General features: G+C 44.4%; 1 protein-coding gene across 1 annotated transcript; it reads right to left on the reverse strand.

Moving 5' to 3' along the window:
- Positions 1-13,673: 13,673 nt before the first annotated feature.
- On the reverse strand, positions 13,674-68,266 carry NXF1 (nuclear RNA export factor 1). Its single transcript, XM_088480112.1, has 21 exons — positions 68,136-68,266; positions 33,832-34,030; positions 33,427-33,571; positions 32,482-32,565; positions 32,242-32,346; positions 31,979-32,056; positions 31,782-31,851; positions 31,616-31,704; positions 31,217-31,324; positions 24,120-24,229; positions 21,523-21,559; positions 21,288-21,356; positions 21,150-21,205; positions 17,551-17,661; positions 17,414-17,472; positions 17,173-17,288; positions 16,888-16,927; positions 16,403-16,475; positions 15,481-15,663; positions 15,271-15,331; positions 13,674-15,176 (listed from the first exon to the last, which is right to left on the reverse strand). Exons 1-21 carry the CDS (start codon positions 68,161-68,163, stop codon positions 15,138-15,140), a joined length of 1,860 nt encoding a protein of 619 aa, XP_088336238.1. The 5' UTR covers positions 68,164-68,266; the 3' UTR covers positions 13,674-15,137.
- Between the last annotated feature and the right edge of the window lie 57,527 nt (positions 68,267-125,793).

Here is a 125,793-nt window from a genome sequence, read left to right on the forward strand (position 1 = left end):
GGACATTACAACAGACACTCAACAGGGGTCTGACCCCTCTGCTAGTTCCAGGGAGACTGCAGGATGTGTGGCAGCTAGGGAGGCTGCAGAGAGCCAATCCATTGCAGCACCAGAGGTTCAACTGGGGTGTACTTTCCCAGGCCCAGAGGACCTATTTGCCATGATGAGTATGGAGGAACTAACAAAAGAATGTCAGCTGCAAGGTCTTTCCTGCAGTGACAATACCCGCAGCGAGATGACCAGGCAGCTCATGTTGGCACAGGACAACATCTACCATGCCTTCAGCCAGTATCGCGAGGCAATTCTGAATCCGGATTGTAAAATGAGTTGTGTGGAACTGCTGGAACACCTGGAGGAGTGTTTTGAATTTGCTTGGGAAGAGACAGATCATTGTGGGCAGCTCAATACCCCATTCTGGCAAGATCAGTGTCGCCGGGTGGATGCTGAAAGGTATCGCCTGCAACAACTTCTGTCACCAGCTGAGGAAGCAACAACCCAGCCTACCGAGATGCCCCACGAGGAAAAGGTAACCCCACCAGTGATAGCCACCATGGAATATGATACCCAGATATTGCATCCGGAGGCCCAGTGTACCCTTCTGGGAACGGCTGTGCAGAAATGGTGACTGGAGGAGGCTGATTGCAAGGAGACTTTGTCTGTGAGAGAGGTGGGAGTGTAGAATATTCCCACAAATGTGTACATGAGGACTGACTTTGGACAATCGATGTCACACTGTGTGCCTGCTATCTCTAAGTCTGTTTAACTATGTGACTCATCTCGGGTATTATGTGATTGTTAAGTCTTGCAATGATGTGACTGTGTAAAGCACCTGAAATGCCCAGTGACCATTGTGCATATTCTAATGTAATAGGGGTATGTGGGGGTGAGAAGCAGGTGCCAGAGTTGACTCTCACAATTATGTGGACTTATAAAAGGAACCGATTGAATCTAATACAATTTTGCCAGTTTCTCCCACTAACCTCCTTCCTCCTCAGATGGCAAATGATCCCGATAAAGTACCAATGTCTATGTGTAAGAGGGGGGCAATGATGCCATGTAATGATGAAAATGCTTGTGTTGATTTGCAGGTACCCAAGGAAGAATCACCAGGTCGAGTTAATGTGGTTAATGCTGATGTATTGTCTTGTGCCACGGTAGCCAGTAATTCTGCCAATGCATGCATCACTGCTGGGAATAATGTGCCTATGTGCAGGAGTGACCAGAATGAACCCAATATAGCTTGGAATGATGTAGAAGCCCTTAATAGTGGTAGGTGTAGAAGCCATTTTGGAATAAGAATCCATTTTGTATGCCATGTATGCATGAAGGGTGGGTGCACAGGACAGGATGGAGTTAATTCATTGTACAGACCCTGTTATAAGTGCACAGAAAAGCATATGTACATATATGGTAAGGTATGCGATTCCAATGTTTAAACAGAGCTATAGTCTCACTGCAGATAATGCATACCATGTGTTAGACGGAATCTATAAATGTGGGCTGTTCTGTTAAAAATAAAGAAGAGATGGAAATGCGTGTGGTGCATACAGTTGTGAACTGTGTCTCCTTCCTTACACACATGAACATATGTAGCCTTTAGCAAACAAGACTGAGGGTGACCAATAAAGAACTAATTCGCTGGCCATAGCTAGTGAGAATTGACATAGGGGTAGTGAGGGTACTGTCCCACATGCTACTGGGTTAGAAGGTAAAACTGTTTTACTCCTGGTTCAAGAGTATCTGGACTTGGAAGCAGGGCGAGGCATTAGGGAGGTGTGGCATTTTCCTACTAATGTTTTGCTGGGGACAGATCTGGGAAGTCTTTGAAGGTTCAAGAAGAATGTCCTTCTCCCAGGATATCTGCTAACACTATTCCTCAGGTACCCTTGGATGCTCGTCCAGGCATGGGTAAAGATGCTAATGGGGGATGATAATGGGTCTATTTTGAGAAATGGCCAGTTGAAACCGTTATGCTGTACTGAACTTTCCTCTGATCTAGCTAATAATTCTGTGAATGTCTGTTGTATCAGTAGTAATGCTTGTGCTGTGGAAAATGTATCAGGGACAGGTAGTCAGAGTATGAGCCAGGGCTCAGGTGATGTGATGCTGAAGGAGGTGTGAGTGGCAACTGCCATCCAGTTTCCACAGTCTTTTGAGGGAGACCCGTGTCTTTCCAGATTTCCCCCTGACCCCCCCTTCTTGCCATCAACTCACTCACTCACTCACACAAAAGCAGATCTCCGCCCACCTCTTGACCCCTCTGTGAAAAGCTTAGCTATTCAGATGGAACAGGGGGCTGACACTTCTGAAACCCCTATCCCCTGAGCCAGCAACCCAACAGAGTGATGACCACATTTTTAAAAATATGTTGTCTGGGTGTGCTCTCTATCCTGACATAGGTCCCAGGGAACTAGACAGGGACAATGTTTGTTCTCAGGTGCTATATAGGGAAGCGGTGGGCCTCGGTCCTGTGGAGACCGGTCAGGGAGGCAAAGGCACCAGGTTCTGGGTGGGCTACAGGAGACCAAGTAAGTCCACCTTGTGTGATGCCTACCCCCAGAGTTTTCAGAGCTGAAAACCCCTCAGCCACTTTTTTAAAATTGGTTACCGTGGGTATCGGGAGTGCCCATACCCGTGGTAACCCAAAATGGGGCACAAGGATTTTTTCCTCGCTAAACCTCACGCCCAATTGAATATGCCCCTATTTCTAGCAAAGGCAGGAGTAACGAACAGGCATCTGCATCCATACTGCTATCAGGCAAATTATGTGCTGCAGGCATAAGGGAGGAGGATTTGATACAAGATGGGTTATGTAGTAAGTGTTATACTCCATCAGGCCTATCAGACAACCCAGCACCTGTACAAGAGCCCCCCCCCATGGCTTCATTTTCTCAAGTCCTGGCCACTATTGCGGACCGCCTTGCGGTTCCAGCTGTCATTCCCCCTATAGGGTTATCAAAGCAGGCTGTTAAACCCCCTTTGGAGTTGCCACTACAGGTTCAAGCGATACAGGTACCTCCTGTGCCCCCACTATGGGGTAGACGTACTCTGTGCAGAGTCTAATCGCTAAATCTAATGCCTTTTCAAACCATGTTGCAAGGTGAGAAGCCCTTACCCAGTAAGCCCTCTAAGCGTCCTGTTATCTTCACTGTCCACGCAACTCTCAGATTCTAAACCATCCTCTGAGGAGGCAGAAGATGCTGATCTTTCTAACCTAGACTCCCCTCTGCAGGAGGAAGAGTCGGTCAAAAATGTATATTCCTGCCTTGGTACGAGCTGTCAGATCCATCTTACTAATAGAAGATGCTGACCCAGCCCCTAAATCCAAGCACCCTCTGTTTAAATGACAAAAAGTGGCTGCAGCAGAATTCCCTCTATCGGATCTAGCTGCACATGGCTGCAGCCTGGCATTCGCTTGGTAAGAGGTTTTAGCCACAAAAACATCTGACCTCATGTTACCAGTTTCCTGTGACTCATTGTGCAAAATGGGAAACTCCCCCTGAGTTGGATTCACATGTTACGCATTTAATTAAAAGCGCTACGTTGCCTATTCCTAATTACTTCCTTGAAGGATCCTATGGATAGGAAGGTGGAAGCTGGCCTGAAATCATGTTGGCAGCATCAAAAACTGCATTTCTGCCTTCAGCAACTATTACTACAAGGCCTCGGGCTACATCCTTTAAGTCTTTTCGTCCTCAGGGAAAGCCTAGACAGTCGGCTTCCACTAGGGCCGCCAAACCCAGGACCAAACAGACCTGGAACACCAGACGCCCTGCTTCAAAACCCGAGGATAAACCCTCAGGCCGACGGGACAGGCCTCCCTATGGGGGATCCCAGAGTAGGAGGCCGACTTCTTCAGATCGCCCAGTGCTGGTGTCAAACCACCACAGATGCTTTGGTAAGAGAAGCGGTCTCTCACGGGTATGCCCTCTCATTTCTCAGACGCTTCCCCACCAGTTTTTCTACAAAGGACCTCCTTCAGGCCTGAACAAGGCCTTATACTGTAAATCCAGAAAGCCATACAGTCACTGCTGCAAGCAGGTGTAATTGTGCCAGTCCCACTAAGCAAGAGACTGGTTATTATTCTACTATCTTTCTGGTTCAGAAGCCGAATGGGTCTCATCGGCCTATCCTCAACCTCAAAACCCTGAACAAATTCCTCAGGGTACCCAGGTTCAGGATGGAAACACTATGCTCCATCATCCTAGCTATGGGAAATGGGGACTTCATGGTATCTCTGGATATTCAGGACGCGTACCTACATGTACCTATAGCGCCCTCACATCAGCGATATCTCCGGTTTGCTATACTACAGCAACACTTCCAATTTCAGTCTCCGCCCTTTGGACTATCCACGGCTGCTTACCAAAGTTATGGCTATCATGGTGGCCAAACTGCCTGGTCAGGGTGTCTGACTGCTACCATATCTGGACGACCTCCTGCTCCTAGCAGGATCCCCAGAAGTACTTCGCCGCTATCTGCAGTTAACCATTGCTTTCCTGCACAAGCACAGATGGTTAATCAACTGGAAAAAGTCCTCCCTGAATCCCTCACAGAGTATGATTTATCTAGAAGCCCTGCTGGATTCTCAGGAACAGAGAATCTTTCTGACATCAGACAGGATCTCCACACTTCAACTACGAGTGCGCAGATGTCTCCACAGTCGCGAGTGTCGATCCACTCAGCAATGTAGGTTCTGGGATCCATGGTGTCCACCTTAGACATGGTGGAATATGCTCAGTTCCATTCCAGGCCTTTGTAAGGCTGATCCTCTCCATGAGTTACCCCACCGGTTCTCAAACTCGGTCCTCAGGACCCCAAACAGTCCATATTTTCCAGGTCTCCTCACAGAATCACAAGTGAAATAATTACTCCACCTCTGGATCTTTTAAAATGTGTCAGTGAGTAATGAATACACCTGTGCACCTGCTGGGTGACCTGGAAAATGTGACCTGTGTGGGGTCCTCAGGACAGAGTTTGAGAACCACTGGGTTACCCCATCGGATCAAAGCTCAGACGATGGTGCTCTCTCCAGCGGTGCACATGTCTCTATCTTGGTGGCTACAGACATATTATCTAACAAAGGGTCATCCCTTTTGGATCCCAGACTGGGTAATCCTGACAACGGACGCCAGTCTCCAGGGCTGGGGTGCAGAGACCGGACGCACTCCTTTTTTGGGTCGTTGGATATCGGTCGAATCAAACCTGCCGATCAACATATTGGAACTTCGAACTGTGGGCCCTCAACCTGGCCCAGCATCAAGGAGACACTAAATCAGGCAGCAATGACAGAAGTGTCACGCATTCTGACATGAGCAGAAGGTCACCTCCCGGCAATCTCTGAAGTGTTCATTCCGGGAGTTCTCAATTGGGAAACAGACTTCCTCAGCCGTCACGACGTGCATCCCGGGGAATGGTCTCTTCACCAAGAGGTGTTTCAACTCCTAGTGAACAGATGGGGCCTCCCATAGGTGGACCTCATGGCCTCCCGCCACAATCACAAACTGCCAGTGTATGGGTCCTTGCCTTTACCCAGACCTAGGTTGTCTGTCTTTGATGGTGTGGCTGTTGAGACATCCCTCCCAAGGTACAAAGGATTCTCTAGCTCTGTAGTCAGAACTATGCTCAGAGCACGTATGCCAGCCTCTGCTTGGATCTACCAGAGTGTGGCATACATATTTACAATGGTGTCGTACCAGCAGCTATGACCCCCAGGTGTTTAAGGTTTCCAGAGTACTGGCCTTCCTTCGAGCTGAATTGGACCTTGGACTCCACCTGACCTCACTGAAAGTGCATGTCTCTGCTGCATCCTGTATAGACTTGCTCCGATACCAGATATCCACACCTTTCTCCAGGGTGTCCTCCAGATTCAACCTCCCTTTGTCCCTCCAGTGGCTCCTTGGGATTTTTCAGTAGCTCAATGTGCCCTCCATTTGAACCCCTGGATTCTGTGCAACTCAAGTGGTTAACAGCAACAACCATTTTTCTTCTGGCTATAGCGCATGCCAGAAGAGTGTCAGATTTAGGGGCGCTCTCATGTCGCTCCCCCTTTCTAATCAGGACAGGGCTGTGCTTCGGACTCGCCCTGGTTTCCTTCCTAAAGTTGTACTAGTTTCCACATTAATGAGGAAATTATTGTCTCAGCCTTTCAATCACCGGACCTCTCGGCAGGTGAGGCCTCTTTGGATGTGGTCCACGCCCTCAGGATTTATGTGGACAAGTTCCCTCAGGAGATCGGACTCCTTATTCGTACTCTATGGATTTCACAAGAAGGGATGGCCAGCGAATAAACAAATATTGGCTAGATGGCTTCGTATTACTATCTCATAGGCTTACACGCAGGCAGGCCTTCCTTTTCCGGCTTCTGGTTACTGTTCATTCTACTCAGTCTGTAGGTCCCTCATGGGCAGCTCGCCGTGGCACCTCGGCTGTTCAGCTTTGAAAGGCGGCCACGTGGTCTTCTGTCCAGACCTCTCTCAGGTTCTATGCCTTTGATACCTTCGCCTCTCAGGATGCTTCCTTTGGGCACCGGATCCTCCTCTCAGCGCAGGAGCGGGATGCCCTTAAAGGACTGCATTGGGACATCCCCAAGGCCCCCTGTGGAGCCTATGGACCCTGAAGAAAATGAGAGTTATAGTAAGAACTTACCTTTGTTAACTTTCTTCGAAGTCCATAGGGCACCCGCCTTCAGATGGGTTTTGTTTCTGGTCACCGTTTTTCCGTCTCCTTCTCTGCGAGTGTGTGATTCTTGTGTGTACCAATCTTATTTCTCTCTTTTCTCCTCCTCCAGCTTGTCACAAACTGAGGTGCCTTTGGCTTGGGGGCGGGGTATAGAGAGAGTGAACCAATGCATCCTGGGAGCTGATGAGCTTTAACTACGAGGTGCCCGGATTCCTGATCCACCACCTACACCCCAAGGTCTCCCTGTGGACTCTATGGACTTTGAACAAAGAGTAAACAAAGGTAAGTTCTTACCATAACTAATTTTCTGGACTCTCCATCTCCGCTCGGGCTTTGTTAATCTTAACTGAGGACAGTAGGGTATGGTATAAGAAGGTGAGGAGCCAACTTGTATTCTTAAAAAGATTTAAAGTGCCAGGCTCTACTGATCACCTGTTTATACTCCAGTGTCCCCTATGGAATCGAAGGGATTTATTGGTAAGTACCAAAATCCTTTTTTTCTCCAAACATTGGTGGAGTAGCAGTTAGGAAGAATATAAAATATAACTTTTTGCTTATGTTTTATTAATGTTAACTTGCATACACACATCCTTTCCAAATTTATACAAGATATTAACTATATATAGCTCAATATTCAAATATGATTAATTATTCAATAACGGAGGTAATCCTCAAAACTGAGGTTGTAAAACATGTATCATTTCTGGGAACCTAATAAATAAATCTTGCATAATGGGAACTGTCCCACTCTCCTAAGCACAATCAAATCTAACCTTCTCAAATGGAGGAAAAATAGAATTTCTTTGTTGGGAGGAATAATTAAAATTAGAATGGCCCATATACCAAAACAAGTTCAGTTAGATACTACCACACTAGTGCAGATACACGAATGGCTAATACAATTTGTTCAGAAAGACAAACCCCCAATAAAAGAATGGCAAAGGAAAGCGCTGTGGCAATAATAATATATAAATATATAGATATTTATTAAGATAAATACATAGATCCAATTAATACAATATATTATGAAAAAACAACAACAACATCTCCTATAGGATAGGCAATTGAGCTCAATAAAATCTACAACAAAGATCTTATGTGCACACAGATATGTAGTCAATAGGACCAAGCGAGAGTACAAATAAAAGATTGTAGAAATTGGAACATGTAGCGTGCTGCCAATTTAATAATGGTTTAGGTCGCAAAGCAAGACAGGTTAGGGTCATAGGCCGGTTTCCATAGCAGGCATAGTTATTAATAGTCAGTGAATACAGCAGCAGAACATGGCAGTGGGTTAGTATGGATTAAATGTTGTTAATAACACATAGTAGTTCAAGAATGGCAGACAGAGGAAATAGATGGCGATCTCAAAAATAATCTCAAAATTTGTTAGTAAAAACACCTCTATTGATGCATTGAAGCAGTCCACAATCTCCTGAGTGCTTGCATCAAAAAGATAAAAATTATTGTTAAAGCAGGAACGTCTTTATAAGCTGATACCGGCGTCCCGGTCAGTTATATAGATATGTATATAACCACCAATAGACATCCCTCAAAGTGGGTACCTTACAACTGCCAATGGGTTAGTTGTACTGAGGGTTCCTGATGGGACCAAAGTCGGGAACAGCCGCTGCCAATTGAGTGCCCTCTCACATGGGGATCCGTTTCCCAGTAGGGCTGACGGTGGAGCCGCAGCCGATGGGCAGGCAAAGTCACACTTCGGGTGTCCAGCCGTCCTCGTTCGGGTCCTTCAGAGTCAGCCGGTCTACACGCAATAATGCAGAAGATATCTTCCGTCTCACTGCTCCAGAGATCTGCCTGTCTGCTTATCCACTAAACTAGCACTATGAAATCAGCATGCACTCACGTCGTATGCCCACTAATAGAGGTTTTCCCAATGTTAAATATTAAGCTGGCCATACCTCTCTAGATCATCTTTCCAACTAGTTGGTTGGAATGAACATCTGGTACTGTATGGGAGCAAATGGCAATCATCTATTTACTCTTAAACACTGGAAAATAGACGAAAGTGATCAAATTGGTTAACTCAGATCTATCCAATTTCTCTGATAGACTATTTTGTCTGTGTCTCGCATCTGGCAGCAAATGGTTGATTGTCATTTGCTCGCATAATTATTAAATTTTCGTTCCAACCAGACTAGTTGGATGAAGATAATCTTATGGTGTATGTCCAGCTTTATTCTCATGCTTCACAATTAAGCCAGGTATTCTAATGGTTTCCCTCACACAGCTTTTAACATGTTATGGCCATATATGGAACATATGTAGAACACACTTCAGCTATTCTCCCCCAATATCCTTATGGAACAATCAATTTTTTTTCTTGGAACGCTCCAGTTGAGAGTAGTATGATATCTCAGCTGGTACAACGTAAACTCATAATAATCTTCAATAAAAATCTGAACTGGAAGAATTTAATTTGATTTTAAATATACCCAAAATGATAAGCATTTCGACTGACTCTACTTGTTTTAAATGCCATGGACCTGATGCGGACCTTTACCGTTGTAGGTGGAGTTGCCCAGAGGTCACCAAATTTTGGGCACTTGTTCACTCACACATTAAAGACACTGGGCATATTCTTTACCGTTTCTCCCGAATGGGCCCTATAGGCTATTTACTCGACTTCCCAAAAGACTAGACCTTCCTTGTGGCAATGTATTTCACTGGCTAAAAGAAGAATTGTGCACATCATCCCCACTTTCAGACATTGCAGGGTGGGGAGTGTACACGGCTTGTGACAAACCACACAATACTAATATATATTATATTATATATATATATATATATATATATATATATATATATATATATATATATATATATATATATATACACACACACACACACACAATGTTTCTCCGTTTCTCCGATGAAAGGTATGGCAACCCCTTTAGAAAATAGAAAAAATATATATACTTATATCATAATGCAAAAACAGTACAGCAACATGTCAACGTTTCAAGGTCCGCAGACCTTTTCGTCAGGACTGTACAACTGGTATCAAAATATACACACATACATACACAAATCCAAAAAGCAGCACTGTGGGCTGAAAAAACTTGAAACAGAGAACTTTAGTGTAACGTTCCAGCACCTTTATAAGCGCTTTTGGCAAACCAAATCTGTTGGCTTGACAAAAGCGCTAATAAAAGGCGCTGAAACGTTGCACTAAGAAGTTCTCTGTTACAATTTTTTTCAGCCTGGAGTGCCACTATTTGGACTTGTATATCTCAGCAGCTCACTTTGGCGGACTGACTGTGAATGGCAAAGCAATTATATCTACCCAGTGAGTGCCAGATCGTGGAGAGTGCCAGATCGTGGACAGTATAATAATATATATATATGTATGTGTGTGTGTGTGAGGTATAATAAACACCCTGACAACACTTGTATGCAAGGGCTCAGAAAAAGAAAAGTTATAGTAATATTGTCTAACAGAATGAAGAAATACAGACAGAACTAGCATAAAGTCACATACAATGCAGAAAACAAAACACCTGCACAATGGCACTACAAAGTCAACTACCCAGACTTAGTATCTGGTAGGCTATAGTGCGACATACGCTGACCAGGAGGTGCTGTATATGTAGGAGGACCCAGGCTCAGCGTGTCCAGAGAGATCTGATACTTGCCAGGGAGAAAATGGCCGCCACAGACCTCAGAGGGGGCGTATCCATGGGAGGGATGCTGCCTCAGCTAAGCCAGACCGCAGTGGAAAGACACACTGAGCAGAGGGGAGGAGCTGCTGTAAACAGGGATGGCTGGCTCCCCTGGCCAGCATTTAACCCCTGGGATGCTGGCTTGCGTGCAAGCATGTGTCCCTGGTGGTCTAGTGGAAGCGCAGGTTGTGTGTGCCTGGCTCCACTGCCGTCATCCCAGGTCTGTCTCCCGAGATCCAGAGGAAAAGACTGCCGCAAGCGGTGATCCACTTCTTACCTGCTCCCCGTGCGTCCAGCTGCAGACCTGAGATTGCCCGGGGTCCCGCTGCGATCCCTGGATCAGTACCGGCGTCTCGGCGCTGGCAGGGTGACGGAGCGGAAGCGTGGACGTCCCCTGGACTATCCGCTAGAAGTATCAACTTGAAAAAAACTCTTCAGGGGCTGTTGAACAGCCCCACTGCGTTACAGTGACCAGACTCCGGCAGGGCACCAAACGAATCTGAGGTGCCTCTGGCCCGGGGTTGGGGTATAGGGAGAGGCCCAGTGCATCCTGGGAGAGAAAAAATTAACTGCGTGGTGCCCGGATGTCCTTGCCATCACCTAAACCCCAAGGTCTCCCTCTGGCTCTATGGACTTCGAAGAAAGATAACAAAGGTAAGTTCTTACCATATCTATCATTTTACTGGCTAAAATTGCTACAGCAGGAACGAAAACCGTTCTCTCCCAATGGGTCTCCAAAGACACCCTGACCTTAACTTTGTTAATGCCAAAACATTTCCTGGTTGCCATATATATGCACTCTACATTCACCTCTCTGCAGGGCAGTGGCGTTCACCTCGTGGTACAACTTAGAAACGCTCTCTTTGGGTTGTCCTCCGTATAATCTCTAGCACACTAATATAAGACAAAAGGAGACCTGGTCTACGATCAGAAACTGAATACCAAATACTCTCTCAATTTTAAACAAACAAAATAGAGGCAGCATTTCATCCAGCATGGTAGGAGCGGAGCTATTATACAGAGTGGGGTTGCTCTTCAAGCTGGGTTCTGGAGAACCAAGTGTTTAGATTGTTGCATCTCCCTTTATTTTACATATCTCCTTGTTTAATCAGCAAATAAACCTGTGTCTCTTCTGATATGATTTAGATCTTCCTCTGACATTTGGTTTAATTGTACTATTCTTCCTGTTAACTTTCCAGAGCATCTACTGTAGTCCCTATGTGGCCTGAAATGTAATCCTGTTACTGCATTATAGACCTCCTCATGTGACTTTGTTCCTATTTCTCACATCTCAAGGGATGGCTGTGATGTCAGCTTTGGCAGCTGGAAATGCAGCTGTTTTATATTCTTAGTCACATTCAGATCTACTTTCAAGTGGCAACAGTGGTATGGGTTTATATGACTGCCATAGATTAACTAAATAACTGTCCAAGTTCTTCAGTCAGACAGTGGAGGAGCGGAGAGAGCACCACGTAGCATGGTAGGTTTATGTAGTAGAGTGGAATATTTATATTTGCTGCATGGTGCTCTGCCTGGTGTGGAGAGAAAAGTATATATACGTAATGTACAGTGCACAATGATACTGAATAAATATATTGAAACTGTGCAGGTTTGCTTGTTGTGGTGCTGGGGGAGAATGATGCGCCACACTGCAGGCCGCGCTGATATACAGAATAGCTCATGAGACAGAAACCTTACTACACATTTTTTCCATAATTCAATCACATAATCTGAAGCTTAAGAACGTAGGTCTCAAAATTTGCTTTTCTTGACTAGGGCAACTATATATTTTTTTATATTTCATTTAATTATGGCTTTCAACTCTGCAATGAATGGATAGCAACTCAGTCAATCATGAAAATAACAGAACAACTTTTAACAAAAACACATTTATTAAACATTTCACAGCTAATTGTACTTTATACAAGTTGTCTTTTGCAAAACAGATAATCAAAATGATTACAATGCGTGCCAAGTTAGGAGAACCATATGGTGAACTGGGGATCGACAGTCCCGAACTATGCAGTAATATATATATTGAACATTTTCATCATTGTGTTAATTACATGGTATACATGTCTTGTATGGGCTGAAAGCAGGATTTGCAGATGTTTCCAAGATAATGCATTTCGCACCAAAGACAAAACCTTCTGCTGCAAGAGCACAATTTGCAGGTTAATGTGTACTGGGCATTCCTAACAGAATAGCTATACATAGAGGAACTAAATACAAACACAGTGTAGCATTAAAATGAACAAGGGTAATAACGATTCAGGACGAATATCAGGACACAAATTTGGTAAAAGCAGTGGTACACCCCACAGAGGAATCACTATGCGAAAGCATTTTGCGGTCCTGCCTGATTACATGACACAATCACACACTCTACCGCACGCAAACTCTAAAGCTGGAACATGCTGCAATGTTTAAGCCGTCCAAATACAAGAAATGCAAGATAAACAGGGAGAGGATTAAATTACCCCAACCCTTACACAAATATTGCACTACATATCACCTCATACTATTATTTAATCCTCCCAAAGAGACCAATTCCTGGTCGGTCTGCTATTAGTACTTGTAAACACACACCTTCCATCTGATACTCCCTTGTCACATAGAACAGGTAACCCAGCTCCTATGCAAACAGTACATGTATTCTCCCATACACAACAAACCTCTCCCATAATTCCTTATCCCACAACATCCAAACAAACCTACCACTGGGTTCCTCTCCCTATAGGAGGAAATAGAAGGTAATTTTGTCACAATTTCTCCTGATGTTACCCAACCCATACTTCATCTATCCGGGTTACAATAGACAGCAAGGTTAAGACACATGTAAATTTTAATACTAATAGTGATGGTCTGAAATCAGCCTTCTTGTTACAAGTATCATAAGATTACCATACATAGTCTTTGGACTTCCTCTCTAAATTCCCCAAACAGAAACACATGCAAAAAGTATGACTAGCCCCCAGCTATATGACTAACCCACAATTCACATACAAATTAACCCCCCCCGCCCCCCCTTCACACACGTCATGACCCCCCACCACCATTCATACACGACATGACCCACCCCACATTCATACTTGACATAACCCCCCCATCCCACATTCATACTTGGCATTATCCCCCCAATCCCACATTCATACACAACATGAACCCCCCTCCGCCCATCCATATACAACATGACCCCCCATCCACACACATGATCCCCTTCCAACCATACATGACCCCCTTCCCCCCCATTCATACATGGCATGATCCCCCCATCCATACACATGACCCCCCCATCCCCCATACATATACAAGATGATCAACCCCCGCTCCCATTCATATACACAAGAGGATCAACCCCCACTCCCATTCGTATACAACTTGACCCTCATCCCCACATTCATACAAGATGACAACCACCCCAAAACCTTATTCACTATATCACCCCCACCCCACATACACAATATGACTATGCCCCATTCACACACACACACACACTCAAAAATGTTGACCAAAATTTTTTCCTCTTGGAAGGCCGTGAACAGCATATACACCACATATATCCACCGGTTACAGATAATCCATTTCCCAACTGCAGCAAACAGAGGTAAAGCTCTTCAAAGTTTCTAAATCACTCAATCTTCTCTTAAAGAAAAAAAACAAAAGCAAAAATACATAAAAAAAAAGCATCTACTTAGGCCGATTAAAACTTGCTCAGGTATATCAATAAAAAAAAAAGAAAGAAACAGATCATAAATGCTAACATTCTTGGATGAAAGTTTCACTAAGACTAGGACCAGTGCATCAGAATATTTATGACAAATTCTTCCATAGATGCATAGTTTAAAACTTCCTTCTTGCAAACCTAAAGGATCAAAAGGTTTGATTTTGAAATACTTATATGTAGAACATTTATACAAAATGAAAATCTGAAAAACCAGATTAATTGAAAATTTTATCTGGAATACAAACAAAAACAACATATTTAAAATAACCTGTTATGGAATTTTGCAAGTATATTGTCATAGCACTGTTCCTGGTATCACTACACAAATATATATCTACATATTTTATTTTTTTATTTTTTTTTTAACAAGTGATGATAATTCTGTATACTGATAGGAATACAAAATGATGAAGCCATAGCAGTGTTGTGGGGGCCTATTTTTAAAAACTAATAGTTCAATGTTTATTTTGGGGGTAAATACACAATAGGTTTATTTGACTAGTGAGATATTGTGAACTAAAGAGAGATAGGCAGCGGTTCTTTTAGTTGGCAAGTTTGTTACCCCCCCACTACATTTTCCTATGTTTTGTCAAACAAAAAAAGGCATTCCCGGGGAAATGAAGGTTAACCTTGCTGACATGACAATAGAAGAACACCTTATGTAAGAAATATTTAGCAGGGTAGAGTGGTAGCTGGGGTGAGCAGTGTTTCTGCGTCTACATGGGTGTAAATGCAAATGATGCATGTGTTGGTGATTGGTACAAACAATAATCCAATGCTGTCCCTACATAATATTGTGACGTTACAAATAAATAAAAAGGCAAGAAGAGAGTGCACTATGCATAGGCTTTCCCATTCCGCTTTGATTATTATGTACACAATTACATCATCCTGCAGTGGGATGTGATTTAATGATACAACTGGGACTGAAATACCCAGTGCAATGGGGAATAAACTAGCAGGATCTGCATCTCTAGATATATCAGTCTTTAGTGTGCACTCAATTGCTAGTCAGTATATAAAAAGTTAGCAAACATGGTGGAAAGTCACTTGATGAAGGCAACGCTTGGAATTTTGCCCTCCGACTGCAAAAGAAAAAAGAAATTGTAGAATTAACTAAATGGCAAAGTGTCAGTATCATGGACAGATGCAAGGCCAGTTAAATCCTGAATTCCTTACCTTTAGCTTCACAAAAATCTGCGCTGACTGCTCAAAGTCCCAACCATTGTCTTGGAGACACCTGCAGAGATGGATGTAACCAATGTGGGTAAGAATAGGTATACGGCAGATTCTAAAATAAGTTATATTGTTAAATGATTCTCTTCTTAAGTGTAAAGATAAAAAATCACAACATTTCACCACCAATACAAGTGCCAGAAAAGAACTTACTTCTGAGACCACTCTGCATTCATGCCAGAAAACAGAGTAAATGCCTGCACCATTTCTTGGGGCACTTGAGCCAATACGGGTACAGGGCTGCTGGAAGGAGTCGGAGCTGGTGTGGCAAAGGCTTTGCGGATCTCTTCTGTGCTTGCGTTTCTTATGAACTGTTCATCATTTACCAAAAGGAGTCTAGTGGTGAACAGAAGATTTCTATTACTATAAGGAGAAGACCCCAAGTGTGCTATCTGCATTAGAAGACAAAGACACAGAGCGCAGCATACCTATAAACCAGATTCAGACAGACAAACACATGAAAGGATAAAATAAAGAACACACTCACATAAAAGTGTTCCTAATGTATAAAGCTTACTATACTGTAGCACATGGTTATAAACAATGATTGGGTTGGGTACGCAATCCCGGCACACACAATGCTGGTTGCTCGCAATACAGACAGTTGAAATGCAGACGCCTGCAGGTCCGTAAGGTAACCCTTCTCCTAACCCTACTCCTAACGTTCCCTTTCCCGCAGCCTAGCCCTCTGGTTCTGCATCCTAACCCATTTCCCCCCCCCCACAGCCTAACCCTCCCGCAACCTATCCCCACCTCCCCTAGTGCCTAACCCCTAATACATAACTTTGGTATCACAACAAGGATCTTGACCCTCGTCGAGAATTCGGTGCCGTACTTGCGAGTGCGGGCTTGGCACGTGCCAGGATGTCAACCACATCCCCAATGATTTACGCCACATGATTTACTATAACCCCATCACTCTCAGAGGCTAAAGTATCCTCAGAAGGATATGCACAGTAACCCACCTATTTTTTCTGGACCATCGCAGCCAACTGTAGTTTGTGATACATACTTATAGTGCACATGCAAGTCTGTCTACATTTATGAATGTATTAAATAGGTGAATCAGACATACCCTCCATCAGCTCCTGGTACAGCTATGAATACCCGAGTGAAAGCACGTACTGGATCATTCGATTGTCCCTCTACTGAAATAACAACCAAACAAAAAGGTTAAACACGAGACTCCTCTCCCAGTATTACTTCTTATAAAACCCTCATTTATTGGTCATGGTTACATCTTCAAGGTAAGGATAAAATAAAATGGATAACACACTGCATGAAGTTGGGAGTTGTTTGAAGTGTGACCTTGCAGCACATGAGGAAATCCTAAACTGTTCATCCCCATACAGCTAAATTACAAAGGCATCTATTTGGTTCTACGGGAAAGGAAAAGAACTTGGAGACCTACTGCCCCATGAACAGCACAATATATGGGAAGAAATAAGTTATCTAGAAAGGGACATCCCACATGAAGGCAATTAAAAGAAATAAAGATAGGAATTACATGACGGGAATAACAAAGCAGAAGTAGCGAGTAAAACGGTAGGAGACGCTCACCTTTAAACACTCCATTGACTACAAAACACAGTAAGGTGTTCTGCAAGAGAAAAAGCATACTTTAATGAGTTACTGTGCACCAATACATAGGAGGGCACACAGGCCTAACAGTAACGTGCCAAGAGATCAGTGACAAGAGCTTGTGGCAGGAGGAATAAAGAATAAGTCAGAGTGAAGGAAAGAAGAGGCTAGAGTGAGTAAAGGATAAACCGCATATGGAAACTGTATCTGATAACACGAAATGTAATGCAGACAAAGAGAAAGGCCCAAAACCTGCATACTTACAGACTGTGCATTGATATCCACAACAAATGAATTCAGATCATGCTGGGTCCGTGGAAGCTCATTTAAGAAGCTAACGACGTTTAGACGTTTGTGTTTGAGAAGTTTAAAACGGAGTGCTTAAAGAAAAAGGAGAGAGTGAGCAAATCAGGAACGGCTTTGCATTATGTGGTCGACTCAGACTATTTCATAAGACACACATATATATTAGACTGTACATCCCTCTAACTCAGGCAAAACCTACTTGGATTCCGTAATCTTTTTATATTTCTGCTGTTTTGGAAATACTCTGCAAGACTGCTCCTGGGAAAAGAAGACAGGTTACATTAGAGACTTAAAACCAAACTGTAATAGAAAGGGAGTATAGCGAGTGGTACAGACCTGGCGGGATTCTGCCCAGGGATACTTGGAATGGTCAGGGAACAGGAAGCCTCATCATGGTAAACGTTAAGCAGGCCCTGGCGATCTTCACTATCATAGCAGGCATAATATCTGAGGATGTGAAGAACATTCATTGTGCAGAAAACTAGACAGACAATTACAAGGAGCAGTCTCTACAATATTTGCTACTTTTATTGCAAAAATTTTGCGGATTCAATGCATTTTTATTTATAAATCCTTTATTCTGGAGCCATATACAATAAAATAGTATAAGCAAAGTTTCTCATTGAAAATATGGGGCAAAAATATAAGAAGAATATCATATAGAAACCAACACAACTGAAACACAGTACATGCGATATTGTCAGGTTTGATGGGCAGCACATCAAACCTGATGATATCGCATGCGGTGTGTAATGAAAGACGGAACGAGTGATCGTTCAGTCATTCATTACTTCCCTCGGGCTGACATAATGGCTGGGTTCACATTGCTCAGTGTGTACCCAGCTTAACGAGAAGAAGCCAATGTAGGCTCTGTCCTGCTAAAGCAACTACAAGCAAGGAGAGGGACTGAACCAGAGTGTCAAGGGACTGGAAAGTTGTCATCTGCAGTGTCAGAAAAGACCAAGTGAAAGCTACACAAAACAAGTAAAGAAACATGGACAGAGGAAACATGGAAAAAACTCTCTAAAGCAAGAGGATGAATTCTCAGGAAAGAAAGACGCCAACATAAAGAACCGGCTGATATGGCCATTAACTGAAAAAGGAGACTGTAAATGACACAACCAAAAGAACTGTGATGGCATCTGTGAGAAATGCCATCTGAGCTGTTCTTGCGCAATACTGAACCACCACAGAGCATGGAAGGATTTCATGTAAATTCTACATGTCCACCAGACAGGTGAAGGACAGCAGGCAGGGGGACAACCCTGTTGAATCAACTGTCCAAAGGGTCCTAACACAGTCTTACAGTCTACAACTTCAGGACATTCAAGGTGGAACCAGAGGAATCCCATATTACTTTTTATGCCACAGGACTCTGAATGTCACAGCAATATACGACATGACAACTGTGCCAACAGATAGCCTGCACGATTCCATTAAATTGACAATTTAAATTGGTAGAAAACCCTGCCGAGGCCCAATGACCTCAAAAGTGATGGTATCGCATCAGTTCTACTAAAAAAAACTGATCCAGAAACGTTACGGTCCATCCCAACAAAGAAATTACCATAACTGAGAAAATATCTGTATTTCCACCAATTGTGGGTAGCAGATCTGACGAGGGCCTCAAATATGACAATAGAACAAAATGGCCTGTGACATTGAAGACAAGAAATTTGTCTCATAGACGACCCTGTTACAAAAGATGGCGACAAGGAGATCCAGTAATAGCATACCTAGACATGGATCCCACATGCCTCCAGCACATTCACTGGTAACTAAATGGAGCTGGAGGAAAAAAGTAGAGCTTGCGAGATGCTAAAGACAGCCGAAGGATGGATAAATTATATCACATTGAGGAGGCTGCAAAAAAATTGCCAGAATTACTCCCCACCACAAAACAAGGATTAAGAAATGTGAAACACTTGCATGAAGCATACGATTTGCTCACTAGTCTCCTGTATGGAGTGTTGTGAATCCATGGGATGAAACGACCAAGGTGGGCTCCCTGATTCATAGTAAGCATTCACTGGAGGCGATTCAACTGGTTTGTTTGGGCTACTTTTTTTTTTTTTTTTTTGAGGAGCCCGATGGAGCATTTCAATTGTTGCAACATTCGGGCACAATAGCCGCCAGCATCAGCATTTCTGCTCGCACCCCCAGAACAATCGAATTGCAACACTGAGTGCCCATTAATTATCGCCGCCCACAAAACAATTGAACTGGCCCCGCTGTGTCACCAGGTATATGAACCAAACAGAAGATCGCTGGTTGTAAATTTAATATGGGTCAATTAGTAGGAGTTAGCATTCTAAAACAGTAACAGATAGTTCTGCATCTGAACTTCACTGCTGCACACATGTAGCGCCCAATAAATAAATAAAGTTTAATAATAATAATTGTGACAGAATACAGCAGTTGTGCTCAACATAACAATTAAGAGGGAGTACCACGGCTGGCTGAAGATCATGAAAGTCAGCAGTCCAGTCACATAACTCCTGTAGCCCAGTAGCTCTGATTTCAGTACACAATAAGACGACATAAAATGTTAGCTCAGTGGTTCCCAAACTTTTTTGAATCATGGCGCACTAGAGTATCAGCATTGTTTTCACGGCACCCTAAGCCAAAAGTTTATTATCGAGAAATTCAGAATAAATTGTAGTGAAGTAGTAAAATGAAGTAAAATGTGCTTACCTGTCATCGCAAGGCTTTGTTATGTGGTGGTGGACAGGTTTGTGCTTCTGTTTGTCCATATATTTACATTACAGTGACCATGAAAAAATTAGATTTGGTGCTGGACCAACAACCCGAGGCACCCCTGCAAGTCTCCCGAGGCACCCCAGGGTGCCACAGCACACAGTTTGGGAACCACTGTGTTAGCTAATTAACCAGTACTCAATATAATGTAGAGTACCGTGCAAACATAATATCCCAAATGGCAACACTCACCAAATAGAAAGTGTTATGATACACCATTAGTGCGGAAGTCAGTATGCCACACAAATTGAGAATAGCGTGACAAAACGCAATAGCCAGTGAGACAAACAGCTGAGTCAGTCAACATCATCATATTGAGAGAACAGTAACAGAAAACATCAGATTCCACAATGCCAAAAAAAAAAAAAAAAATGGTAGCGAACAGGAGGAACAAAACAGGGAGGAAGATGGCAAAGAACCTACTGGTCTCTGATGGCAAGAAATTACAGAGAACAGCAGATGGACACAAGACCAATCCCAGAAGCTCCCTTGGAGCGATGGAGCGCAGGACTCAAATCACTGGGGGACTGACAATACCAGCATTTGCAAGTACAGGATGAGAGACATGCCGTATCATAATGTGGAAGGATGCAGCCAATCTGGCCACTCTGTTCACATCAATATATTCTCCTCCAGCTGCAGTCACAATATGAAAGGCCAGTCATGGCAAACTGCAGGGCAATGTCTTGGAAGTAGTCACTGATGAACTATGCATGCTGTGAAGTTCCAGCAAGCTACTGATCAGCTCTAATTCCACTGTCTACAAGGAGGACTTGCCTGAGTGAGGCAGAGAAGCTCAAGACTGGGTAAGGCTGGAGCAGGAAGGCCTTGGGAGGAGACAGTCTCAGATTCATGAACCCAGTTGTGCTTAAAAATAAGTGCACACTAACAGCGCTAGTGGGCTTACTAGGGGTCAGAGTACCCCTAAAAAAACTGAAGAGAGGGGCCACTGGCAGGAGCTCAGGGAAAGCATATCATCTTACTTTAAATACCAACAAATAACTAAAAACTGGAGCAAAAAAAAGACAGGTTTGAGCAATAAAGTTAAACTGTAAAACAGAAATAAATGTGCATATGTAAACAATTTAATGTATAACAGAGCACAGAGAAAAAAATAACTGGAACAAAACATAGAAAGGAGGTATGTAGGCAGATGGGTAAAAAGAAGGTTCACTCACTGTTGAAGAAATCGCAGAACCAGCGCTTTAATATCATCTGTAGACAGGTAACTGCCCTAAAAGAAGAAATGGAAGATGATTGGTGGTGAAAGCAGAAATGCTGGTTACACTCTGTACTAGTAGCAGAGAGTATCTCACCTTGCAAGGAGGAAGTGTTGTGGGAGTTTCTACATCAAATGAGATTGGTGGAGGAAGTTCATTTCCATCCTATAAAAAGTAAAACAAAGGCAAAGCGAGTAGAGGAAGGGTGAGAAGAAATGGAGATTGAGACAGTGAAGCAGAAGAGAAAGTTATTTTAGTAAAACTAGAGATTTAGACACCACATAGAATATTTATGAAAAAAATGGCATACAGAAAAACATGGAGGTCTCACCAGTCGCAGTAGCTTGGGAAAACGGTCTCGCATTACACTGTCATCCAGGGCGGGTGAAATCCGCAGGTCCACAGACAAAGAAGAACACAAAAAGTCAGTGCCAGCAAGTAGCAATCCCCAACCCGCAATCCATTCACCATGGCCAATCACCACCATACCATATTCTAGTACCAAGGACTGGTGAAACTTCTCTGCAGTAGAAATGTGCCCGTGCAGCCTTGCGGTCTGCCTCGATTTCCCCAGAGGAACTGTTTTAAAGCACTAGGGAATGAAACGGTCTGCTCTTCTATTAAACCTGTCTATCCACATTGAATTGATCATGCCCAGTTATTGCTTTTTGATTTTCTGAATCTGTAGTGCTACAAGGAAGTTTCTGGTAACATTACCAAAGATGCTTTCATGCAACTTTTATGTCAGCTACCAGCCAGCCTACCCTCACCTTCACCCTAAAAATCTCCTGTAAAAGAGAAGACTGTATTCTGCATTCAATACATCTAAGGTCAGCTCACATCTAAAGTTATCTTAATTATGCTGACCAATGACTTCATCTCAGCTGGGTCATACCATAAGTACAATGCAGGGGAGAGGCACATGTTGACAGGGCTAGTGTGGTTGCACACATTATAGTGGTGAGTAGGGGTGAGGCTAGTGTGGTGCATTACACCAATAGTTATAACAAGCCTTTAATGGCCTCAAACTCAGCTCTTCATGGGCTTTATTTAGGGAGCTGTTATATAAAAAGACAGATGTGGCATTGTAGATTTGGGATAGAAACATATGGGGCACAAAGTATAGTTATAGGCAGCAGAAACTGAAAAACAACAAGGTGATGAGAGAAGGATAATCGGATAGGAGAGAAGACAAAGGAAATGTGATGTGATTATGGCATGTCAATGGATGTTGAGAGAAAACAAGCAGAAAGGGAAATACTTGTGGCAGGATGGCTTAAGAAAGATGGTAGTGTGGAGGGAAGGGACAACCACAGGAACCGCCTACGTCAGCACTGGAAAAATTTGCTGTAACCAGACCCTCAAACCAATCCAACTTCCAGCTCCTCCACATTCACTTTGGACCAGCTTTACAAACTTAAGATTCCATGCAGGGCAACCCATTTAACACTTAGAACTCGTCTCCATGGGTGCCCCACTGTGTGAGGATAGGGGTGCAATTCTCCACGTCCCTTAGGGCATGCAGCCCACCCTCCTAGCAGGGAGAGAACAGGGCACATGAGTGTTTGAAATAGTGGGCAGGATTTAGACTTGATATTTCAGCCGCCTCCTGCAGTCTTCGTCTTCTTGTGGCTGTTGTAAGGTCTGCCTTAGGTTGCTCCCGCTTGGGGAAACTTACCCGTCATAGACCTAACAGTCACACTGTGCAAAAGGAGGAGGCGGTGAGTGCATGTGATGTATGAAAGGGCATTCAAAGGGGCAACAAATGGCTTACACATATTTCTTCTGCTCAGCTGGGACACGGTATGATGAGTGTAGAGCACTACATGTAGCCATCACCAAAAGCATAAGGAGGAGGAGCAAGAGGATGGTGAGGTGAGCACCAGTAGGCAACAATTAACGGGTTGTCTGAGGTAGGCAGTGCCATATGGAATAGGTAAAGAATGAAAAGCAGAATGACATATGGGAAAAAAAATTTGTGAAATGTTAAGAAATCAGGAAAAATGGATGAAAATGGTAATAAAATGAAAGGAGAAAATCAGATGGTATTATCAGGTGTGTTTTGAATAGAGTGTGAGAAAGATAGAAGTGGAAAAGAGAAATATAAATAAAAGATAAGAGAGGGGACTGAGATGATTAACATCAGAGGACAGTACCTTTCTATTTACTACAGGTACTAAAAGTTCCACTGAAAAACCCAGATCTGTCCACATAATACAAATGTAAAATATCACTGTTGGTGGTGGTGGGTGGGCTACTTTAAAAGGTCCCGGGTAAACCGGGACAAAGCAAAGGGCAATCTCACCTCCCAGTAAATGTGCCAGTCTCTGCATGTATCTCATTAGGTGACAGACTCAGCATGAGAATAAGCAATAGGTGGCGTGTCATTTAGCTAGCTGACATATAAATGCTCTAAATCACAGACAGCCCATTCAGTTAATGTATATAAATATAGTATTGCCAGCAACACAGATTTAAATGGACAGATTATTACTGAATATATCATTCTGAACCAATTCTGTGTTGATATTTTTTTCATGCATGGTGAGAAATTGTTTTTACTTTAATTCTGCTCACCAAAACAGATGCTAACCTTCAATGATTTTTCCTGTTTCGTTCCTAAATAATAGACATCTAATGTGGATTCAACAAGCCATACCCATCTTGGCTGCTGTGTTTCCCAATTCACTGTATGGGGCAGCGAGTATCACTACCGTAATTGCATATAACATGCACAGAACTAAGAAGTTTTCATGGAATACACATTTGGAAGAATGTATCAAAATATGCCTCAATGTTATAAACAGAGGCAAAGCTGTCCTGTGCCATGAAGAGACATGATGTGCAGGACATAGCTAGGACTGCAGCAAAGTGCTAGCAAATCTGTCACATTTCATCTATCAAAAGGTTAGAAACAGCCAGACTGACCTGATGTATATGTTTTGGTCTTTGAAAAAGCTGCACAGTGGGTTCCCTTCCAGCCACAGCATTTCCAGCTTCAAACCTTTTATCCTATCCAGCTCCTTTTCAGACTTTAACTGCACAAATGGGAGTAAATTAAGAAATAAAATGCTATGAAAAGAATTGCCAAATACATTTGTAAATTGCTGGACAGGCTGCTCTGCATCTATTGCATTTGTGTATCTTTCCACTGCAAAACTAGAAGTGAAATTTGAAGAAAAAATAAATAAGATTTTTGTACTTGTGTTAAATGCTTCTCAGTCCATGTATAGAGGTTTATTCAGGGGCTCGGGCACTTCAACAAATGGTCAGTGAAGGGGCCTATCCATTACGCGACCTGAAAAACTGAACTACTACTGTTCAGTCCTTCAGGTCGCCGGGTGCGGTGCCCGCACTGAACGGGGTTCACGGAACGTCTTTCAGTGCAGGATCCCAGAGCCTCCTATCTGGGAACATGTGGAACCTGACGATCGTCGTCAGGTTGACCAGCATGTTCCGTAGATAGTCGGGGTCGGCAAGGACCCAACGTACAAGAGCGGCTCCTGGTGTGGGTCGGATTGTTCAAAAAGTCGTGTAATGAATAGGCCCCTTAACTCAGCAATGGTACAGGAGAAAAAGGTTGAGAGCCGACTATAGAGGGAGAGAGAACAACAAGACAAACTCTTAAAATAAAGGTCAGCCGTGCTTATTGACATCATAAACCTAAAACAAGGCATCTGTGCAGCACAAATTCCTAGCCCTATCCACGTAGGTCCTAAGAGTCCGCACCACATCCAAATAACGTACCGATAGGCCAGAATCCTGTTTAGGCTCCTCCGCAAAGGAGGGGTAACATTATCTCATGGTTGATGTGATAACGGGACACAACCTTGGGTTGATAAGACATTGAAGTCCAAATTACCACCCTATTATGGCGGAAAATCACAGTCTACCACATCATGAGAAAAAATTAGACCGGTCCGGTCCAAGAGAGATATGTTTCATAGGGTCCACAGGGTGACCTTGGGATATAGGTGATGAATCATCTGGGCACCACGCAGCAAAAATTTTCTCCCAGGATGCGCTGGGGCTCCCTCCTATACCCCACCTCCGGGCCAGAGGCACCTCAGTTTCGTAGCAAGCCAAAGGCCGGAGGAGGATAAAAGAGAGAGAAGAAAGTCTGGAACACTCAAGAATCACATTCTCACACTAAAGGAGACTGAAAACCGGTGACCAGGGCGAAGCCCATCTGAAGCACAGGTGTGTCAAGGTGGGTGCCCTGTGGACCCTATGGACTTCGTAGAAAGAACAAAAAAGTTCTTACCATAACTCTCATTTTCTACCTCAGAGTCCATAGGGGTCCACAGGGTGAGCTTGGGGATGTCCGAAAGCAGTACCTTCAATGGTGGGGACGCTCCTGTGCATAGAGGAGAATCCACCGCCCGAAGGAAGCATCCTGAGAGGCAAAGGTATCAAAAGCATAATACCTCAAAAAAAATCTGGACAAAAGACCACATGGCCGCCTTACAAAGCTGAATAGCCGAGGCACCCCGGCGAGCTGCCCGCGAAGGACACACAGTAGAGTAGAATGAGCAGTAACAGAAGGCGGCACTGGAAGGTCCTCATGAGTGTTAGGCTGGGTACACACAAAGATTTTCTGTCCAACCATCCAACTAGTTGATTGGTTAGAATGAAAATCTGGTAATGTATAAAAGCAAATGACAATCATCAATTTGCTCCCAAATGCCGGAAAATGGACAAAAACTTGTCTGAACAAATTGTTTAGATCAAACATTTAAGAAACGTGGCTGAACGACCATTTTCATCTGTTTTCTGGCATTTAGAAGCAAATTGCTGATCATTTACTCCCATACGTTAGCAGATTTTCAGTCCAACCAATCAACTAGTTGGATAGAAAATCTTTACTTATGTACCCAGCTTAAGCCTCAGAGATCGCCATGCGAAGCCATCTAGCCAAAGTTTGTTTACTGGCTGGCCATCCCTTCTTGTGAAATCCGTATAGGACAAACAAGGAGTCTGACTTATGAAGGGAACTGGTACGGTCCACATAAATCCTGAGGGCACGTACCACATCCAATAAGGCCTCACCTGCCGAGAGGTCTGGAGAATTAAAGGCCGGTACAAAAATTCTCAATGTAGAAACTAGAAACCAACTTAGGAAGGAACCCAGGGCGAGTCCGAAACACCGCCCTGTCCTGCTGAAAAACTAGAAATGAGGAACGGCAAGAGAGCCCCCAGTCTGACACTCTTCTGGAGGAAGCAATAGCCAGAAGAAAAACAAACAGTCTTAGAAGCAAGCCATGTGAAAACCACTGAGTCCAGGGGTTCAAATGGAGGGCCCAAGGACAACAGCCAAATCCCAAGGCGCCACAGGAGGGACAAAAGGAGGCTGAATGTGAAGGACACCCTGTAGGAAAGTGCGGATATCAGGAAGAGGAGCAATCCTTCGCTAGAACCACACTGACCGAGCAGAGACATGCACCCTCAGTGAGGCAAGTTGGAGACCAAGATCCAATCCCCCCTGCAGGAAAGCCAAAACTCTACATATCCGAAACACCTGGGGATCGTAACCTTTGGGACGACACCACTGAAAGTAGGTGTGCCACAGCCTGTGGCAAATCCTGGCAGAGGCTGATTTATGTGCTCTGAGCATGGTGTTAACCACAGAGCCAGAAAAAAACCCTTGGACCTTAGTAGGGATGGCTCAAGAGCCACGCCGTCAAAGACAGACTACCCAGGTCCGGGTAAAGGCAAGGACCCTGAGACAACAGGTCCTGACATCGAGGCAACAGCAACATAGTGTCGATGGAGAGACTCTGAAGATCTGAGTACCAGTGACGTCTGGGCCATGCTGGAGCCACCAGCAGGACAGTGCCGCCTACTTGTCTGAACTTCCGAAGTACTTGAGGAAGAAGGAAGAGTGGAGGAAACCGGTACAGAAACTGGAAGGTCCACTTGACTGACAGAGCGTCTACCAAGAGAGCCATGGTGTCTCTTGTCCTGGACCCGTACACTGGCAGTTTGTGATTGTGTCGAGAAGCCAAGAGGTCCACGTTCGGAGGGCCCGACTTGTCCACTAGGAGCTGAAACACTACTTGGTGAAGAGATCATTCCCTGGGATGCACGTCATAACGGCTGAGGAAGTCCACTTCCCAATTTAGAACTCCTGAAATGAACACTGCTGATATGGCTGGGAGATGACCTTCCACCCATGTCAGAATGCGTGACACCTCTGTCATTGCCACCTGACTTCGAGTTCCTCCTTTATGGTTGAAGTAAGCCACGGTTGTGGCGTTGGTTGCCTGAATTTGCACGGGCTTTCCGTGAAGTACGAGTCTGGCTTGCTGCAGGGCCCTGAAGACCACCCGAAGTTCCATTATGTTGATTGGCAGGGCAGACTCCTCAGCTGTCCACCTACCCTGAAATGAGAGTGGACCCGTCACTGCACCCCAACCCCGGAGTCCGTCGTCCAGAGGACCCAGTCAGGAATCTAAAAGGATCGCCCCCTGGTGAGGAGACACATCTGCAGCCACCAAGCAAAGGACAGACGCACCTCTGAAGAGACCACCCTCGTTTGAGATTTTATCCGATGGGGTAATCCGTTCCACCTGGAGAGGATCAATTCTGCAGAGACCTGGAATGAAACTGGGCATAGTCCACCATGTTGAATGTTGATACCATGGACCCCAGTACTTGCACTGCTGAGTGGACTGACACTTGGCGACTGTGGAGGCAGCTGCACACTCACGTCTGCAAAGTGGAGATCTTTTCTGCAGTCAGAAAATTCTCTGCTGTTAGGAATCCAACAGAGCTCCCAGATGGAGCCTCCTCTGGGACGGAGTCAAGGAGGACTTTCTCCAAATGATCAACCACCCGTGCTCCTGAAGCACAGATATTGTCAGCTGTAGGTGGTGGTGAAGTACCCCTGGAGATCCTGTCAACAGTAAAAATTCGTCCAGGTAGGCTAACAGGCAGACCCCCTGCAGCCGCAGATGGGTTGCCATTACTGCCATAATTTTGGTAAACACCCAAGGTGCAGTAGAGAGGCCAAACAGTAGAGCCCAAAACTGGAAATGCTGTTGCAGAACAGTAAACCTGAGAAAAACGCTGGTGAGGAGAAGTAATTGGAATATGCAGGAATGCATCCTGAATTTCCAGTGACACCATAAAATCCCCAGGTTTCATAGCCAGTATAACTGAGCGTAGGGTTTCCTGAACAAAGGTACCCTCAAGAATTTGTTCAGGGACTTGAGATTGAGGATAGGCCGATGGGATACGTTCGTTTTTTGAACCAAAAAGAGATTGAAATAACCCATACCACTCTGGGGCAACGGGACAGGTACTATGACTCCTGCTTGAAGCAAGGGTTGTACGGCCTTCTGGATTTGTAAGGCTTTGTCTTTGTCTGACTGAAGGCCAGTGCAGAAGAACTGATGGGGAGGTCTTCTGAGGAAGGAGAGGGCGTACCCGTGAGAGACCATTTCTCTTACCCAGGTGTCTGCGGTGGTCTGACACCAATACTGGGTGAACTGAATAAGTCGGCCTCCCACCCTGGGATCCCCCAGAGGGAGGCCCGTCCCGTTAGGCTGAGGGTTAATCCTCGGACTTGGAAGCAGGACGTCTTGTACTCTAGGCCTGTTTCTTGGGTTTGACAGCCTTACTGGAAGCTGACAGCCTTGGGAAGGCCAGACCTGTGGGCTAACCTTGAGGACGTAAGGATTGAAAGGAGAAGGTGCAAGGCTCCCTGAAGCCGCAGCCAAAGGCAGAAACCCAGAATTAACCGCTGCCAACATGCCCACAATCCTGTTCATGTCAGGACCGAACAAAACTTCTGTATGGGAAGCATTGTAGGCCTATCTTGGAATCAGCATCTGCCCTCCAAGAATGCCACCACAGGAAACGGCGAGCCGCCACAGCTGCTGCCAAGACACTGGAAGCCAGGAGACTGAAATCCAGAACCGCCTTCCCAATATGTGTGGCTGCATCTCTGATGTTACCAACAAAAAAACCTCTGAGGCCTCAGAAGCATTTGAGGGAAGGTATATGGACTTCCGGTAAACCTCCACCTTCCCAACCTTCAGGGAAGAAAATGAAGGCATAGGTAACTTTGCATTTGCAATTAACCATATCACATGGCCACTACAGGGGATGGGTTCCATTTCGTGCAAGGAACTTCTGGAAATGGATAACACGCAGCCAAACGTCCCTGAGGTTGATACCTCCAACAGGGCGTTCGCCAAGCTGTAGCCCTGCGATCAACTAAATGATCCGATAAAGGGAATTCCGCAGAAGTAGCCCTTTATTTGTAAAAACAGAGCCTGCCTGAACCCCGAAGAAGAAAAATGTGCTATTTAAGGTGATGCAACACTGATGGGACGAAACAAATGTTAGCGCCGGCGGCTATCAGTACCAGGCGCCTGGCGGAGTAATTGAATTGTTACTCTGTTCAGGCACGAATAGCTGTAGGCGCCGGCATTTCTCCTCGTCCCCTTTGAGGAGGCAGAAATGTGCGAAAAGTCCGTGGTTTGGGCGCCCTAAGCAGTACTTTAAATGGGTTTAGCTGCTATACAAAGGGCAAACTAGATGGGCCATATGGTTCTTATCTGCTGTCAAATTCTATGTTTCTATAAACGGCTATATCCTGTGTAAATGGGCGCAACAAAAAATGGGTGCCCAAAAAATAGTTGAATTGCTACATTGGGCGTCTTAATTATTGCGGCACCCAAAACAATTGAATCACTCCCTGAGGCACCAATTATATGAAGGGTAAGGTTGTATATATCAGTTTATTAAAACAATGGCCCTCATTCAGAGCCGCTCGCAATTAGCGCTCGCTCGTTCATAAAAAGGGGGTGGCTATTCAAATGAACCGTTCGCTCTTTGCGGTCTGTTGCCGCCTCCATGTCTGAACGAGCCAGCAAAACATACGCTCGTTTATTTGATAAAAACGCCCCCTGGCCGCTCGCATTATACGTCATGTCCGCTATTTATTAGATTAATCGAGTACATCGAACAGCGTATGAACTGCTCGCTATTCTTGTGGTTGGTTTTTTCAACCACAATATTGCGAGCAGTTCTGACTATAAAATAACCCAGTGACGTGGTGAATGACGCTGCTGTATTAATTATGCACACCCATAAAACGCCCGCTTTGACCTTTAAGCACGCCTGCGTTCTGATCTCCACTCCCCCTTTTCAAGCACCTTCCCCTGTTACCACCCACATACGCCTCATTCTGTCACTCAAATTAGCAGGCACTCGCTATATAGCGAACAAACGATTTTCGGCCGCACTGACTGGTTCGCGCATGCGTACTAAAAACCGTACGCATGCACAGATGTGCAAATATCACTCGGAACGAGCGTACTGCCGCTTACGAGCGGCTCTGAATGAGGGCCAATGTTTTTACAGCTTTAGATAAAATACATTATTAAACCAAATCATGGCGGAAAACACAATTGCCTCATCCTAAAGTAACACTGACTATCCATATCCAATTCTGAGATTTTCTGTCCTAGTGAAACTATCATTAAGTCATTGGGGTATGTTCACTAAGCTTATCTTTGGTAATAGCTGCAGGATTTAAAATGTTAAGTGCAAAATATTATTGCTATCTTAAACCCTACAAGTTCCATCTTAGTAAACATACCCTTTGATCTTTGCTGTTATATTCATTTATATTTTATTGAAAACGCCTCCCTGTATGGTAGGCCTGGTCAACCTGTGGCTCTCCAGCTGTTGTGAAGCTACAAGTCCCAGCATACCCTCCCACAGATCAGCTGGTAAAGCATTCTGGGACTTGTAGTTTCACAACAGCTGGAAAGCCACAGGTTGACCAGGCCTGCTGTACAGGTTTATTTTGAACATTTCACTTAAGTAAACAACATTAAAATGTCTTTGTGTTCATAAAAACCTACCGAGAAGTGTAAAATCTAGGGGGAAGGGTTTACTGCCCTTAAAAAGATTAAGATGAAGGGACTAGCTGTGTCATCAGACAAGTTAGAGGACAAATAGAGAAGACTCGCATCAGTAGACAGGTTAAAGAGATGGTAGAGAAGACTCACCAAGTTATCAGACAAGTTGAGAATCTTCAGATGAGGAGCTTTGAGGTGAATCTCTGACATATGTTCCAGTTTATAAATTTTGTTGTCACTGAGATCCAAGGACAGCAGCTGAATGAATGGTGAAACAACACACATCAGTCAGATATAAATCACATGGGGCTACACAAGCAATTATATTGTCATATCATGGGTATGGGGTAACATGGTTGATAAGCAACACAGTAATTATCCCTAAAAATCACACTGTAGAAGTGATTACCAGAATTATCCTTCTTGATCTCAACTGGAACACCTAATCAGTAATACAGCCACAGAAATCGGCAGTGCTACTAGAATAATATATGCAATATTTAGCATACACACTTAAGCCCAGTTAAAAACAAAAAAAAGAAAACCCACCTCTGGCACATTTTCTTCAATGACTTGTAGCATACTCTGCATACAAGACTTCCTGTTCAGAATGAGCTCCACTTTGTTTGCAATCAGGTCTATCATGGAAACACAAGGGTAAGTAACAGAAAATGAAGGGCGATTAAATAATGGGGAAACAAGTTCATGAGTGTACCTGGATCCATACGCAATGCACTCATGTCCATAGCTTGCTGAGCTCCATCATATCTCTTCTGCATGCAACTCTGTGGAGTGAAAGGGACAGTGACACAGGGTAGCTATGGTTTTGAGGACACAACGTAGTCTAAGTTGCTGGAAATATAAGCAAGAGTCATGTGAATAAGGGAGATATGCTAAGAATATCTTATATACCTTAAAATGTTCACATTCCTCATCAGTCATATCCTTTTGTTGGACTGGAGGGGGGCATGGACGAGTCAAAATTGTAATCTGAAGAGCAGAGAGCAAGATAAAATATACAGATGTAATGGACAGTATACAATTCAGTTATGCACACTTCAGAAATTCAATAGACAAAATTAAAAGCAGAAAGAGCTGGGCTAACAAAGATGTACGAGGAGAATCCATCATTTGGATCAGTTTTACTCTGAACTAGAGGTAAAATGACTTCATACCTTAAAGTTCTCTCGGTCTGTGAAAGTCCGTGAAATCTGTTTTAAAGCTTTCGCTACTGCAGAGTCCTCCACATAGAAGTGGGCCCGAGAATGATCACAATGATACTATGTACAGGAACAGATAAAATTCACATCAGGTATTTCATGCTCAAATAGAAAAATATATATTAAAAAGTATGAAAAATAGGAGTAGAACTGGTGAGGTCAGTATCGTTTTATTCTAAAAATAAAAAAACTCACCGAAACTGGAGTAAATGGCAAGGAGCAGGCGTTTTGCAAGAGGCCCATCAACCACTCCTTAGTGTACTTTTTCCCATGAGGAATCTGATTACACAAGAAACAGAATGCAACAGGTAAAACAACTAAAAGGAATTGAAAATTAGCCTAATTAATAAAAAAGAATAGGAACAATTGAGGTATGTATCGGCTACTGTGTCTGACCTAATAAACACCTTCTGTAACAGGATTTGTGAACTTCACTTTCCAGCAATAAACACAACAAAATGTCGTCTACATGTACAGTATTTTCAGGTAAATAAGTTTAAAACAGTAGACAATAAATAGAACATTCTCCTTTCAATAGGACGTAATCTGTCTTATTAGAGCTTTAGAGCTACAACAAAACACTAGGGGGCTAATTGAATTATCTGTGAGCTCCAAAACCGTGAGTGCTATTGAATAGTGGGCTTTTCCAGGCAGCGTATCTCGCTTATTTCAGCTTGCAACCCATAGTCGCAAGCAAAAACAAGCAAGATTTCCATACTGTAATAGCCGGAATAGTGTGCATCTGCAATTCACTCCTAAATCAGCATCACTTGACATTAACAAGGGTTACACAGTCATTTGCAATATATTGGGAGGAATTCAATTCAAAGTGATGCGCCAACAGGCATCGTGGCGATGCATGGCTGTGCACCTATTGGCCATCTATAGTACTGCCGTCATTGAACGTTCTCCCTCGAACACAATGCTCCGGAATGGCACATAGCATACATCCAGTAGAAAAGAATTCTTCCACATTGAGGTGACACAAAATATGAGATGAACAGATAATGCATTTCCAGAACTGTGTTATAAATGGTACGTATGGGTTCCTCTGCATTTCCAGATTCCCTTTTGAGCATGTAAGAAAATAAAGGACCTTAGAGAAGCAGTCACTACCACCTTCTCATGCAGCTCACTTACCGTGACTTTGTACCAGTTATTTTTTTCCTCTCTGTTGTCTGTTCTATCATGGTGAGAACTGTCCCTGGGTGCATTCCCATGAGAGCCTCCCCTGTCTCTTCCTTGTCTCTCATCCCTCCTTCTCCCTCCACGAACGTAAGGATTGCTGCAAGGGGGGTGATGGTGGAGAAAATAATTAGAAATACTAATATGTATAGGCTTGTACGGTTGATACAGCAATATAATTATTACAATTTCAACCCAAAAGAATTTTACAGAATGCCACACACTAACATTTTCATTCCACAGTTTCCATGGTGCATGTGACACAGAAAGACAAAGTGACAAGGTCTCTAGCAAGTCTGTGTGTCACTGTTATGTAGGCAGTGCCATTAGCCAATCTGGCTGATACAGTGTGCCACTCACAATCTTAGACGAAGAGAGTCATGTGCATCACTCATTGGGACATCTCCATCTTCATCGTCCAATCGGGAGCGAGGATTGGGTGGGTAACTTCCAGGGTTACGATACTTAGGAGGCCCTTCACTATACATTTTAGCCCGGAAGGGACCCCGTCCCTTCCGCTTCTTCACAAAATATCCTGAACCAACCCTGTCATCATGGTCTGAAAAGAAAAAAAAAGTGTTGGTTAAGGTCAGAAAAATCTTTAAAATAAATGGCACATAGTATTGTCTGGTATGACTTTGTAATTGTTTTCTAGCATGTGTTCTATAATATAAACTAGGTTACAGCCTATATCTTCTGTTTATGATGTTTTAGTTCAGTGGTATGTTTTCCTTGCACAGGCCTGCCATGTAGTCAACTGTGATCATCATATGAAGTTTGCTTAACTCCTGTCCTTTCCCCCTTCTCTCTCTCACCCTATGGCAATTTCTCTTCCCCTTATTACCCTGTTCTTTAGTCACCATTCTTGTAACCCACTTTCTTGTTCCTGCCCTGGCATTATAAATGCCATCTTTCGAGCACTGGATGGCAGGTAATGCAGGTTTCTTGAGAAGCATGCCTCCAAACTTTCCAGATCTTCTAAGAGTTGGAGGAGAACTAAAGGGGCACATCCACTAGCAGACTGTGAAACAACTGCACGATTACGACGACATTGCAATTGTTTCACAGTCTGTGCTGTGCCTACACTGAACTATCAGTCGTTCAGTGTAGGCACATCAATCATTCCCGAACATGGTCTGTCGTTATCGGCAGATTGACCAGCATGTCCGGGCGATGATTGATGTTGGAAACGACCAGCTGGAGTGCACATCGCTGGTCGTTTCCGACATTCATGTGCACAATCTGTGCCCGATTACTGAGCGATTGCATGATTACAATGTCGTAATCGTGCAATCGCTCAGTAATGTTGCATAGTGGATACACGGTATTAGCCATCTCCTCTGAAAACATCTACCAATGGTCAGAAAGTAGAGAAACTACTGCAAGCTGCTTTACATGTAAATGTTAAAATGAAGATACACACATTCCCACCAGATTGCACAAAATCTATCCTACCGCCTCAGACATACACAGACGAGGACACTTTTCCTGGAACATTCCATCATATATGGTGAGAGAAATAAGATCTCAGCCTTTCTAAACTGTGGGTCGACATCTTCCTCTTAATTTTTGCTCCAGGCAACCATTCCTATAGCTTCCTGCCACTAAAACTGTATACAGCATAATCTCTGAAACCACCGGCCAGTTAGCAGACAACTGGAAAACCTGGGCTGCAACCTCAGATTAATCGGGACCCAGACTCTGGCACATATATTGAATGGAATATATGACGCACATCATTATTAAATTTATCTAAAGCATTTTACAACACTTTGGGAACCTTAGTCCCTACATTGACAATTTACAATTCAATAGAATTTAGTCTGATTCACACATTAGCATTCCTATTTTCGAAAAGACTGCTATATAGATATAAGCCTATTCTTACAGCATACCTGTGTGTGTAGAATACTGACTAACCAGTCAGTTGATGTCTGCTTTTATTAAGAGGACACCAAACTAGTGAGAACTGTATAGCCAGATATGCTGTGTGTACATGACATCATAGCAAATTCTGAACAATACCCTTATTTCTACACTTCATATAATTCATAATAAATAAATTGGAAAGTGTAATATATTGTTATTATAAAAGGTATTAATATTTCAAATTCATAATCATGGTCTAAACAAAACAATACCAAAATATATGAGGCAGAATTTAGAAGCACTGAACGTGCAGCCTCTACATAATGGAAATATTCAGAAAACAACTTTGCATGCGCGAAAAAACAAGGCATAGCAATGTGGAGGTCAGCACCACTAGACTGTCACAGCTAAATATGCTCTGTTTTGGTTAAACAAAGCGTGAGTTTCTATGCAGCACACAGAGATGAGAAAATTAAAAGCGACGTTAACCTTAAAAAACTGTTTATTATAGATCTCACCTCGCTGAAAAACAAAAAACAAATAAAAAACAATATTGTGCCACTACAATGGCCTGTGAAGTCCAAAACTAGTCTTGTGACTACGCCAAGTATACCAGCAAGTAGTTATGCATTATACTAATCCTGTGACACAATGTACTAAAAACAATAAATTGTATTTTTATAAATTAAGCAGTTATTTAATTTGACTGACCCATAAGATTGTGTGATTCTCCTTTGTTCCATGTCAATTTATACCTGATGTGAGGATCCTGAATTATTGGGAAGGAATGGATTACCAGTGCCCACTGAACCTTTACACATTTGAGACGGGTTGAGTACGGGATGCCGGCGCACGGTATGCCCAACCAGGTTAGAATACCAACGCCCCCATGTAAGTAAGTCTAACCAAACCCCACCCCTCCCCGGTGCCTAAATCAAACCCTCCATCCAGCCTAACCAGTTAACCTAACTCCAGTACCTACCTTCGGGATTCCGGTGGTCGGGATGCCGGCGTCAGCATTCTGACTGCCGGAAATCGAGCGGCCAGCATTCTGACCGCATCCCATTTGAGACTTATCATATATTCAATATTTGTCTGCCCAGCCTCCTGCACCCCCGAGCTTCTCCAGCCTCATGCCCGCCCCGTGTCTCTCCAGACTCATGCCTGATCCTTTGCTTCTCTAGACAAAATTATCTTAGCTTCATTATTTAAAATCCTTAAATTGTGCCACTATCCCTTGAGTCATCATTACCACTCAAGGAGCAACAAATAAAATCCTCAGAATATAAAAAGCACATAAATAGTAAAATTAACAAATAAGTGGACCATTCAAGATCACTTGCGGGACATAAGTGTTCCTGCCAGGCTGTTTTAGCGGGGGCGCTGCGCCTTGCTCGTATTTAAAACCCTAAAATGCACCCTGCCTTGATGGCGGCGCCCCACTGAAACAGCAGTGTCCCGCTGGGGGAAAGTTTCGGTGAACCAATCACTGACGGGTGAATAGATAACGTGCGCATGTTCACACTGCAGAGAGTGCTTTGGAGCTGCGGCTCAACCCCTACAGTAATGAAAAGGGGATGTGTCTTAAGAACACACCCCTTTCCAATAGACCACACCTCCTTTTTGAGCGAGAACATGCAAAAGTGCCTTTTGTACCTCCCTTGCCTGCACTAGCATGAACAGTAGGATATAAAAGGAAACTTCTACTTGATAATTTAGCTCAGCTCTTTGTTTCAAGAGCTTGCATAATTTTTTTTAATACCTATGAGAAAGCTTTAATTTAATGTGTCAACCTATGTTGAAAACTCAAAAATACACAACCACAGATTTTTACAGAATCACGTATTGGATATTTCATGGAATGTCCCAATTGGAGATTATGGTACTTCCTATAGGGGGTTCAAATGGATATGCAAGATGTACATTGTAGGATATCAATAGAAAAGTCCAAAATATTATCCAATACAATAAATTGAATATATGATAATAAGTGTGAATTGTGTGAAGGCACTTGGAATGAGTATCTTCCCAATAATTCATGATCCTAACACCAGGTATAAATAGACATGGAAGAAAGAAAAATGAAGTGCGTTACATTAGTCCAATCACCATATAAAAAGGAGTAAGGAGAGAGATAAAAATTGCATTTGGGTGAAAGGTGGTAAATGATTATGATTATTTTCAACCACATAAGCCAGAGGTTCGCAACCTCGGTCCTCAAGGTATCCTAACAGTCCAGGTTTTAAGGATAGCCATGCTTGACCACAGGAGACTTAATTAGTACCTCAGTCAATTTAATTTAACTACCTGTGCTCAACCATGGATATCTGTAAAACCTGAACTGTTGGGGGTGCCTTGAGGACCGCATTTGGGAACCTCTGACACAGGGCTCTATTCAATGCAAATTGAATAACTCCGGGAAGGAGCTCCCGAAGCTATTAAATTGAGCGCGCTGTTTTGTTGGAAAATGCCGGTTCTCATGCCCCTCGCGCCTTAAACATGGTGTTTTTTCACGAGAACCGTCATTCTCCGACTAAACTGCCCAGCGTGATGATGTTTCTGCTGCGCTAAGGGCAGAAAACAGCATCGCGCCTGTAGTTTTGATGGATTTCTGCTCGCACCCCAGGAGGGATGCGAGAAGAAAGCCTTTGTCGGTGTTAACAGCATGCTGAATTGAATAGCTCCGGGAGCTGTCCCCCCGATGCCATTTAATTTGCATTGAATTAAATCAAGCCCATAGGCGAGTGTGAAGGGATACTTTAATGCAAACAGGAGGCATCCTAGCTGCACTTTTGGGGGTAATCATTGTAGTAGTTTCAGAAACATGTATTCGAATTAAAAAAAAAAAAATTTAATTATAAATACATTAATAACTACACTAAACCTAAAATTACAAGTTGGTAAACTACGAAAAAAAAAAAAAAAATTAAAAAAATGTATGGGAAAAGTTATGTTACTATGACCTTATTAAAATTGATGTTTGAAAAGATAACATGGTTACTACTGTGCAGTAACCCAAATGGGGAAAAAAAAAACAACGATATAAATATCAGGGCTCGACAAATCCCGGGGGCCAGGTCGCCATGGCTACCAGATTTTGCTGCCTGGCTACTAGATTTTGCAGTGAGGGAGGAAGCATATCCTCACCAGCTCTGGCAGAGATTCGTGCCTATAGTATTGCGGTGTTCATATCATGCACATGAGTGCATGTGCTGAGTGTCGCCAGCGGTGACTGCTGTGCCTCTGTCCGTCCTGGCCTTTGCTGACGACTCACTACATCCTGTCCTGCTCTGACCCATGCGGTCTGTCCCAGTATACGCTGATCCTCCTGTACGTCCCAGCTGTCTACTGTCTCCTATCTCCAGTTGCATAGAGCTCTCTGGTAGTAGGGTCTATGGTGTGACCAGGAGGGGAGGGGGGTTTTGTTGTACTTTCTGGCACCATTATTTTATGTGAAATGTCCGTTATTACTGGAGGGTGGAGCATGGAAGCTGGGTAGAGCAGTAAGGGGGCCTCCATTTTACTGTATCCATTCAACTGTGACCATATTGTGGACTGGTATAGTGTGTATAACAGTTGCATAACACACAGAGCTGTGCTCCTCACTCACTCCTGTAATTTTTTTGAGGGCCGGTCGTCTGGCTCCTACACTTTCATCCTGGCTCCTCTTTTTGGAAAAATTTGTCAAGCCCTGTAAATATGTGGCTCTCCTCTGAATAAGCCGGCTTCGTACTTTAAAGTCACAAAACATAGTAGCGGGTTAATGGGCTTCCCTAGTGTGTATGTGGTAGGGACTGATATTAATTATCAGTTCCGCATACAGTGCCAGCATAGATTACTTTAAATAGCAAATTAACCTAAGTGGCTGCCTCAACCGCTGAAAAAATATATTGAGTGCTTTGAGTCCTGTTGACAGAAAGGTGCTACATAAATAAAACAATTATTATTAACAGAAAGGTGCTGCATAAATAAAACAATTATTATTAACAGAAAGGTGCTACATAAATAAAATTATTAACATTGAGGCAATCTTAAACCAAATCGTTGTGAATCTATTTTTTTTTAGTTTGAAGTCTTTGCATGACATGTTTTTCAGAAGCACTTTGTGGAATTGATGAAAGCGAAGTCTGCCAGTTCCAATGTTTGCCTTCCACATATTAATAACAATGTGCACGCAGCAGAGTGATTTATGTTTCAAAGGTCAGTACACTAAACAAATGAGACAGCGCTGCTACATGTACTGACAGATAAACTCATACTATTAGCTTGGAATAAGGTGCCACCACAAAATCTCTTCTGCACCATCAGGATCTAAGCTGGATAAGTCACGCCGCAGATAATACCAGGAGACTTATAAACTTCATTCACACCGTGTATATGTAATTCTTGCCGACTCTGGTGGTGGCTAAGGCTTTTAATATGGTAACCTAGCCTTCTATTCGACAAACTCTTTTGAGTATGGGATTTAAGGGGGCGTTCTATAGGGGCATCAATTCCTTAGCTCACAAAACCTCGGTGTCACTTCCAACCCCTTTTCCATTTGGAATGGCACCTGCTCCCTTCCCCCTCCACCCAGTTGCTCTGGTGGTGGCGGTGCCATTGGCTGCACAAATCCGTTTAAATAGTAATATCCAATTATAAAATTAATGCTGAAAAGATAGACCCCTTAGATTTCGATTTACTAAGCAGTGTTAGGAGACAGTGAAAAGAGATAAGGTGCCAGCCAATCAGCTCCCAACTGTCATTTTTCAAACACAGCCTGATTGGCTTGTAGCTTTTCTAACTTCACTTTGTCTCCTAACACTGCTTAGTAAATAGACCCCTTTGATCATTACTCTCATTCCCAGATTTGCAAAGCACTATGTATTCATGTATTCTCTCTTCAGTGTTGCAGATGACCATATTTTATTCTGTACACGGTTTTTCCCTTTCTATTTTGTACCCATAAAACAGGAAATTTTCCCAAAAATAATAATAAAAAAAAATAATAAAAACTCTGGAAAGAAAAATCTCTACCTTCCTTTGAAACTTGGGAAAATGTTTTTCTAAATACACATACAGATTTTCATCCAGGGTGGCTCTGGTTAACCTGACAATCTCTCGATACATGTATCAGAAGCGAAATTGCCCAAGTAAATGCCAACGTCTGGTCCTTGTGGCAAAACTCATGCTATGCCCTTCCTGACCGTTAATTTTACCAAAGTGCGGTGTTTCAGAAGTGGAGATCTTTCCCGTAGCGACCAATCAGAGTCTAGCTATTATCTTCTAGAGGGTGCTAGATAAATATTAAGTAGAATCTGATTGGTTGTTATGGGCAACATCTCTACTTCTAAAAACCCGCACTTTAGTAAACATACCGCGTAGCCTTAATACATGTATATCCGTGTGCTGTTGAATCTGTATACAAAGCACAACGGAACTTGGTGGGGAAAAAAGGCGCAGCCACTGCATCATATCGCTTCATATAGAGATTCACACTCAGTCACACAAGTGTCACATATCGGATTAATCAGTGCAGTCTCCTGAAGCGGCTTGTGACATCAGTTTGTGACCAAGTCACATATTCTAGCGAGGACGACACTCGGCGTAAGAAGAGTCAGGCAGGACCCGGAGACCCGAGAGGGGATGTTTAGCGACTGCAGCTATAGTGTATGAGGACACATCTGTATTTGGTAACCTTATATACTACATTAGCTGTAGGGGACTCAAATGTAGATTGAATAAATGGAGTAATAGAAATGATAAAATATCTAGATTACTTTTTTTTTTACCTTGTTCATACAGAAGATATTCAAGAAAAATAAAACTGCATAAAAGCAACAATGGCCAGGACAACCCACACAATTTAACTTAGAATTAATTACACACTGTTTTATCACAATATGCTGCAAAATGTAAATTGTATTACCAGTGGCTCCACTAAATTCTATTATCTAGTTAAGTCAATGGGGTTTAATGCAACTATGGATGTTAAAGTAAAATAGAACTGTGTGGCCAGGGACCATTACATAGATCATAAAGTAGACAGAGTGAATTTCCTGGGCCCTAGAGCAGATAAAATCTGAGGACCTCATAACAGGACTTCTGCAGGTATGTAGCGTCTTGGAGTATTAGTACAGCATTATGCACTGTGGAGCTCATTCAGACCCGCTTGCTAGATGCGATCGCTCGCACAGAGCGTATGGAAATTCGGCTAAGTGACGTCAAGGCAGCCGCTCGCAAGGCAAGTCATAAGCACTCCCACTTTGTTTTGGCGAGCGATCACTTTTTGTTTGTAGACGCCCACAAGACTGTCTAAACACGCCCACTTGCGTACGTCATCTACAGGAAGTGCATGAAACCATTAGTACATTGAGCAGCATCAAATGCGATCGCAGTACTTGAGGTTGACTATACCCTGCCGCAAGCACTTCAGTGTGAAATTCCACCAAGTGAAGTGAACTATGACGCTGCTTTTTAATTATACACGCCTCTGAAACGGCATTGCAACACTCCGGCACGCCTGCGTTCGCACCTCCACTCCCCCAATAGTAGTGCCCTGCCCCTGTTACCACCCACAAACGTCTCCTGTCACTCATTCAGACGGGCTGTCTATGCTGGGCGAGCAAGCCCTTCCAGACCACTCGCAGTGGTTCACGCACGCGCATTGGGATGCATGCGCAGATTGGAAATATCGGCCGCGAACGAGCGAGCGGCCGCTTGCGAGTGGGTCTGAATCAGGTCCTGTGTGTGTACATGCTAGTATATAAAAGGGGTGTGTACACCCAATTACAGACATACTAGAGAAAGTGATGTTACGGTTAATTTATGCACTGTTTAATGCACAATTACATTTTGTCAGACTCAAGAAACCTCCAGCTAATCTAGCCAGCTCAGAATAGAAGATATTGCTCCCAACACACTCCTACACTGCCAACGAAACGACCGCAACCGTTCTTCCCAAATGATAACCTCTTTCCACCCTCACCTCCAGAATGTCATACATGCTGCTACCCACTTCTGTAACTCACTCCACTCCCTGTTGGACTCTCCACCTCTGCTAAGCTTCAAACATAAGGGTGTGGGGGGGAGGGGGATGCACCTCCATCATTATTGGTGTTACTATCCACAAGATAGTGCGCCAATGTTCCACTCAATGTATGACCGATCAGTGGCACTGACCATTCCGACAGCTGCCGCACCATAGCAGGGACAGCACTGTCCTTGGCTGCGGCAGCTGCCGAGTTATGCATGCTTGTAAGATCTCGCACATGTCCAATAGAGCCGGCCGGGTGTTGAGACAGCGCATCAGCACTCTGATGCACTGAGTTGTTACGACGCTACCATTGGGATGTACTGGACCATCCTCTCTACAGCCCTGACCTGGCACAAAGTGATTGCCATCTCTTTGGACCATTGAAGAAGCACCTGGGTGGAAGGCAATTCATAACAGACAGAAGTTCAACAAGCTGTCATGTCCTAGCTTCAAGCGCTTGACAGATTTATTTTTAGCCGGGATAGATGCCTTGGTGTACCGCTGTAACAAATGCACGAGTTGAGTAAATTTACGCAATGAGAGGTCTTGTTATCTTATTTATTGAACCACCTTCGTATTATTTCAGTCTGGTATCACTGTGCTGGACTATAGGGCAGGAATGTTACAGGCTGGTATTCCTGTGCGCATGTTCAAAAGGGTGGTGGGTCACAGGCTGGTATCTCCGTGCAAGGGAAAACAGATATCTCCTTATATCTGTATTTTGTATATGACTACAATGAAAGGGTCAATAACATTTATTACTGAAATTATAGTGCTTCCTTAAAGAATAAAGTAAATTCAGCAGTGAATAAACACATCCTTGAGGAAGGCCTATTAGCTGAAACACGTTGACATGTGACGCAGCACTGCATGCAGGTTACCTGGGCAGCGGGGATGAACAACACGCTGCACACCGATACTCTCGCTCCGTGGACAGGGGAGACTGTGCCGGCAAGAGACGCCCCTGAATGAGAAGGGAGAGGCTAGATGCCGTAACCAGACGGGACGCAGCAGTGCACAACAAGATTGAACACGACAACTGGTATGGACAGGAGCACGGGAATCCGCCCCTGTCTGTGTGCTTACATGCATTACTGACTGGGACATTTGAAGTGAAGGGACGTATGACGCAGCTACTCATATGGCAGGTCACCCCTTATCAAGGGCAGACCGATACCCTACACTACATATCAACAAGGCATACCTCTCTTGAGGAAAGTTCAATAGGACATTATCGGACATTCACATACACAACAGTATACACTGGATTGTTTAAGACATCTGGCTATAGGGAGACGTAGGCACATTTATGCCATACGGAAAGAGGCACCCTAAAGAAGCCATCTGACCTGACCCATTACGAGCCAAAATACACAGGATGACTTATTTTGACAATAATTAGATCAACAGGAGCACTATGACTCCTCTATATGATACAATATATAAATATTAAATACGATTCTTAACATACATAATCTCTCTTGTAATTTTGTCACACATTGGTTTAGATTAAACATATATTATCTACCCCTAAGGTCAGCGCTGGACACAAAACCCAATTTCACCATGGGTCTTACCTTACGAGTCTGGACAACTCGTGTGCCTAGCAGCTCCCAACACATGAGTGGGAACACTGTAGTGCTTATGTACTAAAACCCTGAATAATTCCAAGTAGAAAATTAAGTGATTATTTACAGTCAAACAAGTTTGTGCTAAGGGCCTGATTCAGATATGTATGCAATGCCAATATTTACGCAGTTGAGCGATTATCGGCCAACTGCGCAAGCCTCACCAGTCACATAATGCACACTCCAAGGAAATTAGCAATGCCATTCAGTGAGGATACTACTGCGAACCTGTGCACAGAAAACTTGGCGCCAGTGTCTTATTTTCCACACCCATAGCGTTACTCAGATGGTCGATTTCAAAGGACATGTGACCATCACTGTGTTTGTAAGCACTTGCTTGGATCTACGAAGCCACTGATGGGCATCTCAATACATTCAAGGCGGCTACAGCATTACCATATTTTCGCACAGCAGCTGTGTACGGGATCGTTGCTGCGATTGCATTAGCGTACATACAGTGCATCCGGAAAGTATCCACAGCGCTTCACTTTTTCCACATTTTGTTACGTTACAGCCTTATTCCAAAATGGAATAAATTCATTTTTGTCCTCAAAATTCTACACACAATACCCCATAAAGACAAATTGTAAAAAGTTTGAGAATTTTGCAAATTTAATAACAAAAAAGAAAAACACTAAGAAATCACATGTATATAAGTATTCACAGCCTTTGCCATGATGCTCAAAATTGAGCTCAGGTGCATCCTGTTTCCACTGATCATCCTTGAGATGTTCCTACAGCTTAATTGGAGTCCACCTGTGGTAAATTCAGTTGATTAGACATGATTTTGAAAGGCATACACATGTCTATATAAGGTCCCACACTTGATAGTGCATGTCAGAGCACAAACCAAGCATAAGTCCAAGGAATTGTCTGTAGACCTCCGAGGAACAAATCTGGGGAAGGGTACAGAAACATATCTGATACTTTGAAGGTCCCAATGAGCACAGTGGCCTCCCATCATCCGTAAATGGCAGAGGTTCGGACCCACCAGGACTCTTCCTAGAGTTGGCCGGCCGTCTAAACTGAGCGATCGGGGGAGAAGGACCCTAGCCAGGGAGGTGACCAAGAACCCGATGGTCACTCTGTCAGAGCTACAGCATTCCTCTGTGGAGAGAGGAGAACCTTCCAGAAGGACAACCATCAGGCCTGTATGGTAGAGTGGCCAGACGGAAGCCACTCCTTAGTAAAAAGCACATGGCAGCCCGCCTGGAGTTTGCCAAAATGCACCTATGAGAGACAAAGATTGAACTCTTTGGCGTGAATGTCAGGCGTTATGTTTGGAGGAGGAAACCAGGCACCGCGCATCACCAGGCCAATACCATCCCTACAAAAAAGCATAGTGGTGGCAGCATCATGCTGTGGGGATGTTTTTCAGTGGCAGGAACTGGGAGACTTGTTAGGATAGAGGGAAAGATGAATGCAGCAATGTACAGAGACATCCTGGATGAAAACCTGCTCCAGAGCACTCTTGAACCGTCGCCCCAGTCTGAGGTCATCTTTCAGCAGGGCAACGACCCTAAACACACAGCCAAGATATGAAAGGAGTGGCTTCAGGACAACTCTGTGAATGTCCTTGAGTGGCCCAGCCAGAGCCCAGACTTGAATCCAATTGAACATCTCTGGAAAGATCTGAAAATGGCTGTGCACCGACGCTTCACATCCAACTTGATGGAGCTTGAGAGGTGCTGCAAAGAGGAATGGGCGAAACTGCCCAAAGATAGGTGTGCCAAGCTTGTGGCATCATATTCAGAAAGACTTGAGGCTGTAATTGCTGCCAAAGGTGCATCAACAAAGTATTGAGCAAAGGTTGTGAATACTTATGTACATGTGATATATATATATTTATTTTTTATATTAAATTTGCAAAAATCTCGAAAAAAACCCAAAACTTTTTACACGTTGTCATTATGGGGTATTGTGTGTAGAATTTTGAGGACAAGAATGAATTTATTCCATTTTGGAATAAGGCTGTAACATAAAATGTGGAAAAAGTGAAGCGTTGTGAATACTTCCCAGATTCACTGTATCTGAATCAGGCCCCAAGTGTAGACGAAAACATCAGCTGGTAGCAGGCAAACTGTACTTGTCGTGTAACAAAGGGTTCTCTTAAACCTTGAAGTAACCAGGTTAGTTTAAAAAAAAAAAAAAAAAAGTAGAATTGTCCTGTGGATGTACAGTATCTTTTTAAAGAGCACCGGATCACTGCTGTGGGGTTCCAGGGAGTCAGAGGAAATCCGTTCTACTGACAATATTCTCTGCAAAAACCAGGTGACACAGCGGGGTGGCATGGTCACATGTGATGCGACCTTGTCAGATGGAACACTTCTGGCTCCGCTTGCATCACATGTAGCCACACCAGTTATGTGGTTAAATATTTGACATCAGCTTCTTCGGTTTGAATTTTATACCAGTATGACTCACCATGTTGCTCCTCCAGGTCTTGATCTAATTGGGTCCTTAACCAATAACATGTACACAGATCTATTCCAGAGGTAGGCAACATCTGGCACTCCAGCTGCTGTGAAACTACACATCCCAGCATGTCCTGCCACAATTTTGCTGTCAGGGCATGCCAAACATGGGAACGCTGGCATATGTAGTTCAGCAGCAGCTGCGTGCAGGACGATAACTATATTCGGTATGTGACATATTACTATACACCCTTACTTTAGGTCAGTGATTCTCAAACTCTCTTTTGTACTTGGCTGTGGATATGCATCTTTCTCACCTATTCCTCCAGCTCTCTTCTTACATGTCCACCCCTATACCCCCCTCCCTTATTTAATCTTGGTTACTGTTCCCTACATTGTATCTGTACATATTTTCATTGCTATAAACTTGTATTGCAAAATTACGTGTTTAAAAATAAATAAGTTCACACTGACAAGAGACTATAGCCCATGTGGTTTACTGAATTCCTAAGAGCTTGTGTATACCAAGCTCAACACCATAGCAACTGAATACAATGAAGCATGTGCATGTAATGAACCTAATGGTATTACATAAAAAGAAAGCAACCAGTGGGAATTCTCCAGCTGCTACAAAACACTTCTTGAAGTGTACAGTCACCTACACACAGCAGAGGATGAAGGTCCATGAGAAAGTGGACTAGTGTTGCTAGTTAAAGGATATGTTAACTTAAAGCACAGACCTGCAAATTTGCTAAAAAATCATCATATATAGGTCACAGGTACCAGTTAATAGCAGCTACAAAGTTTAGCTACTTCCAGCAACAGATGTCTAGCCACACTAAGCGCTGCTGTTAAAATAAATTTTTGCATTGGTCATGCCTTGCTTGAGCAACAAGGAACTGCACCTAGTAGAATAAACAGGTCACTTTAAGATGTGGAGTGTTGGGCAGATTCTGATTACCTGTAGGTGAAAGACCAATTACCTGGCTGTTAGGTTTTAGTATACTACTTCCTAGCTCACATCTGACACCAGGATGCATTTTTCAGTCACTGTGACGACCAGTATTTGTCCTGCTCCATTCTAAGAAAAAAATCTCAAATGCATCTCACTGTTCACCATGATCAGTGCTATCCTAGGTATGCGATACGTGTGCAACTCATCCGCTAATGTTGCAAATGAAATGCAACTTGTACACCATGGGGAAGATTCAATTGTTTTCTCCTACTCAATCTCCTGTAAAAAGTGACAGGAGATCTGGGTGTGATAGTCACCCATGCCTTTTTGCGCATCTCACACCCAAAAACAAGAGATATGGTAAGAACTTACCTTTGTTATCTCTGTTTCTACGAAGTCCATAGGGTCCACAGGGTTGACCTTGGGGTATAGGTTGGGAACCAAATCCGGGCACCACGCAGTTAAAGCTTTTAGCTCCCAGGATGCACTGGGTCCACTCTCCCTATAACCCCACCCCCAAGCCAGAGGCACCTCAGTTTGTAAGTAGCCAAAGGCCAGAGGAGGAGAGAAAAAGAGAGAGAAAACTGGAACACTCAATAACCATACTCACAGAAATGGGAGACGGAAAACCGGTGACCAGCCACACAGCCCATATGAAGCCAGGTGCGTCAGGGCGGGCGCCCTGTGGACCCTATGGACTTCGTAGAAACAGAGATAACAAAGGTAAGTTCTTACCATATCTCTTGTTTTCTACTTCAGGGTCCACAGGGTTGACCTTGGGGATGTCCCAAAGCAGTTCAACCAAGGGTGGGGACGCTCCTGTGCTGAGAGGAGAATCCGTCGCCAAAAAGGAAGCATCCTGAGAGGCAAAGGAAACCAATGCCTAGAACCTTAAAAAGGTGTGGACAGAAGACCACGTGGCCACCTAGTAAGGCAAAACAGCCGAGGCGCCACAGCGAGCCGCACACGAGGGTCACATGGCCCGAGAAAAAACAAGCATCAACAACAGGAAGGCCTACCCATGGGTAGGCCCCTGAGGAAGACCTACGAGGCCATCCAGCCAACATTTGGTTATAGGCCGGCCATCCTTTCCTGTGAAAACCAGAAATCTCAGACCACCAATAAGGAGTCCGATTTCCGTAAGGAACCGGAACGGATCACATAAATCCAAAGAGGCCAGACCACAGTCAATGAGGCCACACCAGCCGAGAGGACTGGGGACAGAATGGCCGTACCATAAGTTCCAGAATAATATGGAGCCTGAAAACCACTAAGAAGAAACACAGGGCGAGAGCAACTCCCACCCTGACATGATGCCCTCCAGAAGAGGGAGCCACATGAGAACGCTCCCAATTCAGACACTCTCCTGGTTGATATAAACACCCTGAGAGAAAGAGAGAGCCTAAGCAATAGACCATGTAATGGCTATCACAACCAGCGGTTCCATTGACTGTCCCCGGAGGTAACGAAGAACCACTACTTACTCCCAAGGAGTCCCTAGGGAGGACAAATGGAGGCATAATCAAGAAAACACTCCAAAGGATGAACTGGATACCAGAGTGGAGCAATTCCATATCTTAACCATACTGACAGTGTAGAGATCCGCACTGTCAGGAAGACCAGGCCAAGTGTGAAACCCAAGCCAGCCGGAAGGAATGCCAGAATATCTGGAAATCCTGGACACCGGAGGATTGTATCGACAGGTACAATACCATAAGATTTATGGCTGCCACAGTTTGTGGTAGGTCCCAGCAAAAGCTGATCCATGTGCTCTAATCATTCCAACGATGACAAAGCCAGGGAAGCCGTAAGACCACTGTAAGGACACAGTCAAAGACAAACGACCCAGGTCCAAGGCAAAACCAAGGACCCTGAGACAACAGGTCCGGGCAGTGAAGCATCAGGGATGGAGTATCGATGTAGAGACTCCGAAGATCCAAGTACCCCTGACATCTGGGGCAATCAGGAGCCACCAGCAGGAAAGCATCTCCGTCTCGATTGAAAACACTTCCAAAGACCTCGAGGAAGAAGGGAGACCGGAGAACACAGGTACCCAAAGTGGAAGGACCACTTCACCGACAAAGAGTCGCTGAAGGTTGCTTCAGAATCCCCAGAGCTGAACTGTAACACCATAGTGTGATAAAGTCAGAAGGCCATGAGGGTCACCTCAGGGGGGCCCCCCCTGCTCACCAGGAGATGAAACCTCTCTTGGGGAAGAGACTAGTCCCCGGGATGCACGTCGTGACGGCTGAGGACTCCCGCTTCCCAATGGAGAGCTCCTGAAATGAACGCTGCCGAGATGGTCGGGAGGAGACCCTCGGACTATGTCCGAATATGTGACATACCTGTCATTGCCACTCAACGAACAGTGTTGCTAAAAAGGAAGCCACTGTCCTGACCCTGTCGGACTGAACCTTTTCAGGTTCACCGGGAAACAAGAGTTATGCCAGAGTAAGTTAATTGACAGGGTGGAATCGACAGACGTCCAACTGCACTGAAAAGGATTCGATCCAGACACTGTCCATAGCAAAGAAAACCCTGGACGAGATGGCCATAGCCACCCGGACAGGGACCGACTTGCCTCCGGAGAGAGCATCATCGTTTGAACAGTTATCCGACAGAAAAAACTCGTTCCATCTGGAGATGAGCCAATTATGGAAAGGCCTGGAATGGAACTGAGCCCATTCCACCATGCATCCCAGAGTGTAAAGACATCTGTCGACTGCGCAGACAACCATGTACTCCTAATGGAAGAGAGGAGATTCCGTCTTACGCCAGAAGAATTCTCAGATTCTGAGAATCCAGCAGGGATCCTAGATGAAGAATACCCAGAGAGGGATGCAGGGAGGACTTTTTCCCCGTTGATTAAACGTCTGCACCCTGAAGAAGCCACAGTCATCCTGACCTGGCCGTAAAGTACCCCGGTGATCCCGCTAAGAGCAGGAGGCCGTCCAGGTACAGGAGCATTGGGATATACTGAACAGAAGAACTGTCAGAAAATCCAAAACGCTGGTAAACCCCTGTGGGGCTGAGGACAGTCCCAACAGGCAGAGCCCGAAAAATTGTAAGTGTTGCTGTGATACAGCAAACCTCAGCCCATGCCGAGGAAAGGTCTCTGTAAGTACCCGTAGGCACGCGTCCTGTATATCCAGTGATACCATAAAGTCCCCAGGTTCCAAACATCGTATGATGGAGCATAGGGATTTCCTCCTGAGCCCAGGTAGCTTTAGGAACTGGTTCAGGGAATTGAGACAGAGAATAGGCCAAAGAGGACCATTCAGCCACCGCACCAGAAAGAAAACAGAACAACCAGTCCCTCACTGAGATAGTGGGGATGGCCTAATTAGCTCCGCTTACCGCAACAACTGCATAGCTTTCTGGATCTGTAAGGCCCTTGTAAAGAGGGCGTACCCTCCTACCCACGTAGCCGCGGCAACTTGACACTAATACCGGGCGAACTGAGAAAATCGGTATCTCCCAGTTGTAGGCCTGTCCCGTCAGGCTGAAGAGATATCCGTAGGTTCAGAAGCAGGATCGGCTGGCAGTCCAGGCCTGCTCGGTACTGGATATGTCGGCCCTTGTAGATGCCGACAGTCTACGAAGAAACAGACCTTTAGGCTGACCCAGAGGACAAAAAAGACTTAACAGACTTAGTCTGAGGCCTTGTAGTGGGCATAGCTGAAAGCGGTAAACTTGTCGTTAGTAATACTGCCAATGTTACTACAATCTTGTCAAGGTCAGGACCAAACAATATCAACCCTAAAGATGGTATCTGCACCTCTGCATTCCCAGAGCGCAGCCATAGGGTATTACGGAGGATACAGTCGCAGCCGGAACTCTGAAAGTTAGGAGACTGGTATCCAATATAGGCATTTCCACCTATGACAACAGCATATATTACGTGAGCGACCAAATACATTAGAACCCCCGACGTGTTGGAGGGGAAAAAACGTTACAAATGCATCAACCCAATATGCAATAGTATTAACCAACCATGCTATAGCCATGGTAGGATGGGTAACAACTCCTGAAAGCAAGTATACTGATTTCAGGCAGAGTTACCACCTACGGATCCGAAGAATCCGACCACGCAGGAATGGGAGGCGTAGTAACGTCTGTAATCAGACGAGTAACACGCCCATCCCCCCCAGGAGGGGCTCGTGATGACCCTCAGGGAATTTGGGACAGGAGGCCAAACACTGTTGTAACACCTCCTATCTGGCAACAGCCAGAGTCCCGCTATGCGATCCACCCGCTAGTCAGCAACAGGGAACCACGAAGGCACGCAATACTGAGGGTGTATGATACAGGTGCAGGTCAACATTCACTCTAACCAGAATGGACCTGCTACCAGCCCTAAAGCAGGGATAATAATACCTGAAATAGGCTTCCCCCGTGTAAGAGGGAAAGAGCCCCGAACAGTACCCAGTTCACGGCAGAGCCAACTGGGAAGTAACCACAGGGCGTCAACCACGCCAATTAGCGTTTCGTAGAAAACGACATCCACCCAGGGTGGCTGTTGTGGTAATCCCTGCAAGGGGAATGACAGACTATTGTGGCACCAGGGGGAATTCATATACTGCGAAAAACCCCTGCAGGGAGCGGTAGTCTGTGTCACAGGGGAAGAGTGCAAGAAGCTGCGAGATACCCTGAGATGAAAAGGGCAGTATGGTGAAGTAACCCCAAGTGAGGTACAACAATGGGGCCCGCCCGGCGATCCGCAATTGAGAGGATCCCGAGAAAACAAACCGCCCAAGGGGGTCGTGAAAGAGGCCAGCACCAGATGACGCCACATACAGAACCCTTTATGAGTCAAATCCTCCGCACATGCAGCACATGACTAGCAGGATAGTAAAAATGGGTGCAGTATAACGCTCTATCTCCTGGTCAAACATATCTGACCAATCTTGGCGGAAATATTAAGCAGCACTATACTGGTCCTGACTGATGCCAAAAATTAGCTGCAGGGACCCATTTTCAGCGTATGCAACACAGTTCCATCTAAAATATGGCAACGTGCAGCACGCAACAGTATGTGACAAACCACACAAATATTAACAAGTATATAAATGTGAGGTCTCAGAACCACCCTAAGTACAGCTGTATTAGGGCAGATAAAGAAAAGGGATAGATATACACTGACAGGTGAGAGAATAAAGTACAGTCAGCACTAGCATAAGTCACATACAATGCAGATATATACATATATACATAAACATGTCATATAATATACTGCACTATTACACTGCATTCAACTGCCCAGATTCAGTGTCTGGGAAGGCTACAGCTCTGTGTACACTGACCTGATGGTGAGGTACGCAGGGGGACTGGACCAACTGCCATCCTGAGAGATTTCTGCTGCACCACAGAGATAAAATGGCCGCTGGAGACCTCAGAGGAAGCGTGGCCCGCGGAGGAAGCAGCTCAGCGACGCCAGACTATGGATACTGAAAGGCGCGCTGAGCTGAGGGGAGGAGCCGCTGTAACAGGGAAGGCTGCCTCCCCTGGCCGGCTATTAACCCCCGGGACGCCGGCTCCCTGCACCGATCGTTAAGTCCCTGGTGGTCTAGTGGACACACGGGGTATGGGGGGCCCGCCGCCACTGCCGGCGCCTCCGGTCTGTCCCCTGAGACCGGAGGCACAGGACTGCATTTGAAATGCGCGGATCACCGCAAGCGGTGATCCGCGACCTTACCTGCTCCCCGTGGATCCGGCAGCAGTCCTGGGCGCCCACAGAGTCCGGCTAGTACAGACTCTGGGGTCCCGCTGAGATCCCCAGATCTGTACTGGCGTCTCAGCGCCAGCGGGGTGACGGAGCGGCAGCTTAGACGTCCTATGGACAGTCCGACGCTGCCGCTCTGAAGAGTCCAAAGTCCATGGAAAAAACTTTGTCCCTAAAAAAATTAAAATAAGCTTAGGGGCTGCTAATCAGCTCCCCCTGCGCTAACGGTGACCCGACTCCGGCCGGGCACCAACTTAAACTGAGGTGCCTCTGGCTTGGGGGTGGGGTTATAGGGAGAGTGGACCCAGTGCATCCTGGGAGCTAAAAGCTTTAACTGCGTGGTGCCTGGATTTGGTTCCCAACCTATACCCCAAGGTCAACCCTGTGGACCCCCTATGGACCCTGAAGTAGAAAGAATTGAATTTGGCTGCATAAAACTACCGTTTGAGAGCCCACACCACAGACCTTTTGGACATTTCTGCTTGCCATCTCAGGAGGAAACGCACGGCAACCCACGTGGCTCCCCATGCTTCACAGAAGGCACTGCACTGTAGTGACAGCCAATGGTTAGCAACCATTAATGTTTCTGGCTCTATTGAAATGGATTTTACATTCAACGGCAGGATTGTCAAGCATCGCACGTCTCCTTCTGATGGCTGCATTACTCAATTCAGCTGTGTCCTATTACCACTTCCAGTTTCCACAGCACATCATATGTGCGCATGCGCAAATTGCCGGCTCCGACTGCTCATGTGCACCAAAGTTATGCCATCGCCAAAGCAGGTTTGCAATGGTGCCACCAGTGATTTCAAAATATGCGCTATAGCGTGTTTTTACGCGATATAGGTGGTGAGGGACCCGGTTTTTAAAAAATGACTGGGTCCCACAGGACGCGCTACATGCGTGCCGCAATCAATTGGTTGGGGAAATGCTGCCGTGGGGGAGAGTTCTGTTCTAGATGAGTAAGCGATCAGCGCTGGATTGGTCTGGACTGGCTGATCTGGTGTTGGCGCCAGCGGCCAGCTCCTGTCCGCTCTTATCCTGGGTAATAGGCGGACGGGATGGTGGAGTGCAGTGACCTGTGCTAGTGACTGAAGAGGCTCAGGGAGATTCAGGAACGGCTACTGCTGCCGGAGGGGGTGAGGTGCCCCGATTCCACAGCACCCTGACAGTACCTGGGTATCCTGTTAGAATGAGGAAGGGGCAGGCTGTGGTGTAATGTTATTACACAGCTAGCACGTTTATTACCAACTGCTGCAAAAAAAAATAAAAATAAATTAAATATATTGTATTCTCACCTTGTGCTTCCTGTTCCCCTCTCCCCATGTCTGTACCCCTTCTGCTCTCCTTTGTACTCTGCCCTCCCACCCGTGTCCCTCTCCCCATGTCTGTACCCCTTCTGCTCTCCTGTGTAGTCTGCCCTCCCACCCGTGTCCCTCTCCCCATGTCTGTACCCCTTCTGCTCTCCTGTGTAGTCTGCCCTCCCACCCGTGTCCCTCTCCCCATGTCTGTACCCCTTCTGCTCTCCTGTGTAGTCTGCCCTCCCACCCGTGTCCCTCTCCCCATGTCTGTACCCCTTCTGCTCTCCTGTGTACTCTGCCCTCCCACCCGTGTCCCTCTCGCCATGTCTGTACCCCTTCTGCTCTCCTTTGTACTCTGCCCTCCCACCCGTGTCCCTCTCGCCATGTCTGTACCCCTTCTGCTCTCCTGTGTAGTCTGCCCTCCCACCCGTGTCCCTCTCCCCATGTCTGTACCCCTTCTGCTCTCCTGTGTAGTCTGCCCTCCCACCTGTGTCCCTCTCCCCATGTCTGTACCCCTTCTGCTCTCCTGTGTAGTCTGCTCTCCCCTCCTGTGCCACGTTCCCATCCATAATATATAAATATATATATATGCATACACACACACATTATTATATATATATATATATATATATATATATATACATACATATATATATATATATATACATACATACACACACACGTGGCCAAAATTGCGGACACATTTTGAAATTTGAATGTTTATCAACTTTGAATGCTTATAAAAACTTTCACTTCACGCAGTGCAATGATTCATATATCAAATGAAAGGAAATTTAATGCTGAACACAATAAATAGAGGTCAAATATTTGCATTACAAGAGATGTTATGCTGTGAAAACAACACTTAGGACAGTAACATCATAAGTACACAGGGATTTTCACCCTATCAGTATGTCGTTGGGTATCCTTTATTTTTCAAGACCGCAGCACAGCGATGTGATCCAGGATTGTGGTGTTAAGTGAAAATGGTCTTTCGTATGCAGCAATTGCGAGAGATACTGGTGGGAATGTGACAACATCAGGAATACGAAAGTTTTGTTTACGCTATCAGGAAACACAATCTATACAAAACAAAGAAGGAAAAGGCTGGAGAAAGTGCACAACAGCTGTTGATGATAGGAGAATAAAACGAATTTGCTTCAGGGACAGATGGATGTCATCTGCAGCCATTAGCAGTGACCTGAGTGCAACTGGTGTTTTTGTCAGTGCAACGGAACGGAGAAGACTAATGGAGGTTGGCCTCAAATTTTTCAATTTCCTTTCATCTGATATATAAATCATTGCACTGCATGAAGTGTAACAGTTTTAATAAGCATTCGAAGTTAAAAAAACATAAAAATTTCAAAAAAAGTGTCCGCAATTTTGGCCACCAGAGTGTGTGTGTGTGTGTGTATATATATATATATATATATATATATATATATATATATATATATATATATATATATATATACACATACATACGCACACATAGACATACACATATATACACACAAAAACACATTAAGAGGGCACACTAAGCACGTAAAGTCTTTAAACTATTTAAGCTCTTGTTTACAGTCATAGTAGCGATAGGGGAAAGTCCAATCGGAAATGTCAATGCTGGACACTGATGAAAATGCTAGATCTTTTACAGTAGGTTCCTCCCTTAAGATGCCTACACACTTGGCACGAATCGTGACGACAAATCGTTTAGAATATGCCCAACTGTGAGTTTCCACTTATGATGCCGATGCGCGTCCCCGCAGGTCGCACATCGCAACTTCAGATCTGCCGTGCTGTAGGGAAGATTTGCCAATCTCAGTCACAATGCACTGGAATAGTTAGGAGGCACGATAGATCGTTTGTCACATTGGACAGTTTTTAACACCAAATCGTGCCCACAACTGCCGGGGAGAGTTCAAGGGGAAATCTGATACATCGTCGGATCGTGAGCACATCGCCAAGTGTGTAGGCACCTTTAGGGCAATCGGATTAGAAAGATCAATACCCTACGCATTTTGTCCGTGAGGACTTCATCAGGAGCAAACAATTCTGTATGTGTTTTATCTTAAGAATGTCAAAAAACAGGGTGTATAAATTCATAGAGGGGTCTATTACAAAAATTAATATGTCTTTACATACCAGAACAAAGATATAACCAATCTCGATAACAAGTAGGTAGGATAATATCATTATGCCAATTTGAACCTATATTATAACAAAATGGCCTTCATGTAATCTAAAAATACACAAAAGTTCAGGACAGCAAATTTGACAGTAAAAAGATATAATAGAAAAAAAAATATTTTCAATAAATACAACATACAAATAGGTACAATAATTAACCTGGACTATACTGAGAGAATCCATAGTACTTACTTATTGGGTGAACCAAATTCACTCCTGTGATGAGCTCTGACCTGTTTCCAGGGTAAGGCTACATTTTAGAGGTGAGACTACCTTTGGAGCATCTATATACCTGAAGGAACATGACATCACTTCCTATCCTGAATACATTAACAATCTAGAAAGCACCTCTTAATTGAGTGACTCATATACTTAAAAAGTTATACAAACATCCAAAATGATATAAGATGACTGCATCTGTTAGAATTATACCTTAAAAAGATAAAAGTGGCCAGCAAAAACACTTTAATTGCATACCGCGCCATTTAACCAGGTGAGCTAAAGGAACCCGGCACTTCCGGTTTTGCATATCAGCGCTGAATAACTGCATTCCAGCAGCCCAGACAGCTTCTATGCAAGTAAAATCCACTCAACTGAGCCCATTGGCAATCATACTAAGTCGCCTAAGTTTATAAACATGGACCAACACACACACAGCCATATTTAAAAGAGAGAGGTCTGTAATTTCCATCATAGGCACACTTTAACTGTGAGAGACAGAATCAGAACAAAAAATTCCGGAAATCACATTGTATGATTTTGAAACAATTTATTTGCATATTCTTTCTGAAAAAAAATATTTGGACACCTACCAACCAGCAAGAATTCTTGCTTTCACAGACCTGTTACTTCTTTAGGAAGCTCATCTATCCTCCACTGGTTACCTGTATTAATGGCACCTGTTTGAACTGGTTAACTGTATAAAAGACACCTGTCCACACCCTCAAACAGCCAGACTGCAACCTCTCCACCATGGCCAAGACTAGAGAGCTGTCTAAGGACACCAGGGACAAAATTGTAGACCTGCACAAGGCTGGGATGAGCTACTCAGACAATAGGCAAGCAGCTTGGTGAGAAGAGATCAACTGTTGGCGCAAGTATTAAAAAATGGAAGAAATACAAGATCACTGACAATCTCCCTCAACCAGGGGCTCCATGCAAGATCTCACCTCATGGGATGTATCAATGATCTTGAGAACAGTGAGGGATCAGCCCAGAACTACACGGGGGGACCTGGTCAATGACTTCAAGAGAGCTGGGACCACAGTCACAAAGGTTACTATTAGTAACACACTACGTCGTCATGGATTAAAATCCTGCAGAGCCTGAAAGGTCCCCCAGTTTAAGCCAGCACATGTCCAGGCCCGTCTAAAATTTGCCTGTGACCATCTGGATAATCCAGAGGAGGATTGGGAGAATGTCATGTGGTCAGATGAGACCAAAATAGAACTTTTTGGTATAAACTCCACACGCAGTGTTTGGAGTGAGAAGAATGAGGAGTGGCATCCCAAAAACACCATACCCACTGTGAAGCATGGGGGTGGAAACATCATGCTTTGGGGATGCTTTTCTGCAAAGGGGACAGGACGACTACAGAGAGGATGAATGGGGCCATGTATCGTGAAATTTTGGGGAAAAACCTCCTTCCCTCAGTAAGAGCACTGAAGATGCAACGTGGCTGGGTCTTCCAGCATGACAATGACCCCAAACACACCGCCCGGGCAACTAAGGAGTGGCTCCGTAAGTTGCATTTCAAGGTCCTGGATTGGCCTAGCCAGTCTACAGACCTCAATCCAATCGAAAATCTGTGGAGGGAGTTGAAAGTCCGTGTTGCCCGGTGATAGACCCAAAACATGACACATCTAGAGAAGATCTGCATTGAAGAGTGGGCCAAAATACCTGCTGCAGTGTGTGCAAACCTTTCAAGAACTACAGGAAACGTTTGACCTCTGTAATTGCCGACCGAGGGTACTCTACAAAGTATTGAGTTAAACTTTTTGATTGTCCAAATATTTTTTTTCAGGAGGAATATACAAATAAATTGTTTCAAAATCATACAATTTTTGTTCTAATTCTGTCTCTCACAGTTGAAGTGTACCTATGATGGAAATTACAGACCTCTCATCTTTTAAAGTGCAATAACTTGCACAATCGGTGGCTGTCCAAATACTTTTTTGCCCCAATGTATGTATGTATGTATGTATGTATACACAGTGACTGCGGTGAGCCAAAAAAAGAAAAATGTGGGTCCCAGGGACCCCTCACTTTAAATAAATCGGAGTCCTACCTGACATTTTCTGGGTCCCATCTAAATCCCATGAAGCATGTAGCAGATGACATTGGCCCCGGAAGGAAAAAAAACACATTTGCCCCACATGAAACACACACACACACACACACACACACACACAGTGGCCCCCACAGGAAAAAATATAAACACATTGATTCAACTTCATTACACTGCCGCCTGCAGTGCTGTGTCACTGCATCACTGTAGCTGGAGGCGGAATGCAAGTACATGACATCATGTCACTGCATCACTGTCTCTGGGTCATGCCAGGATCGGGCTGCATCTGAATCACATGGAAAAGTCCAGCGCTGCCAAACTACAAAGGATGCAGCACTGTGGGTGCAGGCAGGCTTACATCAGAATATGTGGGACCAGTATAAACTAAACAAGTAGGGCTCCCCAATCAAAGGCACACAGATAGGGGGAGTGGGCACATGCTCACAAAAGGCTGGGTGGGCAGAGGCACACATTGGGGGCTGGGGCACTGGACAGAGGCAGTGTTGGGGGCAGCTCTCCATACTCCCCAGGGCCGGGCAGCAGTGACATCGGATCGGCTGCCTGTCATTACAGTGCACTGGCTGCGGGGAGCTTTCCGTCGGCTCTGCAGCACTTTGTACATCGGTGTGGTGAGCAGTCTCTGGACATTCCCTGCTCACCACACTGAGCTCCGCACGGCCGGCTCCCTGTAGTGACAGGCAGCCAATCTGATGGTCTGCTATGCTGCCTGTCACAGAAGACACTCTATGCAGCCGGGTCGGCGTGTATGGACAGCCGCCCAGCAACTCCCCCTCCCCAGGTGCAGGCCCCCCCAAACACACCTGGCAGCCCTGGGTGCGTCTCCCAGCGGCCGCCGCCGCGCAGCGACCGCTAGTGCACTTTTGTGCAGCCGCTCTGCGAGTCTGACCTGGTTACAGGGGGAATGCGGGAAGGAGACGCTGCCTTGCTGCTGCTGCTCCCGGGCAGTGGGCGCGGCCAGACAATCCAAGGTTGGAGCGTGGAGGTCCGGCCGGTGTCTGACTGACTGGTCAGATTGAGAGAGGGAGACACCACACGGCAGTGACTGAGGAGACGCCGGCGGCTATTGGTTGAAAAGATACCGCCGCCAGTGATAGGCTGCTGCACCCAGCATAGCCCAACACAGCACGTCCTGCACGACCCACTGAGTTTTTAAAATTGGGTCCGCAACTCCCTATAGCGCGTAGTTTGCTAACCATACACACCAAAGTGCAGCACTCTCGGCATATAAACGGTTACTTCTGAAGTAGCCCAATTCTATCAGCGTTACATTTATTAAAGTGGCACTTTCATCAGAGATGAAAGTGCCAGTTTAATAAAGAACTGAAACGTTGATATTTAGGTTTTTCTGCTCTATAAATATCATGCTAAAAATGCACAGTACAAGTTAAAAGTGGTTTATATCACAATGTACTGCTCTGAAGGCGATTACAAAAAGAGGATAAACCATCCACCATCTAGCATACGTAGGGTCAATTCACTTCACCAGTAGTTGAACAGCGCCGGAAGGGGCTATTTAATTCACCGCAATGTTTAGTCTGAAGAAAAGCAGTTAAGTCGGAGAATGCCGGTTCACGCGACTTAACCTGGGTGTTTAGTCGTGAGACCAGCCATTCTCCGACTAAAGTGCCGGCCACGATTCTGTTAGCATCACGCTAATCCAGAAATCAGCCTTGCAGCCGGAGCTATAGTCGGACTGCTCCTTTCACCATCAGGACGGTGCGAGAATAAAACATTAGTCGGACTAAACAGCACACTGAATTGAATAGCTCTAGGAGCTCCCTCCGGACGCAATTCAATTCCCGTTGAATTGAATCTCCCCCATATATTGTCTATTAGCATTCCCGCTAGGCTGTTTAAGCAGGGCGCAGCATCCTGCCCTCCAGAAGGAGGACAAAAAGCATCCCGCGCTCACAGCCTGCGGGTGCCGTCTTCACCCGCAGGTCGCAGTGTCCCGCATGTGGGGAAATGTGTGGTGACTCGGTCACTGCCGGAGAATAGACGCCGGGTGCATGCGCCCGGCATCTATTCTCCCTGTCAGCAGTGCTTGAGGGCTGCCCGGCGCATCTGTAAGTGCCGGGCACGCCCCCAAGAGTGACGAAAAAAGGGAACGTCTTATAGACAGACCCCCTTTTCAATGGCCACACCCCCTTTTCGGGCGCGCGCACGGAAGTGCCCTCTCTAGCTCCGGCGCCCTGCCTGCCGCCGGAGCTAGAGTGAACACTATATTATGTACTTGGCTGTAAAACATGTTGGTGTTAAATTGACACAAAACAGAAAAAGAGGGAGAGTGGGGTTAAGTGGGAAGAGTTGACAGGACAAAGCGGAATTTTTATAGTTCTTTAAAGAGAAAACAAAAAAAACACATCAAAATGCAGTTAAGAGTGTTGCTCTATGGTTTTACAATTTGGATGCAACTTCCGCTACTACTATATACTGTTAAGAAAAATATTAACCCACATCCTTTTAGAATGCTACTCGTCTAAAATGCTGAAACTACATTCCACTGGTCTATGCTAATAGCACGAGTGCTGAGGGCTCCCATTACTTATTGTACATGTCATGCCCAAATGTGCCGGGTTTAGTTGCGTAAAGTGACTGAACTCTTGCAAAATAATGGGGGTGCTGCCCAATTGGGAGTCCAAATGCCTGACATTTTGCGGATTTATGCTCACCAGCTCAGGAGGGTGCGAGTAGAAATAACGGCAACCCGCAAGCACTCGCGTCCATTAGCATGAAAATATGAGATATGGTAAGAACTTACCCTTGTTATCTCTATTTCTACGAAGTCCATAGGGTTCCACAGGATACTTTGGGGTATAGGTGATGACGTCAGTCTTCAGGCACCACAGAGTTAAAGTTTTCAGCCTCCCAGGATGCATCTGGGTCCCTCTCCTATACCCCGCCCCCGGGCCAAGGCATCTCAGTTACGTCACAAGCCATAGGCCGGAGGAGGAGAAGAAAGAGAGAGAAGAAAAAATCTGGACACTCACAAGAATCACATTCTCACCATAGGGAGACGGAAAAACCGGTGACCAGAATAAAGCCCATCTGCAGTACAGGTGCGACAGGGTGGGAGTCCTGTGGAACCCTATGGACTTCGTAGAAATAGAGATAACAAGGGTAAGTTCTTACCATATCTCATATTTTCTACTTCAGGGTCCATAGGGTATCCACAGGATACCTCGGGGATGTCCCAAAGCAGTATCCTTTAAGGGTGGGGACGCTCCTGTGCGGAGAGGAGAATCCGCCGCCCGAAGGAAGCATCCTGAGAGGCAAAGGTGTCAAAAGCGTAATACCTCACAAAGGTATGGACAGAAGACTACGTAGCAGCCTTGCAGAACTGAACTGCAGAGGCACCACGTCTAGCTGCCCACGAAGGACCCACAGACCTAGTGGAATGAGCCCTCACCAAGGAGGGAACTGGAAGACCTTCATGAAGATAAGCTTCTGAAATTGCCATACGAATCCAGCCTGCCAAAGTCTACTTTGAAGCAGGCCAACCCTTTTTACGGAAGCCATAGAGGACAAACAAGGCGTTCGACTTCCTAAAAGAAGAAGTGCGGTCAACAAATTCTCAATGCCCGCACAACATCCCAAGTGGCGTCACCCACTGAAAGTCCAGGTGAATTGAAAGCCGGCACACAATTTCTTCATTGATATGAACACTGGATACCACTTTGGGAAGGAATCCCGGGCGAGTGTGAAGCACCGCCCTATTCCTCTGAAAAATCATCAAAAGGGGGTCTACAAGAGAGAGCCCCTGAATCCGAAACCCTTCTGGCCGAGGCAATAGCCCGAAGGAATATGGTTTTAGCTGTAAGCCATTTGAAGTCCACTGAGCCCAGTGTTTCAAACGGCGGTCCCTGGAGAACTCTGAGGACCACAGCCAAATCCTAAGGCGCCACCATTGGAACAAAAGGTGGCTGAATGCGAAGAATACCTTGCATAAACGTGCGCACATCAGAGAGCGCAGCAATCCTATGATGAAACCAGACTGACAGGGCAGACACCTGCACTTTCAGAGAAGCCAGGCGAAGCCCATGATCCAGTCCAGCCTGTAGGAAAGCCAACACCCTAGACAGGCGGAACTCCCTAGGGGAATACCCTCTAGGTCTACACCACCGGAAGAAAGTATGCCACACGATGGTAGATTCTTGCAGAGGAAGGTTTACGAGCTCTTAGCATGGTTTGCACCACAGAGCCAGAAAACCCTCTGGACTTTAGCATGACCGCTTGAACAGCCACGCCGGCAAAGACAGCCGAGTCAGGTCCGGGTGAAGACAAGGACCCCGTGACAGCAGATCCGGTCGAAATGGTAACCTCAGAGGAACGTCTACTGACAGACTCTGGGGGTCGGAAAACCAGTGCCGTCTGGGCTACTCGGGAGCCATCAACAGTAGCGTACCTCCTTCTCGTTTGAATTTCCGTATTACCTGCGGAAGAAGGGAAAAGGTAGGCAAACTGGAACGTCCACTGGACGGACAGAGCATCCACCAGAGACGCCTTTTCGTCTCTTGTTCGAGACCCGTACACCGGCAACTTGTTGTTGTGTCGGGACGCCATGAGGTCTATCTCTGGAAGACCCCACTTGCCCACCAGAATCTGAAAGACATCCTGGTGCAAAGACCACTCTCCCGGATGCACGTCCTGCCTGCTGAGAAAATCCGCTTCCCAGTTGAGGACTCACAGGATGAACACTGCTGATATTGCCATTGTTAACAGGACCCAGTTCGCCAGCCAGAACGGACGACCCTTGTTGAGGTGGGTCATGTGCAACCACCAGGTTAGAGACAGGCGAACCTCCAGAGTGAGCACTATCGTCTGGGACCTGAGACACTGATGCAATCCATTCCACCTGGACAGGACCAATAGCTGCAGAGGTCCGGAGTGAAATTGGGCATACTCCACCATGTCGAATACCGACACCATTGAGCCCAATAACCTCATTGCCGAGTGAATCGACACTCGACGACACTGCAGACAACTGCGCACCCTCAACTGCAGAGCCAGGAACTTCTGCCAGTTTATCAACCAGCCATGACGTTGCAGCACCGCAGTCGTCAGATCCAGATGGTGTAAAAGAACCGATGTATGCAGGGTATTAACCCACGCAGACACCTGAGGAACCTGGTGAGGGCAATTGGGGAGACTGTGGGGTACCATCAGTTGTCTCGGGAAACCCTGCATGGGTGATGACACCACTGACTGCTGGGACAGACCCGTCTGGGTAAACACAGGTGGCGAAGCTAGCTGGCCCACAAGGGTTGTAAGCGCCTTAGCGAAACAAGCCCAGGGAGGTTCCTGTACCGGAGCCGTGACCATAATTGGCCGTGACAGTGCCAGGCACTGGCGACATAGCCCCTCCACGTTACCCTCCCCCTCCGCTATCGGTACATTACATTTAGTACACATGAGCTGGAGAGGAAAATCAGTCTCAGACATGATGGTAAAGTATGTGACACTCACACCTATACTATTGGTATAGTGTGAAAAACGCCCTGCACTCCGCGCACCGCAAGGGCTTTGAGCAGAGCAAGATCAGGGACAGTTATATGGCTGACAGTAGAAAGTGAAAGTACAGACAGCAGGGCTAGCAGTTGAGTCACATACAATGCAGAAGAAACAAATCCCTGCACTATCAGCGCTGATCTTCAACTACTCTAGGACTCAGCGCTGCATACACTGACCTCTGGCAAACGGAGGAGAGGGATACTTGGCGACCCAGATCGCAATGCCACCGCTCACAGGCTTCCAGCAGCGTTCACCATGCTTTAAAGATGGCCACCGAGGAGCAGAGGATGAAGGAGGCCGGCCTGGGGGAGGAGCGCTGACACACTATGGCCAATCAGCCTAAGCAGAGAGGCTGTGTGCAGCAGGGGAGGCGCCGGCTGTGAGACAGGGAAAGCACGCTCCCCTGGCATGCATTTAACCCCTGGGACGCCGCAGCGCATGCAGCTCAGCAGCGGCCCGCTGTCCCAGGGGGTTGTGGAAGAGCAGGTTGGTCGTCTAGTTCCACGCAGCAGCCAGTCCCCAGGGAGCCCCCTCCCTGGGGACTCAGGACCATGTGACCAGCGGGGACCCACCGCGGGACCCCGCTGCTTACCTGCATCCCCTTGGATCCGGCCATGGTCCAAAACATCTGGGGGCACCGCTAGCCGTGACCCCAGATGTTTACCAGCATCCCCGGATCGGTATCGGCGGGGTGTAGGGGAGACAGCATGGACGTCAGTACTGACTGTCCATGCTGTACTCCCAGATGTGCAGCCAGTGCTGCCTTTAAAATAAACTTCAGGGGCTCTTCATAGCCCCCCTCTGCACAGTGCCTCCGACTCCGGCCAGGCACCGACGAAACGGAGATGCCTTGGCCCGGGGGCGGGGTATAGGAGAGGGACCTAGATGCATCCTGGGGGGCTGAAAACTTTAACTCTGTGGTGCCTGAAGACTGACGTCATCACCTATACCCCAAGGTATCCTGTGGATACCCTATGTACCCTGAAGTAGAAAACGTCACGTTAAATCGAGGTCACGTTAAACAGATGATTGGGTGCCCAAAAACAATTTAATCTCTTCCATGTGTTAAACATGGGGTGGGCAACATGTGCTACTGCATGGGAGGTGTAGTTCCATAGCAGCTGGAGTGCCACAGTTTGCCAATACCTATCCAAAAGCAGGGCCATGAGGTGTCCGACCCTTGAAAAGGTATTGCCACAAGGCCACAGTCCTCCACGAAGGCCGACGCCCTCCCTGATCAAGAAGCTAGAAGGAACACTAGTTACAGTATAAATTTAATCTACACACGTGCCAACATATGTAATGTTGACAAGTTTCATGATTTTTAAGAATATTTTTTAACATCTTAAAAAGGACTAGAAATCCAATGTATTTGGGTATTAATAGCATCTTAAAAAGTAACTTAAGCATGAATATGAAACCAATATGCTAGAATCTATATTTCTTGTGACCTAAATTTTGTGGTAAACATTACTGATGTTAAAAGTGATTATATGGCATATCTGGCTGATGAATCACTAAGCTCATTTATGACTAGTGTCTAATCTGTGGCTAGGCAGAACAAGTTGGACCCAAGCAGAGTGTTGAGTCCACTGGCTCAGGGTTTATAGATGTAAGTAGGCAGTGTTATATAAAAGGTTTAAGGAAACTTGAAATGCATCTAGCAGCTTATTCACACGAGAAATGGCAGGCTGGCATAACAATCACCAAATGCACATGGCAGCAAGTTATTAAAGCGACACCAGCAAAAGTTTACTCACATAAGTAAAGCCTCCACTGTAATATATGAGCTACAGCCAAACTGCACCCTTAAGGCCACCATTCACGGCGTAAAATGCACCGTGCTACGCGACTTGCAATCCGACGGCCGACACATCAGGCGGTCCTACACACAGAGCGATCGGGTGGCCGACCGCCCAATATGCCGGCACCCCCCTCCCCCACAGCGCTGCATGGTATCGTACATTGCATCCCCAGATCAAGTGAACATGCAGTAAGATCTGGAGGTGCGATGTACGACCCCAAGGGAGTGAGCACTGGCCGATATTATGCCCACACACCGACCGATATAGGACCAATCTGTCGGGTCGGCTGCTCTAACGCACCGTATATGGGGGCATTTACTAATACAAGTTTCTTCCCCAATAAACAGAAATTACAATCATAGTAAAATTCTGATGTTACATATAAAAAGTAGACAGCACACTCCAAACACGATGTGTATATAACTAAAGACTCATAAGTACAGTGGTTAGAAAACACTAGTTAAAAATGTGTATCCAAACCTTATAACTTTGTCCTTCACACAGCTCTGAAAGGTTTCATTAATGAGTATCAAAGTTCCATTTAGCATAGTTTAGGAGGGTTATTGTGGGGGATGTAGTTCAATCCCGACAGCGTAATCTGGGCAAGGGATTTAACATAGGTGTCGAAATACCGGGGTAAGGATTAGGCACCACCCCTCCCCCGGACGGGCTAGGTTTAGGCACCCCTAAGGGTTAGCTTAAATACTTACCCTGTCGGGATCTTCATTCTTCTGTATTCCGGCGTCGGTATTACATCCACCGGACTTTAGTCCGGCAGTATGTCATACAGATTCCTATTGTGGAGCCCCACTATATTATATCAAACATTAAAGCTTCCAGATGTTGGCAAAATAAAAAAATTAACTTAAAAGCAAATAAGTGCTGCAACTGCGGGTCAGAGTGTATACTGGCCTACTCACTTTATTTTATGAACTATGTACTAAAGAGCGCGTAATAGAATTTTTTTATTCAAATGCATTTTCTGCTCATGCTTATTTGTTGATCCAAAACTAATTTTAGATTTGATTAGGTGAAAATAAAAATGACTCTCGATGGCTCTTTGGGCTGGGAAATTAATTCATTACACCTAGAGACTCAACAAAGGTTGATCTCCTTTAACAAGCTATTTAGAGGAGCAGCTTACATTTTGTAACCATAGTTATGTCTCTTTATAAGTTTTCTCCAAGAGGATGTTTGAGTACTTACCGTTGAATCCTTTCCTCTGAGTCATGCCGGGGACACTGCGTTCCATGGTCCAGTGTCCCATAGAATGACTCAGAGAAAAGGATTTAACGGTAAGTAGCCAAAATTCAACGGTAAGTACCCAAAAACCCTCTGAGGATTTTTGGGTACTAACCGTTGAATCCTTCTCTGAGTTTTGCTGGGGGACATTGGACCATGGAACGCAGTGTCCCCCAGCATTGATGAAAAAGTATTTTTGACACACAAATACACATACATGTATATATATATATTTTTTTTTTTAACTTATGTTAGGTAATATTACAAGTTTATATATGTTAGGTTAGTGTACCCCATGTTCTGAACAAAAATAGTTTTAGTGAGATAATTGTACAAATCGATGAGCACAATAGCAGCGGGCAGGACCTGTACAGAGCCGGATAAGGGCTTTGCCATGCTGAGCAAGGACTCGAGCCTGAGCGCTGGGGATGCAGCTCACACTAACACACGCACATTGCCCCTTCCATAACAGTTGGTGAGCAGGCGCCATAACCGCATTACTGGCAACAGCCATCTACAGGCCGATCCATGCCGGTCACGGCAGAACTACACGTCCCAGCATGCCCCGCCAGGCTCCTGAAGGGGAACCGCCGCCAGAAGCCACGCAGCCTCCCTCCCATTGTGACCAGGACACGTTGCCTCACAGGACTGCACTAAGCGCAGCGCTACCGACACCCTGGCCGTGTCTCTCAAACATTCCTTACCGATATAAGACCGTCCGCCATCCGCCATTTCTATCTCGTTCGAAATGCTGGTCGCTGATCAACGTCACTTCCGCCGAAGAGAGTGACGCCCAGGTCTTCCCACTAATTACCATGGCGACCCGCCAAGTCCTCACAGGGCGTGACGTGATTGTCTACATCTACAGACGCTAGAGAGAAAACAGGGCGCGGAGCCAGGTGCTGCAGCATGGAGGAGAATCCAGGTCCAGTACTTCCAGAATGCGTGACGTGTTAGGTAACGGCCATTTTGTAGAAAACTAGCTTCATCCGTACACTGCTGCGCGTGGCTTCACAAAAATGTCTCTCTTACCAGGGACAACTTTTTTTTTTAATAACGAATTTGTGACTGCGTGAGGAGATACACGTCCCACAATGGCCATATAATTACCTCCTGTTCATAAAATGGCTCCAGTGTCTTAGTCCAGGTGCCCGTGCTACATGACCATAGGGTTACTCACATGGGCGATTATCGGACATGCATACAGGACCGGTGCTAGGCTTCCATGTGCCCAGTGCCGGCATCCTGTGCTGCATAGCTGCGTCCCTTCCCTCCCCCTGAGCGCTTACCCAATAACGCCAGCAGAAGGGTGGAGGACGGGCTTTTCAACTGCAGCAAGCTGATGGCAAACTCAGGCTTGGAGCAGGGCTGTGCTCCGGATGACGGCCCTGCTAGCCCGTGCCTAGAGCCGCCACTGCCTGCGTATGTGCTGCGAATGTGTACGCAGTTGTGGTGCTGTTTGCGATGGCTTCGGTGGGCATCTCATTACTGTTAGGGGATGGTGCTATTTTACAAACAATTGCTCCTCCGCAGCATACGAAATCACAGCTGCGATTGCAACACTGTACAGGGCCTGTAAAGTTGTATGCACAGCTGACTGCTCTGCCTATGATGTTGCTGTTTACTTTGTGTCTTTTCATCTGATATTTTAGAGAGATGGTGGTCGAAGATCACAAGTTAGATTGTATCGGCACTGTGATCAAGATTGCTGAGCGTAGGTGAAATCGAAAGTAAAATCACATCTGAAGTGTGACTGTACAAGTGTGCACCAGCTTAATATTTCTGGAGAAAAACAAAAAATATTAAGGGTATAATTTATTAACAAGCAGTGTAACGTTTATTCTGCATCGCTGCTTTTCTGACAACAATCTTCTCAACACCGTTTTTTAATGTAATGTCACAGAGTCATCTAAGCAATACTCAGAGGCCTCTGCGATTCCGGCCTGGAGTGGTAAAGGGTTAACTTACTACTTTGCCAGTATCGGGAATTGCACATGCATGACATGGCTTGTTGTTTCACACATGCTTACTGGAATAATAAAGCATTTTTTTCATTTAATATTTTTTGTTATGGCCATATTGAGATGGTGATAACAGAATTGTAGCAGTACTTGTACCGACGCAATTCTTGCTAACCAGGAATAGGGTTTTTCATCCTTTCATAAATATACCCCTAAATGAATGTGATTTTCCTAAGGTGATCTTAGACTCTTGTGATAATGCGCGCTCAGGATCCCGTAGGTGAGTATCCAGACGCCGACATCCTGAATGAGTTGGAATACTAACCCAACCCCTAAACCTAACCCTTGCTTCCAGCTGCCTAAACCTAACATTCTCCCCTACAGATTAAACCTAACCCAGGGTTAGTGAGACAACTGTCTCTGAACCACTAGATATGTCAAATTATATTTTATTATTGTCCTTTATTTATATGGGGCCACAAGGGTTCCGCAGCGCCTCACAAAGTACATAAGCAAATGAGCAAACACAAAAACTGAAACTTACAGTACATAACAATGCAGGACAAGGAGAGTTTATAAACATTGCTGCAATAGCAATTATAACACTCAAAAAAGCAGCAGGGCATCAGCAATCAAGTGTTAGGATGAGAGCTGGAAGGTTTTGATGAAGTTGTGAGTCTTGAGAGCCTGATTGAAGATTTGTAGAGGTGGAGAGTCTGATAGGGAGAGGGAGAGTTCCAGAGGTAAGGAGCAGCATGGGCAAAATCGTGGAGGCCGGAGTGAGAGGAAGTAATCAGTTGGCAAGAGAGTCAATGTGCATTTGTTGAGTGTAGTGGGTGGGCAGGAGTGTGAAGTGAGATGAGATCAGAGATATAAATGGGAGAGGATTGGGTGAGGGCTTTGTAAGTGAGTGTAAGGAACCTTGAATTGGATTCTGAAGGGGAAGGGGAGCCAGTGTAGGGCTTGTAGGAGAGGAAGATGAGCCGAGCAACAGCATTGAGGCGAGATTGGAGTGGAGAGAGGTGGGAGTCAGGGAGGCCAGGTAAGAGGAAGTTACAATAGCCCAATCTGGAGATGACCAGTGAGTGGATGAGGGTCTTAGTTGCCTCCAGGGTGAGAAAGAGTCTGATCCTGGAAATATTTTTGAAATGGAAGTGGCAAGACTCAGCGGTACTGAATGTGTGGTATGAAGGAGAGGGAGGAGTGAAGGATAACTCCAAGACAGCACCACCAATTGTTAAATAAATAGTGGGAGTATGGTTATGTGGGAGGGTGGGAAGACGTTCAGCTCTGTTTTAGATATATTAAGTTTAAGAAAGCGTTGGGACATCCAGGAAGAGATGGCAGAGAGGCAGTTGGAGATACGAGTGAGGAAAGGGGAGGAGGAAAGGTAGTTCTGAGTATGATCAGCATAGAGATGATATTGGAGGCCAAAAGAGCTGATGAGTTCACCTAAAGTAGATGTATAGCGGGAGAATAGGAGAGGTCCAAGAACAGAACCTTGGAGAACAAGGGGGAAGAGGAGACATGAGAGAGACAGAGAAGGAACAGTCAGAGAGGTAGGAGGACAGCCAGGAGATGGAAATATCACATAGACCAAGGGAGTGAAGGATCTGCATGAGGAGAGGGTGGTCCACAGTGTCAAAAGCAGCAGAGAGGTCAAGGAGAATGAGCAGAAAGTAGTGGCCCTTCGATTTGAGAGTGGGAGGAAAGGTGGTAAAGTGGTTATAGACAATACACTCAAGGAGCTTGGAGGCAAAAGGGGGGGACAAGGGCATGCTCGATGCAGAAGGGACAGTGCCCGATGAGAGGGAGAAATTAAGAAGGCAGGCAGGATGGGCGCAGGCAGAAGGTTAGAGGTAGCAGAGGAGGCAGGAGGGAATAGGGTCAAGGGGGGGAGGTGGAAGGGGGGACTGAATGGATGAGGGTCATGACTTCCTCTCCTGATACAGGAGAGAAATATGTCAGAGTTGGTGAGATGGGTGGAGAGAAATAATCAGGGAAAGGAGGGGGTGGAGAGCTGGAGGTTTGGTGTTACATGATGTCCTGATGTATGGATTCAATTTTAGATGTAAAGTACAGTATGTGGCAAAGTCAAGGGCAGAGAGTGTAGAGGGGGGGATGGGGAGCGGGTGAACAGAGGAGGGAGGTAAAAGTGGAGATGCCGGGGGTTAGAGGACTGGGATGATATGAGGTTCTTGAAATATGACTGTTTAAAGAGGGAAAGGGCAGCACTGTAGGTTGAGAGCATGCATTTGAAATGGAGGAAGTCAGCCTTAGAGCACGATTTCCTCCACTGTCGCTCGGCGGTTTGTGAACACTTTCGCAGGTATCTGGTGCATTTGGAATGCCAGGGTTGTGGTGTGGATCTGCGAGGTTGAGTAGTGATAACCGGGCAACAGAGTCCAGAGCAGAAGTAAGGGAGGCATTGTATAAGGAAGCAGCTTGTTCAGGACAGGAGATAGAAGAGAGTTGAGTAGGGAGAATAAGGAAACTGTGTCAATAGCATCAACGTTACACTTAGTAATGGTAGCCTTTGGAGGCAGAGGTAGAGAAGGACAGAGTGATAGGTTAAAAGAGAGAAGGTGATAGTCAGAGAGGGGGAATTGGGAGTTGGAGTAATCAGTAATATCACAACAGTGAGTGAAAAACAGATCAAGTGAGCAGCCACTCACATGACAGGGTGAGGAGGTCCATTGGAAGAGACCAAATGAAGATGTAAGGAGTTTAGAGACAGAGGATTCTGTAGGGACATCGATTGTGATATTGAAGTCACCTAAGATACTAGAGGGAAGATCTAATTGAGAGAAAGTGAGTGAGCCAGGGGGACGGTAAATGACAGCTACTCGCAGGTGTACTGGTTGGAAGAGGCGTATGGCATTAACCTCAAATGTAGAAAATGTAAGGGATGGTTCTGAGGGTATGAGTTGGTAGGAGTAACTCTGGGATAGAAGGACCCCAACACCACCACAATTGGCGACCCCCGGGGTGGGGGGGGGGATGAGAGAATGTGAGGCCTCCAGAGAGAGCAACCCATGACCACTAGGTCATACTGGCGAAAAAAAAATGCTGGTGAAAGAACACTGTGGGGAAATGTGCATGCTCAATGACAAAAGTTTTTCTCTTTCATCCACTAGGGGACACTGGAACTAGTACACTGGGGTATAGAGGAGTGGATAGTTCAATTCTAGTGCTTTAAATAATAATCTAGAAGTGTGAAGCTCCTCCCCCTCTATTCCTCACCAACCCTCAGTTTAGAAAAATGTGCCATTGGAACTGGATCACTCTGGACAGAGTTCCAGCATTTTGCCTTATTTTATTTTATATTTAATTGAATTACCTAGGCTATCTGCCTGGGTTAGGGAGCCTTCGCCACCTATGTAAATGTTGGGGTCCGGGTCCCTGGCGCCCTGAGCCACATCAGACGGGAGTGCACAGGGCTTCTCCTAAAAGCCTCTGACAGCTCCCCCCCGCCGCCGCATGAGAACAGAAAAACAGATGGCATGACAGTGAGTATGCAGCGCGGGCTCTCATAAACAGTTACGCGCTCTACCCGTCGCTGGCCAAGAGCTTCGCTACAATGGCTCTCACTATTATTGCCCTGCTGCTTCCGGGACGCGCAAGCAGTGGGAGCAAATGGTGGTCAGTGAGTGGAACGCTCTGCGTTAGTATGTCTGCGTTATAACTCCTCGTACATTTACATGCCTCCGCTTCTTCTCCTGCTAAGGAGGGGTTAGAGCAGGTATACCGGTGCTAGCAGCGGCTTGTGTGTATATATATATATATATATATATATATATATAGTAGATATGAAAGAACACAGCACCAAAAGATAATAAACACCCTTACTTAATTCAAAAAAGAAAATTTATTTTCTTTAAAAGACTTCACAGTCAGACAAACATATTTAAATTGTATTTGTTAAAAATATATACCTTTTTTAAATACAAAAAGCGTGTGTATATAGAACTCCCCTATAGTGTGGGTGTCAGCTCAAACAGAAGGGATACAACAGTGTTGTATCTGTTGTTAATAGAAATGTGTAAAAATTGGATCTGTTTAAAAGTGCCTATGTGCTAAACAAAGTGCTGTGCATCAATAAATAAATACTGATAATAGGCTGATTAAGGTAGGTCAGGTATTAGTGTGGTATTTATACCAGAAAGTGCATACTGCAAATATGAAAAGATTCTTGGTAATTAATATAAACCAATATTAGCCCCTAATAAAGTGCAAATAGTGTAAGAATTAAAACTGTACTCTGACTAAAAAAATATACATAAAAAATATAGTTTATTTTAAAGCAAATTAAAAAGACAGGATGAATAAATAATGGTGTACAACTAAAAATCACGTACTGTGTACAATAATTTCATGTCTTTTACAGACCCACATATTAGAGCTTTTCAGATAGATAAATAAACACTATAATAAAAGACATCACAATTAATATATTAAAAAAGGCTTCTGCGGCTTATCTGATATAGTGGTAGTAAGTTCATGAAAGGTAAGAGGAGCATCCAACGCGTTTCATCTGCCAATCAGACTTCTGCGTTATAACTCCTCATACATTTACATGCCTCTGCTTCTCCCCCTGCTAAGGAGGGGTTAGAGCAGGTATACCGGTGCTAGCAGCGGCTTGTGTGTATATGTGTATATATATATATATTGTGACACGGTTGGGATGGGGATCCCTCTCTTGGGCTAGGTGGACTCCGTCCTTACACACACAGCAGCCAGTAGACAGGACACAGTTCAGGGGTTCTCGTTTAAGCTGGCCGGAGCCAGTCTTTATTGTGCCAGATAAATGAAACAAAACATAAACATAAATCCTAGCCCATCTGGGCACTAACTAAACAGAAGGTACCCTCACTACCAGAACGGTAGGGCCTACTGCCCTTACCGTCAACAATAGCACATGCACAGTACTTACAGGATTTATCATACAGTGTCTCTGGACATGCTAGCCTGCATGCCTACTTCCCCAGGTGTGAGACACACAGCTACAAGTGAACACAGCTTATAACCACCAGCTCCAGGTGGAAGCCCTAATGAGCCTGCTTCCAGGCTGAAAGGCCCAAAACCCGGAGTGGCCTGTGGATGGAGCCCTCCCTCTCCTCACATCCACACCCCCCAGGACCCAAATCGGCTTTTCACCAAAGCCGACATTTTTAATCAGTTTTTCCCAAAGAGACTTCTCCTGGGGTTTTTAGAACATATAGGACAGGAATCTGGGACATATATAGAAGCCATTCCTAACTTTTCCAGTGCTTCTATCACAATATATATATATATATATATATATATATAAAACATGGCGCCAGAGTGAAGAGGGGTAGGGGCCAGAGCTTCATAAGCGCGGGCTGTCATTACACACGGGCTGTAACAAACAGCGCTGCTGCTCTCACTGGCTCTTACATACATTCTCCCTGTATCTCTCCTCCCAGGTACAGGCACCATTTTCCAGAGACTGCAAGGCTACAGAGATTCTCTGGGCACCTTGACATCCCTTCTACCCAGGTTCTTTACAAAGGACTGTGATCAGCGCTGTCACAAGGGGGGTGCGGGCCGCACCCGGGTGTCACCCGCTGAGGGGGTGACACCAAGGTGCAGACTCCCCCTCAGTGACAGGAGCCAGGTGCTGCACTGTATAATTAAGTGCAGCACTCTGCTCCTGTTTCTAACTAGCTGGTGCTTATAGGGATACAATAAAAAAATATGATGAGAGTCTTGCGCTCCAACTCAATAGTGCAGCACAATAACAATAAAGTGGTCACACACCACTGGTAGTCATACAGAAAAAAAGTACTTGCAATTGTGTGCACCCTCCAGAGTAATACAATCTCAAGGTATCTCTCCTGTCTTTTCTCTATGTATAGTCATAGAAATCTTCTTTCTTATTATTTTTCCATTTTTCAGATTTCTCTGAAGGATGTTGGTAAATCCTCCTTATCCTCTTCGTGTATAAATATGTGAAAAAATGATGATAAGGGTATATATAGTGCAGTATTGTTTAATAATAATATGGTTTAAAACATCCAAGAAAATAGCAACAATAAAAGCCACAAATAAACATAAGGTAAAGCAGCATACCAGATAGAATGGGGTGCTTAATAATCACACCCTACCAAGCATATATGAAAATGTAGCCAGCAACCTCCCGGGTATAGGTACTGGATAACCTCCAAGATCAATAGGTTGCTTCTCCTGGATTACAATAACATTTGCCTTCAATGATCATCATTCAATGTCCTATTGTGGTGCAGGGCTGCCGGGGCTCGTGCCGTGGACCGGCGGCGCGGGGGGTCGCTGCTGGCCACGGTACGGGCCCGCCCTCGTCACTCACTGTAGTGCAGACCACAGTGAGTGCAGTCTGCATTACACAGTTACACACACATCGCCGCCGGCGCTGCAGCGATGGGTGTATTTCAGCAACGAATGAGAGTCAGACAGACTCTTATTGGCTGCTGCGCCCACTGCCAGAGCTGGGCTGGAGCTCACTCATGAGCCTTCCGGCTCCTACAGTGGGCGATGGGAGAGACGTCATGACGTCTCTCGCATAGTACCGAACGGGAGGATGGAGGAGCAGACAGCGACGGGCACGGCAGGAGCGGGGATTCAGGTAAGTCAGTGAGTGTTTTGTGTGTGTATGTCATGTTTTTGTCTGTTTTGCACTACTGGCCAGGGGCACTGAATAGGAAGTGGATCATTACTGGGGGCACTACATAAAGAGGATCACTACTGGGACACTGTATAAAGGGGACCTCCACTGGGGGTACTGTATAAGGGACACTACTGGGTGTACTATATAAGAGACACTACTGGGAGCCTGCATAAGAGGGTCCACTACAGGGGGCACTGCATAGGGGAGATAACTACTAGGGGGGCTGTATGAGGGGCATTACTGTGGGCCTGCATAAGGGGGACCACTACTGGGGGCACTGCATAGGGGGGACTGTATAAGTGGCACTGCAGGGATGCAGTCAGGAAGCCGACGGTCAAAATGCCGACTGCCGGCTTACCAACTGTCTAATCCTGGCAGGGGTCTAATGACAGGCATCAAAATCACGTCTGGGTGCCTCCACCATGCAGCTGTGCCATGCGGCTACTTGGTCCTCGGTATATACCTTTGTGAAGTTTTCTAGGTTTGATACGTTTGCGGCTTCAGCTTCCCGATTTGGCTGCCTTGTTCTATAGGTTCCTCAGAGCGCTTCTGCCCGTGGGGAAAACTTTGGGATGTCCCCAGTGTACTACTTCCCGTATCCCCTAGTGGATGAAAGAGAAAATGGGATTTTGGTACTTACCGGTAAATCCATTTCTCTGATTCCACAGGGGACACTGGACGCCCTCCTCAGAGCTCTTCGCCGGCCAGTTCGGTTGGTTCCATGTGTTTGTGTGGTTCTGTTATTGTGTGACCTTCCCTTCTCTTTACTCCTGTTATTTTCCATCTCCTCTCGGTCTTAAATTTTCTAAACTGAGGGTTGGTGGGGAGTAGAGGGGAGGAGCTTCACATTTCTCAATTATTATTTAAAGTGCCAGCTCCAACTATCCATGCATCTATACCCCAGTGTACTAGTTCCAGTGTGGCCTGTGGAATCTGAGAAAAGGATTTACCGGTAAGTACCAAAATCCCATTTTTTGTTTGATTTTTTATTGAGGGGAATATATGAGAAGTTCTAATGGGTTCAGAAAAGTAGTAATAAAGTAGACTGTGGGCCTGATTCACTACCGTACGCAACTGCGATTATGCACGCAATTGGCCGATTGTTGCATACTGCGCATGCGTATGCATCACAGTGCGCATGCTTGAACTATCTATTGCGATCGGGACTGTGATCGCAGAGGCTACGCAGACCCCTTGCAGATTGATTGACAGGAACCACCATTTGTGGGTGGTGACGGGGGATGGTTGGGAAAACCCAGACGTGTTAGTGCGTTCGCATGCCGTTGCAGGGGCGTGCATAAATTATCTACTGCAATGCCATATGCAGCCTGAGGCCTCATAGCGTGCGTGGTTGTTAACAATTTCTGAGTAAGTGTGTGTGAGGCTGCAATGGTACTTGATTGTACCGATGGTGTCACTATTTTGCTAAGTATAACGGATGTGTGCAATTTAAAGTGGGCGTCCTTATGCAGTGCTGAGTTTGCATTGCGATCACAATGGATTAGCATACTATCGCAGTTGAACTGCGTGCGTATGCAATATTGCGATCCATAGTGAATCAGGCCTTGTATTAGTACTTCGAAGTTGTGAGGCAAGGCAAAAAACAATGATAAATCAGACAGTATATGCAAGGATAAAGAGGTAAAGTTGGCCCCAGTTACGGAAGTCATTAATGCAGCTACAGCCCAATTATCTCAGCACACCAAGAGATTAAACGAAGCTGAGGATCGTATCTCGACTTTAGAGGATGATCTTCATGAAGCCAAATCATTGCTACATTCTCACATTCTACTATTGCAGCGTAGTTGTTTCAGGTAAGTCAGTGAGTGTTTTGTGTGTGTATGTCATGTCTTTGTCTGTTTTGCACTACTATCTGTTTTCGCAAGTTGTTTCATCTCTTTCGATTTTCGAGGTCTTCAACCTTATCGTTTAATAAGGTTGAAGACCTCGAAAATCGAAACAGACGAAACAACTTGCGTCTAATCGGTCTCCCTGAATCAGTCAAACCCAGAGATCTCCATTCAGTAGTTTCTACCTGGCTCCCTGAGACTTTGGGAATAACCTCTAGCTCTATACCATTGATGGTTGAGAGAGCACATCGTGTAGGTCCTGATCAACAACAGACACAACAGCATCCACACCGAGTCATTTTCAAGTTGTTGAATTATCTCGACAAAATGCGAATTCTGGAGGCATATCGTAAATGCAACAACCTGGTCTACGAAGGATCTAAATTGCTTCTATTTCAAGACTTTTCCTTCCAAGTCTCCTCCAGACGACGAGAGTTCTTACCAATTTGTAAAGAATTATTTTCCAAGGGCATCCATTTCGCCCTGCTCTACCCTGCTAAGTTGCGTATTATACACCATGGTAAACCTTACTACCTGCACAGAAATTGTGAAATCCATGGACTCCCTTCTTTCTCATACATCTGTGGATGACAATGACTGATTTCTTCAGGATAATAATAAGTACCATATTGTTGCATTTTCTGCAGATGGTCTTTCTAGATATTTACAATGCTAATGTTTGAAGTATTTCACTCACTCTGGTTTCTCCTTTTTGAGATATTCTGTTTCTATTGTGTGGTGGGGGGGCTCTTTTGATGGCTCTCTCAAATTTTTTCTTGTTTATTATTTTTCTTTTGCTAATTCTTACCTTGCTGAATTCCAATAGTTATGGAGGCAGTTTTTTTAATTGCCTATTTGGATACAGTTAAAATATAAAAACGATTGACAGGTTGTATACGTACTGTAAATTTTCTGCTACTACAATTGTCAGGTCCTTTTTGGTTTTGTGCAGTGATATGTTATTCTATTGTTTGTGTTTTCTTTGGCTCATTCGCTGGGATTGGCCTGGGAGATTCTTTATATGGTTTCTCTTTGTATATTTTCCTAATGTGAGCATAGGTTAAATTACCAGTTTCCAGGCATAAATAGCTCACTCCACAGTAGTTCAAAATATCTCACATTACTATCGTGGAATGTTTAGGGATTGAACACACCGACTAAAAGTAAAAAAGTACTGCGCCATATAAAAAAATACTGACCCGACATAGGGCCTTATTCAATTAGAAGTGAAGAGTCAGTTGCCGGACTTTTTGCCATCATCGGAGGTTTTGCCGGCGAAAACTTATCGCGTGCGTCCCCCCCGTATCCCCGTATTCAATTGCAAATGTGCGAAAACGGGATCCGGTGAAATCTAACTCGGTGAAAAGTCCTGTTGTTTTTGGGGAAATCAGCCTGACGCCCCCCCTAAAGATGCTCTGACATTAGGGTTCACTATGGGTGCCCCCGAAAAGCCCTGGTAAAAGGTATTTGGGTTTTTTAAATGGTCTCAATAGGTGCTATTTTGCGTCTTTGAGCAAGTGGTGAAGAATAGCATTTTGCAACTTTTTTGGGGGAAAGTAAGTAGTCCCATCAAATTTGGGGTACATGAAAATGGGTGCAAGCATATTTAAAAATGGATAATGTCAAGCATTAAAAAGTGCCAAAAACGCACCTTCAGCAAGCACCTGCAATCAAAAATATACCTCCCCATACTTGCAGACCACCCCAAAGGCTATTTCGCTAGTTTTTGAAGTTGTACCCCCACTATGAAATTTTTCACCCACTTTTTCAAAGTGCTTTTTTGTGGTGTCCTCTGGGGGGGGCTTTTGCGTTTTTTGATGCAGTTAGCGTCAAGGGGGGTGTACAAAGGGTGCAGAGTGGTTTCCGCACCTCTGCACCCCAAAACCACAAATCTGCACTTTTTTCCGCCGGGTATTACATTGCATTGTGTCTTCGCAGTGGCGAAAAGACGCTGAAATTGATTACGGGGATAATTGAAATCGGCGAAAAAGTTTAGTCGAAAACGGCTTATTGCGGCTAATTGAATATGCCCCATAGTTTTCTTACAGGAAACGCAGTGGCACTTTACTGACCCAAACACTTTAAAAGACACATGGCTGAGAGAATATAGGAGTGCGTCATATACAACCAAGACACGGGGTGTACTCATACTATTTAGTAACCATCTTATTTATATGGTTAAAGAGGAAAAGGTAGACCCAGAAGGGAGATACTTGTTATTAAAAGTAATAATTAACAATGAACATTCACCCTGGCTAATATTTATGCACCTCCGGGTCCCAAAGCGGAATTTTTTTACCAAATTATATACAACCATATTACCTTGGGTGGACGGTCCCCTGTTTTCTGGGATGTGATCTTAATGTGGTCTTAGACCCCTCACTAGATGTCTCAGGTGGTCCTAGACATGAGGGAAGAAGCCATTCTGCCCCCTTCACCACTGCTTTATTAATAGATTCTTTAGATTTGACTGACCCTTGGAGACATCTTCACCCAGTTTCAAGGGAATATTCATTCATTTCACATCCCCATAAAAGTTTTTCTAGATTGGATTATTGGTTGACATCACACACTTTATTGCGCAGAGTTGTGGACGCAATTCTTGAAGACATACTTATTTCTGATCACGCGCCCGTTAAACTACGGTTACAATTAGATGTCCCAAAACTTTCATCCTATAACTGGCGCTTTCCTGACTACCTGGCTTCCTCAGTGGATTTCCACAATTATATACAGCAGATGTTTCTCAATTACACTACTGACAACCGTGAACACATTGCGGACATTAATCTCTTCTGGCAGGCATCAAAACCAGTTTTGAGGGGTCATTTGATTTCATACAGTATGTTGCATCCAAAAAGAAACTATTACAGCAGAGATTCTCTCAAGCTGTTAAACTAGTATCTGCTAAATACTCTGCCCTTTTGATGAACCCCTCAGAATGGAACAGATTGTCTTACAAAGATGCTAAAGCTGCTTATGACACTTTATGTGAGGAACAGGCCCGACTAGATCTTACCTACTATAACAATATTAATATAAATATTTTAGATGGGGCAATTGCCCTGGTAAACTGTTAGCAAACTTGGTGAAATCCTCGACTGCATCTAAACATATTTCTTCCATTTAAACAGATTTGGGCACACTTAGCTCTAAACCAGAGCAGATGAGTGAGACATTCTCCTGACCATCCATCCCTGGGTAGTGAATTCCTGGAAAGGGCTGGTTTGCCAAAACAAACAGATGAGGACAGGGAAATTTTAACAGCTCCGATCACGGAACAAGAAATTGCTACGGTTATAAAAACTTTACCTACAGGAAGATACCAGGCCCAGATGGCTTATCGGCATGCCTATTATAAACTCCTTTCCCCACAAATTCTTCCTCAGCTCTCCAGTCTATTTAATGCTATTATTCAAGGTGGACAGGCTCCACTGGATTTCAATATTGCACGAGTTATTTTAATTCCAAAGCTGAACAAGGATCCCAACTGGTCTCTTCCTATAGACCGATTTCTTTACTGAACCAAGACATCAAAATATTTACCAAATTATTGGCTGTGAGACTACAGCAGATTTTTCCTAAAATATTACATCCTGCTCATACCGGTTTTCTTAAAAATTGCCACTCGGTACATAATATTAGAACTCTCATTGCATCCTTAATCAAAACCCATCAAGGGCGGGAGAAGGGCGATATAGTTATTAGTTGCGATGCAGACAAAGCTTTTGACAGAGTATCCTGGGCGCATTTAAACAGGATATTTTCCTTTCAGAACTTTGGCCCAGAATATATCCATATCTCTAACACCCTGTATCACACACTGAGAGCTTTTATAACTGTCAACACTCTTAATCCCCCAACCCTTTTCTCTTTCGAGACAAGGCTGCCCGCTTTCTCCGCTATTATTTTATTTGGTCCTAGACGCTTTTATTAGATCCTTTTTTAATGAAACTAGATGGAAAGGTATTAAGTTGGCTCAAACGGAGATCAAATGCTCCGCGTTTGCAGATGGTCTATTACTATATTTTGCAGGCCCAAAACTATCAATGCCATATTTGATGGAATTACTTGATTCTTTTGAATTGATATCTTGATTTAAAATCAATTGTACTAAGACTGTTGCCTTGGCTTTCTTTCCTGAAGCCAAACTGGGTTGGGGGGATCAATTTCCTTTCAAATGGGCTAATGAGGATTGCATCACCTATTTGGGAATTAAGGCCCTCATTCAGACCCGGACGCAAGTGACCGTTCGTACGTTCGGCGTACGTAAAAAAATATTTAAATTCAAGCACACGCTCGTATTTTCGCTCGCAGCCAAACATCCTCCCCAAACTCAAGCGACCCCTCCTCTAACTAACGAGCGTGCCAAATAGCGAGCGTACATCCCCGAAGTGGCTTGAAGGGAACGCACGCTCTAGTACTACCCGGAAGTTGGACTGTCAGATTTCGATTAACTGCTCGTTTATTCTGCCTACCTCCCTCAATCGTAACATGCCAATCAATATATAAATTAGCTTAATTGTTTTTTTTTTTTTTAACACAATGCAATAAACTTTATTCATGTCCGTGTTTGTGTTTACCCGCAGAATACGTACGGCTTAAACATTCGCTTTTCATTGTCAAAATACATGTTAGCCTCAATTAAATAATTGTTCTATGTGTTTTTCAGGCCGCATATTTCCCGGAGTTCATTTCTTTATGTAAATTTGCTTACGCATGTCACTGCATCAAGCTTCTCATAAGTCTCAACAGATTTCTGGCCCTGTCGAACACATGACTCATACACTAACCAATAGAATTGCTCCTGTTAATTACCCAAATACATTAGCCAATCATAAAATTTTGGTGCACTTTATCAAAAATGATTTTTATGAAAAACACCATTGCCATCATGAGAGCCTCCGCATTCACCAGGCGCGAGCTGCTGGTGCTTACGGAGGTGATGGATAGGCGGATCACCAGCCAGCCTCCACCCATCACCAACCGCGAGAAGCGTTCCGCATATGCGGAGGTACGGGCCCGCCTGCGCTCCTTCGGCTCACGCCGCCATATCGGGCAGCTGGAGCGCAGGTGGTCGGACCTGCAACGGCGGACGCCCCGCTTGCTGGCATGCTTTCGCATGCAGATCGCAGAAAGTAAGTTTTCTGGATTGTGTTTTTCATGTTTGTCTTTGTGGCCCTAACTACGTGTGCATGTTTTCCCTGTATTTCATATTTATTCATTCTCCTCATATCTGCATGGCCATGTTTTCCCTGTATTTCATATTTATTCATTCTCCTCATATCTGCATGGCCCTGTTTTCCCTGTATTTCATATTTATTCATTCTCCTCATATCTGCATGGCCCTGTTTTCCCTGTATTTCATATTTATTCATTCTCCTCATATCTGCATGGCCCTGTTTTCCCTGTATTTCATATTTATTCATTCTCCTCATATCTGCATGGCCATGTTTTCCCTGTATTTCATATATATTCATTCTCCTCATATCTGCATGGCCATGTTTTCCCTGTATTTCATATTTATTAATTCTCATATCTGCATTTTTGTTTTTTTTTGGGGTGGATTTGAAATTGTTTTGTGGTGCGGATTTGTGTTGAAAATAACCACAATTTGTTTCACATCTTTTAGGGGCCCAGCGAAGACTACGCCGTCAGCGTCCGGCCAGACGTCGCTCACGGCCACTCTCCCCAACCCCCAGCCAACACTCCAACTCCAGTCATTTTCCTATTCCCCACTCCTCCCCAGCCTTCCTAGACCCTGAGCCTGAAATTTCGGGCCTCCTTCCCCTCTGTCCTTATTCCCCCTCTCCTCCAACCACCCCTCTTAGAATGACCCCCTCCCCGGAGTCGGTCATTACCCCGCCCTGATCTTTGGGGAATGGAGCCACCTCCGAGGAGGACGATGGAGGGCCTTCCGTAGCTGGCGTTGGATCTTCCGGTATGTTTTTCTTTGCGCTTTTTTATCGACACAAACTGTTTGTATGTAATCATGTGTGGTTCCTTTTTTGGGGGGTTTTGGCTACACTTTTGGGGATTTTGGCAATTGCCATTACCTGTTACTGCTGTTTTCCACATACACATATCACACCTGTCGGAATTTGTACATAGGCCTTGTATTTTTGACCTACACCATTTTAGTTTGATGTTTTTTAATGCTGTTTTTTTTTTTTTTTTGGGTGGAATTTGGTTTTGGCTTTTTTTTTAATGTGGTTTCACTATTGTAGTATTAATCCCCACACTTTTCTCACCCACAGAGGAACAGAGGTGTCGGGCCGAATTATCCGCCTGTGTGGCCCAGATGCACAACAACATAATCGGGGTGCTGGTGGTCCTTGACCGTATGTCGGTCCTCCTTAGTGATTAGTTTTTTTTTTTTTTGTCCCATTATGTAAATAAATTGTTATTTTTGAAGTAACGTTCTGGCTCCTTCGTTTTTTCTAAAGCACAGATTGTTTACCCTGACATAAGTAGACTGTTCCTGCAAGGATTTCCTTTTTTTTACACTAAGAGTGTGTGTTGTATTATGTCAAACAGCCACAAGAAACACCTAACAGTAACAATCTGATTTCCCTTTTTTGGTGTAGTCACAATTAGATATTTCTACATTTTACAGGTCCCTAGTTGGTGTGCAAGCTGCTTAGGCCAATCTTGCGAAGCAAAATGATTGTACAGGCTTCCTTTTGGTGTTGGTTTGGACCTTGAAAAAAAAAAACATTTTTGCTCAACTGGCGTCAGTACTGGATTACCCCTTAGTCAAATGTAACGTGTGTGAACCTGGTTACACTTGCTGGTAACGTTCCAAAAAAGGTACAACATTTCACTCTCAAAACATTTATTATCAACATAACTGAAAAATCAACGTGGTCACTCACAAACAAAATACACAGTGATAATCTCAAATACAACACATACCAAAAAAACCACATCACAAAACAAAAAATCAAGAACTGGTTGACGAAGGACCATGCCAACATGATTCCACAAATATGGCGTTGCAATAAGGGTTCCAGAATATATCCCCAAAATGTCCACATACAGGTTTTATAAGGGTAGCAGGAAGTAGTCATCATTGGAGTGCCAAAGATTATGTTAAAAAACAGAAGATGGAGAAAAAAATAAACAAAAAATTAGATGTTCTCAAACAAACCCAACCACATTAGGTATCAACACTGTTTTTTTTATAATAATTACCGAAAAAATCTGGCCACCACATCATCGCGTATGGCCCTCCCACATACTGACCTCCGACCAACCTCGGGGGGGCCATCCTCAGGTAAGGCATCCTCTGGCTGCATTGGGACACCACTCCTTATGGCGATGTTGTGAAATATCCCACACAGGACCACAATTTTCGAAACCATATCCAGCAAATACATGAGCTCGCCACCAGAGCGGTGGAGGCATCTGAATCGGCCTTTTAAAAGGCCGATACAGCGCTCCACCACTTGCCTGGTGGCTGTAAGTGCGGAATTATACTCACTTTGTGGCCCTAGTGTGGGAGCCAAATAAGGAGTGAGCAGCCAGGGCGTGCAAGGGTAGCCACTGTCTCCTGTGAAAAAGAATAGTCAACATCAGGCTCACTCTGTATGAAGCTTAACATTGTTATGTACTAAAGGTCTCCACTTACCCAGAAGCCACGCATCACCAGCTTGTAGGTTGTTTAATTTGTGCCATATCCCTGATTGCCGGATGACGAAGGAGTCATGTGCACTTCCTGGTAATTTTGCATTCAGGGACAGGATCTGGAGGGAGGCATCACATACCACCATTACATTGAGGGAGTGATAGTGTTTCCGGTTTCTAAATATTGCCTCCAGCCGTGCTGGAGGCTGAAGTGGTATGTGAGTACCATCCACAACCCCTATGATGTGTGGGAAGCCAGCTATTTGGTAAAAATTGGCCTTGGCCACACTAAGGGCACCCATATCCAAAGGCATTTGAATAAAATGATGGAGGTGCTTGAAAAGTGCCTCCATCACTGCCCTCAGGATCCGGGAAAAGGAGGATTGTGAGATGCCCGCCACTATTCCCACCGTTGTTTGGAACGATCCTGAGGCACAGAAATGTAACACCGCCATAAATTGCGTAAGTGGTGGTATTGCTGTAGGACTGTCAATTTGCCGCTCAAGATCACTCTCTATTAATGAGAGAGTGTCTATGATGATTTTTGGAGGAAGACGGTATCATCTTAAAACCTCATCATCGGGCATTCCAAAAAGGGTGACACATGTTCGAAATATCTGGGGCCTTGCACGCCTACGATGCCTACGCCTGGGACGAGATTGAGGTTGGTCGGCTTCCGGGAGCAGGGCCAGAACAATCCGACCCATATCAACCTGAAATGGCAACATTGGAGTGTCAGGCTTTTTACCACACCCAAAAATAAATTTTTTTACTTAGCTTGAAAATAACATCCATTGATGCTTACATGCCGGGGTATTGTCATGATATGTTGAAACTGGAAATAATCACAACATAAATATACATAATTTTATGCTGGCCATGTCATTTTCAAAAATTTAAGCAAGAAAAAACAAAAGGGGACACACACACATTTGGGCAAAGAGCAAAACGACGTGGCGCACACTACGTCAAATTGAGGCCAAATGTAAGCAACCAATGCTCCTGAAAAAACACAAACATTTTTAAGGGATGAATAAACATTTCACAAAGCGCTAATTAGTTCGCAAATACAAGTCACAATAGTAAGTAGTAAAAATGCGCTAATTAGTTCGCAAATACAAGTCACAATAGTAAGTAGTAAAAATGCGCTAATTAGTTCGCAAATACAAGTCACAATAGTAAGTAGTAAAAATGCGCTAATTAGTTCGCAAATACAAGTCACAATAGTAAGTAGTAAAAATGCGCTAATTAGTTCGCAAATAGAAGTCACAATAGTAAGTAGTAAAAATGCACAAATTAGTTCGCAAATACAAGTCACAATAGTAAGTACTAAAAATGCTCTAATTAGTTCGCAATACAAGTCACAACAATGCCGCGTAAATAAAAAAAACAACAACACAGATTTCGATTTTGCAGAAACAAACGTTACATGTGTAAGGCCAACCAAAGTTGCCTAAAGACAAACAAGAACATTTCCAAAACAGTTTAACAAATGAACTTACCAAGAGATAATATATAAGAATCCGGAACAAAATGTCTTTGGGGCAGAGCCAAAATAAAACCTAAGAGAGATGAAATGACGGGAAAAACTTATTAGAAAAAACATCACCAGAATGAGAGCCAAATTGACCCAAAGTTAGACTTCCCCAAACTTACCAAAACTGGAAACGACCAAAAAAATTAAAAGGGAAAAAAAACGAACGGAAATCAAAAAAAGAATAAATCCAACCTAAAAAATACAAAAACACCAGCCAACAATCAACTCCAACCAACGTAACCTCCAACATTCAATAAACGCCACCTCGAATTAAGGAGGGATCATAGGAACGCACAATCAATGATGCGGGTGCAAAATAAGGACGCATGTATAAATACGTCACGAGACAAAAACACAATTCGGGTGTATTTCTTGTTTGAAGCTCACACATGGCTACAGACCAGGGAAACAATGCACAACAGTCAGGCGGTAAGTATTTCATGCATTTTGACTCAATGATTAATTAAAAACATAATATTGTGCAAGTTGTGAAGTTGAGAATTCTGCAAATTTACACACATAGGTGAGGAGGATGACATGGAAGAGGCTGCTGGGCCCAGTATTCCGGGCAAAGCTGCCAAAAAGAAAAGGCAGCCACAATTCACAAGAAAGGAGATGGAGGTTTTGATTCAGAAATGTGTGGACATCCTGCCACAGGCAGACAGGAATATGAGTGCAAGCCAGAAGTGGAGAATGTGGGAAGAGGTAGCCGTGGATGTCAATAGGGTGGGTGATTATGTCCGTCTAGCCCGGGATGTCAAACGGCAGTAAGTAAACACTTGACCACCCTAAAACCAAAAACAAAATCAAATAAAAAGTAATGGTTCCTTTTTCACCCACAGATGGGGCGACTTCAAATATCGCCTGAAACAAAAACTGGCGGACAGGGCTAGGCATGCAAGGGGGACAGGTGGAGGTCCCACCCCTGTGTCATTGGAGTTGACTGATTTAGAAGAGCTGGCACAGGGGTGTGTGCAGGCTGTGGAGGTGTTTGGCGTGTCCAACATGGATATGGACATGCCAGACTTTGCGGCTCCTCATGTTGTCCCAGGTAAATGTTGTGATGTCACCAACTGTGAAATGTTATTGTGCCAATATGTAGATTCTAATGTGAGTCTTTTCTCATTTTTCCAACAGAGACACAGGCGGATGAGTCTGCTCCAGAGGGGAGCCTTGGCCGCAGAATTTCTTCTGGCTCTGCAGGGGAGGAACCAGTACATCCGGCTGAGGACCCTGCAGAAGCCAGTCCAGGGCAATCCCCCTCGCAGGCAGTGTCCCTCCTCACAGAACTCAATTTTAAATCGGATTTCCATACGGAGATTCTGCAGAGGATGGACGCCAGTCTGGTACGGGTGGCTGAGGCCCTGGAGCAAAATGCTGCGGCCAACGTGACCATTGGTCAGGCCCTGGCGGAAAATACCAGGGCCAACATCCGCATCGCCACTGCCCTGGAGCAGCTCGTTCGCCAGCACATGGTGGAGCCGACCTCCCTTCCTGCCGGAACATCAGGATCCTCCACCTCTGGCACAACATCAGCCAATCCTCAAAATGTGCCTAGCCCTGTGCCTAGTCCAGAGGCCACAACATCTGCCTCTGGACAGGCCAGCCCGATGACATCCCGGACCCGGTCTGGCGCCCTCCCTCCCCCAGCCAAACGGCCGAAAAAACGGTGACACCGTTGGCTACTTTTCCCACACTCCTTCTGTGCTTGCCTCATATTCCTTTCTGGCCAAAACTTCCCTCTACTTTCTTGTGAATTGTTTTTAATTTTTGAATTTTCTTTTACCCAAAAATTATTGTTTGCACAATTAATAAATATTGTGGAATGAACACTGCCAAAAATGTTTGAGTTAAATATGTGTATTTATTTTTTGTGGGATACTAATAAATTTACCACAAATGTACGACTTTGTATTCTGACATTATTGTAAAAATGGGTTACATTTAATCCGGGCACACAAGCCAACAACGTTCAAACTTAAAAATTACACATTGAAAAAAAAGGGCTCGTTAAGGAACGTTTAAAACATTACCTAAGGAGGAAAAATCACCTTGCAAACACAAAATGAGGGACCAAACCTAAACATGATGACATTATTGTTACAATAGTCCAAAAATAACACATTGCGGCCAAAATACACCCCCACAAATGTACGCTAATTGATTGTGTAATCCAGACATGAGCAGCTATGATTTCCACCTGCGTTCGGTTTTGTGCTATCCAAAAAAAATGCTTTCCAAACACATACCAAGCCGGTTTTCAATCCAACACTAATTGAGTTTCTGACAAGCCGTGATTAATCGATGCAACATCGTGGAGTGCCGGGACGGAGGAGAAGGCCATCGCCACTGTGGTCGAGTTATCCAGCCCCTAAGCTGTGCGAGCATTTTGAAGGGAAAGAGAATCATCCAGTGATGTATGAGTTGGTACGAACACATATGACGTCCGCATTTGGTAATGTATGTACGCCCAAAAAACGCCTCGCCACGCCTGCGTTTTTCAATCTCCTCCCCCGGCAACACCCCAAAACGCCCTGTTCTGTCAATCACATTTGACATGTCACTTCCTGTACGCTATTTGACGAATGAGACAAAAAAAACTCACAATCTGCCGTACGCACATGCGCAGTGTAACACCGATGCATGCGCGGTTACTCAACATCGGAACGCAACGAGCGTACTGCTGTTAACGAACGGCTCTGAATCAGGGCCTAAGATACCATTACACCCTAAAAATTATATGATACTAACTTTTCCCCCCTTTTAACGCGGACTTTCTTGGATTTTAATAGATGGTCACATCTCCCTCTATCTTATTTAGGCAGGTGCCATCTATACAAAATAATTTGTTTGTCTTACAAATGCTCCAGATAATACCATCCAAAACAGATCTAGCAATACTAAATAGAGCACTAACAAAATTTATATGGGCAGGTGAACGCCCTAGGGTATCTTTGTTCAAACTGCTGCACAGACGAGACCTGGGAGGTGTTAATTTGCCGTGCCTCCGCACCTATGCTCTGGCTGCAAACTGTAGAGTGGCACTTGATTGGATTGGGGGCTCTGATGTTTATATGACGCGGCATATAGAACTTACTGCATACTCCATCTTTCCCAGCTTCAATAAAGGAAAATATCCTGATACAATCTACATGTATGGCATGGAGATTAATTAGATCTAATTTGAAAATATCAAAGACCAATTCCTTATGCTTACCATTGTGGGGCAACCCAAATTTTATACCGAATGAAACTTCTTCAATTTTTAAGGTGTGGCATGCTGTAGGATTATGTTATGTGTATCAGTTCTTAAACATTGATACTTTGTCACCTATCTCTCGCTCACAGCTGCAGGATAAATTTCCTCTTCTTTCTATACTACTATTTCCCTTTTTACAATTGGTGAGCTATGCTCAAAAAATACTTCAAGGCTCAAAGTTAGACCAGCTTTGCTCCGTGGACTGAATGTTACTTTTTAAACCTAAGGACCCTCTTTCCACTTCTATCTATGCACATTCCCGCCCTATCCTTAATATAGAAACTGGCTCGATGAGATTATTAAAATGGAGGATAAACTTCCCTGATCTTTCCATGAAGGATATTTCATATTATATGAAACTCAATATTTTTTGTCTTCATCCTCCTACACCAAAATGCACAAGAAAATTTTACACAGAACATATTTCACCTCAAAATTAAAATATATTATAGGAGACGTGGTAAGCTGTAATTGTTATAAATGCGGTACCCCTGATGTAGATATCATGCATTGCTTTTGGTACTGTTCTCAAATTCAGATATTCTGGAAGACTCTCCAAGATTATATTGTTAACCTTCTGAAGATAAGATTTAGCATTACTAAATAATGGGTTTTTTGGGCAATCGCATAGTACTTATTAAATTGGCAGCAGCTGCCAAAAAGGTTATTTTATCATAGTGGATTTCAACTGACTCCATTGCTATACATTTATTTCACACCAAATTTTTCTTTTTATTTTCTATGGATTGTACAGAAGCTTCGTTAAATAAGGAAAAACAGACAAAAACTTTTTTTGATACCTGGCTTCCTTATGTTCACACAGTCTCGGATATATTCAAAGCAGCATTACGAAACTGTTTTGGTTTAACAGAATGGTAGTACCTTTCTGATTGATGCGGTTGGTCTTGTGACCAGATTTTTTCTGTGGGAGCTATATTTTTGTCTATATTTTGCTGGTATGTATTTTGTATATCACTGTTCATAGGCTATCGGATATTTTGTAAAAAATATTTGTACCTAACATTGTATTTAGATTTCTTTGTCAATCCGTCAGTAAAACTGTTAAAAAAAATTTTTTTCTTCAAATCTATTTTGCGCTTGTGAAATCTGCACTTATAAATCCGCTAACTACTGCTACGGCCTACAGCCTAGTGAAATTGAATTGAATTGAATTCAAAGTATGTCTTTAGCTTAAAAGGAATATATTGGCACACTCACTGTACTCTCCCGAAGATCTGCCTGGGGTGTGAACCCAGTGTGACACAGTGATATTCTCGATATTGAATAGAGGGCCTGATTCATTACCGATCGCAACTGCAATTACATACGCGATCGACTGATAGTTGCGTTCTGCACATGCATATGCATCGCAGTGCACCTGCGCGAACCGGCCACTGCAATCGGGACAGCGATCGCAGTGACTACGCTGCCCCATCACAGAGTGATTGATATGAAGTGGGTGGTGACGGAGGGGGGTTCTGCAAAACGCAGGCATGCCAGCGTGCTCGAACGCCATTGCAGGGGCATGCATAAATTATCCACTGTGATGCCTTACGCAGCTTGAGTACTCAGGGCCTGATTCTGTAAGGATCGTAATTGCAATGGTGCACGCAGGCAGCTTTGCAATTGCGATCCTTGCAGATATGGTAATGCAGCAGGAGGCATCATGTCTCCTGTGCATTACTTAGTCGAGCTGTGTTGTTCAACGCAGCATCGGTTAATCTGCGTACCATCGGCCAGCTGCAGTGACCCATGGAGTCCCGCAGCCGGCTGCCACAGTTTAGGGGAAGAGGCCAGGAAATCTCCATCAGCCGACGGAGATCCTGGTTTCTTTCCTCCCCAGCAACAGCGGCGACACACCTCCGTTTCAGGAAACAGAGGGCATATCCACCCACAAACAGCAGCAGACTGTCAATCACTAACAGTCAGTTTGTGTGCGGCCTTGCAGACCCGTTCTGCGCATGCACAGCACTGCTGAATCAGGCCCTCATAGCATGCAATGAAGTTAGCAATTCCTGAGTAAGGTCAGAGCTTGTGCAAGCGTGTGTGAGGCTGCGATGGTACTCAATGCTACCGATTGTTTCGCAGTCTTACGAATGTGTAAGGTAAAAAGGGTGTCCTTATGTTTTGCTGCGGGCGTGCATAGCGATTGCAATGGATTAGCATACTATCGCAGTGAGACTGCGTGCGTAATCGCTATTGCAATCGCAGTTGCTATCCGTAATTAATCAGGCTCAGAGAGTGTACTCACCAGGGTCTTTTCATCAATAAAGTTTTATATTACTACAACATTACAGCATGGTAGGTCGCAGGGCCGGATTGAGGGCCACATGGGCCTGGAACTGAAAATGACCAAGGGCCTATTATGAGAAGCAGAGGTGTGACCAGGGCTATGTGGGTGTGGCCAGTGCCATGTAGGTGTGTACACCCCTATACTCTCAGCCCCAATGTCTCTATAAATGTGTAAAAGAATAAAAAATGCTTAATTGTGTGAGGTAAATAGAAATACAATTTTACGACTTGATTTATGGCTGACCTTGTGGAGAGCAGATAGCCAGACAACATCATGTTGTCATGACAATGGGCCTATTTTTATGTGGAGGCCTGGAGCTGTAGCTCCATCCGCCCCATTGTTAATCTGGCCCTGGTAGGTCGCCATTTCTCAAGACAGAGCCAACACCTCAGTAGAGGATAATCAAATAGTTTGATTATCTTCTACTGTGGTGGTGGCTCTGTCTTGAGGAAGGTTAGTGTTTTGCCAAAATGTCGATTTATCATGCTGGAATGTTGTTGTAATTCGGGATGTGCAGGCTCGGATTAGTTCGGATTTCTCAGAAAGAGGCAAAACGTTATCTGTCATCGGCAAACATCATCATTCTGGACACACTGCCGTCTGTTTCTGTTTGTATATGCTGTCTAATGACAGGCACCAGAGCACTCAGCCTTTGTGATCGAGTGCTGTCAGTTGATGGAGTGCCGTAGTTCTTACTGCAGGGACATGTTATTACATAGACAAAGACCAATGACCTGCAGGAGCACGCATCGTTGGCCATTATCGTTCATCGTTTTTGCGTAAAAACTGGACGATATAGTGAACGACTGAATGATAACAATATTGTTATCGTTTAGTCGTTCAAAATATCTTCTCGTGTATACGCACCATTAGCTATTGGCAACAAGTTAAGTCTAGCACTTCATAAGTTTCTTCAGTATTTTTAGCACTTTTATCCTTTATCAAGTCCTTGGCAATAAAGGCAAATCTACTTCTATTCTCTTGGTTGAAAGTACCTCCTACAAGACTATATTTTTCTGAAAGGTATTTTCCTTTTTATATTAAATTTATTTCATAGTTTTCACAGTTGTATGTTTACAATTGTATAGAATATAGATTGATGGTCTAGCGCAACTTACGTAAGTGGTAGGAACTTTATAAGATGGTTTGCTGCTGCTCTGGAGCAGGGGCTGGCTGGCAACTTTTTGCCTGGGGGGCAAATGCATGCAGGCGGCCCTGGCAGAGGAGTAGCATGTAGCCAGGTGTCCGAAGAATATGCGTGCTACGGCGCCCACCCCCCTCAAGTGTTCCATGGAGGAGGCGGGTCCATATGGGATTAATGTAAGGTAAAAATAAAGATTAGGGCAGCCCCCTGTCGTAGTGCCCATATGCAGTGCCCCAATGTGCCACAGGAGAGAACACCCATATGCAGGCCTCCAGTAGTGCCCCCAGTAGTAGTCCCCCCCTTGTAGTGCCCCCAGTAGTAGTAGTCCCCCCCTTTGTAGTGCGCCCAGTAGTAGTAGTTCCCCCCTTTGCAGTGCCCCCAGTAGTAGTAGTCCCCCCCTTTGTAATGCCCCCATTAGTAGTAGTCCCTCCCTTGTAGTGCCCCCAGTAGTAGTAGTCCCCCCCTGTAGTGCCCCCAGTAGTAGTCCCCCCTTGTAGTGTCCCCAGTAGTAGTAGTCCCCCCCCCTTGTAGTGTCCCCAGTAGTAGTAGTCCCCAGTAGTAGTAGTCCCCCACCCCCCTTGTAGTGCCCCCAGTAGTAGTAGTAGTTCCCTTATAGTGCCCCCAGTAGTAGTAGTCCCCAGTAGTAGTAGTCCCCTCCCCCTTGTAGTGCCCCCAGTAATAGTAGTCCCCCTCCCCCCTTGTAGTGTCCCCAGTAGTAGTAGTCCCCAGTAGTAGTAGTCCCCCACCCCCCCTGTAGTGCCCCCAGTAGTAGTAGTCCCCTTATAGTGCCCCCAGTAGTAGTAGTCCCCTGTAGTAGTCCCCTCCCCCTTGTAGTGCCCCCAGTAGTAGTAGTCCCCCCCTTGTAGTGTCTCCACTAATAGTAGTCCCCCACCCCCTTGTAGTGCCCCCAGTAGTAGTAGTAGTAGTAGTCCCCTTATAGTGCCCCCAGTAGTAGTAGTCCCCAGTAGTAGTAGTCCCCTCCCCCTTGTAGTGCCCCCAGTAGTAGTAGTCCCCCACCCCCCTTGTAATGCTCCCAGTAGTAGTAGTCCCCCCTTTGTAGTGCCCCCAGTAGTGCCAGACCCCCCCCCAGTAGACACACATAATATAAAAAACAAAATGAAAAAAACACTTACCTGAATCACCACTCCCGCCGCCACCATCTGCTCTTCCGTCTGTCCTCCCGGGCCGGGCCGCTCTGCATTATGGGAGAGACGTCATAAGACATCATGACGTCTCTCCCATTGCCAACTGCGGGAGCCGGAAGATGGAGCGGCTCCCGCAGTGGGCGCAGCAGCAGCTAATGAGAGTCTGACAGACTCTCATTGGCGGCTGCTTACAACAAACACTCAGCTGCCAGAGCCGGCGGTTGTGTGTTTGTCAGTGTAGCGCTGACCGAACTCCGTCCGGTCAGCGCTACACACGCGGTGCAGTCTGTGTCACAGACTGCACCGGCCCGTGGCCCGCATGACGCTGCGGCCCGGGGGGCACATGGCACCCTGCCCCCCGGCCCAGCCCGCCACTGCTCTGGAGGATGCCTGACCTCATCCAGTAAGAGACAATATATAAGTATTTACCAGGTGCTGCGCACAACCTCTATACTAAATTGTGTATAATATTGAATGTAAATGAATATGAGTAGGCAGAATAGTGTTATAGAAATGGTATTTATTGAAAAACTGCAATTGTTAATTGTTAAAATAATAGAATAGAAATGTACCAGTGTGTCTTGTACACATACGTGAAAAAGTACTGGTGTACCCACACTATCAACTTATCCCCTTCTGGAATATTAAATTGTTAAATTTTTCAGCATAAAAAACTGCTGCCAAACTTGCATGGATTGCCAATGTCAATAACGATGAATGGAAAAAATCCAAGGAAAAGAAAAAGAGAAAATAATGGGTTTTGTGAAACTGAATAAATGAATAAGTCACATGTGCCGTATAACCACCAGTGTCAACTCACATGTGAGTCTATATAAATGACAAAAGTCTGGGTGTGAGAGATATACAGCGGCGTCCCGCTAATCTCAATTACAGTACCTTGAATAATGTTCTAAGCAAGATGTAACGGTACATCAACGGGCAACGGTACATCTTGCTTAGAACATTATTCAAGGTACTGTAATTGAGATTAGCGGGACGCCGCTGTATATCTCTCACACCCAGACTTTTGTCATTTATATAGACTCACATGTGAGTTGACACTGGTGGTTATACGGCACATGTGAGTTATTCATTTATTCAGTTTGTACAAAACCCATTATTTTCTCTTTTTCTTTTCCTTGGATTTTTTCCATTCATCGTTATTGACATTGACAATCCATGCAAGTTTGGCAGCAGTTTTTTATGCTGAAAAATTTAACAATTTAATATTCCAGAAGGGGATAAGTTGATAGTGTGGGTACACCAGTACTTTTTCATGTTTGTGTACAAGACACACTAGTACACTTCTATTCTATTATTTTAACAATTAACAATTGCAGTTTTTCAATAAATACCATTTCTATAACACTATTCTGCCTACTCATATTCATTTATATTCAATATTATACACAATTTAGTATAGAGGTTGTGCGCAGCACCTGGTAAATACTTATATATTGTATGTTTACAATTGGTTTAAGTGTAAGGGGTAAATTTACTAAAGTGAGAATTTTTAGAAGTGAGTTTTAAAAGTGATGTTGCCCATAGCAACCAATCAGATTTACTTAACAGTTATTTAGCACCTTCTAGAAGATAATAGCTAGAATCTGATTGGTTGCTATGGGCAACATCACTTTTAAAACTCACTTCTAAAAACTCTCACTTTAGTAAATTTACCCCTAAATGTGAGTGTTGCACATATGCCTCATTTGAGGTTTGTTTTTATTAGGCTGGAGTACCAAATCTCATAAGTGCCAAATTCAAAAGAGCGCTTTACATTTTAAATCTAATTTTGGCGTTATACCGGGTTTAAACTAGGGGTGTGCACCGGCCTCTTTTCGTGTTTTGTGTTTTGGTTTTGGATCTGGATCTTTCTTCGTGTTTTGGATCTGGATTGGTTTTGCCAAAACCACCCTTCCGTGTTTTGGGTGCTGGGTTTTGTGTTTTGGATCTGTATTTTTTTGAAAAAAAGCATAAAAACAGCTAAAATCACAGAATTTGTAGGTTTTTCTGCTCCTATGCTATTAACCTCAATAACCTTAATTTCCACTCATTTCCAGTCTATTCTGAACACCTCACACCTCACAATAGTGTTTTTATGTCCAAAAGGTTGCACCGAGGTAGCTGGATGACTATGCTAAGCGACACGAGTGGGCGGCACAAACACGTGACCCATCTAGGCGTGATACTGCAGTGGCAGACAGGATGGCAGTTTGAAAAACTAGGCCCCAAACTGTAGATAATGCAAAGAAAAAAAAGAGGTGCAAGATGGAATTGTCCTTGGGCCCGATAATTCATTTTGATGAACATCATCTTCTCCACATTCTGTGGAAGTAACCTCCTACGCCTTTCGCTGACAAGGTTCCCGGCTGCACTAAACACTCTTTCGGAGTACACACTGGAGGGGGGGCAACTCAGGTAAAATAGAGCCAGTTTGTACAGGGGCCTCCAAATTGCCTCTTTTTCCTGCCAGTACAGGTATGGACTGTCTGACATGCCTACTTGGATGCTGTCACCGATGTAATCCTCCACCATTCTGTCAATGGTGACAGTATCATATGCAGTGACAGTAGACATGCCAGAAATTGTTGCCAGGTCCTTCAGTCCGGACCAGATGTCCAAACTTGGTCCTGCCTGCCCTGCATCACCGCCAGCGGGTTGCTTAGGATACCTAAGTTTTTTCCTGGCAGCCCCAGTTGCGGGAGAAAATGAAGAAGGAGCTGTTAGCGTGTCACGTTCCGCTTCAGCTGACAGTGTGTTCACCAGCAGGTCTTTGCACCTCTGCAGGCTTGTGTCGGCTGGAAAGAGAGACACCACATAGGCTTTAAACCTAGGATCGAGCACGGTGGCCAAAATGTAGTGGTCTGATTTCAACAGATTGACCACCCTGGAATCCTGGCAAAGCGAATGAAGGGCTTCATCCACAAGTCCCACATGCCGAGCGGAATCGCTCCGTCTTAGCTCCTCCTTCACTTTCTCCAGCTGCTTCTGCAAAAGCCTGATGAGGGGAATGACCTGACTCAAGCTGGCAGTGTCTGAACTGACTTCACGTGTGGCAAGTTCGAAGGGCTGGAGAACCTTGCACAACACGGAAACCATTCTCCACTGCGCTTGAGTCAGGTGCATACCCCCTCCTTTGCCTATGTCATAGGTGGATGTATAGGCTTGTATGGCCTTTTGCTGCTCCTCCATCCTCTGAAGCATATAGAGGGTTGAGTTCCACCGCGTCACAACCTCTTGCTTCAGGTGATGGCGGGGCAGGTTCAAGAGTGTTTGCTGGCGCTCCAGTCTTCGGCACGCAGTCGCTGAATGGCGAAAGTGGCCAGAAATTTTTCGGGCCACCCAAAGCGTCTCCTGCACGCCCCTGTCGCTTTTCAGAAAATTCTGCACCACCAAGTTTATTGTGTGAGCAAAACATGGGACGTGCTGGAATTTGCCCAGATGTAATGCCCGCACAATATTGGTGGCATTGTCAGATATCACAAATCCCCAGGAGAGTCTAAGTGGGGTAAGCCACTGGGCGATGATTTCCCTCAGTTTCTCTAAGAGGTTGTCGGCGGTTTGCCTCTTACTGAAACCGGTGATACACAGCGTAGCCTGCCTTGGAACGAGCTGGCGTTTCAGAGATGCTGCTACTGGTGACGCTGCTGCTGTTGCTGCGTAAGGTGATACATCTACCCAGTGGGCTGTCACAGTCATATAGTCCTTAGTCTGCCCTGTTCCACTTGTCCACATGTCCGTGGTTAAGTGGACATTGTGTACAACGGCATTTTTCAGGACACTGAGGACACTTTTTCTGACGTTTCTGTACAGTCTCGGTATCGCCTGCCTAGTGAAGTGGAATCTAGACGGGATTTGGAACCGGGGACACACTACCTCCATCAATTGTCTAAATCCCACTGCACTAATGGCGGATACCGGACGCACGTCTAACACCAACATAGCAGTCAAGGCCTCAGTTATACGTTTTGCTTCAGGATGACTGCTGTCGTACTTCATCCTCCTCGCTAAGGACTGTTGGAGGGTCAATTGTTTAGTAAAAGTAGTGGTGTTCCTACTTCCTCTCTGGGATGATGAACGACTCCCAGTAGCAGCAACAGCAGCAGCGGCAGCAGTAGGCGTAGCAATGCAGGATCCTCCGGAGGAATCCCGGATAGGAGAGTCAGTCATGCCAGTGACATGGCCTGCAGGACTACTTCCGATCCTGACTAAGGAGGAAATTGATGAGGAGGGAGTTGACGGTGTGGTTTGCAGGCGCTTGGATACAACAGGACAACGGGATTTAGGTGTCCCTGGACTGCTTACGGTCTTAGCCAAAGTTTCTGAACTTGACAGTAACTTTTTATGAACGCGCTGCAGGTGCCGTATAAGGGAGGATGTTCCTAGGTGGTTGACGTCCCTACCCCTACTTATTTCACCTTTACATATGGTACATATGGCAAGACAGTTGTCCGGATTTGGATAGAAATATTGCCAGATCAAAGAGGTGGAATGTTTGGTCTTCTGCCCAGGCATGACCGTGATGGGCTTTTTCATCCCACGGACAACAACTGTCTCCCCCGGAGCCTGATTTAAACAAACCACATCACCATCAGAATCCTCCTCGCCAACTTCCTCCTCAGCGCCAGCTACACCAGTATCCTCATCCTGTTGTACTTCAACAGTGACATCTTCAATTTGCATATCAGCAAGTGGACTGTGGGTGCTCCTTTCAGCACTTGCAGGGGGCGTGCAAATGGTGGAAAGAGCCACCTCTTCCCATCCAGTGCTGGGAAGGTCAGGCATCGCAACCACCACCACACTTGGACTCTCCTTGGGGATTTGTGATATCTTCTTAGAAAGCACAGTTCTTCGCTGTGCTTTTGCCAGCTTAACTCTTTTGATTTTTTTAGTGGGAGGAGGGCTTCCATCGTCATGTGAAGCTTAACCACTAGTCATGAACATACTAGGGATCGACCTTAGCCGTTCCTTGCCACTCCGTGTCGTAAATGGCATATTGGCAAGTTTACGTTTCTCTTCAGCTGATTTAAATGTTTTTTTCAAGGTAATTTTCCTGAACTTTGTCATTTGGGATTGTATGTGCCCTCTACTATGACATTGGGCATCGGCCTTGGCAGACGACGTTGATGGCATGTTATCGTCTATGTCATGACTAGTGGCAGCAGCTTCAGCACTAGGAGGAAGTGGTTCTTGATCTTTCTCTATTTTATTTTTATCGGAGAAAGTTTGGTCCTCCATTTATGTTATATCGATTTGATATATACGTGCGGCTAAACACAGAAAATATTTTTTTATTTTTGCTGGAGAGTAGTGCACTTTGTGGGTTATACCACCCTTTAAGAAATGAGCCAGCCGGCTCTTTACTTATGGGACACAGGCGCACGCTTGGCGCTGCTCCTTTGTTGATGCACGTGCGGCTACTGCGCACACAATTCACAAACACAGAAAATATATTTTTTGGGGGTTTGGACTGGAGTGTACTTTGGGGGTTACAGCACCCTTTAACGGTCAAGCCAGCCGGCCCTTTACTTATGACACAGGCGCACGCTTGGCACTACTTTGTTAATGCACGTGCGGCTACTGTGCACACAATTCACAAACACAGAAAAAATATTTTGTTATTTGGTTTGGAGTGTTCTTTGGGGGTTACAGCACCCTTTAACGGTCAAGCCAGCCAGCCCTTTACTTATGACACAGGCGCACGCTTGGCACTACTTTGTTGATGCACGTGCGGCTACTGCGCACACAATTCACAAACACAGAAAATAATTTTTTTTTTGGTTTGGACTGGAGTGTACTTTGGGGGTTACAGCACCCTTTAACGGTAAGCCAGCCAGCCCTTTACTTATGACACAGGCGCACGCTTGGCACTACTTTGTTGATGCACGTGCGGCTACTGTGCACACAATTCACAAACACAGAAAATATATATTTTTTTGGTTTGGAGTATACTTTGGGGGTTACAGCACCTTTTAACGGTCAAGCCAGCCGGCCCTTTACTTATGACACAGGCGCACGCTTGGCACTACTTTGTTGATGCACGTGCGGCTACTGCGCACACAATTCACAAACACAGAAAATAATTTTTTTTTTGGTTTGGACTGGAGTGTACTTTGGGGGTTACAGCACCCTTTAACGGTCAAGCCAGCTGGCCCTTTACTTATGACAGAGGCGCACGCTTGGCACTACTTTGTTGATGCACGTGCGGCTACTGCGCACACAATTCACAAACACAGAAATTTTTTTTTTTTTTGGTTTGGAGTGTACTTTGGGGGTTACAGCACCCTTTAACGGTCAAGCCAGCCGGCCCTTTACTTATGACACAGGCGCACGCTTGGCACTACTTTGTTGATGCACGTGCGGCTACTGTGCACACAATTCACAAACACAGAAAATAAATTTTTTTTTGGTTTGGACTGGAGTGTACTTTGGGAGTTACAGCACCCTTTAACGGTCAAGCCAGCCGGCCCTTTACTTATGACACAGGCGCACGCTTGGCACTACTTTGTTGATGCACGTGCGGCTACTGCGCACACAATTCACAAACACAGAAAATATATATTTTTTTGGTTTGGAGTGTACTTTGGGGGTTACAGCACCCTTTAACGGTCAAGCCAGCCGGCCCTTTACTTATGACACAGGCGCACGCTTGGCACTACTTTGTTGATGCACGTGCGGCTACTGCGCACACAATTCACAAACACAGAAAATATTTTTTTTTTGGGTTTGGAGTGTACTTTGGGGGTTACAGCACCCTTTAACGGTCAAGCCAGCCGGCCCTTTACTTATGACACAGGCGCACGCTTGGCACTACTTTGTTGATGCACGTGTGGCTACTGTGCACACAATTCACAAACACAGAAAAAATATTATTTTTTTAGCACTTGGGGGGAGCACCCCTGATGGACAGAGCACCCCCTGGACAACACTACAGCACCCCTTTAGGACTGGGACACTGCACAGGACTTTGGAGTGGACACAGCCCCTATGGAGAACTGACTGCACAACACAGTCCAGCCAGCCCCTATGGACTTTGAAGTAGTGGACACAGCCCCTATTAACAACAGCAGCACAGCACAACACAGCCAGCCCCTATGGACTTTGAAGTAGTGGACAACAGCAGCACAGCGCAGCACAGCACTGCACAACACTACTCTGCACTACACTACACTACACAGCCCAGCCAGCCCTTACTCCCACCCTCCCTCTTCACTGTCCACAGCCGAGTGAGAAAATGGCGCCGACGCGGGTACCTTATATAGGATCCAAAACCCGCGAGACCCGGAAGGCGGGATGATGACGTTTTGCCTCGATTTCAGATCCGAGTCAGGCGGGAAAAGTCGAGCCTGACTCGGATCTGACTAGGATCGGGGGGGCTCGGGGGGGTTCGGATTTCAGAAATCCGAACCCGCTCACCCCTATTTTAAACAGAAGTGAAACAACAAATCTACACTCTTTCAACAACCTAAACTATATTTGGACAAAGTTGGAACAACAAATGTGAGTTCACAATGTCCTTACTACAAGATCCTGTTGACTACATAACCAGGACTTTCATCACTGAACTCCTTGTTTGGTCGCTACAAAAACCTTGTGCCTCACTTGCTACTATTAGTGCTGGCTCTGTGCTTTACATATAATCTTAATGCATACTGTATCTGTGTTGATGTTAAGGTGCATACACAGTCAGATATGTCAGATGGACGACTGAACGAGTGAACGATTTGCAAACGATTGAACGATTTTTGACTGCATTAAAATGAATGGAAATCGTCCAAAACTGACTGCAAACACATCAGTTGTCAGATACCGTTATCTGACAAATGGGAACGCGCGTCGATCATCATTCATTGTTGCACACATGTCAGATTTTTCTTTAAGATATGAACGATTGAACGATTTTTAAAATCGTTATCGTTCAGATCTGAAGAAAAATCTGACCGTGTGTATGCACCATAAAGGCGGGTATCCACTACCCAACAGTGAAAAGACTTAACGCTGTAGGGTGCCCACACTGAACAATATGTCGTTCAGTGCAGGCACAATCAATCATCTGCAAACATTCTGAACCTGACGATATTGTCAGGTTGACCAGCATGTTTGCACGATGATAGGTGTCTAAAAGATGTCTAATAGACCAAATTTTCGAACGATTAGCGAACGATTATCGAACTATATATATCGTTATCGTTCAATCGCTAATTTTGATCGTCTAGTGGATAGGCACCTTTAGTTTACCTCTCTAATAATGTCTTTTACCTTGCCTAGTCTTATATCATCTAGCTACTACCACTGTGTACTTTAATATTGGATTTTTGCTCCCATCAAATCTCCACCTTTATTATACTCAATAATAAACTTTTGTTGTGCAGACACTTTTTCCTACACTCACTAACAAATGATTGAACTGCGCTTGTAAGGAATGTATACAGAATAAAACACTTGTTGCAATATGGTAGCACCTGTCTGAATAAAGGGCCTAATTCAGACCCGCTCGTGAGCGCTGAGCGCTCGCAAGCGGGTCGATGGTGCCCTAATGCGCATGTACACGACAGAGGGAGCTCCGTCGTGCACATGCGCGAGACCCGCATAGCGACAGCCAAGCTGTCGCTATGGGTCTCGCACCAAAGGGGGCGTGCTGTCGATGGTGAGTGACAGCACGCCCCCTTTGGTGGGCGTGCCGGGGGCGTTGCTGCCCAGACGGAGGCGTTCCCATGGGAACGCCTACCGTCTGGGGCCAGCCCCACTGACATCACTAGTGATGTCAGTGGGAGTGCTTCTGGCTCTGATAGGGCCAAAAGCACTCCTGGGCTTGCGGCAGCGAGACCCTACCGCAGGGTCTCGTCGCAAGCCCGATGGTCACGATGGTCTTGACCATCGCGACCATCTTTTTGGCCGCTCGCATAAGCTGTGGGTGGTCACCCACAGCTATGCGAGCGGCCAGGAGGCCGCTCCATTTTTAGGTAGGAGGGCCCTGATTCAGAGCGAGCGCTCTGGTCAGAGCGTCCGGCTCTGAATCAGGCCCAATGTACCATAGGACAAAGCTTCTTTCACTCCTAATTTCAGACAGGTGATACCTATTATTAAGTGAGCAGCTAAGGATCAATTGGTAAAGCAAAACAGGAAAATGGGATAGTTTGTGGATACTAATGGCTTCAGGGGCGTTTCTAGAGAGGAGGGGGCCCGTGTGCAATCTCCGACACAGCCCCCTCCTCTCTGTCCGGCAGCCAGCAGCCCAAACGACTAAACGACCCGTGATATCAGCCAGGTTGGACCGCATGCATGGGTGATGGTCGTTATCGACCATCCGTGCCCGCACATCATCTGTCAGGGAGTTGGAAGGGGCTAAAAAATGGACAATATAAACAATCGAACAATAAACGATATTGTTATTGTTTATATCATCCTGCTAAATCTGAACGTGTGTATGCACCATTAGATAATAAAAATACTGTGCAAATATGCGCTTGAACAAAGGTAATCAAAATGCAGCAGATTAGCATTCAGCAAGGAGGTTCACATAGACTCCCAAATTAGAACATATTAGACATAATGAAATGCTATCAATGCGCAAATGAACCAATAGCAAGTTTTCATAAAATATAAGTCAATCACCCTGAAATCGATCCAACAATCTTTCTTATAAGGTGTTCCACTTTCATGAATCCTTCAATCAGCGATGCTCTTTCATCTCTCAGAAATCAAGATTTTCTCCAATTTTACCTTTTATTTTGTAATGCTCATATGGTGAACCATAACAAGTATATATGGAGTAATAAGGAAACAGGAAGAAATAAAGAAACCAATAGTGCAAATACCTTCAAATAAAGGTTTAAATGTAAGAACAAATTGCACTCACAAACAAAAATCAACAAGCATATACAATCATGGAAATCTATGAGGAATCACTGATATACTCATCAACCCAGGTGTCCAACGCATGAAACAGATAGGTTTCCGGATCCCGCTCATTCTGTGCAGGATTGATAAGTCCAAACAGGTTTCCCCACAAAGTCCAAATCCTTTTTGGGTGCCACACTGCTTGAGAAAGATTGTTGGAACAATTTCTGGGTGATTGACTTTTATATTTTATGAAACCTTGCTATTGGTTCATTTGCGCATTGATAGCTTTTCATTATGTCTAATATCCTTTACCCCTGTATCTGGAGGGAAGTCATGGCGCTCATCCGCCCCCCCTTCCAACTCCCCCCTTGACCCTATTCCCTCCCACCTCCTCCGCTACCTCTCTCCTTCTGCCTGCTCCCATCTTGCCCACCTCCTTAATCTCTGCCTCTCATCAGGCACTGTCCCTTCTGCATTCAAGCATGCCCTTGTCTCCCCCATATTTTAAAAAACCTACCCTTGTTCTTAACATTCTCTCTATCTAGTGACCCATCTCTCTCCGCCCTTTTGCCTCCAAACTCCTTGAGCGTATTGTTTACAACCGCCTTACCACCTTTCTTTCTACCCACTCCCTCCTTGACCCTTTTCAGTCTGGCTTCCGTTCTCTCCACTCCACTGAACTGCCCTCACGAAAGTTAGCAACAACCTCCTTGCTGCCAATTCCAAGGGCCACGACTCTCTGCACATTCTCTTTGACCTCTCTGCTGCTTTCGACACTGTGGACCACCCTCTCCTGCTACAAATCCTTCCCTCCGTTGGTCTACGTGACACTGCCCTCTCCTGGCTGTCCTCATACCTCTCTGACCGATCCTTCTCTATTTCCACTCATGACTCCTCTTCCCCCCGAAGCCCCGTACAGTAGGTGTTCCCCAAGGTTCTGCTCTTCTAATCACCGGATACTGCAAACTTCCACTGCAAACTTCCACTGCAACCTTGAAAAAGACTCTGGGCCCGATTCAGACCCACTCGCTAGGATGCATTCGCATGCAGCCAGCCGATGTTTGCAATGTGCGCATGCGTACGCTTCGCAGCACACAAACCAGTCCATGCAATCGCCCCTTAAGCATAGATGGCTCGCTAGACTGAGTGACAGGACAAGCCATTTGTGGATGGTAACAGGGATTGGTCGATGGAAAAGGGGGAGTGGTGGTGCGAATGCAGGCGTGTCTGAGCGTCAACACAGTTTCAGAGGCGAGCATAAGTATTATGGAGCGTCATCGTACACGTCACTTGGTTGAATTTCACACTGAAGCCAGACATAGTGGGCGTGCTAATGCCTTGCTGTGCGATCACAGGATTTGCATACTTTGGCTGCGTGCGAACACATCTAGCGAGCCCTCAGATCGAGTTGAAATACGTTGGTGGAAGTTGCAGTATTTGGAGATTAATTGCATCTGGGCGAAAGTGGGGAAAGTAATATAATAGAGTCTGTAATTGAGGGGTTTAGTAATGGGAAGGCGTGCTGTCGAACACAGATTGCTAACCTAATGTAGGTGGGCCGTGAGCCCTATCTAAGTAAACGATTAATTCACATGAAGCCTGGCTCTGATGAGTTTTGAATCTTATAGTGTAGCCTGGCCTATATCTATGGTAAATACAAATGTGAATCCTTGGTGTTTAATCTCTATTTTGGAAAGAGCAGACTGAATAGGATACCTATGGGCTAGGGCTCTTTAAATTGGTTGCATGTTTTATAATATCAAGTGTTGAAAGTTTAAATAAATTATTTTGTATTATATTTGCACTGTGTTTTATGTGCCTTTTTAATATTTGCAATGATAGTAATGTTTAAATCTTTAAAAAGTTGTATATATGGAGAATAAACAACAAAGAATGTAAGCATGAATTAGGAACGAAAATATAATGCTATGGATTGTTTGAGGGAGTGGAGCCCCAAACCGGTATCTTGCCTAGAGCCCCATGAGGTCTAAATCCAGCTCTGCCTATGGGATGCATTTCTCAAAACTTACTGGGAGAGGGTTCTGAGTGGCCGCTGCAAATGTGTGGTCAATAGGCCATGCAAGCACAGTAGCGCTGTGAGGGTCCCAATAAAGGAGTATAAAGCGGTCACTTCAGTCTGAACATATCGCAGGGACAGGCTCCATTTGGAGACCCTGTCCCTGCATTTGAACAATATAGAATTTCTTATTGTTGCGAAGTGCAGCAATAAGAAATTACGATTATTGGGTGTAAAACCCAATAATTGATAAATATTCCCCATGGTTACACAGCTTCCCTGTATACTTATGTTCAGCATCGGTTATATAACCCTAAATTCCTATACAGTACAGACATTCCTCACTTAACGACCTACGCGTTTACCTACCGTTTTGCACTTACGACCACACCCGCGCGTTACCGTCTGCCTCAAACTTACGACCCACTTTTTACGACCGTTCAGAGTTCCGACCCGTGCGTGTCATCAGAGAGATGAGAGAGATGAGAGATGTCAGAGAAGGAGAAGTCAGAGAAAAGGAGTACAAAGAAAAGGAAGGCTATTGATCTTGACTTGAAAATGAAGATCATAAGTTATTATAAAGCTAGAAAGAAAGTTAAGAGAAAGCAGATGACTTGGAGCTGGCACATTCAACCATTTCAACAATCTTGAAGGATAAAGATAAAGTGAAAGAGGCAGTGAAAGCATCAACAGGATTTAAAGCCATAATAACTAGGCAGCAGAAAGGCCTCATTCAGGGCCGGATCAAGGTCTGTTGGGGCCCCTGGGCAACAAATGCGTGTGGGCCCATATATATATATATATATATATATATATATATATATATATATATATATATATACAGTCAGGTGCATAAATATTGGGACATTGACAGAATTTTCAGATTTTGGCCTCTATTCACCACCACAATGGCTTTGAAATGAAACAAATGAGATGTGCTTTAACTGCAGACTTTCAGATTTTATTTGAGGGTAATTACATCCAAATCAGGTGAACGGTGTAGGAATTACAACGGTTTCTATATGTGCCTCCCACTTTTTAAGGGGCCAAAAGTAATGGGACTATCAACTCAAAAGCTATTTCATGGACAGGTGTGGGCTATTCCGTCATTATTTCATTATCAATTAAGCAGGTAAAAGGTCTGGAGTTGATTCTAGGTGTGACATTTGCATTTGGAATCAGTTGCTGTTGACTATCAGTGAAGCAAGCCATCATTAGGCTGAAAAATCAAAACAAACCCAGAGAGATAGCAAAAACATTAGGTGTGGCCAAATCAACTGTTTGGAACATTCTTAAAAAGAAAGAACGCACCGGAGAGCTCAGCAACACCAAAATACCCGGAAGACCACGGAAAACAACTGTGGTGGATGACAGAAGAATTATTTCCCTGGTGAAGAAAAACCCCTTCACAACAGTTGGCCAAATCAAGAACACTCTCCAGGAGGTAGGTGTATATGTTTCAAAGTCAACAATCAAGAGAAGACTTCACAAGAGTGAATATAGAGGGTTCACCACAAGATGTAAACCATTGGTGAGCCACAAAAACAGGAAGACCAGATTAGAGTTTGCCAAACAAAATCTAAAAAAGCCATTACAGTTCTGGAACAACATCCTATGGACAGATGAGACAAAGATCAACTTGTACCATAGTGATGGGAAGAGAAGCGTACGGAGAAGGAAAGGAACTGCTCATGATCCAAAACATACCACCTCATCAGTGAAGCATGGTGGTGGTAGTGTCATGGCGTGGGCATGTATGGCTGCCAATGGAACTGGTTCCCTTGTATTTATTGATGATGTGACTGCTGACAAAAGCAGCAGAATGAATTCTGAAGTGTTTCGGGCAATATTATATGCTCATATTCAGTCAAATGCTTCAGAACTCATTGGATGGTGCTTCACAGTGCAGATGGACAATGACCTGAAGCATACTGCAAAAGCATCCAAAGAGTTTTTTAAGGCTAAAAAGTGGAATGTTATGCAATGGCCAAGTCAATCCCCTGACCTGAATCCGATTGAGCATGCATTTCACTTGATGAAGACAAAACTGAAGGGAAAATGCCCCAAGAACAAGCAGGAACTGAAGACATTTGCAGTAGAGGCCTGGCAGAGCATCACCAGGGTTGAAACCCAGTGTCTGGTGATGTCTATGCGCTCCAGACTTCAGGCTGTAATTGCCTGCAAAGGATTTGCAGCAAAGTATTAAAAAGTGAAAGTTAGATTTAGGATTGTTTAGTTTGTCCCATTACTTTTGGCCCCTTAAACAGTGGGAGGCACATATAGAAACTGTTGTAATTCCTACACCGTTCACCTGATTTGGATGTAATTACCCTCAAATTAAATCTGAAAGTCTGCAGTTAAATCACATCTTGTTTGTTTCATTTCAAAGCCATTGTGGTGGTGAATAGAGGCCAAAATATGAAAATTCTGTCAATGTCCCAATATTTATGCACCTGACTGTATATATATATTGACATAGACACAGTACACATATACTAAACATAACTTACTGTTTCAGAGGCAGGGAAAGGCATATTGGCCAGCAGCAGAAGGGGGCAGAGCCAAATCCAAGGGGCAGGGCTTAATCGCGGGCCGCGGCAATCGGCTCCGATGAAGAAAAAAAAAGAAAACAGTTCATCTTGGGGATTGGGGCCAGGGACAGTGTGTGGGGGCCCCCTATGTGTGGGGGCCCCGGGACGACCGCCCCTATCGCCCTCCCTATAATCTGGCCCTGGCCTCATTCATGAAATGGAAAAATTACTGGCGATCTGGTTTGATGACCATATGCAAAAAAAAATGCCACTAAGTCTTTCAATTATTCAAGCCAGGGCACGCAGTATCTTTAAAACTCTGAAGACACGTGAGGAGGATGAATCGATTGAAACTACGGCAAGCCATGGATGGTTTCAACGGTTTAGTCGGATATTCAACTTGCATAATCGCAGTATCAATGGTGAGGCAGCAAGTGCTGAAAAATTTGTTGACCAATTTGATGAAATCATCAAGAAAGGCGGCTACCGTCCGGAACAAATTTTCAATGTGGATGAAACAGGACTTTTTTGGAAGAAAATGACCGAAAGGTCCTACATACACAAAGAAGCTAAAACAATGCCCGATTTCATGGCTTTTAAGGACAGGGTCACGTTCTTGCTGGGTGGAAATGTCGCTGGGTTTAAGTTAAAGCCTTTGCTCATCTATCGCTCCCAGAACCCACGTGCATTCAAGCAGGTCAGTAAACACATTTTGCCCATATACTCTTGTGCAAATAACAAGGCATGGATGGCACAAGCTGTATTTGAGGATTGGTTTACCAACTGCTTCATACCCCCGATCAAGCGTTATTGTCTGGACAAGGTTGTTCCCCTTAAAAATATCCTCATGCTTGATAATTGCCCAGGACACACCCAGCATCTTGATGATGTTAACCCAGGTGTAAAGGTAGTGTATCAGCCTAAAAACACCTCTGCTATCTTACAGCCAATGGACCAGGAGGCTATAGCTACATTCAAAGCATACTATTTGCGCACAACTTTTTCCAAAATTGTCTCAGCAACAGAAAATGATGAAGTATTTTGGAAATCATACAACATTTCACAGTACATAAAGAACATAGAATCCGCTTGGGAGGAAGTGTCAGAAAAATGTATGCAAAGCATATGGTAAAAAAAATGCCTAAAAGGTCTCGTGAATAATGTTGAAGTGTTTGACATAGACGAACATGTCGATGACATAAATCAAACAACTGTGCAACTTGCTAACGTGCTTAATTTAGATCTTGAAGCGGAAGATATTGAAGAATTAGTGGAATATGTCGAAGAGAGAGCTATCTAACGAAGATTTAATAGAATAGGAAGAACAGTAGCACCTGGAAGAGGAGGAAGAAGGAGAAGAGGAAAGAATGGAAGATGTACAAAAGAAGTTCACTGTAATGGGGTTAGCTGGTGAGTTCTCCAAAGTGAATGCGGCTATGTTACAACTAGAGGGTATGGATCCAAATGTTGAAAGCTTCACGAAAGTGGAACGGCAAATGAATTAACTTTTACGTTGCTATCGTGAAATTTATGAAGAAAAGAAGAAAATGACAAAGCAGACCACACTAACAGGATACTTCTTGAAAGCTACACCCAGTACCCCTACCCTTACGAGTCCTTCCATTTCATTGCCGTCAGCTCCCAAACCCGAGCTCTCTACAGATCATGATAACACCAATGTTGGCGCATCACATGATGAAGGATTTGTTGGTTAGAATGTCTGTTTTTATAACTTTATTTTTTTATGCCGATTGTCCTGTTCATGCTCTGTAAAGGTACAGTATGCAACAGTTATGCTAAGCCTAAATAGTTTTGCAAAGTAAAAAAAAAATATTCTAAGTAAAGTTATGCAAAATAAAACAAACAAGTTAAGCAAAGTACTGTACCGTGCTGTAAAGAGTTATGCAAAATTACTGTATGCAAAGTAAACAGTTATTCAAAATAAAAGTTTTGCAAAGTAAGAAAAAAGCAAAATAAAACTAACAAGTTATGTAATGTTTCCTTTTCTTTATTCATAATACATTACAGCACAGACAGTCAGCACTGAGGTCATGGGTTCAATTCCCACCATGGCCCTAACTGTGCGGAGTTTGTATATTCTCCCTGTGCTAGCGTGGGTTTCCTCCGGGTACTCCGGTTTCCTCCCACACTCCAAAAATATACTGGTAGGTTAATTGGCTCCCAGCAAAAATTAACCCCAGTGCGTATGTGTGTGAGCGTCTGTTAGGGAATATAGATTGTAAGCTCCACTGGGGCAGGGATTTGTGTGAATGGCCAAAATATTCTCTGTAAAGCGCTGCGGAATATGTGTGCGCTATATAAATAACTGGTAATAAATAAATAATTACAGGTAAATGATTTCTGTGCATACTGTATACAGGTACAGTACAGTATAGTAAGCAAAGTTTCCTTTACTTTATTCATAATACAGTACAGGTAAATGATTGCTGTGCATACTGTATACTGTACTGTACTATAAGTATGCATATACAGTACAGTACTGTATATCCTGTTGATGATTTCACTGACTCTTTCACTCTATTTTCACCCTTCAAAATTGTTGAATGTGCCAGCTTCTTTCCAGCTTCATTTTATAATTGCTCATTTAACGTCCAGTTCGTTTAACTACCAAGTCATAGGAACGGAACTCGGACGTTAAGTGAGGAATGTCTGTATATTATATTTACATCCTCATTATTAGATTAGGTAAATACTAGTGATATTTAATACAGCACTACACCTATAGGTAAATGCCACCTACTTTAACATGTTTGTACTTCGTTTAGAATTGCCATATTCGCAAAGTGTATTTTAAGCATATTAAGTCATTTTTCACAAACCACCACCACCACACAGTCTTGTTCTCCTACCAGCTGCAGTTATTCCATCTAATAAATAAAAGCTGAGATAACTGCCCTCCCTTTGACTCTAACTGGTTTACTCGAAGGGATTATATGCCTTAATCACAATGATAATAGCAAAGCCATGTCTTAATATCACTTCATTAGCAATTTAATATGGTTCATGCTAGAGCTCTAAGGTCATGACCAGTGAACAGACCAGACTATATAAATCCCATGAGCTTCACCTTTACTGTTGTCACTGATGATGCACATATGTTCTTTTTTTTATAAGTATGAGGAACTAGGGGGGCATGGCTTGGCTGCTGATCGGGTAGGACGCATCTTTCAGGAGCTCCTGCCTTACTGAATTTTGGAGGTCCCCTCTCACCCCTACTTACCTTGCCTTCACGGGGCTTCTGCTCCTGGACATCCCCGCTGTGGCCGGTTTGTCTTCCGGTTCCCGATGGTGGTATGCGGCTCTGGGGCCTGCGTGCCACGCTAAAGCCGCGGCCTTGATTTATTCTTGCTGCCGGAGTGGCCCGGGGCTACCATACCTGCCCGCTGGTGACCTCTTCCTCTGGGTCCCGCTCTCTGCTGCCTGATTCAAGCACCAAGGATAGCGGTGCGCGTGGGTGCCTCCCGGCGCTGTATGTGCTCCTGGTGGGGACCGGCTGGCTCCTGCTCTGGGGGCTGTGAGGGAGCAAGGTGCTCTGCCTGCCTGGGGCTGTCTCATCCGGAGGGGGGTGATCACCAGGCACTGACTCCTGCTGGGCTGTGGCTGTCGTCCTGGCCGGCTCTTCATTCAGCCTGCTACACAGGCTTCACCATCTTTCCTCCCCCCAAACCCGTGGTTTGTGCTTCACTGCTGGAGTGATTTGTTCTGACAGTCACCATCACCACCACCTGTCAGCTTACTATACTGGTGACACTGCTGGTCAGGTCACTAATTTTGGAATCCTCTCTTGTGTGACTCCAGTCCTCGTATTGAACCACGTGGAATCCTAACTTTTCTGGACTTGGTTAAACTATTATAAAGCTATGCTATTTTATATAATGTGAATTACAAGCCATCTAGTGGTCGTAGTTTATATTGCAAGACAAAAAGTGATTTGGAGATCCTCAGTTGTGATTTTGGCCTTTTGACCCTTTATTCTGAAGAATGGATAAATACGTGGCTTCATCGTCCGCTCCTAAAACTCAGCGGGGTAAAAGTGGAGTCAAATGTGCGGACACTAACTTGCAGCGTGCTGAAGACATATCTGTGACTCCTGATCCTAATGCCACCCTTTCAGCTTCGGCCTCTCTGGTACCCCCTGTTCCTCTATCGTATGCGAAGGTGGTCAGAGCCATTCAGGAAACTGTTGGACCATTATGACAAACACAAGTTGACAAATTTATGGGTGCAGTAGCTGACATAAAATCACAATTGTTCTCTATGTCTCATCAAATCTCTGAAAATGAAAATCGTATCAGGGCTAATTTTCACGACATTGCGGAGTTAAAACAGCAAGTGTCATCACTTACTACCACACAGCAACGGCTGCTCTCCAAGGTTGACGACCTTGAAAATAGGTCGAGACGTAACAACTTATGGCTAATAGGCCTGAGCGAATCTGTCAGGGTCCCTCATATTGCTAAATTTCTACTATCTGACCTTCCTGAGCTCCTTGGCATTTCAGAAGAATTACAGCTCATGGAGATTGAACGAGCACACCGTTTGGGCCCTTTTCCTGACTCTCATAACACCAGGCCACGCGCAGTCATCTTCAAGTGTCTAAATTTTCGCCATAAGGAACTCATTTGGTCTACAGCCAAATAGAAAGGGCCTCTCTCAAGGGATGGCAAGCGTATCTCTATTTTCCAGGACTACTCCGCAGAGGTCGCTAGAGCTTGCAGACAGATGTCTCCGGTTTGCTCTGAACTTATTAAAGCTGGTAAACGATTTGCTCTTCTATATCCGGCTCGGCTGCGAATATTTACTTCACAAGGTCCTAGAGACTTCACCAATGTAGCTGATGCACAGGCTTATCTTCAGGAAGAGGATGGCGCCGCACCGTCCTCCGATATGGATCAAAATACTTGAGTATATTGTTTCGTAATGTATATGCCTTTCTTTTATTGCCCAATATTTTAAATGGTTGGTCTACATTCGATTTGCCACTTATTTGGATGTTAACTTTATAGTTCACGATTTTCACAGATACGTATGTCCACGTATAGGTATTTGCCTACATATATATTTCTACTTATCAGCACTATGTTTTTTACATTACTTGAATCTATTATATTGGTTTCAAATGTATTATTGATTGTAATCTATATCTTCTTTTGAAGTCTAATCTCTTTATCCTAATTCCGATTTATCATTGGTCTATTGATTCTCAATATTTGTTATTTTCTATAACTATGTCAACTAGATGTTGAAGATGCTTTTCTTTTTCAATTACATGTTTTCTATTTCTGTGTTTTTTCTTTTCTTTTTTTCTTTGCCCGTACTTTTTTTTTATTTTTTCTAGTTTTTTTATTTCTCAATTTTTCTGTGTCTGTGTTGAGGGCCCTGGTGCAGCGTATGGTCTATTTTTGCTCGTTATTAGATGTTCAATCTGTATAATTTTTCAGATTTATATCCTATCCAATTTGAATTATGTAGTAATTATGTAATAGTAATTATGTAGTAAATAAAAAGTAAAATTTTTAAAAATATATAAAAAAACAGACCTTGTCTAAAACTAACTAAAAAGAGCCATGTAGATGTTTATCATGAAACATCTCCACGGCTCTTTTTAGTTCGTTTTTTAGTTTTAGACAAGGTCTGTTTTTTTATATTTTACTTTTTATTTAATTTCAACAGGATTGGGTAGACTTATATCGCCACTACTATATGTGTTTTTTTAGAGGAAGCTTTCATCCTTATAAAGCAATGTTTTATCTCAGCACCCATTCAGAGACAACCCATTTGTGATCAACTTTTTTTTCCTGGAGGTGAATGCCTCCATGTTTGAAGTTGGAGCTGTGCTTTTATTGGCTCTCCAGGAATGACGATACTTGTTAGAGGGAGCAGAATTTCCAGTGACAGCTTATACTGATCACAATAGCCCGATGTACATCAAAGCAGCTCACTGCCTAAACTACCGTCAGTCTAGATCAGTGATTCCCAACCTCGGTCCTCAAGGCACACCAACAGTCCTGGTATTAGTGATATCCATGCTTAAGCACAGATGGATCAATCAAAGTAACTGAGGTACTAATTAAGTCACCTGTGCTTAAGTATGGCTATCCTTAAAACCTGGACTGTTAGTGTGCCTTGAGGACCGTGGTTGGGAACCCCTGGTCTAGATGGTCATTATTCTTCGATCGGTTCAATCTGATGATTACCTACTGTCCAGGTAACAAAAATATCAAAGCTAATGCTTTGTCCCAAGCATTCAGTTCTGCTGAGGTGGAAGAAGTATGGGAAGACAAGCCCATTCTGAACTCTGCTTACTTTGTGGCAGTCACCAGCAAGATCAAGATTCCACTGGGGAAAACATTCATAGCACCCAAACTCTGGGCTAAGCTACTTCATTGGGCACATTCATCATGCTTCACCGGTCATGCAGATGTGAGGAGAACTCTGGAACTAATCTTTAGGAATTGTTGGTGCCGGATTGTGCGCTGTGATTTCAAGGACTTTGTGGCAGCTTGTACTACCTGTGCTCAGCATAAGGATCCACCACACTCTCCCTCGAGTTGTCTATGTCCACTATCAGTGCCTGCTCATCCCTGGTCCCATATATCCATGGACATTGTCACTGATCTACTATCCCGTCAAGGCTTCAAAACCATCTGGGTGGTGGTGGACAAATTCTCCAAGGTTGCTCATTTCGTTCTATTGAAAGGTCTACCTTCGGCTCCAAAACTAACTGATGTGTTCATAATGGAAATCTTCAGGCTGCACGGAATCCCCAAGGACATTGTCTCAAACCATGGGGCACAATTTACCTCTAAATTCTGTAGGTCGTTATGTAAGTGCTTTGGGGTCAACCTATGTTTCTGATTAGCATACCACCTCAGAGTAATGGTCAGACAGAGCGAGTAAACCAGGACCTGGATAAGTTTATTCAAATGTATATTTCAGCCAATCAGGATGATCCTGTGTTACCGGAGTTACCAGCCCTACAGTTAGTGTCACTTCCAGCCTCCATGGTATGATGAACCGGTTCTTTAAGATCTGGAGGGAGGTAAAGAAAAATCTGTGCAAAGCCTTCTCAAGGTATAAACTGTGTTGGCAGGAAGAGGAGGAGTGGTCCTTTACTGAGCCTCGGTGACAAAGTCTGGCTGTCAACAAAACATTTGCGATTAAAAGTTCCCAGTGCCACTATGAAGTTTGCTCCCACCCAGATTCATTGGTCCCTTCAAGGTTCTCCAGGTGATTAATCCAGTGGCATTCTGTCTCTGAAACTTCCTGGTACACTCAGAATACCCAATGTATTTCATGTCTCCCTCCTCAAACCCTTAGTGATTATTACTGATTAATTGATTTTTAACACCTTGCAACCCTCCATCTGCATTTCCGGTAGACCATTCAAGAGAAATAATGAAGAGAAGCAAATCTGGGACCCCAGGGTTTCTAGAGGATCTGTTCAGGTTCTGGTGGATTGGAAAGGGTATGGTCCCGAGGAGCACTGTTGGGTCAAGGCCTCAGATATTCATGCGCCTCAGCTTCTCCAGAAGTTCTACCAAAGGTTTCCTAACAAACTATTTGTGGGGTGTTCAGTGCCCATCCCTAGAGGAGGGGGTAATGTAACGTACCAGGTCTGGCAACACTGGAGTCCCAGTTTCTGGCTCCTGACTTGGCTGTGCTGCGGTTGCAGAGTACAGACTACTGCAGCTCCAGAAGGGGCGCGCACGCCGACATGCAGAGAGATAGGCACGACGAAAGTGATGTCACATTTGGCGCGAGATTCAAATTTCTCTCTATAAGAGGGAGTCTCTGGGCACTAAACAAGTATATGTTCCATTATTTTGCTCCAGCGTCCTTGTTCCTTCTGGTTTCCTTCAGCTCGTTACTGACCTTGGCTTCGTTCCTGACCTGATATTTTCTGATTCCTGGTACCGTCTTGTCCATTTGGTTCTGACCCGGTGTGTTGACTACATTGCATGCCTTCACCGTACTCCACTCCACTGCAGAGGTCACCAGCGCGTTAGACTCTGCATCTCAGTACTGGGTCTCATCAATCCCGAAGTACAGGCTAGCATCTACTATCCACCTGTGAGTTTGCGACAAGAGCATGGGTAGTGGATAATACTTTCCAATATCCTGACAGTTGGGACAAAGGAGCAGGACAGACCCTCAAATCCGGAGTATGCAAACTAACCTAGGAAAGCCGTGAAGTATGGTTAAAGTTACAAATTCCATTAAATACATTAGGTAATAAAGCCTTTCCAATTAGTTGTCATGAAACAGCCAGTTCTCTTTATTCATAGCTTCTTCCCATCTACCATAGTAAGGAGAGGTGTCACTATTGCAGGAACATAGCTAGACTGATCTGCTCCATTATTTACTAACATAATAGTAATAGTAATAATAATAATCTTGTTTGTTTATTCACAGATATTGTTTGCGTTTCTTAAAATCTTATAGCCCTCTACTCCACGGCACTTATCTCCTTTCTAACTGCTTGCTAGGATGGGTTCACTCGTAGCTGGCCGATTGTCGCTTTCTGCGTATGCGTACGCATTGCAGTGCACGTGCGTGAACCAGTGCGAGAGATCGGGAAGCGCTCGCTCATTGCGCATGAACTGTCATTGCTTGGTGTGGGATGGTTTATTAGGGGAAATTTGACAAAGCTTCCAAAGAGGACAAGTTTCCTATTAAAAATACTCAGATTCTAGCTATAATTTCATAGGATGTATTAATGATATAATTGATAGCTAACATCTAATTGGTTGATCGATATGTCCTCTTTAGAAGGTTTGATAAATCTAATTCTTTTTTAGGGCTGCATAACTCTGGGCCTGATTTAGAGATGGTTGGTAATGCAACTGCAGTCGCAATAAGAATATACAAATGCTAAGACACCTACTTCCAGGTATTGATTCCTAATAGTCGCTAGTTGCTAGTTAGCGCTGCAAGTCGCTTAAGAAAGAATTGCTATCCAGTCCAATCGTGTGGTTCCAAAGCACAAAAAGTTATTTATGTAATGAAAAAATAACACGGTGAAAGATTTAACAATTAGAGTAAAAAGCAATCAATAATAGTACAAGCCAATACATACGCATGCGCACTGGTCCCAGTATACAGTCATCAATGCAGAAGTCTGTGATCATCAAAGAGGATGTCTGTACACTGGAGTCGGGTCACAGCTTATATACCGTACAGAGTTCTACATTAACAAAGGAACTAGTTGACAGGTTTCCATTGGTTCTTGCTTCTGGATAATCTGGTCATTGGTTGATTCATGCGGTGTCATCAGGGGTATGGCTCAGTTCTCCAACGGTCTCTTTGTGTAGTTTCCCGCCGAACAACTGGTTAATACTGGCTACAACACTGCATGCATGTTATAACATTTCTATCCAATAACTCCCTATCATCCATAACTAGCAGACGCATGATGCGATTTCTTTACCGATAGATACGGATGTCTGCAATTAAACAGGGATTTAGTATGATACCAAACATGACATGTCCACTATGTTCTAAACCTTAGATCTCGTTTAAGTACATATTACATCATAATTATTAGCAAAAAATACCTTTAATAACACTGGTTATTAACTATAATGTGTAGGAACCATCTTGCACATATGCGTCCGCATATGTGCATCTGTGTGTTGAATTAGCAACTATATACAAATGAGCATCCATGTGTAAGTGTGTGCATATGCATATGAGCATCCGTGTATATAAGTATATATACATTTATATGTATGTGCGTTATGTGCATCAGTGTATGTGTGTTGTGAATACGCAGTTTAGCGCATCGGATTGCGCGATGCAAAGTAGCGTTGTGGAAGCACATCGTCAGACCATAGACAATTAGATCGTCAGATAATAATTGTACAATGATCATAACCACGTATTTGACTTTGACAGTCCACCCTTTAATAGCAAACAAACTATCACCTTCTATTCTTAACCTACTTAGTCACGCATAATAAATTATTCAGTGTTCTAGACGGTGTGACACAATTTGGTCACTGAACCATCAATAATGCGTTTCAAGAAAGGGTAAAACAACCCTTATATGCACTCAGCGGATCTATAGGGGACCATTGGTAAGATGTGGGACCTCATCGAACCTATAAAGGAAGTTTGGGGGAACTAAGACTACTTTATCTAGGATGTTTAATGGAACATTTTACAATATTTTATCATACATGACCAAGCCTATTCACATGTTATTTATCTGATGGCACATTCAATTTCAGGATTGTAATGCAGTTCTTCATTAACCTTAGTATCTATACCACCACCACACACCACTATCATAATCTCATTTCCATGCTTTACCTTGGTGTTACATTTTCCACATTTTACCACAGTAAGAACACATCTGACACATAAACCAATTACTAAGATGGCAACAAGTATAAGACTAATGAGCTTACCTACACTAGCAACCATCTCCTGTACCCACTCTCCCAGACCGGCGAATGATTTGACAGGGTTTAACCATGAGAACCATTTCTCTACCTTTACCTCAGTCTTATACAAAGAAGTATTATGGTCCTTCCAAAATTCCCACTTCAGTTGTAGGATTTCATCCATTTTCCGGTCTATCACCTCTTTGGGGTCATCAATATTATTGATGATGTACGTGCAACACTTGACACCAAATTGGATGGCCAAAGTCACACAATATCCACCAGTAGCAGCTGTCAGGTAGTTTAGCCTATGTTGTACCAATTCCTTTTTATAAGCCTGTAGCTCCCTACCCACATACCTGAAAGTGTCATCATACATCTCGGTGATGTTGTCTGTTAATTTAGCCAGGTCTTGGATGTATCTAAAATTTAAAGTTCCCCGAGTGATCCTGGTGGGATCTAATGCTACCAAAATTTGGAAGCCAGTTGTTTCACTAATCAACTGTGTGGCTATATGTTCTTCACCAGGTATCATATTTCTTTTGTCACGATGTTCATACTGTGTGTGTATGTATGGAGGTGGTGCGGTTTTATGGATACCAATCATTTCATCATGTGTAAGGGTAATGATTTCTGGTAAAACCCTTCCAAGATAACATAAACCTTCAGAACTCGGAGAGAGCCACTTGTACATTTCCTTCCACATATAAAATACACATCATCTGGGAGAACGTAAGGAACAGAATGCATCATTATCATTGAACACATTATTCTTACAAAGAATCCTGCTCCCAGTTCCGCCATTTGACTGGTACACGTTTCTGTTTGTATAATATTTGCACAGTACCCTAGTGATACTCTGCCAACCATTACTGTATCATATCTACGTGTGTACCTATACTGGAAGTATCTCCCGCTTGCAATAATTCTGTGTACAAGTTCAGAATCGATAGCTCATTATCTGCTCCGTGAGAATAAGTAATTCAGTCTGGTTTAAGACCATACCCACTAAGGAATGGTAATCCTCTACAGGATGCTCGCCCAAATACAGATCACTCTTGGACTGGCATCGTTGGATGCATTTCTCATCAATTAGGGACCCACAGTACTCGCAAATACAATATTCATCAGACAATAACCCCTCACACTGTCTCCGAGTTACATGGCTAACAGATCTCTTAACAATTCCTAAACTGAGTTTGACCGTATACCGCCCTGATTGTTTTATCGCTCTCTCCTCCAACTCCACTCTATCGACATTACTATCGACCTCCCTCTCCAACATCTTTCCTCCATCACAGAAACAGGAAATCCCAAAACAAATAAGGATGAGGAGAACCCTGGAAGGAAGCAAAGACACAAACACAGCCCGCCACTCCATTGCTGGAATAGTGGTCTGCACACACCTCTAGCTCAGGTGTTTCACTGCAGTCTCTAGTTCTCCCGAAACAGGCTCGCAATTGACAGGTCCACATTATCTATCTCGACTCTGCCTTGTATCTCCTTCGGGTGGTTGACCTTTCTGCAGTGAGTGGAATTTACCCAGGTATCTCTTTCCACTACCTTCAACGATCTGGTACTTGTCATCAACACCTGATATGGACCTTCCCACCTGTCTGTCAAACAACCTGAGCGTAAGAAATTCCGGATCATAACATATTCTCCAGGTTCAACATCATGACATTTTTTTTCTGGGATATCAAGTGACAACATTTTCAATTTCTGTTGCTGTTGTTTCAACTGTCTACTCATTTTTATAAGATATTTCACAGTAACCTCATTATTACACTTCAAATCATCCTGTGGACTTATAATCAAATGAGGTTGCCTCCCAAACAGTATCTCAAAGGGGGCCAGATTAAGAGGAGATCTAGGAGTGGTTCTAATGCTATGGAGGACTAGCAGTAAGGCTTCTGGTTATCCTAATCCAGTTACAGCCATGATCTTACTTAGTTTGTTCTTAATAGTACCATTCACTCTCTCCACCTTGGCACTGGCTTGCGGTCGGTAGGGGGTATAAAGTCTAATGCCACCCTTTCAGCTTCGGCCTCTCTGGTACCCCCTGTTCCTCTATCGTATGCGAAGGTGGTCAGAGCCATTCAGGAAACTGTTGGACCATTATGACAAACACAAGTTGACAAATTTATGGGTGCAGTAGCTGACATAAAATCACAATTGTCCTCTATGTCTCATCAAATCTCTGAAAATGAAAATCGTATCAGGGCTAATTTTCACGACATTGCGGAGTTAAAACAGCAAGTGTCATCACTTACTACCACACAGCAACGGCTGCTCTCCAAGGTTGACGACCTTGAAAATAGGTCGAGACGTAACAATTTATGGCTAATAGGCCTGAGCGAATCTGTCAGGGTCCCTCATATTGCTAAATTTCTACTATCTGACCTTCCTGAGCTCCTTGGCATTTCAGAAGAATTACAGCTCATGGAGATTGAACGAGCACACCGTTTGGGCCCTTTTCCTGACTCTCATAACACCAGGCCACGCGCAGTCATCTTCAAGTGTCTAAATTTTCGCCATAAGGAACTCATTTGGTCTACAGCCAAATAGAAAGGGCCTCTCTCAAGGGATGGCAAGCGTATCTCTATTTTCCAGGACTACTCCGCAGAGGTCGCTAGAGCTTGCAGACAGATGTCTCCGGTTTGCTCTGAACTTATTCAAGCTGGTAAACGATTTGCTCTTCTATATCCGGCTCGGCTGCGAATATTTACTTCACAAGGTCCTAGAGACTTCACCAATGTAGCTGATGCACAGGCTTATCTTCAGGAAGAGGATGGCGCCGCACCGTCCTCCGATATGGATCAAAATACTTGAGTATATTGTTTCGTAATGTATATGCCTTTCTTTTATTGCCCAATATTTTAAATGGTTGGTCTACATTCGATTTGCCACTTATTTGGATGATAACGTTATAGTTCACGATTTTCACAGATACGTATGTCCACGTATAGGTATTTGCCTACATATATATTTCTACTTATCAGCACTATGTTTTTTACATTACTTGAATCTATTATATTGGTTTCAAATGTATTATTGATTGTAATCTATATCTTCTTTTGAAGTCTAATCTCTTTATCCTAATTCCGATTTATCATTGGTCTATTGATTCTCAATATTTGTTATTTTCTATAACTATGTCAACTAGATGTTGAAGATGCTTTTCTTTTTCAATTACATGTTTTCTATTTCTGTGTTTTTTCTTTTCTTTTTTTCTTTGCCCGTACTTTTTTTTTTTTTTTCTAGTTTTTTTATTTCTCAATTTTTCTGTGTCTGTGTTGAGGGCCCTGGTGCAGCGTATGGTCTATTTTTGCTCGTTATTAGATGTTCAATCTGTATAATTTTTCAGATTTATATCCTATCCAATTTGAATTATGTAGTAATTATGTAATAGTAATTATGTAGTAAATAAAAAGTAAAATTTTAAAAAATATATAAAAAAACAGACCTTGTCTAAAACTAACTAAAAAGAGCCATGTAGATGTTTATCATGAAACATCTCCACGGCTCTTTTTAGTTAGTTTTTTAGTTTTAGAGAAGGTCTGTTTTTTTATATTTTACTTTTTATTTAATTTCAACAGGATTGGATAGACTTATATCGCCACTACTATATGTGTTTTTTTAGAGGAAGCTTTCATCCTTATAAAGCAATGTTTTATCTCAGCACCCATTCAGAGACAACCCATTTGTGATCAACTTTTTTTTCCTGGAGGTGAATGCCTCCATGTTTGAAGTTGGAGCTGTGCTTTTATTGGCTCTCCAGGAATGACGATACTTGTTAGAGGGAGCAGAATTTCCAGTGACAGCTTATACTGATCACAATAGCCTGATGTACATCAAAGCAGCTCACTGCCTAAACTACCGTCAGTCTAGATCAGTGATTCCCAACCTCGGTCCTCAAGGCACACCAACAGTCCTGGTATTAGTGATATCCATGCTTAAGCACAGATGGATCAATCAAAGTAACTGAGGTACTAATTAAGTCACATGTGCTTAAGTATGGCTATCCTTAAAACCTGGACTGTTAGTGTGCCTTGAGGACCGTGGTTGGGAACCCCTGGTCTAGATGGTCATTATTCTTCGATCGGTTAAATCTGATGATTACCTACTGTCCAGGTAACAAAAATATCAAAGCTAATGCTTTGTCCCAAGCATTCAGTTCTGCTGAGGTGGAAGAAGTATGGGAAGACAAGCCCATTCTGAACTCTGCTTACTTTGTGGCAGTCACCAGCAAGATCAAGATTCCACTGGGGAAAACATTCATAGCACCCAAACTCTGGGCTAAGCTACTTCATTGGGCACATTCATCATGCTTCACCGGTCATGCAGATGTGAGGAGAACTCTGGAACTAATCTTTAGGAATTGTTGGTGCCGGATTGTGCGCTGTGATTTCAAGGACTTTGTGGCAGCTTGTACTACCTGTGCTCAGCATAAGGATCCACCACACTCTCCCTCGAGTTGTCTATGTCCACTATCAGTGCCTGCTCATCCCTAGTCCCATATATCCATGGACATTGTCACTGATCTACTATCCCGTCAAGGCTTCAAAACCATCTGGGTGGTGGTGGACAAATTCTCCAAGGTCGCTCATTTCGTTCTATTGAAAGGTCTACCTTCGGCTCCAAAACTAACTGATGTGTTCATAATGGAAATCTTCAGGCTGCACGGAATCCCCAAGGACATTGTCTCAAACCATGGGGCACAATTTACCTCTAAATTCTGTAGGTCGTTATGTAAGTGCTTTGGGGTCAACCTATGTTTCTGATTAGCATACCACCTCAGAGTAATGGTCAGACAGAGCGAGTAAACCAGGACCTGGATAAGTTTATTCAAATGTATATTTCAGCCAATCAGGATGATCCTGTGTTACCGGAGTTACCAGCCCTACAGTTAGTGTCACTTCCAGCCTCCATGGTATGATGAACCGGTTCTTTAAGATCTGGAGGGAGGTAAAGAAAAATCTGTGCAAAGCCTTCTCAAGGTATAAACTGTGTTGGCAGGAAGAGGAGGAGTGGTCCTTTACTGAGCCTCGGTGACAAAGTCTGGCTGTCAACAAAACATTTGCGATTAAAAGTTCCCAGTGCCACTATGAAGTTTGCTCCCACCCAGATTCATTGGTCCCTTCAAGGTTCTCCAGGTGATTAATCCAGTGGCATTCTGTCTCTGAAACTTCCTGGTACACTCAGAATACCCAATGTATTTCATGTCTCCCTCCTCAAACCCTTAGTGATTATTACTGATTAATTGATTTTTAACACCTTGCAACCCTCCATCTGCATTTCCGGTAGACCATTCAAGAGAAATAATGAAGAGAAGCAAATCTGGGACCCCAGGGTTTCTAGAGGATCTGTTCAGGTTCTGGTGGATTGGAAAGGGTATGGTCCCGAGGAGCACTGTTGGGTCAAGGCCTCAGATATTCATGCGCCTCAGCTTCTCCAGAAGTTCTACCAAAGGTTTCCTAACAAACTATTTGTGGGGTGTTCAGTGCCCATCCCTAGAGGAGGGGGTAATGTAACGTACCAGGTCTGGCAACACTGGAGTCCCAGTTTCTGGCTCCTGACTTGGCTGTGCTGCGGTTGCAGAGTACAGACTACCGCAGCTCCAGAAGGGGCACGCACGCCGACATGCAGAGAGATAGGCACGACGAAAGTGATGTCACATTTGGCGCGAGATTCAAATTTCTCTCTATAAGAGGGAGTCTCTGGGCACTAAACAAGTATATGTTCCATTATTTTGCTCCAGCGTCCTTGTTCCTTCTGGTTTCCTTCAGCTCGTTACTGACCTTGGCTTCGTTCCTGACCTGATATTTTCTGATTCCTGGTACCGTCTTGTCCATTTGGTTCTGACCCGGTGTGTTGACTACATTGTATGCCTTCACCGTACTCCACTCCACTGCAGAGGTCACCAGCGCGTTAGACTCTGCATCTCAGTACTGGGTCTCATCAATCCCGAAGTACAGGCTAGCATCTACTATCCACCTGTGAGTTTGCGACAAGAGCATGGGTAGTGGATAATACTTTCCAATATCCTGACAGTTGGGACAAAGGAGCAGGACAGACCCTCA

Source organism: Taudactylus pleione, unplaced genomic scaffold (genome assembly GCF_031769625.1).
Source record: "Taudactylus pleione unplaced genomic scaffold, aTauple2 ptg000250l, whole genome shotgun sequence".
Taxonomy (NCBI): domain Eukaryota; kingdom Metazoa; phylum Chordata; class Amphibia; order Anura; family Myobatrachidae; genus Taudactylus; species Taudactylus pleione.

Excerpts from the sequence above, each read along its gene's own strand:
- NXF1 (XM_088480112.1), bottom strand. The coding sequence starts at position 68,163 with ATGGCGGATGGCGGACGGTCTTATATCG. Across the intron at positions 15,664-16,402 it reads GTACCAGGAGCTGATGGAGG|ACTCCTTTTGGTAAATGATG; the intron begins GTATGTCTGATT and ends GTTCACCACTAG. Across the intron at positions 15,332-15,480 it reads AATGCAGAGTGGTCTCAGAA|GTGTCTCCAAGACAATGGTT; the intron begins GTAAGTTCTTTT and ends CCATCTCTGCAG.